A 117,961-nucleotide genomic window follows, 5' to 3' on the forward strand; every position below is an offset into this window, starting at 1 on the left:
AATTGTGTTCCCAAGCATCTTTGGTTTTGTTTTGTTGTTGTTGTTATTTGGGTAACACAATTCCTCAGACTAGAACAGAAAAAGAACAGGTTATTATTATTCTTGCTGCTTCAAAAGATGGTGAGACAGAGCAGGTGTGCCAGCAGGAGCTCACCTTTCCCTAAGACTGCCCCTGAGGTAGCCAAACAACTGTCTTGTTGTGTGACAGGAATAGCCTATTAGTGACAGTGGAGCCTCCTCGGTCTAGTCACCTCCCAGCCCGGCCTCTCAGACCTGCTGATCTGAGGATGGAGCCTCAGGTCTGATTGTGTTTCCGATGTGCTGTCAGCTGGTTAAGTTCTAGACCAGCAGGCAGGGAACACGTTAGTAAAGACGTGCGTTGTTTTCTACTGCTGTTTCAGAAACATGTTTCCCATTAGCCCTTGAAGTTTCCTCATTTGGCCGAAGACACAGAGAGTCTTTAGATGCAGATAGCAAACAGATAGAGATTGGATATTTGGTGAGCTGATGAGCCTTTGGGTGACCATGGGATATAGTCTGAAGGTCCCACTGGTTGTCTTTTTTGTCTTCTGACTGTTGCATCTCAGAGTTAGGGAGGGAATGGGAAGCATCCTTCCTCTCTCAGGGAACCCCCAGTGCCTGCAACAAGATGAACAATGGTGGACCTATGTGTCCCTTTTACATAGTTACATTACAGTCTTTGACTTTTTTTTTAAGCCTTTTATAAAGAAAAACATCTTTCTCCATGTCCCCCATTTTATGAAGGATGAGTAGAATACAGACAATCCTCTTGGATTACCAGCACGGTTCTTTGAGAATTCAGTATTGAAAAGTTTCATTTTTTATTTGTAAATTCAAGTCTGCAGAAGGCATTCTCTCAAAGAGAAATCATTTCTCTGTTGAGCGAAAGACATAGCTTTGGTCAAAAAGAGAAGAATGCAGTTTATTTTAATTCACATCAACTAAAACTTCACCCAGTGGGGGAGCCTTAGATATGGCCCTGACTATTCATTTATTTCCTGTTTTGTTCTGATGATAAAATCAGCAGTAGCCATAAGTATGGGTACTTTTGTGGATAAAGATTGTGAATCAAAAGATCATTACACAGCTAAAGGTTACTGGTTAGATTATATACATTTCAAAGAAAGTAGACTTTGGGCTGAAGAGATGGCTCAGCGGTTAAGAGAACTGACTGCTCTTCCAGAGGAACTGAGTTCAATTCCCGGCACCCACACTGCAGCTCACAACTGTCTGTAACTCCGAGATCTGACACTCTCACATAGACAAACACTCAGACAAATCACCAACATACAAAAACTAAAAATAAACTATTCAAAAAAAAAAAAAGAAAGAAAGAAAGTAGACTTTAAGATGTGACCACAGATGTGAGCAGATATGTCTGCACATCTCAAGATGACTGGATGTTGTGGAGAGCAGGATAGGACAGGCCGAACAACCCCGTTTCAAACCTGCAGCATGCAACCCTTCAGAATCTGTGGCTTTTGAGTGCTGACGAGAGCACAGGCAGAAAACTGACCTAATGTCGAGAATCATAGTGAAAGCACCAAGTTCTAAACAGCTTTTTTACATTCGTGAAAATATCCCTGAATACAGAGACTGAGGGATCCCAAACCCCAGCACGTCTGGTCCTCACTGCTTTGGAAGGCAGACCCCGAGCCAGCAATGTCTAGTGCAGATCTCAGGCCATTGATCTAGGTGAAGCTGGGTGGGTTTACTAGGCCTGCCCTAGGCTCGAGCCTGTGGGGAGAGTGCTGGGGCCCCGCTGGGGCCACTCACAAGCAGCTCACTTCCCCTCACCCTAGGACAATCCTTGCAAAGAATTATTGGCACACTTTAGGGTATAGAGTCCCAGGCTGTTTCTTCATGGAAGATTCTAGGGGCACCCAATTATTCTCTCCCCAAATGACATATGGCTGCCGACCTTGGCATTCTGCAGGGGTGCTGAAGCAGAGGCTAGGATGTAAGCGAGGGTTTTCTTGGTTATTGTTGTTTGGTTAGGTTGTTGTTGGCTTCAGTCTCAGCACTTTATTTTTACAGACACGGGCTCTCATGCTCACTTAGAATTACTTTCCTAGCTGCTTTTTCTCGCACCTGGAAATGGTGCTAAAGGCTTTGCCACTCTTCATCTTGGAATACTCACAGGACCCCTGGCCTGCTTGAAGGCTTCGACTCAGGACTGACCCTGTTAACGCCTCTGCTAATGGTAGCAGGGTTCTAACATGGAGTCCTGAGTTTGAACCAGGAAGCACTAGATAGAAATGCGTCACTGGGGACCAGAGAGGCCTGTGGCTCTTACCTGAGGAAGCGAACCCTCACCCCAAGAAAGGACAGAGCCTGGTGGCTTCTTCCCAGACCACAGTTGTATTGATCCAGCATATGCTGGGCATTTCTCTTGTTCTTCACACGGCGCTTGGAGCCAAGAATAAATGACGTCAAATTCATCCAGCGCGTGTTGGCACCTTTAAAGGGCTGTGCGGCGTGGGAAAAGCACAATGATTAATCGCTGAAAAGGTACAAGACGTATCTATGGGCGTTAAGGCAGGCGTCAGGTGAGACTCCTGGGGTTAGTGACCTTTTGCCTTTGAGCCTCCAGAAAGACTCAGCAAGGTGTAACGATGAGTAAAAGCTCCTTTGTCCCAGGAACAGAATGAGCAAAGACCCTGACATGCGGGTGGGCGGGACACAGAGCATAAGGGTGGGCAGAGCTGGGAGAAACACAGGCCAAGCGGGGTAAACCTTTGAGGGATTTTGGTCTTTTAAATGGTACCAGGAAGCCACTAACAGGTTTTGAGTCAGTAGAGACAGTATTGACAGTCACCTTTTTCCATGGGTACAGCTGTAAGCAGGGGTCTCAGGGGCTGGGCTTCTCCATAGGACCCTTTGAGGAAACGGCCAAGTCAGCAGTGAGACGGGTGCACGTTAACATTCCTCTCTGTGGCAGACACCACAGCAAGGAAGAGAGCAAAGGGTAAAAGACCTGTTTTAGCCTCAGTGAAGAGCGCTTGGTGCCACTGCTCTGTAGCCCAGAGCGAAGCAGCAGGGTGCATGACAGAGAAGAGATATCCCTCATGGTGGCAGGAAGCAATGGAGGTGTGCCAGGGTACCCAAATACCCTTTCAGGTCTTACCCGCAGTGACCTAACGTCCTACCCTTGGGACCTGCCTCTTGAGGGGCCACAGCTTCACAATACCATCCCATGAGACAGATTTAAGGTAGAAACCTAACAGAGTGCATGTAACTCTTATTTGCTTCAGGTAAAAGGTAAAAACTTGTGTGTGTGTGTGTGTGTGTGTGTGTGTGCATACATGGGGCATGTTTGAACTTCATAGGGCCGTCAATAATGTATACGACAGGCTCTCCAGCGGGGGAGCACGCAGGGATTCTCCTGTCTCAGCTCCTCCTTCTCCAGAGGAGGACCTGGCTCATGGGCGAGCAGCACTCCACCCGCTCCCAGCTCCAGGTGGATTCTGGGATTTAACCCAGGCCTGCACGCTGCCAGCACAGGGCCTTCGTTTGTTGAGCCACTTATCCCCCGACCCAGAAGGCTACTCTAGCTCTCCTCTCCATTCAGAAGACTGAATAAAGAGGTCTCCAGGAATAGTCTTTGCAGTGGCAGGGATTTTGCAGACTGTGCTGACTCCTGGCATCTGTGACCCATGAAGTTGCTCTAGACAGTGAACAGAGTGCTGTCATCTCATCGTGCACAGTCGCGCTGAAGGGCGTGAATAAATGCCCAGGAGTAACTGAACATGTGCTTGTCCCCGTGACATCCCAATGCCCAGGAGTAACTGGACGTGTGCTTGTCCCTGTGACGTCACACAGCCTAGGAATAACAGAATGTTTGTCCTCCTGTGAAGCCACACAGCCTAGGACTAACTGAACGTGTGCTTGTCCCTGTGACGTCCCAATGCCTAGGGATAACTGAATGTTTGCCCTCCTGTGACATCACACAGCCTAGGACTAACAGAGTGTTTGCCCTCCTGTGACGTCACACAGCCTAGGACTAACAGAATGTTTGCCCTCCTGTGATGTCACATAGCTCAGGACTAACTGAACATGTGCTTGTCCCTGTGACGTCCTAACGCCCAGGAATAACTGAATGTGTGCTTGTCCCCTGTGATGTCACAAAGCCTAGGAATAACTGACTGTGTGCTTGTTCTCCTGTGATGTCACCACACTGCAGAACTTGGCTGCTTGGCTTACTGTCCTCAGAACTTCGTCCCATTAAAAGTTATATTTTTAACAATCCCTAAAATATTCCTTATTGTTCTATTTGATAAATATCTAGAATTGGTGGAACAGCCTTGGCAAGGTCAGGCCTGGGTCTGCGTTCCTTCTAAATCTTTAATGAAAAGCTGCTTCTAGTATTCCTGTGAGCAGTCCTTCACCTTTAAAATCCACAATTTCTCCCTCCTCTGGAGAGAGGCACAGTGAAGGAAGGAAGGAAGGAAGGAAGGAAGGAAGGAAGGAAGGAAGGAAGGAAGGAAGGAAGGAAGGAAGGAAGGAAGGAAGGGAGAAGGAGGGAAGGAGAGAAGGAAGAAATGAAGAAAATAAGGAAGGAAGGGGGAAGGAAGGAAGAAATGAAGGAAGAAAATAAGAAAAGAAGGAAGGAAGGAAAGCACAGTACTTTGCGAGTCCTGTTTAGAAAGGGAGGGCAGGGGAGGAGGGACCGGGAACATCACTGTCTTACCAATGCCCAGCAATGAGCAAACGGGCTGAGCTCTGGATGTTTCGGTGAATTGCTACAAGAAAGCAGAACTATTTTGGCAACCTGTTCTCCTTCACATCTGAAAAACGGATACATGATTGCATCTGTGTCGATTTTGTGTGGACTCAGAATCATCCCTTTTCGGGTTGCGGGTTCCCCTGCCTTTCCAAGGCTCCAACATTCCCTGCGCACTTCTGATCCAGGGGCCTCTGAGCCCGACACCTCACCGATTCTGTTACAACTTTGAAACAAACTTGCTCTCTGCTTTGGGCTGAAGGGTGTGCCAGAGCAGCAGCCATGAGGAAAAGAGGATGGTTTTATTTTATTTTATAAATCCCGGGGGAGCCATCTAGGTTAGCTGGGAGGCAGCTGGTTCGCTTTCGGTTCCTTTCGGTTTCTCACCGTCAGGACAGGGCATAGTGGGATGCAGGCAGGCAGGGCACCTGGCAAGGCCGCTGCGGAAGGCTGGGCTCCGGAGCGGGGCCAGCTGGCGCTGGGAGAATCCCGCTTTCCCGAACCGCAGCCCGTCCTGTAATTAGCCAAACAAGTCCGTCTAAGCTAGGCAAATCACTGGTTTTCCACGAAATAGTTATGTTTCTGATGCCCTCAGACAGATCACCTCCAAGCCTAAAAACGGAGAGCCCCCTCCCCCCAAGCTGGGGGAGGGCAGAAGGTGGCGTCCTCTCTGGTACAGTGAGCAGAAAGTGGGAAGTCAAGGATGCCGGGAGCGTGGGAACGCCGAGTTCCCAACCGGAGTCTCGGTGCGCAGAGAACTGCGCTCAAAGCGCTTTTCTCCCAAGCGGGGCTACCCACAGCTCTTCTCTTCTTCCCGAGGACCCGGCTCATCTCCGTGGCTCTCTGCAGCGCAGGGCCGCGGCGAAGGCTCCCGGTTCCGCCGCGCCCGGCGTCGCCTCCCTGCCCGAGCCGGCGGCGCCTCCTCGCGTGCCAGCGCCCCGGGGTGTCTCCTTGCAGGAGCCTGCGGGGGGGGGGGGGCGGGGAGGGGACAGGGCGCGACGCGTGGGTCGCGTCGGTCCCAGCCCCGATGGACGGGCCGACGCTGCCTCCGGGGCGGGGACAGCTCGGGCCCCCGCGCGCACCGGTTGCGCCCCACGGCTCGCGGGCTCCCGGGGGGTTAGCGGGTCTCGGGCCGCCGTGCGGGGGGAGAGCCGAGCCGCCGTCGCCCCCGCGCCGACCCCGGGCTGCGGCAGGTGCGCGTCGCTCGGGTCCCCGCGTCCTCCCTCCCCGCCCGGCCGCCCGCCCGCCGCCCGGGCGCCGCGCCCGCCCCGCCCCCGTCCCCGCCCGCCCTCGGGCCGCCCCGGGCAGGGCCTGCAGCCGCCGGGCATGGGAGGGCGGCCGGCGGCGCAGGGCGGCTGATCGCGGCCCAGGGACCGCGCGGTGGCCTCCTGCCCCTGCGCGCTCCGCTCCCGGCCCCGCGCGGGAGCTCGCTGGCCGCAGGGACTGGCCCGGCGGCGGCGGCGGCGGCGGCCCCTCGCTGTCCCGCTGAGTTGGTGGCGCTGTCCCCGCGCGATGCGCTGAGGGCGCCCCCCGGTCCTCACCCCGGCGTCCGCCGCGGCACCCCGAGCCGCCGACCCCATGGGCCCCCCAGGCCCCGCACGCGGCGGGCGAGCGCCGCCTTCCAGGCGGTGGCGGAGGCTGCTGCTGCTGCTGCTGTCTCTGCAGGTGGCAGTGCCCGCGGGCGCGCTTGCCGAGACCCTGCTGGACGCACCCGGGGCCAGGGGTGCCAGCTCCAACCCGCCGAGCCCCGCCAGCGTGGTGGCCCCGGGGACGACGCCGTTCGAGGAAAGTCGGCTGCCGGTGTTCACCCTGGATTACCCCCACGTGCAAATCCCTTTCGAGATCACTTTGTGGATCCTGCTGGCCTCATTGGCCAAGATCGGTAAGCGCACTGTCCCGGGAGTGGGGGCGGGACGGCCGGACTGGGCTTCTGCGGGTGACCCCCGCCAAGCAGGCAGCGGTCGGTCGGTCTCAGATAGTGGTCACCTCCTCCTGCCCCAAGGCAGCCGCGGGCAGATAGATTCGCTTCCGCCGCTTGAAAGATCCCCTGTTCTTAGTGGCCTTGGAGAGCCGGGACTCGCGGCCGATCTCCCGGTGGAGTTTGACAGCTCGGTGCCAGCGCCGGGGAGACCTGCGCGCTGAGGCAGCAGTGGGCAGGCTGAGCTGTGGAGAGGGACGGGGTGGGAGAGGGCGCCTCGGCTGCAGCAGACCCTCCCCCGGCCCCGGCCGAGGAAGCCCTGGGACTAGGATCCTGCACACCTGAGCGCTTGTATTCCTTCCTTCTCTCTGGCCTGTCACTCACCAGGAAGCCTTTTCCTTAGAGGTAACTGAAGCCAGTGCGAACGAATAATCACAAATAATTAACCCACTCGCTCCACCATCCCCAGTTCTGACATTGAATGAGAAAAAAAATCACCTCAGCGCCCGTTTTCTCATGTTCACCTGCCCACTCCGTCCTAACTCTCACTCGCGGTATTCCTCGGTATAAAGTATAGTAAGTGCCGCCGCGCTGTTCAAGGGTTCTGAGGTTAGAAGAGCGTGGGTCCCTCCGCTTCCTGCATTCACCTGTGGGAGGCAGATACAGCCTCGCCATCCTAGGGAACGTGCTGATGATGCGGGAAGAGGCTCGCGGTTCCAGCACAGGAAATGCCTCACCGACAGAGGAGTACAGCAAAGGACACACAGGGGTCACATCCCGGCCAGACACACAGGGGTCACATCCCGGCCAGACCCATGCACGCTGCCTTCAGGGATGGCTAGAGTCTGCTCGGCGGCAGCTGCTGCTCACAGCGTTCCACCCTGAAGAGAACGAGAAGCGTGCAGAGAAAAGGGGTGGTCCAAGCGGGTGGCAGAGAGATGGTCCGTAATGCAGACCGTGCCAGCTCAGCCTGAAATTGACTTCTGAGGTGGGTTAGATCCATTACCCCGTAATGGTGGTGAGCGAAGGTGTCCTGCCCGAGGGAGGGACTTCGCAGTCTGGAATTGCTGGCTCTGGCGTGACTGGCAGGCTGAGTGTTTTAATGCCATCTGAGCAGCAGTGTAAGAGACATGGACCCCCTACCAAGCAGAGAGCCACATAAACGTGGCCTGATGCGCGGCCTGATGCGCTCTCTTCATAAATCCCTCACAGCATCCCTACCCTGTGGGGACTGGAGGTGTGAGTACTCTCACCAAAGCTGGAAAGTTCACACTGTGAAAGACCAGCAGACCCACCCGGCAGATGCAGACAGGTAGGCTGGCTCTGGGTTCCTCCTGCTGCCTGAGTCACAGCCTCTGGAGGGCTGCGTCTGTGTCCTCTTCCATTACGGCTTTTCTCCTCTCACACCCTCATCTGTTTTCGCTCCTGATTATTTTAATCAGATTAATTACACTAATAACAGCCGCCAGTGGGCACTTAAGTTCATTATCCCTCATTTCCACAGCCTTCATCCTGGGTAGATATGATGGCCCTGCTTTGGAGAGGAGGACGCTGAGACATCAGGAAGCTTCGCTGGTGGGTGGAGACACCAACGGCAGGTGGGAGGGCCTGGTGCCTGGTCTTTGGTCCTCCCTGGAGGCTTCTTCTGGAGTGGGGATAAGAGGTAGTGGAGAGGCAGGTGTGCCAGTGGGTGGTGATGGTGGTGACCGCCAAGTCCTGAGAGCCACTGCAGCAGCTGTGATGCTCCTGGTGTCAGTTGCTTTTCCACTGTCTTCTGCCGCCTCCGCCTCTGTCACAGCCCAGGGCTCACGCGCTTTCTCGGGGTGGAGGCACTCCCTCACCCCAGCTGTGGTATTCCATCCATCTTAATGGACACGGTCATCTTCACTGTGTGGTATTTGGTTAAAGAGTATCCATGCTTGTGTGTCAGAGTTCACGGGCACTTTTATGTGTCTGTCAGCCATGTTCTCAGCCCGGCGCACCTGCCTTCCTCTGTTTCTCTTCCTGCCCCACAGAGCTGTAGTCACATGTAGCGTGCATCATGCAGTGCAGGTTTGTTCTCCGTGGGCTTCCTTGGTTCTGTGCTGCTCTGGCCACTGGGGCCGAGAGGACGAGGTCGGCACAGGTGTTCCTGTCTCCTCCTCTGAGCGAGGTCCAGGCCGCCCAGTGCTGCCTTCCTGATGTAGAGGTGATGACACAGATCTAAGGACAGAAAGCAGAGTTTTCAAGTTAAGAAAGCTGCTGGCTGGAGTCATTTGCTCTTTTTGTCCTCTTTTATAGCCCAGACCTCCCTTGCCCGTTTGGCAGCTTCTGGGAGGATGTTCATCCTCCCAGATAGACTCAAGTCTGCCTCTCAGGTGCTTCCAAGTCGTTCTCCAGCACCCCACCCCACAGACCCCTCACCCTCTTTGGCTCTGAACAAGACTGCCCCCGACGGCGGAGCACTTTCTCGGGAAAGTAAGTTCTGAAAGAGAAACTGTGGCGCTCCGTGTTAGCTGTTTACATTTCATGTATTTAATGTAGCTTATGCACTGGTCTATCAGCAGAAGTGTCTGTGCAGCATTAAGACCAGAGAAACATTGACTTTGTGTCTTCACAGCCTTTCTAATGTCAATTCTAACCACGTAGAAGGTCATGAAGTTGTCCAGACTTCCGGTCTGGTGACTGTCAGTGTGGGACAGCGTTTGTTTGGTGGGGGTCGGGTGGTTAATGAACATAGACGGTCAAGCTGCTCACATTTGGGAAAGATGGCAGGTTCAGCACACGTGGCCATAGGCAATTGGGAGGGGACACAACTGTCAACTCATATAGGAACTGTGCTTTCTGTTTGGGGCATCTTAATGGAAGTTCACGGAGTGCCAGAGCTCACGGGCTGCAGGGAACAGGGAGAAACACCACTGGTGGTCCGTCTAAACGGGGAGGGACAGGCCGAGCCTACCGACGTCAGTACGAGTGTATGCTGCTGGACCTACGGCGGCTGTGGAGACTGCACTGCTCTGGGACTTGGAAGTAGTCTAAGAAAGCAAAGCACACGTTTGCTTTGTAAACAAACAAACAAACATAATTCAATTTATCTTCTCATTGCCTTATCTAGTTATTGGGGGGAATCAACTTCCCAACTATATGGCTAGCGTTGCAGTTCTGTGATTATAAGATTTCCTGAACGCTTGATGATAGATACGAGATGGGCATATGTGACACAGCCTATCCGACTTAAGAAAAGGGCATGTGCGCTTCGCCTGCCCGGGATGGAGCTCCTCCTGCCTTTCTTAAGGCCCTCGTGTGTACTAGACTCTCACAGTGCTTGCGTTTCTGGCAATGCGTTGATTTCTTTTCTGCTTTGTTGTTGTTGTTGTTGTTTATTTGTCCTGCAACCCACACACTTTGCCTGATGAATCCTGGATGCAAGGATAGGGTTCTAAGCTGACAGTAAGAAAAACGGAGGGGAAGACACTGGCCAGTTTCCTGGCATGCTTGACAGCCGTCTGCTTTGCTTTCTCTCGTTAGCTGGACTACTGGAGGCCGTGCACGCTCTGAGTGCACGTGGCTGTATTTCCACCTCTGTGCAAGGTTCGGGGACTGAACCTGGGTCTCAGCTTTAAATAACTCAGCCCTCTTCTTTGGTCCTTCCCTGTAGGCTCCTTTACAGCTTTAGGGTCTTGTTTGTTCTTCCTGCCTGGGGGTCACTGGTTATTCTTGGCCCCACAACTTGGGGCTAGTACACAGCATTTTCTACTTCTCTCCATCTCACTCTCTGTAAAATGAGGTTATTTATTATTATTATTATTATTATTATTATTATTATTATTATTTCATAGAAAGGCAAAACATTTAGCCCATGAACATGTGTGTTCTGGGCTTCAGGCTGCCTTGAGTATAGAAAATGAGGCTCAAAGGTTGTGCCTCTGAAAAAAATGTCTCCTTGCATTTGCCTTATGCTTTGTGTAGTTTGTTCAAAGCTTCCGTAGCCCTGGGAAGGGGTCACAGGCTGAAACTCACGCTCTCTGCATCTCATTTTGTATACACCGTGTGCCTGCTGGTATGTGCTCTGACCCACAAAGCCACAGAACAGTGCAGATTCACTTTTCTTCAAAGCCCCATCTGTGCTCAGGTTTGCCCGTACATTTTCGGCCTGAAAAAGGAAAGCAGCAGCTTTTTCATTACTTCCTAAAGGCTAATTCAGGCATCATAAAGAATGGCGTCAGGACAGCACACTCCAATGTTTTATTTTTAAAGTAACAACAGGTTTTGTTATCCAATTAAAAATCAACTTTAACCAGGATAACATTTTCTTTTCTTTTCTTTGAAGACCTCAAAAGTGTAACACACACACACACACACACACACACACACACACACATTTTCTTTGTAAGGCTTACTATACTGGTAGATTTTGGATGATGATTCAGTTATTTGAATATTTACAGTCATAGTGCTATTTGGTTTATCTGTATATTTTTGAGACACTTGTGGTCATTTTTATGTCATTTGAACTTTTGCATTTGAAAAGAACAATTTTTTAAAAAAAGATCTTGAAGCTCTCCTTCTGTATTCATGTTCTCCTTTTCTCCCTAACAGTTGTATTCTTGTCTTTCTTCATCTTGATCAAAGTTATTATTTCCTCTTGTATTTTTAAAAGATCCTTCTTGCTTATTGGGTTTCTAATTTTACAGTTTTTGCTCATGCTTTTGTGGCTTTCTCACTCCTATTTTCTTTGGCTTATTAATGATGACTAAATAAGCCATTAAACTGAAAGCTTAAATAATCAATTGTTGAGTTTTTTTTTAACACTATGTCAGTTTTCACCCCACAAGGGTGACTATTTTCCCCAAACTATTGATAATGGGAAACACAATTCCTGTTGTTTTAAATATGTACCAAATACATATATTTTGTGACTATCTGAGCTCCCAAATTAGTATGTACTTGTGCTATAATGACCCAATAAAATGGGCAAAATAAGTTCCATATTTACTCACTTGTTGGAACTCTTAAAAAGCCCATTCCATCTTCATCATTCTCTCTAAAGTATGGGTGTTTTCCTGTGTTCATTAAATTCAAAGCTGGGACATGCTGTACCTTTAAGACTAAGTCACAAACAGGTCCAAACTGGGATAGTTCAAGTTTATATGAATTAATCTTCATTACAAATAAAAAAAAACCCAAAACAGTGAATAGTAAAGACAGAGGATTCTATCTGGGCGTGACAGCAGTAAAGTGGCACTCCCAGAAGTTACATGGTATCACTGTTGGTACCGGAAATCAAGTGTGCTCAAAGAGGGCAAGTTGGTACAAAATGCCAAAACCCATCTGCTGGATCATATCACAGCATGCTGGGCCGGCAGGGTCAAAGGACTACCTGCCTAGGTAAAGTAGGGTCATTAGCTGTGACTGTCCCTGACAGCCGTCCCTATTAAAAGGGTGTTCCCCAGCAGGGTGGCAATGCACACTAAGAGAACCGCTGTCCAGCTTCCAGTCTGCTCCCGTGTTTGATACGCTGGCTTCCGTGCTCACTCCTCTTTCTACACTTAAATTGATAAACACATTGAGACTCTTCCTCCCCCCAAGATTTGTTCTGTTTTTGTTAGCTTTATTAACTTTATTTTACGTGTGGCTGCTTCGTCTGCATGCACATGAGTGTGCCACATAAGTGTTTAGTGCCTGTGGAGGCCAGAAGGGGACACGGATCTCCTGGAGGGAGAGTTCACACAGATAATCACTGTGGGCATGCTGGGAGTCGAACCCAGGTCCTCTTCAAGAAAAGCAAGCGCTCTTAGCCAGTGAACCATCTCCCCGGCCCTCAGACTGGGTTTTATTTTGGTTTTTAAAGTTTATGCAGCACTGATTGCATTTTGATGAGAAAGGTATGCTGAAGGTTTTCTGATCATCTCAACTGTTAGCTTCTGTGTGGATTGATGTGGCACTGTTTTAAAATAAGGTTTTCCTATGTGAACTTGAAAAGGGCAGAGAGAGTGAGTGTGCTTAGTGTCAGGTGCTGTACATGTAGGCAGGCGTGTGTGTGTGTGTGTGTGTGTGTGTGTGTGTGTGTGTATACTCTCACACAGACACAGTCGAGTTTCTGTTCTACTTTACCTGCTCTGAGCCCACATTCCTAGGTGTGTACTGATTCAGGGTTGTTACATCCTAGCTCTGCCTTGATTCTACCTTATAGCTTTCCCTGTGGTTTAACTTTGATTTCTTTTGTATCATTATTTTTACTCCAAATAGAACTGGATTTTGCATACCCATTTCCTCTTACAGTATGGCCACATCTTTCGGAGGCCCATCTGCTCCTCTACCTTATCAGAAAATCCGCTACATCACTTTACTTCAGATGTACCTCATTAAACCACACAGAACTGGACTTTCTGTCTTTAAAATTTTAAGTCGCTGCAGTTTAGAAAAGGAAGGCTACTACTGCAATGACTTATTGGGGCTCGTTCTGGCCCGTGCTTTTACTTGATGTGTTTCTTTTCTCTTTTTTCAGTGTTTTGACTTTGCAGCAACTTTGTTATTTGTCAAATGCATTCCTGCCTTTTCCCCTTCACTGCCTTCACCTCCACCTCTTCTTTGCCCGCATGGCCATTTGCTGTCCTCACTGTCATTAGCTGCTGAGAATGCTTGGGCTTTGTACAGTTTTAAATCCTATTTCAAAGCTTAAATAGTTTGAAAGGACTTTTAATAAGCCAGGGCTGAGTTAGGTTGTGAGCATGCTCGGCACGTTTTATCCGCAGTGAGCTCCGCTTCTCAATTTTCTTCTTCCTCCTCTCCTCGTTTCTACAGTGAAGACTTCAGCCGCAGCCTTGGCCTTTAGCCTTGTTCAAACTACTTTTCTTGGTGGGAGAGCCTTTGCCTGGGGTCTTACATTCTAGACAAGTTGTTTGCCAGTGGGTTCTGCCCCAGCCCTTTGAAAATGTCACTAATTTCATTCTGCGGTGAAAAGTAAACTGAATATAGGGTTTTGAGCCATTTGCATTAGAAGATGTGGTGTCACTGCTTTCTGCCCTCTTTATCCTTTAGCCCCCTGCCGGCCCTTTGGAACTAAATTGACTTTTCCCCCCTGGTTGCATTTCAGCATATGTGTGTGTCTGTGTATGTATGTATGTATGTATGTATGTATGCATCTATCTGTCCATCCATCTATCTGTCCATTCATCTATCTATCTATCTATCTATCTATCTATCTATCTATCTATCTAGTTATTTCTGGTATTAGGCTGTTGTCTCAATGTGCCTAGCAGGATTTATGTGATTTTTCTCCCATAGAATTTATTATATGCCTTTTTCTTTATTACTTCCTTTTCCTTTCTCTGTCACTTATTTTTGATTTTACCAAATATTTTTGTTTCCAATTTACCATACTGCCTACAGTATGCTTCTCATTTGTAGTTATCCTGGTCCTTAGACTTTTAGCCTTAATTGCATTCACATTTCAACATTTTGTACCTTTTTCAAGTCTATCTGCCTCTTACTCGTGCTGTTTTACTTAGTTATATTTTTCATAGCAATGGCTTAATTTTCATTATTTGTGCCATCATTTCATTTGATTATATTCATCTTGTAGTTTCCACCAGCATACAGTCCCCCCTAATGTCGATATGTAAATTCTTACATTTAACACATCTCCCAGCTTTCTCTCTTGGATATTTATGTCTTACATTGGCTGCATTAATTTTTTCCTGTGAGCTTAGCCTCACTAGGGCATGTTTATTTGGTTGAGTCTTTTGGCCTTATAACTCGTTCTTACAAAATGTTTCTTCAGATTTTGTTTGTGTGGCGAGTTTCAGTGTTTGTCTCACAGCTTGGCTCCCTGTAGGAATTAATGCCCCGTGGGCCAGACCTGGAATTCTCTACCACAGGTGAGTTCCTTCCTGGCCCAGAGCCACATAGCACGGGACACTTTTCTTTCCTTTTTCCTTGGCTGCGGGCATCCTTTTCTTTTATTTTTCTGCTGCTATTTCCTAATTTGGGACAAAGCAGTTCTTTGAGAGACAGGAATTTGTGCGAGAGCCCTTCCTCTCACAGTCTAACTCTTCTTACCTATTCTCATGTAGGTGTTAAAACATCGGGTCCCCATGCAGAAGGTATGCATTCAACTCCACTGGCCCGTTGTGGTCCAAATGCCCACTGACAGTCTCTTGCTTTGGTTCCTTTCCATATTTCTGGTCTTCTGAGTTGACCCAGGTAATTTGGCTCTGATGGTAAGATCTGTACCGAGAGGAAGATTTATCTACATCGATCTTGTTTAATGCTGTAGTGACAGTTTGTGTGACGCTTTTTAAAGAAATACTTTTTAAAAATGTAATTAACTGATTCTTCTCTGTGTGTGTGTGTTTGTGCACACGCGTGTGGCTTGTATGTGTGTACTATGACAGGTGCATGGTACACTTTGTGGAGTATCTTCTTTCCATCCACCTTTAAGTGAATTCCAAGGATTAGACACAGGTTGTTGGATTTGCATAGTTGGGTGCCTTCACCTCCCTGCCATTTCACCTTCATGGAAAGATTTTCATACAGTGTTTAAAGTTATGGCTAGTGTGTGATGGATTCTCACTTGTAGAAAAAAAAAAAACAACTGTAAAAACGGGATATAAAAGTGTGGTTGTGCTGACTGTGTTATTATCTTTATTTTCTTGCTAATGCAGAAGAGTGCTAGCTCAGGAGTCGAAGGAGTGCTGCAGGAAAATACGCCCTGAAGTACCTTAGAGAGAGGGTGGTCCGTTCTGTGCGCCATTCATTCTGCTCTTCTATCTCGGGTGGGTCTTCACCACTTTGGGTTTTTCATCCGATTAGTCAAAGTTGTACTGTATGTTTATCCCGTATGTCTCTAGGGACAGTGTGAGGACATTGTGGAGAGCAAAGTTTTCACTTTTAACAAGCAAAAATAAGTAAGTAAATAAACAAAACAAAGCAAAAGTGAATCTGAGAGCGATGTGCCTCTACTATCTGAAAGTGGCGAGTGGACTTGGGTGGGTCGTGGGGAGTGCTGCCTCCTCAACTGCAGGTTACTCATTTGCAATTAAGTCTTTTTAAAGTAATGAGTCATAATTGAGGCACTTCCTGCAATAACTCCTTCCATTGTTCATCGCCCTGGATGGGCCTTCTCATCTTGATGTACGAAGTCCACTCCTTGTTTGACGACATCTTTATCTTCCTCGACCTCTCTTCTCATTCCACAGACAAACACAGAGGCTGTCTTAAAGCTCTCCACGTGATTGTGGCTGACTCATACCTGACCCACAAATGCTTTATTATTTCTTCACGTTGGCCTATAAAAACTTACGTGGAAAAGAGGGAAAAGTAACAAAACACACAATTGTTTTTAGAATGATATACTACAGGCTCGGGGGGTATGTGGTTTGTTGGTAGATACTTTGTTTGTTTGTGTTTAGCCATTGACAAGGACCTGGGTTTGCTCTCTGTGGAACACATTTTAGAGATGTGTAATGGTCTTCTTGCTGTTGTTGCTTTTGTGTTTTGAGCTTCACGTGACTCGGGCTGTCCTGGACGTTCTGTAGGAACAAAAACTCAATTCTCCTGCCTCTGCCTCCAGAGAGCTGGGCTTAGAGACACGTGCTACCACACCCTGACAAGCTCGACTTGCCTGTGCAAAGTTCCTCGGGCAACCATAGGACACTTCCATATTTCTGTGCCTCAGTCACTGGTATTTCAGCTACTCCCAATTCCTGAACTTGTTTCCCAGGATCCTCACCTCAGCGGGTAATGAGAGCAGCCTTGTCTTTTCTTGCCCCATCGTAGGGAAGAAATGGGTGAGACTCCTGTAGTTTCTTTTTCTTTTTTTCCATAAGATGCTAATAGCTAAGAAGGACACAGCATTAGTCTCAAAAGCCACTTGGCTTCACACTTGCTTAAATGCTCGCCATGTTACTTAATTCTCATAGCAATATGAAAACATCAGCCCAAGACTCAAAACACAGAAGAAAATGTTCAGGGAGCTTGGCTCCATCGCCCCAGACAGCCCAGCTGGCACGTGGTGGACCCGGGGCCACCGCTTGTTCATCATTCATCTGTGTGTGGTGCTCCCTCCCCACTTCCTCTAATAAAAACCGTATTGAATCACAGGTAGGCCTCTGTGTCTGTGGGGCCTGCTTCTGTGCACTGGACCAAAAAATGGACCAGAAACATTAGGGAAATGCTGGCTCTCTACCAAACACTTGAGTCTGATTGAATTTTTCTTCTTGCTATTATTATGCTATAGGATAGCCATTTAAACAGCTTCTACATTGCTCACGTGTCTTAGGTCATTCAGAGATGACTTTAAGTGTACAGAGAGGATTGTGTAATGCTATGTAAATATTGCTTGAATGCACCTACCAAACATGAGCACTTGCAGCCTTTGCTGCCGGAGGGGCGTTCCAGAACCAGTGCCCAGAAACTGCAAAGGTCAGCTGTGTCATAGACACACTTGTGGTCTTCAGAGAACCTCATCTTCCCGTTCTTTCCTTGGAGACAAGGGCTGCCATTGAGGCTAACCTTGACCTGATGTTGTAAAGTCAGACAGTGGTAATTCCACCTGCATCCTTCGGGGGCTAAGTGTGAGAACTGAAATAACACACAGAAGAAGCTTGTGGCCTAGAGTCTCCAGGAATACGGTTTCCTAGTTGGGTGGGATAGAAAGAACAAAAAGGCAGAGCCCATTAGCAGCACCAAAGATGGAGCATGGTTCTAGAATTTTAGAATCGTTCAGCCTTTTATTCACTGAATTTGTTTGTTTATTGGGGCTTGGAGAATGCAGAATGTTTATGCTTTGAGATACAGTAGTTCTCTCCAATCTGTGATTTATATTCCACCAATTCATTTACCTGTGGTCATGCACGGTCAGGAATGAATCATTTCATTAATTTCAAGAGATGACAATCGAGGTTGGAAAGATGGTTCAGCAGCTAAGAGTACTTACTGCTCTCACAGAGGACCAGAGTCCCGTTTGCAGCATCCATGTCGGGGGCTCACAGTCACCTGTAACTCCAGCTCCCTCAGCTGCCAGCCCTCACGTGCACACACCCAAACACACACACCATTAAAAAGAAAGGGTAATAAAAGGGTGCTCAAGAGAGAATAATTACATCAGTCTAATAGAATTACTTGCTGTAGCTATTCTACTTATCAGCAGCAATTGTTAAACTCGTTCTGTGTCTAATTTATACGGTAAATTACCTTCGGTATGAATGTGCAGAACTTAATGCACAGATAGTGTTTAGTGTCATATCTGAGTTCAGATACATACTGAGGACCTTGGACTATGTCCCCATGGCTAGAGGGGGGACACTAAATGTATTTAATATGTCAAGGAGTTGTAGGTCAGAAAATGTGGGCTAGTATATAGAGTTTATGTAGATTATTTTATATAGATACTATATGGATTTTACATGTGAGAAATTCTAACTTCTAGCTTTCTATGGTGCAAACATGCATGCTGAGTGGCAGATCACCGGGCACGTTTGGGCACGTAACCACATACAACTGACATGCGTTGAAAGATCAGGTCTTTATGAGGGAAGAGACTGTCTATTTGACTTAATGTCTGGAACTATGTCTGATACACCGCAATGACTCAGTAAATAATTGTTACGTTGGTGAATAGGAATTAGACAACCTGTGTGCTTCTCCACACTCGCTGACATTGTACAGTAATTAAGGTAACTGAACACTCTGTATGACACCTGTGCCTTAAATTTATTGTCCTGGCGCATAAATTATTTATTTGCCCTTTCACTCTCAAATATCTTAGCCTTTCCACTTGCTTATTGTGCGCGTTCTCTCCTTGAACATGCTTGAGTGGTCACTGAAACCCCGCTGCCCAGGGCCCAGCTGTGGCCCTCGCTGGCCGTGAGCCCGAGGCCCCATTTACCCTCAGCCGCCTTTGTCATCCCAGCTTCGGAGCTGCAAGGACGGCTTCTTCTCTCCACTGTTCTTAGAGTGAGTCGCTACGGCTAGATCGTTCTGTCTCAAAGACCCAGAGAAGGGGCGAGCCCAGGGGGATAGAATCCTCCTCCCTGCCCAAGGATGATGGTACAGAGCAGAGGTCTGTCTTGTCCGTTTGAGCCGTGGCAAATTGTGTGCTTATTTACACGTTCCGGCCTCCGGCTGTGAGTGTCATGAACAGGCTTCTATCCAAGCCACACACGTTTCAGTTTCCAGTGTTGCAGAAGAGAAAATAAAGAAAATCATCTGTCTACTTTTGCTCAGTTTGCCATGGAAAAGAAAGGCAAGGCATGCCCACTGTTGTCAGGAGCTCCTCCTTGGAAACTGAAGGCCGGGCAGCCAGGCATAACAGGTGGAGGCCAAGCCCAGCTCGGCATGCGGGGGCTCTCATAGGCAAGGTGTGCCCGTCCCTGTGAGAGAAGCTGCCACACCGCTCTGGCGCTTCCCTCGCAGCCCAGAGCTTGCCACAAGTGTCTGTGGGTACGTCAGTTATCACAGACAGTAGGAACGCACCATATGTGTGCATGTGTTCTATATGTGTAATTATTTGAGGATGCTCTATCTCATATGTGTGTGTGTGTGTGTGTGTGTGTGTGTGTGTGTGTGTGTGTGCACTTTGGCCATTCCATCTTCCATGCTCTCTCGCACCCTTGCCACACTCCTGCAGAACTCCCCTAGCATGTGGGCCCCACTGCATACAATTAGGGCTGCGCAGATGAGCATGAGTGGAGGGTCATTTCCTTAGTTAGAACAACCTGTCAGTGGCTACAGCTCAAGTGGTGTGACTTGCCCCTCACAAGAGCCACTGGCTGCTTCAGGGCCTCAGGGCGGGGTGTGGCCCAGGAGCCTCTCCCTGGCTGATAGAATATTGACCGGCGATAGGTGTCAGGAATACTGGGGTGAAGAGGCTTGGGTTTATGATTTTTGGGGTCTTGTGTCCTAGGACAGCGTAGAACGCAGCATGATCTTTCTGCCTCTGCCTTCTGATAGGCGGGGAAACTGACTAAGACTAATGAATTCAGATATCTCCCCAATCTGATCTTCACTCCTGGTCTCCATGGTTGACAAGAACCGTGCTAATGTCAACCCTGGGCTGCTTCCTCAGCGGAATGGCATCCAGCCTTCAACTGGGTTTCAAGCAGTCTGGAAGACGATGCTCCCAGCAGCTCCTAAGACTCATGGTTTCCAAAGGAATCAGAAAACAGCCTGTCTGTGAGGCAGCCCTGGCCCCGGTGTCTGCCTTCTGCTGCCTGGGCCGACCATCTCCCCAGCTTTGGCATCCTCTCCTGGCTTGCTCATGTATGGGTGGCCCACTGCCACGGCCTGGTCGGAGCGCCCCACGCAGGCCTCCTTTTCTGGTCTGGTTACAATGTGCACGGTTAGAACCAGATCTTCCTTTTCCGCTCAGTTATCTCACAACTGCTATCTACTGTGTTCCCCAGGAGAGGGTTTCTCCTATCTTGTCTTGTGCTCCTGCTGATATTCGCGGACAAATGCCCTACGGCAGCGGATCCCAACCTTCCCAATGCTTCAGCCCTTTAATTCAGTTCCTTTTGTGGCGACCTGACCACGAGAGCGTTTCCTCACTACCTCACAGCTGTAATCCCGCTACTGTCATGAGCTGGAATGTAAATATGTGCTATGAAGGATGTCTTCCGTGCTACCTCTGCAGAAAAGCCAGTTCAACCACATAGGGGTCATGGCCCACAGGCTGAGAACCACCACTCTGAAGCCATGGGTGAGTGCTGATGAGTTTGCTGGGAATTTGGCTGGCGAGATGGGTGGTCCTTGTACTTAATGACATCACTTCCTCTACCCTGATGACACATGGCGTTTCAGGCTTAGAACCTGGTTGGTTCTGGAGCTCAGGACAAATGTGCAACACTGCCAAAACTGCACTTTTCCATTTGCCCACCAGATGAGTCAACAGGATTTTCTAGTGATTTAATGAAAATGACTACTGCGGTGACAGTGGAGCCTGGGACTCTCCATGAGCCCAGGAGATGCTTCTGTTTCCCTGGCACTCATGGGAGCCTCTGCAGCCTGCAGCTGGGCAGTTGGGGACGGGGGGAGATACACTAATGGGAGAGCACTTTGTGGGTCGTTTAGAAAACAAATGAATTCGCCAAGTGGAGTAGCTCGTCGTCTTTTCCTGTGTCTCACTTACATTTCCATTACTGTGAAGAGACACCATGACCAAGGCAAGTTATAAAATGCAGCATTTCATTAGGGGCTTGCTTACAGGTTCAGAGGGTGGGTTATCAGATAGATAGGCATGGCTTCAGGTGACAGACAGACATGGCTGAATGTGGACAGATAGGCATGGCTGAGAGCTTATGTGTTTGGATAACAGTGACTGAGAAGAGAAAGAGAGGAAGAGAAAGAGAAAGCAAGAGAGAGACAGACAGAGACAGATGGAGAGAGGAATGGCATGGGCTTTGTAAACCCTGAAGTCCACCCTCAGGGACATACCTTCTCCAGTAAGGCTAACATGCCTCCTAATCCTTCCCAAACAGTTCCACCAACTGAGGGCCAAGAATTCAAACAGTGGGAGGCTGGGGGCCATTCTCACTCAAACGGCGCCCTCCACTCCCTGGCCTCCACAGAGCTCTGGAGGTCAAGTGTGTCTTCTGTCCTGTAAGTAAGCGGTGACTGCTGTTGCCTGTTTGCCACCACCTAACCGAAAAGTGGAATTAGATGGCAACTCCTGGCAACTGTGGATGATTCTTTTCCGATACTTCTGGCTACTTATTTTAAGTAACTGGTCACTTTGCTTATCAGCCAGCCTCCTGAGGGAGTAAAATTCAACCATAAAATAAAGTTTCCACCCAAGGTGGTTGCAAGGGTTGGGTCACCTCCTTGGAAAAGCTCACATAAATTACAAGGACATCAGGACACAAACCCAACTCGGCATCAATCATTTATTAACACATGGGCAAAAAGAAAGGCAAATCCTAGGGTTTAGCCTCTGTCCCAGGGCAATAGAGTGAGAATTATTTTGAACTGTTGACCTGCATGTAAGGTTTTAAGTTCAGCTTAAAGTGCACCCAAGTCCTCATCACTATAAACTCAACACGGAGCTCCTTCAGAAATCGTAGCTGGAACATAAGGGCACCTGACCTACAATTGCACCTAAATAATGCCTCCACACTGGGACAGGTCACCCGGGATGAGCCTCTTCAGGTTGAGCTGTCTGGTACTAAGCTCTGTTAAATGGTATTTTTAAAGTGTGTGGAGTCGGGGCGGGGAGGCAAAATACACTGTGGGGTGCCTAGAACATGGGAGAAGCTTGGACAATATCAAAATGCCTCCAGAGCTTTCCCCACAAGTTGAGTGACCTCTCTTCAGACTTCTCCCATGAAACATGAGAGCAGGGCTGCTTAGCGAGTCCAAGGGCAGCACTCCGTGTTTAAACAGCAGGGATCTCCTTTCCCACCTGGCTATATGAGAAATTCCCCTGGCACCCAAGAATTACTTTTCTCTTCTTGAAGAGGTGCACATTTCACACCCAAATAAGATATGTACAAAAAAAAATTTGCAAACTGTCCAGGGTCATTACTGTTATTTCCTGGAACAGAACCAGAGTGTGACGCAGCTCAGCTGGTTTTGATTATCAGGCTTTCTTAAAGGTGTCTCTCACGTGTTCTGTTCTCACTGCGCCGTGCTCCTTGAGAATAGCTCCTGGGGAGCTAGCAGAAGCCGTGCTCTTCTGGTGAATGCTGGCTTGCGAGTGTGCTAGTGGAAAACACTGGCCATCTTCTGACGCAGAGAGCGGCCCTTACATCCATCCCCACTGCCGGCTCAGGGGCAGATCAGAGTCATTGGAGATGATGCCCAGCAGCAGGGAGTGGCCACCCTGCCCAACACATAATTGGTTTGCATTTTGTAGAAAGTTGGTGAGGATTAATTACCATAATCCAGAAGTGAGCCCCATGGCTAACAGTGAAGACTAGTGTTCCTTTGTTTATAGATTTCTGTTACACCCCCTCTGTCCTTCAGCAGGAAGCCCTGCTTGCTCTCTTGGGTTGAAAATGAGAAATGTACAAGACCAAGATACAAAATAAGTCAGTGCCTGCACAGAGGTGTTCGTTAGCTGATCCTTTGGTTGTTTTCCTAAGGGCTGTGACAGGATTCTTGCCGGGAGTGACTTAATGAAGGAAAGGCTTTGGCTGGCTCTTTGTCTGGGGCTGGGGCAGAGTCCATGATGGGAGGAGAAGCAGGGAGGTGGAGGTGGCCAGTCACCTTGCGGCCAGCGTCGGGGAGACTGGGTTGTGAACGCTGGGTTGTGTACACAGCTAGCTTAATCCTTTCCGTCGTCCCCATTTGTTCTTAGCTCAGGCCTCCAGCCCTTCACATTCAGGGTGGGGTTTCCCCCTTGAGCGACACCTCTCTGGAAACGCCCTCACAGACACACCCGAGGTGTGTCTTCTAGGTCATTCTAAAGCTAGCCAATGTGGCAATGAGGCTCAAATGTCAAAAGTCAACCCCTTCTCAACTTCACACAAACAGGCCACTTCACATCTTAATACTCCCCTCCACCCACCCCTAAAAGCTCTTGTTTATCTTATAATTAAAAATGCATTTAGTCTCCCTGGAAAAGTGCCCATAATCTTTAAGAGCCACAGCCCTGTCCAAAACCCCAGGGTCTATAATATAGGCTTGCCTGAAAATCAGGACAATCTCCTAACTGTAAGCCCCTACAGAATTACTATAACACACACACACACACACACACACACACACACACACACACACACACTTCCAGGATGCAATGGCACAGGGCGTATTTTGGGGCATGGTTTGTGGGGCATGGCCCTTGGAAGGCGTGGTGACAAGATGGCTGGCCTTATACTGTGCACAGGAAGCAGAGAGATGAATGCAGGCACTGAACTTGCTTCCTCCTCTATCCCCGTTTTAATATTCTAAAAACTCTGGGGTATTTTACTATACCCCAGCCCATGGGGTAGTGTCACCCACATTCAGGACAGCTCTTTGCCCTCCGAGTTAATCTTCTCAGGTCCTCACAGACAGGCCCACAATGTGGTTAAATCCAGCCAAACTGACAACCAAGAGTAACCATCATTTCTGCCCCTGTGCCTACAAAGAGCCAGCCCTGACAGTTCCGGGCCAGCTGTGGTTCTCACTTCACTGACATATTCAGCAGAGAGCTACACCATGCTGTTATGTCCAAGGGATGGTGACGCCAACGGAAATGCTCCTTTCACAGCGTGCTTCTGCGTAGGCTCTTCATCCTTTCCACGTAGGAGAGCTGCCTCCAGGACTCCCACCAGAGCTGATGAGCAGAAGGAGCCTGGAGAGAGGCTGGCCCGGGACTCCTGCCTGAGTTCCCAGTGGTGTGGTATTGGGAGCTCTTTCCAGGTTCCCTCCTGGGCCATGACTCAAAGCACAGAATTTCCAAAACACCTCTGTGTGCAAACACTTCTGTGTGCAAACAGGAGAGTTTCCTCTTATTAGAAGGCAAATGTTCTGTGTTTCCAATTTTTGTTCATGTCAGCTTTCTGAAAGCAACGTCTTTGGCCACCTCTGTCAGAGAAGAAACGCTCCATCAGTATTAAATGCAGGGAATTCCATGAAGTAGACGGACCCCAAGAGTCTAAGGCATTATACATTTCTCTCTCGCCATGTCTCCTTCCCTCACTCCCTCTGTGCATGTCTGTGTTTGCGCAAGTAAACATACTTATGTTTATCTGTTCGATTTCCAACAGTTTCTGATTCTGTGAAGAGAATTACCAAGTTTCTGTTTAAAACACTAAATATAAAATTTCTAGTTATAGATATTGGAGGAATGTACTGAAATTTTTTTCTGACTCATTTTATAGAAACTTATTTCATTGGACCCAAGTTCTTGTAAACTCAAAAAAAAAAAAAAAAAAAAAAGATGATGCAGATGCTAGGGTTTCTGTTAGTTTAGCCGTAAACCAGCCAGCGGGAGGCTCCTTGGTGTCTCCTTGTTCTCCCTGGGATGGGACGGGGAGAAGTGGGAGCAGATGACCTGTAGAGCCAACTGAACCCTGAGCTGGCCAATGGGCTCCACTGCTCGGCACTCAGTGCTTGACATCTTGCAGCAGTTAGCGTGGGGTGCGTGACAGAGGAAGGACCCGATTCTGCCGATTTATTTGAGAAAGACGCATAGGGAATTTTCGGAGAGGAATCTCTTCATTCTAAAGATGAGCCCCATTTTGGAACGGCCCCATAGACTGCGCACTGTGGGCCTGCAGTCCACCGCGGCAGGTCAGTTTATAAAGCAGTTTATACGACTTCCTGCAACACGAGATTTTGTTTCTACTGCAGATGCTCATCTCGTCCTGCATTAGTGTCCAGTAAGTTAATGTTAACTGAAAACGTCATGAGTTAGCAGCGCAATTAACAAACCTAGCCTGTGGAAGAGCATAGCTTAGGAACGTAGCCACCCGGTGGTGCTTCCAACCTTCCAAACCCTGCGGCCCTTTAATACAGCTCCTCACGTTGCCGTGACCACCAAGCGTGACATTGTTTCTGTTGCTACTTCACAGCTAAAATGTTGCTACTGTTATGAATGCTAATGTAAGTGTTTTTAGAGATAGAGGTTTGCCAACGCGGTCACAACCCACAGGGTGAGGACTGCTACAGTCTTAGTTGATTCCCTTGTGACCAAATAGCTGAGTGAGTGTCCGTGGATCACACAAGGGAACTGGGCCACGGAGCTCCGAAGAGACCAACATTCAAAGTCTGGTTTCCATTGAGTATGTAGCCTTTCACAGCCACATGAAGCACAGAACAAGCAAACAATAGTCCAAAATTCAAGGACTCAGTCAAATCTTTGACTTTTACCTGGTTGTATTTAAGGGGTCTATGAATTTTGTGGGGCATGTTACTGCACTCAAGATGAATGGGAATTTATTTGCAGACGAGTTAATGTTGATGAAAATTAGCGCATTTCCCAGCATGCAATTAAATAGATAAATGCGCACAAAGGCTCTGGGTTCACAGGAAGCAATAGTTCTAGCACTGAGCCACAACCCCATGGCAGTAATTAACTGACTTAATTACTAAAAAGGGGCAGTTTCCTTTACTGAGGATAAAGAGTGATGCATTTAAGCACTTTTCTATTGTAATTATTTCTGTGTTCTTTTTCATCGAGCGTTTTTAATAAACGTGAAGAGTGACAGAGAAAACATGCTATGGGAGATGGAGTTTCCATGGCAGCATGCTAAAATCTGCTCAAACATTTTTCCACTTATTTCACATTTTGCTCTGAGTATTTTGATAAATTGTTTTCCTTTGAATTGCCAGCAATTCTCACGTTTTTATCTTCCCTTTTTAATAGCCCATGATTCACATATTTCAAAGCAGATTCCAAACTGCCTTAAAGAGGCTCATGTCAACAGACCAGTCAGAACTATGTTTGGGGGGTTTAGCACACAGCGCCTATGCCCACCTGCAAATACCCATCTGAGCAAAGCACCCTCCTTTCTACCTGTTTGCTTAGCAGTGTTTATGCAGTTAAATCGATATTTAGTTTTGCTTTTACACCATTATTTTATACCAATGGGAAGGAAAGATAAGAGGGAAAATGAAGCTTATTTTCTTCGCAATGAGTAAACCACATAAAATTTGCCATCTTGATTCTGATGAAATGATCTGATGACAGGCTCAGTAGTGGTATCTTTTCTGTCTTTCTCAGCACTGGGGTTCGTACCTCCCTTCCTTTTCTCAGGCAGGGGCTGGGAGTGGAGTCCTCTGATGTGACCAGTGTTCTCCCGATCGGCTTTACCGACTGGGGAGGGCTCATTGCCATCCAGGAGAAGGGAGAATCCCACACCTCACACCCCTCCTGTCTGATGCCCATCCACTGCCAGGGCGGGAAATTTCAGCACTCTGTGAGGGTGGAGTCTAGATTGCCTCCCAGACCTTGCTGGGTAAGACCACAGTTTCCTCTGTGGTGTTTGCCTGGAGGAGAGCAGCCATTCTTTAAAATCTCTCTTTCCTGCTAAGTGGATTCTTTCTAATCTAAGCCTCTTGTCCAGACAAAGATCTTTGTTTGCCCTTTTGTTTCTAGTCACTAGAGTTTCCAAGCTGCTGACTTCTTTAGTTCAAGTGTAAAGATATTAGAAGGAAAAATACCAAACACACACGCACACACACGCACACATGCACACACGAGAGCACACACATGCACGCATACACACACACACACATGCGCACACACACAGGCACACACACACACACGCACACATGCACACAGGCACACATGCACACACACACACTCGGCTGGAGAGAAGACTTAGTGGTCATGAGCACTGGTTGCTCTACAGAGAACCCAGGTTCAATTCCCAGCTCCAACATGGGAGCCTGAAACCCTTGGCAAGCCCGAGTTCTGGGCATCCACAAAGCCTCCAGTCCCCAGGGCACTGTGCATGTGTGGAGCCCAGATGTGCATGAGGGCAAAACATCCAGGCAAATAAAATAATTAAAAAAAAAAAAACCACAAAGCTTCCAAAGCAAAACTTGCTGCTCTGTTGTCCTTCAGACCTGGGAGCTGAGGCTCTTCTCATCCTCGGTCATCCTTCCTGGTTGCTTCATGTTTAACGTCTGAGATTTTAGCTCTGACAAATGAGAACAAGGGACATGAATTCCATCTGATCAGGGATAGGACTCTGTTCATCTTTGCTTGATATTAATTTTCTCACCATTTATTTTCTTCAGACTTTCAATGAGATGAATTGGAACATTACTGTCTTTTAAAAATGTTATTTTATAATATTGTTTTGTTTGCATTTATTTTGGTTTTATTAGTCCCATGAGGCTGTTTTCATGCAACATAGTGTGCCTGGGGCATGTTCCCAAGTACTTCACTCTCCCCTCCCACCCGCTTGCTCATCAGTCCCCTCTGCTGCCTCGACTGGGTTGTCCAACCTTTCCGCTGCTTTGGGCTGTGTTGTCATCACAAATGTTTTATAAACACACAGCAGGTTTATAAAAAAAATAAAACTGAGCTTTTTAAATAAGTTTATAATTTTGTGTTGGAGTGAGTTCACAGCTACCCTGGGCCACATGTGTGCTGAGGGGTGTATGTCAGACACTTTTGACACAATATCATCTCTAATTATATATATATATTTGCCTTCATGTATCTATAAAGACCAGAACTCACAAATGAGGGAAAACCTGACACTGCCTTTTAATTCACTTACTATTATCTCCAATTGCATTCATTTTCTTACAAACAATATAATTTTGCTCTTATTTATGGGTGGAAAAGTCCTAATGTCTGCTTTATCTGCACAGGAGACATGTAAAGAGTCCATGGTGGGTATGTCCCATAGGTTAGTGTGAATCCTGTTACATTCAGCACCCATGTGTAAGCGTCAGTGATGTGTGGGCTTGAAGTCCTTCAGGCATGTGCACAGAAGTGTCACAGCTGGGTCACGTGGTGGGTGTATTTTTAGTGTTTTGAGGAATCCCCTTGCTGACTTTCTTAGTAGTTGGCCTAGTTTGCATTCACTCAGCAGTATATTGGGGTTTCCTTCAGACCTGGTCCTTGTGAGACCAATATTTGTGTATTTGATTTCATGATGACTGCTATTCTGGCTGTGGTGAGACAGAATCCCCGTGCAGTTTTTATTTGTGAAACTTTGATTGTTTGAGGCCAGCCTGTCCCTTTCGTTAGCCGGTTTATTGGTAGTGTAGTTTGCTTTTTGCTGTTTGGGGTTTTGAGTTCCTTGTACAGCTGGCTCTGCATCCTCTCTCTGCTGGGGCTATCTCTTCCCTGGGTTGCTTCCTTGTGTGAATTCCATCTGTCGACTGTTGGCTATTTCTTGAGCAACTGAAGTCCCATGCAGAAAGTGTTCCATTCCTGTGTATTGAAGTGTCCTCCCCTCCCAGTTCCCCTTCCTCCATTCCCCTCCTCCACTTCCCCCACTGCTGTCTTTAGCACTTTCAGAGTATTGGATGCTACATTAAGGTCTTTGATCCATTTTCTGTTCACGTTCATGAAGGGTGAGAGATCAGGACTTTTATTGTTTGGTGCAGGAATGTTCCGTTTGGCCAGCATCATTTGCAAGGAGGCTTTTTTCCACTTCATTGTATAATTTCAGCATCCTTGTCGCCCGGTCTTCTGTCTTGTTGAACTGCATGTGCCTTTGGTGCTGCTGCAAAGACAGCACATCTCCTACCTTAATGTTCTTACTGTCTTCACCGGTGACAGCTTCCACCTGAGAGTTTTGTTGTTTGTTATTTTAAGATCAATCTAACATGGGCTAGGCAGCCTTGCGCTTTGTACACAGCTGAGCTTGCTCCTGAGTCTCCTCTCCTCCTCCCAACTGCTGTGATTAAGGTGTTCATTGCTTCCCTCCACCTACAGTCTTTAGCTTCTTACAGTTGAACTCTGAAAGGAACTCCTGCGTGTATTCCAACTCCTGCGTGTATTCCAACTCCTGCGTGTATTCCAACTCCTGTGTGTATTCTTGTTATGTCTTGTTATCTACACGGTTCCGTAACAGCAATCAGACTACACCGTCTGTCCTCCCTGGTATCTGGCCTCCTTCTTTATGAGACATTCTTATGCCTTTGTGTACCATTACTGGGATTTACAGTCTCATTCTTGTGATTCATTCGAGGTGCAATAAAATCAGATGGTGGTGTGTATGGCCATGACTCAGAGCAAGCGTTACATCAAATCTTTAGGAAGTCATGGCTCTTCCACAGTGTTCTACAGGTATGGCCTGCCTGCCATTTCTTCGAGGTAAATCATTAGGCAGAGCAACGTTGTTCCATAACATTCGGATTGGTATTTTCTGTCTCTCTTCCTGTGGTTCTCCACATCAGTAGTAACCCCCTCAATATCCAGTAGATTGAACTAAAATGTGGGGACATCTTTGACCACCACCATCTCAGGACTCTCCAGACCAGTGTCCTATTATGTTGGAACAACAATATTCAGACTCACCCATCTGACCCACTGTGGTACTCACCGCCCTCTTGATGAGGGCCACCTCCCAATCGCTCAAAGACACACTGATAGCAGCCAAAATAGAGCAGCACAATCATGAATCCAGCCGCACACACCTTCTAAGGCTCCTCATCGCTCTCAGAGCAGAACTGCAGTCTTTTCTCTGGCCAAAGAATTGGCATGTTCTGGCATTTTCTTGTTCTCCTCTTTCTTCCGTGCTTTTCTCTGCTGAGTTCCTGCCAGCTGGCCTGGTTGACCAGGAGGCCCCCAGCCCCAAGGTCTCCATCCTTGTTCTTTTCATTCATGTTTTGAAAAGTACTTGTACCATGTTTTGACTCCTTCATGTCACTGGGAATTTTGTCTTTTCCTGACCACACAGATATGAAATATCCATCAGAAGGACTCCCTCATCTTTCTCTTCTTTCCTCTATGAGCTCATTATCACCTGCTTTTGTAGATTCATTTAACTTGTGTTTCTTACCATTGGATGGCCACGATTCCCTTCATGGCACCTATAATTCTCCTCATGTCACCTAGTGTGTGAAAGGGTCTCAAGAAATGTAGTGCAAATGAAAAATAATAATTTAATGGGGTAATGATTTCTGCTTCCTTCAGTTTTTTCCCCATCACACGGAATGCCATAACAAATATCCTCAGAGCAATATTCTGTGACTTTTCAATCATATAAGCACATTCTCTGAAGAGACAGAGATCTTTATTATTAGAAAGCTCCTTTTTATTACTCAGTGGTCATTCTGTCATGAAGTCCTCCTTGTGCTGAGACCTTCTTCCATGGGACTGTGCCTGAGTCTGCAGAGAGCCTGGGCTATGCTTTAACAGTTTGATCTTATGTTTATAGACAACTTTTCTCTTTATACTGATGGGTAATCATATCCATTTGTGTTACCACCTGGGTCTCACTTCTAAATTCCAACCTCTGGTTTCTTAGAAGGGACCTCCCTCTGTTTCTCTATGGATGAGGACAAGGTGATGCCAAGAGTTTTCCACTAGTTTTCACTTGCAGAGATGGTAGAGAGATGGATCAAGAGTTGTTTCCTCTCTTTGGTGTGGTGTGGGTCCTTGCTGCTTGATTGCAGCCCCCCTCCCCTCCCAACTGGCCACAGCACACACTCTTCTGGACCAGGACTTTCCTAGAGACTTCCTAGGACTGAAAAACAATCCTCATCGATCAATCTTAATGGCACCTTCACTCATGATGCTTTCTTGAGTGTCCTCATTTGACCTCCTTCCTACTTCTACTTTACTAGTTTTATCTCCTACATGATGGCATCGATCATTGTCTTTCTTCTATCAAAAACCATTATGACCACATCTTATCTTCTGGACTAGAGATATGTGCACTGAATACACGGTACATTTGTGAGCCAACTCATCCAACCCTCAGCTACAGAAAATGATCAATAAAATCTACAATTAAGGGTCTAACTCTTGTCTTTGTGCCTTTCTAAAGTCCAACCTGGCTGAACAATCCATTAGCTTTCCTTTCCTATAAATGGTCAAGTCACCTGGAAAAAATAAATAGCATATAAGTTCTACTCTAGATAATTTCAACAATGTTTGATGCTTCACTTATATTCTCAAAGTTTGCAGTATTTTTATTATGACGAGTGTTTCGAAGCCCAGTGGGAGGAGCCTTCAATTAAAAGAAAGCTTGTGCACATAGAGCTGTACTGTTTTTGATGGAGTGATTGTTAATTCATCTTTCAGCCTTAGCCTATGACTAAATGTTATAACAAGTCTACATTCCTAATAGTAATTTTTAATATGTCAGTTGATTATTCTTTATTTATTGAATTTAATGTATTTCATATATTATGTGTTTAATGTCTTAACTATTTAAATTAGTAGTTTGTTTAATATAGTTTACTTTCAGAAATACATTCTACTCTGTTTTTTACTTTAATTATATTATGAGAATTTGTTGATTATGTATGACTGAATATCTGGTTAAAAAATCATGCTCCTATCTTCTGTGTATTATGTCTGGCTAATTGCTCACTGCAGTTGTTTCTAGAGGTATGTATTTAGTTGCTATGTAAGTGGGGATACTTTACAAATAAGCATGTTTTATGTTGAGATGGTCTTGCTTATTCCTTTCAGTACCTGAACACCAGCGTCCACAGCATGTATTCCATGTTCTTCTCCTTCCCTCCAGTCAGAAAGGGCTAGCTTACTGTGACCATTCCTCAGTCTGAGGATCACCAGCCCCAGGACCCAGCGCTGGGGCAGGTGGCCATGATCACTGCACAGTGCCTCCCTGGTGTCCACATGTGACTATCCTGTACTTAAGCCAAGCTTGGCAAATATTTCTTGATCCAATAGATGCTATCCCCTTTAAAATGTAGATCAAAAATAAAATGAACATAGAATGTTTGTATCTGTCTTTAGTTCACCTAATGCATGTCCTCTGAGAGTTTCAATTCCCTCTTCTGCTAACCTCTTGACTCCCTGAGCTGATCACAGCCTCTGTGTGTGTGTATGTGTGTGTGTGTGTGTGTGTGAGAGAGAGAGAGAGAGAGAGAGAGAGAGAGAGAGAGAGAGAGAGAGAGAGGGAGAGAGAGTCCACTCTCCCCACCTTGAGATGGTTAAAACTGTGTGGTTTGCCTGGCTGATTTTTATTTTGTTGTGGTTTTAGGTTTATTCTCTATGCTTTTCTCTGATTCTGACTTTTATATTGTTGCTTTTTAGCAGATCGTGTTATCTGGAAGCTTCCTGTAGTTTTTTCAGTCATTGGCCACTTCCCAGAATTTGATAAGCAGGTTATTGTAGCTACAGTGAGAAAAGAAAGTAAATTAATCTCAGTGATTTTATTTTCATGCAGACATTTAGTTTTTAAGCTCAGTTTATTTCTAGACTTGTATGTGGAGAGAAATTGAATTTATGTCACTCTCGGGGAGGAGTTTTTTTTACACTGTATTTTTATGTGAGTCTTCTATTCTCCCACTGAGATTTGTCACAATAAAAATAAAACAATAAAAATTTAAAGCGCTATCATTGCAGAATTTTATATGCTGTAATAAAAGCTGAATAAAAAGAAGTACAATGCCCCTGGAACAATGAACAGGAGTTACCAGGAACTACAAATAGCCTGCTTGGGTACGTAGGCACCCAGCAGCCTGGGCTCCAAAGGTGACCCGTGGTTTGGCTTTGTATGGTCTGTGGGCTGGGGATCATTTCTAACTGATTAAAGCCAAATCTAAATAAAAACATGGCAGCATGAAGCACTGTACAGGACTCTAGTTCCAATGTTCACGAAGAAAGTTTCATTGAAACAAGTCCAGAGGAGAGCACTTTGCTGTCACCAACAACTCGTTGCTTCATTTGCACAGTAAAGACCAACTAAAATACGGTCTGAAAGTGCAAACTGCGCACAGTATGGCTCCGCCCTGAACATCTCAGCTGCTCTCTGCCCTGCACAGTCTCTGCAGCTGCTCCTGTCCGCCCCATAAAAATCACCAGACCTTTCCTTTGGGTTTTCTCTGCAATGACTGGTACCTTTCCTAGTCATACTAGGTGGACTGAACACGCAGGCACAGTCACTTCTGCCTGCTGCCGGGTTAGCTTCACCTTCACAAAACACCCGTAGAGTGAAACACATGTATACATGTTTGTGAATGGTGGGTTGGTTTTATATTTAAGAAGCCAGCTTAAAAAAAAAAAAAAAATACACAAAAAGCTATAAAGACCTATCCATGCTGCTGACCAGTTGGTTCCGGGTGCTCGCCAAAGCATAGACGTGGGAACACAAAGTCCCATCTACCTACCGGAGGGTCACGGAGCAAGCACTCTTCATGCCTCTGCTTCTGTTTCCTGAAGGACACCAAGCTGAGTTGCTGGTGACCGCTTGTCACTTAATCCTGTGGTAATCATGGAACAACTGGGCAGATTTAGTAGCCACTGTCCTATTTCAGGAAAGGGTCACTCAGATCCATTTTGACAGACTTAAGCATTTAGAAACAAATCAAAAATGTTTTTTTCAAAATATAAATTCTCAGTTGGCTCCCAAGTGTTTCTGTTGGATGCTGTTGGTTCCCGGTGTCACCTTTGCTCCTGTAAACCTTCTCCCTCCTCCTTGGCCCTTTGTCCTGCTGGTCTGATTGCTCCCTTCGTTTACTGTGCTTGGTTCTGTTTGCTTCTCCATCGCTGTCTTCTGTCGGCTAAGGTCTTGGTCAGACCCTGGCACATCACATGACCATGGCAAGCATTACCATCTGGGTACATGGATACCATCTTTGTCCCCTCCTCAGCCCATATGTCATTTCCCACCCTCACTCAGAGGCCTTAGAAGGTGCTTTCCACATGGAGAGGACCGCACTTCTGTGTGTGAGAGAGACCCAGCTCCAGAGGCTGCGTTAGAGAAGAGACAGGGAGCATCAAGAACAGGAGTGGGCGCCTCTGAAAACAGGCCTCCTCCGGTTCCGCTCTGCTGCCAGGGTTTGTTGTGTTTGTCCGCATATCATTACAAGTGTTTTCTCTGGCTTTTTCCGATGAAGTGGAGGAGGCGGCTCAACTCCAGGGCCCTGGAGACTGTCAGTGCCCTGCCATGCAGTCAGTAATCCGACTGCCCCTGAGGATGTTTCCCCGGGAGGTGGAGATTTCAGATGAGTAGGTGGGGCCTGGCTGTCCCGGTCACCCAACCGTAGTCACAGGCAGAGTGGGACCGCTGCATTCAGGCTGGCACCGTAGTCCGGTATGGCAACTTTGGAGGCCTGTGACTCAGCTGGGGCTGAGTTCCAGGAGGAGGCTGGGTACTCCAGGAGGCTGTTGTTGGCGTGTTGTTTTCGTACAGGAAACACTGGCTGTGAGAGGAGGCAGCAAGCAAGAAGATAGGGTCTGGAGGACTTTTTATTCTGTTTGACATGCGGCCAGTGGGCCAGAGGCCAGGGGCAGAGGCCAGCTGCAGCCGCTGGCTACATTAATTCCACCTATTACTGCAGCCTGCCGAGTCGCCGTCACAGAGCCAGGATGGCTGATGCCTGCATACCCCGAGTGCAGGTGTTCACTTTATTGTGTGGAAATTACCGTTTTCTATTCTCCAAATGCTATTGCTTCAGCTCATGGGGTGTTCCATGCTGTGGCTTTCATCCTGTTTGTGCGAGAGTTTCGCTTACTAAAAGAACTGTGGCGATGAGTCTCCGGGAGTGTGTTCTGTCACTCCCAAACCCCTTTCCTATAATTGACACCGTCCTGTCTTAGCTGTCCCTACTGCTAAAACAATGCCATAGACTGGGCACTTTAAAAGGGAAGACATTTATTTTCTCATGTCTTGAATGCTGGAGTCTAAGGCTAAGGGGTCAGACTTTGGCCTCTAATGTCACTGTCACATGCAGGAGGCAGAAGGGCAAGGGAGGGAGGACAGGATCTCCTGAACACTGAACACTGCCAGAGGCCTGTTCTTTAGCTCACAGAGTGAGCTTGGAGACCTGCAAGTCTCGTGTTTCCAAAAGGCTTCCTATATGTCCTTTCCACAAACGCTGCGGACAGTGAAGGGTGAACAAAGGGGAACCTGTGTACATGGGTAAACTTGAACAAGGGAGAGGGCAACTGTGTGGGTGGTCATCCAAACCAAAGAATGAGGAGGAGGAAGAGGAGGAGGGAGAGGAGGGGAGGAGAAGGAGAAGGAACAGGAGAAGAAGAGGAGAAAGAAAATGAAAAGAAGAGGAGGAAGAGGAGGAGACAAAGAGAAGAGGAGAAGAAGAGGAGGAAGAGGAGGAAAAAGAGGAAGAGGAGGAGAAGGAGAAAAGGAAGAAGCAGGGGAAGAAGTAGCAGCAGAAGAGGATAAAGAATAAGGAAAAGTAGAAGGAGGAGGAGGAGAAGAAGATGATAAAGAATAAGGAGAAGTAGAAGGAGGAGAAGAATAAGAGGAGGAGGAGGAGGAAGCAGCAGCAGCTCTGGCTATTTGGTGTTGATGGATTAGAGTGGCCCTGTCCTCAGCTCTCAGGCAGGTCATGCATGGGTCATGAGCTGTGAGGAGCTCTTCCTGGAACAAGTCCACAGAGAGAGTAGATCTCAGAACCTGTGGGTCTCACAGGGCAGGAAAGTCTATTCAGCAGCGGAAACAGATTCCTGTCTGGAACACTGAGGGAGGAAGGGGTCTGCCATCCTTCAGCCACAGGTTGAGTTTTGAGGGTGGGCCTCTCGGGGTCTTAAAGTCCGGAGCTGTCTTTCTGTTTTGACAAGTCTGTCTATCAAGGGCGCCATGTTGTACAGCTGCAGGTAGCAGCACTGAGCACAGCATGCTACATGGATGCAGGCAGGTAGCCGTGATGTGGAGAGAAATGAAGTGTAGACATAAGAGCAATGAGGAAAGCACTGTTAACCCTGAGGGAAGTGCCAAAGGGCAGCGTCTCCGTCACCCTGTCTGTCACTGCAGACAGAGAAGCGCAAACATCTGTCGTGGCCGCCACAGCACGTTTGCGCCTGGGAATCCATGTTCTCTTGCTGTGGTGACTCTCTGGTCATCTTTGCACCAGTACTGTCACAATCTCCTGAAGTTTCACACTCTTCTGAAGCTCCAGAAGAACATCATTGCTGAGTCTGTCCAGGGCATCCGGTTCCCAGTTAATTGTCACTGTCTCAACCATCTCTCAAACACCTCTCCTCTTCATTCTGTCATATTGAATTTGGGAGGGTTTGGGCCCACTCAAGCTACAGCCTTTTCATATTCTCCTACGGTTCTAAATATCTGAAGTGTCTCAGGGTGACATACTGTTAGCTCGCAATCCCAGGCTCTCCCCAAGCCCTTCAGTTGCCGTCCGTGGACTAAGTCAGCTCTGTGCTGACCTCACGTGCCCATCCAGTCAGCCCTCGCTCCTACCTTCTCCTGCCACAGCCTTGGCTCAGGTGCACTCCGTGTTAAATGGACCCTGGGATCCTGCGTGGAACTGTTGATAGCGATTTCCTCCCTCCCTTCCTTTCCTGCTCCTAAGCCTGTCTAGCCTAGGCTGTGAGGTCTGCCCAGTCCTGGCTCCTCTGGGTGTTTCCCTTAGCAGACGGCTTCCTCCTCTGTATTCCCCGGCTCTTGGTTGGGTCTTGCGCCTCCCTTGTATCGGACTGGAGTAACTCACAGACACGCCTGCGTGTCGGCTTGTTCGGGAACTCTTCCAGAGGCGGCAGTTGTTCACGGAATGCGCGCGTCCTCCGTAAACCAGCTACTTGACGCACTCGATCAACTGAGCTGGTTTTCTCCTACGGAACCCACATCTCAAAAACAAGCATATTTGGCATCAAATGAAGGGATCTGAGACTAGAGATAAAGCAAATACTAATCTCTATCTGCAGCGCAGTGGTGATCAACGAGACAGTGCGTGGCCAGACCACTGTGGGGAGACCCTGGAGCAATCCATACATTGGCTATCACTTCAGTTTCCAAAAGCATAAAAATAACTGCCCTGTCCTCCTACTGGGGTTTTGGTGGTAGGAAGTGAAAAGTTACACCTGAAGATGTTCTGAGCAAAATTAAATTGTTTTCAGCATAAAATCGCTTTGCTTTGGACTAGGAAGAGAGAACCATTAAGAAAGTGCTTGCCAGCCAGTCCTGATGAGCCCTAATAGGCTAGGGTCAGATGGAAGGGGAGGAGTCCTCCCCTATCAGTGGATTGGAGAAGGGGCATTGGAGGAGAAGAGGGAGGAGACTACAGCTGGGATACAAATGAATAAATTGTAATAAATTTTTAAAAAAGAAAATAAAAAAACAAAGTGCTTGCCGTCCCAACATGTGAACTGATACTCTGAACCCAGAGTAGAAAGCTGAGTGTGTTGGCTCGTGCTTGTAATCAGTTGGGGAAGCTGATGGAACTCTGGGATGATGGTTCAGTTAACCAGTCCTTGCTAGTTACAAACAAACAAACAACAATCATCCTAAAGTAACAACCAAAAGAAATAAACAAAATATTTATTGTTTATTTTGTGGCCAGCTCATCCCTAGGAACGCCACCAGAGGTGTTCGCTGACCTGCACAGGAGCCTCCCAGGAAAGGCAAGAAAAAAGCTCCTTCCTTCTCCTGGTGTGCCTCTACCACAGAGAACACCTGAGCCCAAGGCTGTGCAGAGAAAAGGGAGGGGGGTGCTGATTGCACAAACAGAAGCAAAAATGTGTACTGGCATTCCACAAACAAATGCACCGGCACACACAGGAACATGGATATCTCTCTCTCTCTCTCTCTCTCTCTCTCTCTCTCTCTCTCTCTCACACACACACACACACACACACTGCCTTGTTTTATTCTATCTCCGAAGTCCTAGTATTTAAGAAAAGCTTAATAAGGGTAAAGAACCCGCTACGTTACGCCATATAAACACTGGATATCTATAGCGTTTTGATTTCTAGCTTAAAAGTCGGTTTGTGCCTCAATAGTATTTCCGGCCCTTACATACATTAGCAAGATAACTTGTTTAAAGTGCGCTGTTTTGCCCGCCAAGTATGGCGATCCTGTGAAATCTGAAGTTCTGCCCACTGTCTCCGTGGAACTACCATCCTTCTCGGCGCCTGCATGACCCAGTGTCTGTGCTTCTTGCCGGCAGGGTTCCACCTGTACCACAAGCTGCCCACGATCGTGCCTGAGAGCTGCCTGCTCATCATGGTGGGGCTCCTGCTGGGGGGGATCATCTTCGGGGTGGATGAGAAGTCCCCCCCGGCCATGAAGACGGACGTGTTCTTCCTCTACCTCCTGCCGCCCATCGTGCTGGACGCCGGCTACTTCATGCCCACGCGGCCGTTCTTTGAGAACTTCGGCACCATCTTCTGGTACGCCGTGGTGGGCACCCTGTGGAACTCCATCGGCATCGGCGTGTCTCTGTTTGGCATCTGCCAGATTGAGGCTTTCGGCCTAGGCGACATCACGCTGCTGCAGAGCCTGCTGTTCGGCAGCCTGATCTCGGCCGTGGACCCCGTGGCCGTGCTCGCCGTCTTTGAGAACATTCATGTCAACGAGCAGCTCTACATCCTGGTCTTCGGCGAGTCTCTGCTCAACGACGCAGTCACGGTGGTGAGTACGCTGGGCGTGTGGGAGCCTCCTGCCACGCACGTATCAGAAGGCTCACCAAGGCTGGAGGGTGAATGTCAAGTGCTGTGATGCCAAGGGCAGGGAGGCATTCCCCCCCCCCCCGCAGCAGTGGGGCGGTAGACGCCGTGGCGGACATCAGCCGGCTTCCCTCTAAGTCAAATTGTTTCTGCTACGGTCTGTCCCCCCAGACAGTGTCAGGCACACAGGCTGACGGCTCAGGCCCCCTGACTGTCTCCTACTTAGTGTCACACGGTGATAGCAAAGCTCAGTGGCTTGTGATTTTCACTAATGGGCCATACTGCAGACTTCCCACACCTTCCCCTGGCTGGAGTAGCACACAAAGCTCAGATACGTTTGTTTAGTATCTCAGTACTGCAAAGGACACAGACGAAGGGCTGTGTCAGGCAAGGCATGGGGAAAGGGCATAGCTTCCGTATCCCCTCCAACACATCGCACCCCACACAGCCAGCTGTCCAGATGCCCCTTGAACCCGTCTGTCCCTTTGGGTTCTTTTTGCACAGACATGGTTGATTACATCATTGGACAGAGGTTATAAATTTAACCTTCCACCCTCACCCTTCCCTGAGGATTAAAGTCTCAACTGTTTTGAACCCTGCTTTGGTCTTTTCAGGGGCCGGATCCCATCTTGCTGAATCTGCCAGCCACCAGCCAGTCACCAGCACACAAGGACTCTTGGCACTGAAAAAGTCTAAGGATTTGAGCAGCTAGATGTCTGGGAAGGGTGGGAAGATAGGGAGCATGTTTCATGATGTCAGAGCCCTTACCTTGGATTAATGATCGTACGTTGTGATCTTCGAACTCTTAATGCACACTTCAATCAACTCCCTATATTTTATTTATTAGAGCATAATTGGATCCTTGTTTTCATTTTGCACTGGCTCCCACAGAGAGTGTGTGGCTGCCACTGTCACAAAATACAAAGCACAAACGTAAGGTTAAGAAACACAGAAATGATCGTGGCCATTGTGTCTCTGCTGGCTTCCCACTCTGATTTGTTTAAATTAATGGTGTGATAATAACTTCAGAGATCTAGATCCCTGTGGAAAGCGATGCTATATTTACATATATGTATGTGTGCAGAGAAGTGATGTTTTAATGTTTACTAGGGAACATTCGCCCTGGGAACAGTTTGTCTGCTGATGGTGGTGGTAGAGAAATCTTTTCTCGTGTGCTCACTTTCTGCCACTACTGCCACTAAAGCAGCTCACCACTGGCCCTCATCATGTCCCCACAGGCAGAGCACACCCCTGGCCATATTGCTATAGGCAGATTATTTTATATATAAAGCACTAACTATTTTAGGTCTCTCTTATTTGCTTCATATGGAGGCAAAAGCTGTTGTGACCTTTGCTTTAGCAGATTTTACTTCTGAACTCGGGCCGTGGGTGGGTGGTGGGTGAGGAAGGAGGAGGACCTGCCCGTGATGCCAGAACCCTCAGTGAGCTCTCCCTGCAGTGGTTACAGCCCAGCGGTCCTGACACTGTAACCAGCTGCGCTGCGCTGGCGATGCCGTGAGGGTGACAGGAACGTAGTAGCTGCTGACTCCTAGTGAGCAGCTCTCTGCTCAGCTCTTCAGACAACCCACGAAGGAGGCATTGCCACTCGGTAGATGAAACTGAGGTGAAGAGACTGAAGTGTGTTCAGTTCACATAACTTTCAGGACTCGCCCACTAGCTCCTACCCTCCCAATGTCATCGATGACTCATTTGATAGTGGGCATGGATGGAGACAAGCATGATTCTCTGTTACATTTTATAGCAAAAGCAGATCCTTGGACTAAATAGAAAGTGTGTATTTTTAACCTGGAAAGTTAAAGCATATGGATTTCCATTAAATCCAGGTGGAAATTATTATGGAGAGAATAATTTTACAGTTAATAAGGCATACAATTTTAGAATAGCTTCTAAGTCTGGTATTTTTAAGACAGCAAGTTAACTTACTCAAATAACAAAACTCAATTCATACATCCTATTATTTATTAACAGTGATTGGTCATTAACTTTCAATATTAAATTTTAACTAGGAAACTGCCATCACAGTAAAGACATTTAATAACTCATTCTAATTTCCTCAGGCTTCTGGTTTTCCATCGGGACTTATATTTACATGTAAATGTTACCCTTGCTAGAGGAGATTGTGGATGTGGAGTTGGTGGAGTGAATCTGTTTAACGCAAAAGAAACCTTAGAAGGGAGTAAGAACACACCTTGCTGGATTCCTTCTAAGGAGCCCCAGAGAGTCAGGTTGGTTTCAGAATGACAAGCAGTTTACAGAGCCTTCCTGCCACCCAGCAATTTCTTCAGTCCAGTTTACTCAGAGTTTTTCCAGTTTCAGCAAAGGATCCGGCTAACCCACTATTGCACGTGTGGAACACAGCGGGAGATTCAAGGTGTACCTTCGGCACTTGGCCTCAAGGAGACACAGCCACTAGCCATTTTGTGGATGGAGAGGGTGGCTACCCCAGGGATAGCTAGAGAGGGACAGAGAAAGCTGCCGGTAAAGGTGGAAGCTCTTGTCCATGGCCAGAACTGGGAAGTCAGGACATGGTTTTCTGTGGAAGACCACGCGTGGGCTTGCGGGCTCCCTTAAAACTCTCCTGGAATATCAGAATCGTCCCCCAGGCTTGCCTCCACGATGGCGGCAAAGGGTAAACTTTTTGGCGTTTCTTTCACAGAATTGACTCAATGTCGCACTGAGCTGCATCTAAGTTAGGGGCGGAGAGTGACAGTGGGAGCAGAGGGAGCACTCATTGTCTTCTACAGCTTCTGAAAAGGACAGGGGTGTGGGCGTTCTATCGAAGACCCTTTGACCCAACCCCAGGGTCACATCACTAGGGAAGGGTTCAGAAACGTGTGGAATCTGAAAAGGCATGAAAATATAGATCCCGCTGCTTGTAGGTGACTCTATGATAGGACCATATAAGATGAATGTGTTGTCACAGCAGCCTGTTTCCGTTTCCTGTGGCTTCTGGGGAATGGTGACCTGAGCAGGGCGTGGCAAGCAAGTATGTCAAAATGCCCCTCCAAGCAGTAGCAGGAAGAATAGTGTTTTAGGAATAACTTGGCTGAAAGCTTTGCAGTCTTCTCTTTATTTCTGACAAGACACCAAGACTTTTTGCCAAATATTTTGTTTATTTAAAGCCACAGTATTATTATATGTGGCAAATAACTACATGGAAATTTCTTCTGGCATAGAACAAATCTCCTTGAAAGATCAGGAGAACTAGGAATATTTTTTTCCTTCTCATGTGTATGCATGTGATATGCATGTGTGTGCGTGTGCATGTATGTTTGTGCATGTACGTGTGTGTATGCATGTTTGTATGTATGTGTATGTATGCGTGTTCTCGTGTACGTCTGTGGTCGTGTATGTGTGTGTGCATGAGGAGGCCTGAGGTTAACATCGGCCTTTCCACCTTATTCACTGAAGCAGGGTCTTGAAGCTGGACGGAGAGTTGGGTAACACCGGCTGGCTTCTGAGATCCCTGTCTGTTTGCCCCGAGATGACAGGATTTGCGGGGGTCTGGGACTCCGACCCTTGACCCTCAGGCTTGAGCGACCCACTCTGTGCTTTCTCACCCCCCAGGTCCTGTACAACTTGTTCAAGTCCTTCTGCCAGATGAAAACCATCCAGCCCATCGACGTGTTCGCGGGCATCGCCAACTTCTTCGTGGTGGGCATCGGCGGAGTGCTGATCGGCACCCTGCTGGGCTTCGTAGCGGCCTTCACCACCCGGTTCACACACAACATCCGGGTCATCGAGCCCCTCTTTGTCTTCCTGTACAGCTACCTGTCCTACATCACGGCCGAGATGTTCCACCTCTCCGGCATCATGGCGTGAGTGTCCCCGGCCAGCCGCCCCCATTCTCGCGTCTCCAAGGCACGAACGCTGACTGAGTTGTGAGAGACTAGAGTGTGATTTCTTTCCTTACACTTAAATGAGAGCATCTACTATCCTAATTTATGCTCATGCGATCTGGAGCTGATGTGGAAAAGGTGCTAAAATCTACACTCACGTTTCCTATGAAAGGCGATGAGCCTGATTGTCGATCTGAATCTCACTCCGGCGTCTCAGAGTCTCATCCCGGGCTCCGTGCGGGAGGTCGCAAAATATTCCAACAAGGCTGCACTGCCTAAGCTGCCCAGGGTGTGGTAGGGCAGTTCGTGGGAGCCTGTTTGAACAGACCCCGAACAGTAGGCTTGTCGGTAACAGTTTAAACCCATTCAGTCAATACAGGATGCAACGGGTAAGCTCCTGAAATTTCAGATAGATTATTTTAAAGATGGAACTTGATTTTCTGATGCAGAGTTTAAATTATTTTGAAATAAGTAAATAATTATTTCTATAAAATATTTATTACATTAAAATATGCACTGTTATATGGCAATATAACAATATTATAATGTACAATGTGATATTATATAACAATATTGTACATTCACATATAAAATAAGTCATAATTACTACTTTGTTAACTAACTCAGAGAAAGTTTGCAAAGGTAGGATGCAGAGTGGTGGTGTTGGTATCACACTGGTTTTTCAGGGCGTTACACTGAAGGAAGCTAGTCGTGGAGAGTTTTTCCCAAACCAGCCCATTACATGTGGTCACATTCTCCCTGGGGACAGGGAAAAACACCCAAGGAAAGCAGGAATAGTGGAACACCTACCTTGGCTTTGCTTTGACATTCAGTTGCACCCTGTAAGCTCTAGTCTGTGCGTTAGGCGTGTGGGGAATCTATTTAGAGTTGGCTCTGTGATGTAGGCCGCATTCTTTCTGCAATTTTCTGTCCTGACCTGATGTAGGTGGTTCTTTGATTAAAGAGCGTCTGGGTTTGTGCCTCTTGGCAGCGCTTTCATTTCAGAAGCAGATGGAGTCTGTGGTGCAAGGAGGCAAAGGGAAGTCAAACTCGCTGTCCTGAAAGCCAGGAGTTAAAGGTTGGGTGGTTTTCCCTTTCAAAGAGAACCTAAATAAAGCACCGTATTAATCCAGTTTGAGCCAGTAATAAAACATTCCTGGTTGCTATTCCAGGGATAGCATCGCTGTGACTTCCAACGTCCCTGGGACTCTTAGCAGCGCTGAAAACGTGAGATCGGCTGGTTACAAGGACTGAAAGGCAGTGGGGGCAGGCCTGATGTGCAGCTTCTCAGCAGGGTGGTTCTGGAAACAGGCTTATAGGAACCTTGGGTTTCGGAATCTGCCTCTGGACTGTAAATACTGGATGTCTGGAACACTCAACGTAGCCATCAGAAGTTAGCCATTGGGTACAGTATTCGAGAGTGGAGATGGGGACCCTGAAGACACTAAGTGACTGAAAATGAGGGGGGAAGTGGGCGTGGGAGCGGTGCCAGGGACGAGTGGACTACGTCGGGGTTGATCCTTTCCAGGTGGCCACCAACTGAGGGCCCCGGACTACCTCATCCACCCTGCACCCAACATAAAAAAGGACTATTAAATCAGAGAGTTCCCAGGGTACAGGTCCCCTGCACGGCCCTCGCCCTTGGGTGGCAGTGGAAAGGGCAGTTTCCATCAGAGAACCAGCTTTCTCTGAGGAGGGCTTTGGGCTCTCATGTGGCCTGCTCAGCGCGGCCTCACCCCCTGAGGGGTGTGGTGGTCCGCAGGGTGCGTTGGCGAGCGCGCTCCTTGAAGCTCACTGCACGAGCTCCCGGCTGTAACTACTTCACCTTGGGACACTGGTCAGGGCAGACATCACGTCAAGAGACATGCGCATGCCCTCCCTTCTTAAAGAACTGACGCGTGCTTTTGGACTTACACTGTGCCGGGCCTAGACATTATTCTCACACTTCCCGTTACTTAGACTCTTACCATTTAAAACAAAACAAAACAATAAACACAGGAAGTAAAGATGTCAAGGAAGCTGACTGCTGTGCTCTCTGTGTCCTTTGCTGGGGAGATGGTGTCGTCCCTGGAATGCAAACAGGCGGGAGGGTAGCCAGGTGGCCTCCGTTCTACAGGACTCCCCAAGGACTTTTTTTAACTCTTAGGAAACTCGGTCTACTTCCTCTTTCTGTCCTCCCTGGCTCTCTCCCTAATCTTCTTCCATTCTCTCCCTCCCCATCTTGCCGTTGTGGGCTCCGGCTTTCGGTCCAGGAGTGTGGCCTCAGCTGAACTCTTAAAAAGCCTGTCTTGGACTGAGCTTATGGAATGATCAAGTCCTTAACACGGGTGTCTGGTTGGAAAGAAGCTTCCCCTGCAGAACAAAAGACAGGGCTTTAGGCTGAAAATAAAACTAGGTTTTCAAGGTGGAAAGCAGAATTTCTGAATTGATTTTAGTGAGAAACCAGAAGCCATCATCCTCAGGTATTTGGGCAGCTTATGTCTGCTCTTTGTTGTCATGAGACCGTAGTTTGACAGGCCCCTCACCACAGCTATATCACTCTGCGCTGGAGGTAGATCTCTACTTTTCCCTGACCTCTACTGAGCAGCCTTACACTCAGATTCAGATTTCCTTTGAGGTCTTGCCTAATGCTTTGTCACTTCATTGAATGTGAAAGCAGCATTTCTGCCTATCTTCCCCTATTTTTTCAGGTGGGACCTAGGTGTGCTGTGCTGTGTGTGTGTGTGTGTGTGTGTGTGTGATGCATCTTTGTCTAGGTGGTTCAGAGTTGATTTCCCACGACACTAGGCCTAAAGTAACGGGAAGGTTTTCATATCACCGTCTACCCAAGAAATGGTATGTAGCAACAGCTCTGGACACTTTTTATCCTCAAAGCACCACTGAAGTGGACAGAGAGACAATGAACAGGTCTTTTAGGAGTTAAAAACTCTTGGCTTCGTGCATGTGTTTTGAACTTTGTGTTCAGAGCATGCTCACTGATGGCCTCCCTGGTGATGGAGAGGGTACCTTCTTTCCTTGAGGGCCCTGACTGGTGCTCTGACTCTCTCCTAAAATCACATCCATTTAAAAACTGACCTTTCGTGGAAGTTTGTGAGCTCCCTTTGGATGCCAGTTCCTCATCCTCCACTTGTACCTCACACAAACCCCTGGGGTCTGATAAACACGTCATCACTGGAGAGAGGCGCTTGGCTTCTATGTAGTTTGCAGCCCACTGAGAAAGGATGGCTTCCCCATCCCCCAGGCTCCAGGAATTTCATAAATACTTCACTTCTTCAGGGAGGAGAGTTGATGTTCGGTGTTATCTTCCTTTTTAATAGGTTAATAGTTTCATAGAGATTCCTCTGAAGGATACTTCCTAAATATTTTCTGTTGATTGTTTCAATTATTGCAACCACTTTAATTGCAAAGGAAGTAGGAAGTGGGAGCTTTTAAAGCATCATTTAATGAATGTGTACATTGAGGCCCAAACTTGGCTGCAGGCTGTCTTGGTGGGTAGTTATAGCTGTACTCTGACTCTCTAGAGGCTGAGCCAGCCCAGGTGATGTTAAGAAAAATGGGAAAGGAGGAAAAAACATGAAAAAGAAAGAAGAGGGAGTCAGTAGAACGCAGGTGTCTCTAGAATGTTCGACCCATTACTGAGGTGGAGGTGCTGGCTCGGCCTGTGGCTGAGGTGGCCACGGCTGGGGTGAGAATCCTGTTCTCTCTTCTTATTCTCCTTTGTATGGTTGACAGTTATCGTTTGCCTTACCCTTTGAGAGGGATGAGAAAGCTTATCTTCATTTGCTGTGTTGTACTGTGTCCGAGTCCTTTATTAGTTCCTCGGTAGGGTGCTAGGTCAACAATGACATATGTTGTTCTCAGAGAATATCATTTATTCTATGAAGTGAAACTGAGCAGATCAAGGTCCCAAAAGGCCTTGGCAGGGGGAGTTTAGCTTCTTTAATTGTAGGTGAAAATGACTGACAGAATTGTGTTGGTGATTTGTTGGTTTGCACCAGATCTGAAGTGGGAAGAACGATGCTGGAGAAGGTTTGGGTCAGTTAAGCTGTGAGCTGGTTTGAGTGACTGGTTAGGGCCGTGGGCTTTCCTGGTGAAGGACAACTGTGGGCCGCAGCTGCTCCCTCCTCTTTCTTCACCGTGCTCTGCAGCTCCAGGAGCTTATCACTTTGACACTCACGAATAGAAAGTCATTTTTCTGCTGGCCACATGAGAAGGTCTGCTGCTGTTGTCAGAAAATGTAAAATCCTAAGAAACTCAGGACACTACAGGGCTCTCATAACTCATTGCACAAGACGTCACAATTAATGCTGCATTTCAGACAGGAGAAGCATCTTGATCATCCAGGTATCAACAGAAAGACAGGGTCGGCTGGAAGGACTCAGACACCAAGCCTGGAGCCCAGGGTCTCCAACTTCGTGGTATTGCACTTTTCCCTAGGTAACTATGACTTACAACACACACACACACACACACACACACACACACACACAGACACAGACACACACACAGACACAGACACACACACACACAGACACAGACACACACAGACACACTCAGTTATGCCTGCTCAGTTATGATGGCAAAACAGTTCAGCAAACAGTCTCCATTCAAGACCTGATTCTCTTAAAGAGCACAGACATCTGGTTTACACACAGACACACACACACACAGACACACACAGACACACACACAGAGACACACACACAGACACACACAGACAGACACACGGACACACACACAGACACAGACACACACATAGACACACACACACAGACACACACACACAGACACACACACACAGACACACACACACACAGACACACCACACACAGACACACACACACAGACACAGACACACAGACACACACACAGACACAGACACACACACACAGACACACACACACAGACACACACACACAGACACACACACACAGACACACACACACAGACACACACACACAGACACACACAGACACAAGGACACACACACAGACACAGACACACACATAGAAACACACACACACACATAGACTCACACAGACACACACACTACAGTAATTTTATTAACAGTTGTGGTTCATCCCTTCACTGATGTCATACCTGGGAATGACTAAGACCTTCAAAATCAGATTTAGCTGCTACCAAAATACAATTGCTAAACAGTAGAAATAATGCCAAAAAAAAAAAAAAAGGCAGCAAATGGGGTAGATAATAGGAAAGTAAAAATGAGCACTGCGATTTTCTGGGAACCTTTAGGGAAAAGGACAAAGAAACAAATAAACAGGTAATTTTATTTTGTTATTCCTTTTTCACATTTGCTTCAATTATAGTTTTTTTTTTTAAAGAGAGAATTTAAATGAGATAGTGCAAGTACATTGGGAATTCTTTTGTGTTTATTTCTGTGTTTCAGGTGCTTACTTACAGCCAGTGGATAATGCCAGCACTTGTGTGGTGTTAGTTTTTCCTTGTACCTATCAATATGGTGGCCACCACCCGCATGTGGCTTTTGAGCATCCAAAATGCAGAGAGCCAGAGTTAAGTAGTGTTCTAGGAGGAAAACAAATGTCAAATGTTTAGTCAGTCCAGAAGAGACAATTACAGAATATCTCATTAGTGACTTTTACGTTAATTGGATGTTAAAGTCACAATACTTAGCATTTTTGTCTATGAAAATCAGCGTCATCATTTTGTATGTATGTGTGGAAAGTGGAAAGTAATCTTGGAATAGGGACGCTCAATTGCCACTGTCTTTCTTGATAAAAGGTTGAGGTAGGAGGAGCAGCCCACTTCGGTTGAGATGCTGTCTCAAGAGCCCAAAACAAACGATGACATTCTTCTCATTTTCGCTTACTTTATAGATGGGTTGGAAAATGAACAGTAGTGGGCCCATTGTTGAGGATAATCAAGGCCGGATTTCAGAGTCGATGGCCAGTCTCCTCCCCTCCTAGCACTCTCCTGATTCTGTAGGAAGGTCGCACGGGTGAGGGATGACTTTACATCCAAACACAAGTTAATGGTTCAGAGTGCATCCGTAGGATGAATCAAATAAGCAATGAACACTATGCTGGGCTGACTTGAGAAAATCAGTCCATCGCATTCCCATGGCAACGTTCGTGTAAAACAGCAGAACCTGCTTACACTGCTGGGTTCCTCCAGTGTTGACACTAGGGCAGGTTTAGGGCATGAGTGGGAATTCTGCAGAAAAGAAAACGTAGTAATATTTGCCTGCTCAGTTATGATGACAAAACAGTTCAGCAAACAGTCTCCATTCAAGACCTGATTCTCTTGAAGAGCACAGACGTCTGGTTTACCATACAGTGCTGCCACCACTAATTTGGATGGTTTCTTTCCTGTTCTCCACGTCCCTTTAAAGAGAAGATGCATTGTGTCACTGTTGACTTACATTTCAAGAATACTGGATTGAAGAAAATACCATTACTTTCTACGAGCGTTTAGTCCAAACTGCAAAACAAGATAATCAATCATAAGTGAAGTCTGTTGATTTATTGCTGAGTAATAGTTACCTGTTCTTTCCAAAACTTTGTTTTTTAGAAAACTGATAATGAGGAAAGGGTCACTCTCTACCTAGAACGTTCTAGGATGCTGTTGACTTTATCTCAGTATTTGATCACGTGACTCCAAGTAAAGTTAAACCATAGAAAAATGCAAAAGATTTTATGATTTAGTTGTACTACCCTAGACAACTAAGAGTAGGTATTCAAATACAACGGTGTTGTGTTTGGAATCTTAAATGACTCCCTAAAACCCAAAGGCTGAAGGCTTTTTTGCCAGCCTATAGGAGGTGGTAAGACTTGTGTAGGCGGGGTGAAGTGTCACCTGGGGTGAATTCCTGAGGCAGTACATGCCTCCTGGCATTTCCCAGGTGTCTTAAGGCAGCTCTCTGACACGTGCTGATATGCTCTCCCACATGCCCAGAGCAAGAGGCCCGGGTGACCATGTGCAGAATCCCCGGGCCCAAATAAACATGTCTTCCTTTTAGGTCGTTAATCTCATGTTTCTATTGATAGACACCCACCTGACACCCAGAGTCAAGGCCTTCTCTTCCAGTGACCTATTGGGCGCCTGAAGGCGATTGCCTCACCTTGATTTAAAAGCCACTAGTTTTCTTCTCATCTGTCCTCAGCACAGGGAGGCCACGCCGGGGTGCCTCTGAGGCAAGGCAGCGTTCCATGGTGAGCAGCCATGTGGAGCGCCTTCTCAGGAAGAAGTGCTCCTGTAGCCTTCTCCCCCCTCTCCTGTCATCAAAGCTCTGAGTTTTCAGTGCTCCCAGGATATCTAGCCAAGTGGCCGGGCTGAGCCTGCCACCCCCATGCCCTCACACTTAATCCCTGGCTATTTGAGCAACTTGAGTCATCTGGTGCCCTTGTAGCCAGGTGCCCAGTTCAAAGAGGAGAGCAAAGCTGTGTGAATAAAAGGAGCAGAAACAAACCACACACATACACACACACACACACACACACACACACACACACACACGAGGCCTGCTGTGTTATGAGATGAATTCCAGACAAAGACAGGTATGGATCGTTGCAGACATGACACCAAAGGCTCGCTTGTTCACCAAACCATCTCTTTGCCAACACTGCCCTCCTCTGTGTCCTCTTTAGGTACCTCAGAGTGTAAATTAAGCTTTACAAAGACACAGGGCTTTGTGTGTCTGCAACCAGGTTGAGAGTGAGGGGCTCCATCCATCCAGTTCCTGGCAGGAAACACTTCCATGGACAGTGACTGGCCTAGTGATTTGAAGAATCAAATTGTCTGCAGACCTGTCTCCTGAGAAGCGAGCCCTGTTACCAGCAGAAGGCAGTGATTTACAACTGGTTTGGCCTGAGACAGTCGCCCTATCTACATGGACTACATATTTTCAGGGGAAAAAAATCATTTTTAAAAAATAGGCTAGAAATGATGATGTTTTCTGGTGAGATCTCACTGATGAGAAGAAGTGCATTTTGAGAGGGTGGGGAAACAGAACAGAGAGTTCCAGGGTGAGATGCTGTAGGGTCCCTAAGGCACTGGACTCCGAGGAGAGGGAAACGCCCCTCACCTCTGCTGTGCAGGCATCTGGGACACACTCACGTTTACGCACGGAAGACACACACTTGGCTCAGCTCGTCTGCTGTCGTGAACACGGTTGCAGGTGCTCCCGTGTCTTCTTCACCACTGTTTCTCAGGCACGTAATGACTGTCAGTGTTTCTGGGTGAAAGCCAGAGGGCATAGCCTGAGCTGGCCAGCTGCCCCCGGGGATGCTTCTCAGCAGAGAATGTGCAGCCGGCAGCTGAAGGAAGTGCCTTGCTGGGGACTGGGGAAGGGGGGATAGCTGGAAAAGCAATTAAAACATAGTGGCTCTCAAATCCCATGTTAGCCTTCGGGTCCACCTTCCAATAAAAGCTTAAATAATCCCTCTCGTGTCCCATCTAGTTCTGTTTCCCGAGCCCTCTGACTGTGACCCACTTGCTTTCTTAAAATGCTGGTGCATTTAGAAATCACTTAGAAGGACCATTGCACACAGACATCCTGATTCTCTTGAACGGAGCAAGGTTGGCCTCTTTCCAAGGATTCCCACTCAGGGCGTGGTTCACAGACATGAGCGCATGTGCCACAGGACATTCGCAACTCCAGAAAGCAGCCACTTGAGCTCCTGTTCCCAGGACCCACGAGCCAGCGTGACAATACTCATGACAGCGGTGCAAGGGTGTTGTGTGGCCGATCCCGGGTCCAGTGCCACATGTGATCTGTGCTCCGCTTTAATTTTTATGTTGGGGCCAGACCAAATCTTTGAGGCTCTTTGAAATCTTTCCCACCTCTCCTCATCTAGAGTCATTCAACTCCACAGTCCCATGATTCCTTGCAGTTCAGTACAATTAGGATAGTGACTTACGGTCCTTTGTGTGATGTCACTGCATGAAATCACATCTGTATTCGATGCCAACAAATGATGTGTAAGCTGAATTGAAAGCATTAGTAAAAGCTGCAATAAAAACAAACAAAAACAAAAAAAAAAAACAAAAAATGTGGGAATTCTATGAAGAGGACAGGCTATAGGAGAAACACTCCATTTACAGTAACTACAATTATTTATTTTATTTTAATATTTTACAAAAGATCATTCAGTTTTTATGCTTGAGTCTTCCTGTGAAAACAATTTTATTTGCATTTTATAATATGTCAAACTCACTTTCTCTTGGTTGTTGGGTTTCCTGGAAGAGACAACTCACTCTATAGTAAATCCATGCTCTGGAATGATTCATTTACTTCACATGAGTGAGTTCTTTCTCTGAGGACATACAGTGTGCCCAGAGGCACCCTAAGACCTGGATTTAATCAATACAGAGAAATCTACCGAATGGGTCTTCATCACTTCAAGGCTTGACTTTGAGTATGCCTTCATGTTGGCAAAGTTTTCATTAAAAAGTATAAGGTTTGTTTGTGTTATCCCTGTAACTTTATTTGTACATTTTAATACTGCATGCAGATGCACAGCGGGAGCACATGAACTGCGCAGTGGTCTGGCACCAAGACTTGCCAAAGCAGCTCCGGTCCTAGGAAGAACCTCCTAATGCTAAGGTCAAAATTAAAGTGAGAAAACTCACCGCTCTAGGTTTAAAGGTATTTATTCTTATGAACTTATAAGAATAAACTTATTATAAGTTTATAGGCACGTCCTTTATAAAGACATACAGAAGCATGCCTGTGCACATCTTTACAGAACTGATACATGTAATATATCTATAACATACATGTACCTATAACGCATGTATACATGCACATACACATTGTCTTCACAACCAGAAACCTGCCTGCACCCCTGCTTCTCAACAGGGGTGCTTGATCCCTTTGCTTTTAACAATCATGACATCTAGCCAAAGAACCCGGCTTGGTAGCCACTCAGGTACGGAACCAAGCAAAGCAGAGACCAAACCAAGCACAGAAAAGCCTGTGCTCTCTCAAAGCACACACTCTGGTAGAAGGAAAATGCGGTCTGCAGAAAGCTAGCTTCATGCGGTGCTATCATGGAGTCACGACCTCTTCGGAAGAAGGGAATCACTGGAGGAATTTTCTATTTGCAGATAGTCAAATGACAGATTGTTTAAGTAGAAACCCTGTCTTGCCCTTATTGAGGCAATATTAGCTAGCATGATTCTTGCCTATGCTATATTTTAAGAAATACCAGGATAAAGAAAACCTCAATTGCTGCTGAATGCAAAACCCACTAATTACAGTGATCTGACTTTTCCATCTCTAAATTGGCGATAATCACTGTACATTTATGTTAAAGCGAGGCGAGGTAATCACAAAGCAGTGTGTCTGACCTCTCTGTGGTCTCACACAAGAAACCTAACACCTGTCAAAACATGCCCATGGTTGCTGTATCATATAGGCCAGGTACTGAAACGGGGCTTGAAAATGAAATGAGAAGCTATGGAAGGAAACAAGTTATCTGTGCCATGTTGGCTTGTGCCCTCCTAAATCTGTCCTCTGCGTGTGTGATCCCCCCCCCCCAGCGTTTGTGTTGTTGTTGTTGTTCCTAGAGTATAGTTTTGTTCATATCGAAGCACCTTTTCTGTGAAGTGTGTATCTATGCAGTAACTGAGTCGAGGTGCATTAATGACACGCTGGCATATACAAAGCGGGGACATTGTTCTTGTGCTTAATGGCCTTAGGAGACATGCAGAGAGACAGAGATGAGATTGTTACACTCAAAGATCTGAGTCTCGGTTTCCCATCATGCCTGCAGAATCAAGTAGAAGCTAATGATTATTTTTTCTGACCCCGCCTTCTTCTGAGATCTTTAATGTCCTTCCACCCTCCAGAATACTCCCTCAGCAGCTCCCTCAGCGCCAGCCTCTCTCCTCCAAGCCTCTGCTTTTCTTAAGTTGCCCTTGTCTCCACCTGTGAGCTCCCTTTCTGTGACTTCCACCACCTATAGATCAGAAATGTCTGTAAACCGCCTGTGTTGAGTTGGGGAGGCTGCTGGCCGCTTACACAGCGTTCATGCTGTGTGGGCATCGTAAGCCAACCGTGGATAGTTTATAATGTGCCTCCACTGCCTGCAAATGCTGTCACTACTCGCAGGACTCAAGCACCATATTTTATCAGCTGCAGGGAGTCTTCAGAATACAGAACCATCGGCACGAAAGGAAAGCGCACTGTCCTCCTGTTTCCTTTGTGGATGGCCTCTTATTGATGAAAAATTTGCACAAATGGACCCTCTTCTCTAGTGTAACTAACAATTTTCTCCTCCAAACCTTTAACACATTCTTCCTTTTCATTTTGTGTTATTATTGATCCTTTCAGAATTTTGTGGGCGTGCACAGCATGTTCTAACCCACCCTCACGTCTCTCTTCCAGTTCCTCTTGAAGCCCCCAGCGCCACAGTCTTCTTTCACCTTCATGTGACCTTCTTTAGAAAACAATAATCCAGAGTCCAAGTAGTGTGGCCAATACGCACCGGGTGCATGGCCTCCCGCTGGGCAAGAGCAACCTAGCTGTCCTCCGGAAGCCATCAGCTTCTCATGAGCTCCTCCACTCAGGCTGCAGTGTCAGCCAGCTTGATCTGGAGAATTTCTTGTGTGCGCATCCACAGCGGCACATGACACACGGGTGCCATGGCGTCAGGTCTAGAAGACACCGCCAATGCCTCCTTTCTGTTCTTGTGTCTAGCACCCACAGTGTTGTATGGCAACAATCTCTTCCTGATCGTTTCTCCCCTTACACCAGAAGCTTTTGGAGGCAGAATCTGTGTCCTCCTTGCCTTTGTCTTCATAGACTGCAGCTCAGAATCGCTCACCAGGAGAAGAGATAAAGTTTCTATTTATAACCTTATTGCCTACTATAACAAATGAGGAAGTTGGATATACAGGGACTAGAGGTTGGCTCAATGAAAACAGCTATCGAGTCAAGTCATACTGGGAATAGTAAAGGCCAATATTTTTGAATGACCGTTAAGAAATTCAACTACAGTTTCCTAAAATATGAAGAAATCTGTTTAGGCTGTTATTTTGTCGTGGACATAGTCACACTAAATCCGGGACACACGCTCAAGTCAGATACTCCCGTGAAGCTGAGAAGAGGTGGACCCTGGTTACCCTCTCACCAGCTTTGCGGTGTCCTGTGATCTTTCGAGAAGAGCGGAGGGAAAGCAGGTTTACTGAATGTGCCGGCAGCCGCAGGGGCTACGTTTTGTTCGTCTCTGTGCCCTAGACGCCGCTTCACTTGAACTTCCCTAGGAGACCAGCTCCTTTGCTGTTCCGTGTCCTCGTGGGGTTGCTGCCTGTGCCGAGGCTTGGTCTGCAGTCATACCAGAACAGCAAAATCTGTCTGGATTGGCCACACCGCGCAGCCTTGATTGAGTGGCCGTGGGCATCAGGTGTGCCTGGTAGATCAGAATGGCAACATTTGGAAACTTGACCCCAACCCCTTCTGTGCTCCGGCCGTGTAGATGAGCAGCTGCTTCCTAGGCAAGGTGCTTCTGGGCTGAGCTGTAGTAGTCACCCAACGAGTTCTTCCTCACGACTCGATGCTCGGAGTGAGCCTGCTCCGTTACCGCCAGGGTCTGGCCAGCGTGGACATCTCTGCTGGTCACGTGACTGGTGTGGAAAACAATCCGCCTGTCATTCCCATGTCAATCATACCTGAATGACTGGTGTTTGCTAAGTTGCATCCCAACATGGCCCAAATTGATCCTTGCTTTCATCGTTTGCTTATTGCTTAAGAATGAGGTGTTCATGATAGGAGTGGGTAGCACATTCGCACAGCACTATTTCTGTCTTGAAAAAAGGAAATTTTTTTCAAATGATGGGTGGGTGAGACCTTCTACAGCCAAGAAGAGAAGGACTGAGTGTGGACTGGAGAATGGCAAGCTTCACCTTGATGGTGGGTGACACCTTGATAGCCGTCCCCCTTAAAGTAGAAGCAACTGAGGAGAACTGGGGAATGAGCACTCAGTTTCATTATTCTCTGTGGCTGTCTAGAGCTTTAAACATCCTCTTGATCTTGAAGCATCCTGCCCATGGTTTAGACTATTTTAAGAAGTCATATGGCCGTCATAAATTATATCTAATTTTTCTATTTTCAACATTGAAGATAAGCTCATTTGTTCTTGTTGCTGTGCCTCTCTTCCCCATAAAAGGCTGCATTGCAGACACTTTATAACTTTAGTATAGCTTTTACCTCATTACTTTATACTAGGGAATCTTAATTTCTAAAAATTTGATTTTAAAAATTCAAGTAAGCTGAGCCTGGTGGTGCAGGCCTGGAAACACAGGTACCCAGAGGGTAAAGCAGGAGGATTTCAAGCTCAACCTAAGCAACTTAGTGAGACTTTGTCTGGAAATCACAAGCGGAGTGGACACTGTGATGATGCTTAGTAGTGCGTGCTTGCCTGAGAGCTGATCTCCAGTTGCTCTGGGCCATCTTAAGCCAAAGCATGAAAAAAAAATCTGAAATTCTAAGGTGTAATTAGTCAGGATTCCCCAAAGACTTATACATCCCAATTCACAGAAGTTGCTAATAACTTAGGTTATAAGACAGTTGGGATACTGTGCCTGACACTTAACTGGGTTCTTGAGATGGGGAGGTTGCAGGGACTAAGCTCATGGGCTTGGTGGCATCACAAGGAGCCTTTCTAGAGGGAGTTAATCATTGTCACAATCAGGAGAATGTTAGAGGCAGAGTGACAGGGCCACAAGCCAAAGACCATAAGCACAAACAGGGCAGATTCCCTCTGGAAGTTTTGAGAAGGAACTCCATCAACATCTTGATTTTTCAGCCCAGTTAAATTTATTTTTGATTTCGACTCATGGAGGTATGATCAAATGGACTTCGAGGCACCGATTTCTCCAAGTAGACTTAGGAGACAAGTACAGGCAGCCTTGCTCTCAAGAGTAGAGGGGTTAGGGACTGGCAGGAAGTGGAATCCTTCCCTCCCACAAGACCGCTGGGCTCACGGAGAACTGGCAGGAGTGAGGGTCAGGTCTAAAACAGCACTGACTTCCTGGGTGAGCACTTGGGCAGCACCATTTGCTGGCTGTGAAGCCGTGAGTCCACCTTTGTTCTCTCCTTCGTGAAGTGGAGGTGATAATAGAACCTGCCTCATAAACCTGTTATGAGGATCAGCTGGCACAGCCCACACAGAGCATGTACTCAGTTCCCGGCTCCAGCAAGGCTTCTCCAAACACGAACCTGCGCTGGCTAAGCCCTCAGCTATGCGGAGGCTTTGCCATGTTTGTGGCTGCCCAGTTTTACTGGCTCATGTAAAAGGCCACCCTTTCTTTTGGAAACCGCATGAATTAATTATACATTCCTCGCCCGTATAAATCTAAAAGAAGCACTTTCTTGTTCTGGTGCTTGTAACAATGTGTCTTAATGCAGGGTCCGTGCAAAGGTGGAGTGTTTGTTGCTTTGTTTTCATATGAAACCATTTATGTGAGGAATGGGTCTGTTTGTTGCAGGGACACAGGCTTGTGTCCACCTGCTGGCTCTGATTCCCGAGCATCTAAGCTTTGCATTATTCAACCTTCCTGTGTCATGGGAGGAAGCTTTCCTTACAAGCGAATGTCTTGGGTTGAGGGAGACTGTCGGGCAGGCAGAGGGCAGCATGGGCATGAAGGTGTGGCTTCGGGGCTGAACCACACATGCTATGCCTGGCGGTGCCTTTGCGGCTCGGTTCTCGCTCACTGGGAGCGGTGGCAGCTCTGTAGCAGCCAGTCTTTCTGTTTCTGCCTCAGCTCATCCTGATAAGGAAGTCCGGTGGCTCCAAGTGGGGACCTCTTCATACAGGACGTGAGGTGCACGGCTACCTGCGTCCCACTACAGCTCCATCTTTGGGTTGCATGAGTTGGTAGGGGGAAAGGCATGAGGACGGTGAGAGCCCCGCTTGGCAGCGTGCGTCTGATGTGTTCTTTCTCCCGGGTATGTAAAGATGCCACGTCAAAGCAGCTACCGGAAGAGTGGTAGCAAATGTCTCGGGGGCCCCGAAGTGGCCAGAAAAATGCCAGAGAAAAGGGATGCAAACTTCACTTACTTAGGAATTCTTGGGTCCTCCTTTGAATTTCCTAGAAATAGGCCTGATAGACTAATCGAAACAACATTGAGAGCTCCAGACACGGTGATAAGGAAATGACTAAGTGGGTCCCGGGGATGCTAGTGAGGCGCCATTGAAGATGGCGGATACCCAGTTATCTGGGGGACAGCAGAAGGAAGACTGGCAGGCGCGAAGCCAGTGCAACCTGAGAGAGTTTACGTTAGTGTTTAATTCAAGGTTTTTAGATAATGTGGGAAGAAATTATTCACAGAGGAGAGGATTGCGTTTACAGGATGATAGCGGGCTTTCAAATTATTTTGGAGTTTTGAAATTGGGGAGGCTCAAAAGAGGGCTGACGGTGATGGTGACCACGGGCTGTTAGGAGAATATGGGTGTGGAACAGGCAGACTAAAGAAATCTGGATAGAGCACAGTGCTCCAAGCCACGGGTATTGATGAAGACACCCAGAGAGGGTGTTTTAAAGTTTACTTACACAATCAAGGGGCCATGGGCAGGAGGCAGAGGGATTATTTCAGGCTCCGGAACAAACAGAAGGCAGTGTGTGTGGGGCTTAGCAGCTGACTTTGGTGTTGTGACTGGTCGGGGCTTTGTTTAAACAGAAGCCACGCTCTCCCTCCAGAATCACGGCGTGCGCGATGACGATGAAAAAGTACGTGGAAGAGAACGTGTCCCAGAAGTCCTACACGACCATCAAGTACTTCATGAAGATGCTGAGCAGCGTCAGCGAGACCCTGATCTTCATCTTCATGGGCGTGTCCACCGTGGGGAAGAACCACGAGTGGAACTGGGCGTTCGTGTGCTTCACGCTGGCCTTCTGTCTGATCTGGAGAGCGCTGGGTATGGAACAATCGTTTGCTCAGGGAGAAGTCGGTGGCACTGACCCAACGGGACCTCTTTCTGCATTTGTTGCCTCTTTGTTTTCAGTTCTTCTTTCTTCTTCTTCTTCTGCTTCTAATTCTTCTGTTTCTTCTTCTTCTGTTTCCACTTCTCCCTTTTTCACTTCCTTTTCTTCTGCTTCTTCTCCCTCTTCTGCTTCCACTTCTCCCTTTTTCACTTTCACTTCCTCTTCTTCTGCTTCTTCTTCCTTTTCTGCTTCCACTTCTCCCTTTTTCACTTCCACTTCCTCATCTTCTGCTGCTGCTTCCCCTTCCTCTTCCTTTTTTCCCTCCTCCTTTTGCTTCTTCTTCCTCTCCTCCTTCTTCCTCTCCCTGCTCTCCTCTTCTTCTATTCCTATTCCTTTTTCATTGACTTCTTTCTTTCCTAATCTTGCTCTTTTTTCGTTCCCATTTTATTTTATCTCTTACCTTTTTCTTCATGCTTACATATCTTTTCCAGGCTTTCAATATAGATAAATTAGTCTCTCTTTTTGCCTTTAATTCTGATATGCAGGAGCACGTTGTCCTGGCCCAATAAAATCAGGGACTCAAGAGTCCCTGCAGGACCAGGAGGCAGGGTTGGTGGTGGGTGGGTCTCCTGGGTCTTTTCTTAACATTTTACAGTCACAGAGACCCAGAATCCCCAGTCCACGTCTGTCCATATTCACACAGTCTGCTTACCCTGGGACTTTCTTTGTCCATAGGTGTCTTTGTCCTGACTCAAGTGATTAACTGGTTCCGGACTATTCCGCTGACCTTCAAGGACCAGTTCATCATCGCCTACGGAGGGCTCCGAGGTGCCATCTGTTTTGCACTGGTGTTTCTCCTCCCTGCCACTGTGTTTCCCAGGAAGAAGCTGTTCATCACAGCCGCCATTGTTGTCATATTCTTCACTGTCTTCATCCTGGTGAGTGTAGCTTGTTCTTCCAGAAAAGTCTCCCTCTTCCTCAGGAGACAGGCACGTTCTGATGACCCAAGGGATGCTGCTGGCAGATGTGCAGTGGCATAGGTGTATTGAAGCCTTGGGCACCAACCAGACAAGGAACACGATACTTCCTCTCAGGGTTCATGTGCTGGATTGTGTAGGACATCACAAGAGTCCAATTTGGTCACTTGGCCTCCACAGAGGAAACAGTTATTTAAGGAAACTCGGCTCAGAGAAGGGTGTTTACTACTGGAAACTGATGAACCGCACGCAGTAATCCTTGTCATTTGCCTCGCTCTCTGACCTAGTAAGTGTACGTGTTAAGAGCTGGTTGTGAGCCATGACCTTCCAGCAGGTACTTGACAGGCACTGGCTGCTGACAGTGCCTTCCCTGGAGCAGGGAAATGGGGAGTCCAGGATACTGTGTGGAAGCGGAAAGCAACTCAGGCAATATGCCAGCTCTCAGAGTATATTTTACACAAATTCATTTACCAAATACACATCTGTCTTCTGCTCTGCAACGGACCCTGCCTTCAGAATTTAGAATTCTTACCTGCGCAAAACATAAGAATATATTCTTGTCTTTGCAGAACTTTCATTCCTGTCAGAGGTTAGGGCAAGATGGCGTGCGCCGGGAGGGAAAACTAACAGTAAAGAATGGAAGATACTTAAAGAGGGGGTTACCACACTAAGTGAGACAGGGGTCAGGAATGGAGAGGTGACCCAGACAGAGGGTTGGTCACAAATCTAAATTGATATTCACAGAGGAGAAAGGTGAGGAATATGACCTTTGCACAAAGGCCTGGAGGAGGTGGAGGCATTAGCCAAGCTGAGGGACATTCCAGGCACATGTGCTGAAGGAGATCTTGTTTGCTGGAAGCAGAATGTTCTTGGCTGGGGTGCAGGGTGGGCCAGAGTAACGGAGGACATGGCAGAAGCTTGCATTATGTTGCATTACGTCTTGGGGGAGACTGTCGCTCTCCCCCAAGAATTGGGGACACAAAGCAAAGGCCGAGGAAGGCTGCATACAAGCCCGGCCTGTGGCCAGACAAGAGGTGAGATCCTGAGGCACACTCAGAACGTGCAGGATCTCTCAGGATGTGGCATGTGTGAGGAAAAGGAGGAGGCTTCACTGACTCTCAGGGCTGGGGCCTGAGTGAGGAGAAGAATGGGCCTGTTCTCAAGGAGAAGGGAAGGTCTGCCCTGGAAAGACACCAGAACTGTAGATCTGGAGGTTGGCAGTTCAAACACAAGCTTGTTGTGTCGGGGGCGTCAGAGGGACTTACAGGGACTGACACTGACTGCCCAGGTAGTAAGAGCTCAGGTTCAGTATATCGGCCGGTCCTCAGTGGATGGTATGGGAAGCCACAAAATGGAACGGATTGTCCAGAGAGAGAAAAACGTACAGTGAAGAAACAGAAAAGCACTAAAATTGGGTGCTGAGGCAACCCTGACCTTAAGGCCTGGGCAGGGAGGGAAAGGGTTGTGGAGACTGAGGCATGGCTGTCTTGTCTAGCCATCTACAAATGCTTCATAGTCATTGATACCTAACCCACAGCGACCTCTCTAGCAGTCCTTTAATTGTGCCTAATCCACAGCGACCTCTCCAGCAGTCCTTTTCTCCTCCTGGGACAGATGCTAGCATCTCTGTGTGCCAGGCACGTCACCCTCGTGTAGGGGGTGAGGAACGGGGTCTCCGGGGTCGGACCTCAGCCCCCAGCATACCTTCTCAAGTGTCCGTAGTACAAAGCAGTTCTCTGCCCCAGACACCACAGGCTTGGCACAATTATGGAAAGACGCCAATTCAAGATAGGACACACAATACCAGCTTGGGACTAAGTCATCAGTCTTATCAAACATAAAAATACATATCTACAGCCAGAGTATCACATGTGAAAAAAGTATTATAACGTAATGCTATCAGTCATAGAATATAGGTGTACATTAATATTAACACACTAACACAGACTCGTCAGTAATAATTTTTGTGTATTTGGGGTTGAGACGCAACCAAGAAAAAAAAGCTAAATTATCAACTCCTTATGCTATGTGCCTCTGCACTCACTGTTTTGTTTTGTTTTGAAGACATGGTCTCATGGTGTAGCATTGTCTTGGCCCAGAATTAACTTTAGGCAAGGCAGACCTCAAATTCATCAGACTCTGTCTGCCTCTAGCTCCTGAGTGATGGTTTTGGAGACATGTATAATGTGAATGAATGTTTAACATTTAGTGTTACAGACAAGCTTGCTCTTTTGATTTGTCCCCTTTGGAAGTAGGAGTCTATATTTATCTCTTTTCTGACTTGGCGGCTCATCACCTACAGAGCAGCCACAACCCAGGCAACATGGTCTGCCGAACAGCATCACCGTGTCCTGTGCCTGAGTTGTTAACAATGACACTAGAGGGAAATGTAGAACTTACGACACAGCGGACAGATGATATTGGCCACAGAAATAAAAGGTCAGCAAGGCCTTTGGCAGAAGTGATGATGAAAGTTAGGCACGAAGTACGGTTATGACTCTAAAGTAGGAAGGATGTGAAGCCAGCATCTGGGTGAAGAGCATTCATGATGGCAGGAAGATAATACACCTAAGTCCTAAGACAGGAAGTGAGCAGAAGGACACTGCTGACCCACGTGACCACACTGAAGCAGCTAGACGGAGCCATACGATGTGGAGTTCAGAAAGCGCGAGTAGAGCACGCGTTGAACTGAAGGGTCCTGAGAAGTGCCCGTGGCAGGGGCGTGGCATGCTTTGGGGAGGCATCTCCAGGTCCTTGATGGGAGAGTGAAATATGGGATATACGTAGGTTGCTTGTACATGAGGGCGGATGTACAAATGTATAAAGGCCCCCATGGAGAAGAAGGGACTCGGCCAGCAGACGGCAGGAGCCGCGCATTGACTGCCGCAGTATGGTGAGCGTGTCAGGTTAACCAGCCCTCTAGTGAGCGTGCATGTTAGGGCCCTGTGCTAGTGCCCCCAGGCCGGTCTGTCCCATTACAAGTCAAAGGATCACGTGGTCAGACTCATTCTAAGCCCTAGGAAAGGGCTGGCCACAGCTGTGCACACTCCAGCCACCTCCCACGTCTGCGCCAGTGTGTGTACACCGCCGGCCTATCCCACCCCACCGTCGCCTCCCTGTTCTGCTAATCACCGGGCAGTGAAAACACACCCATATCTATGCATGCACACACACAAATCCTCCGAAAAAAGATTTTTTATCAGAATAGATCAGTGAAATAACTCAGGAGAGAAATGTTTGTCATAAATAATAGTGAGAATGTAAGACGTCTATTTCGCTCCAAATGACAGTTTTGTGTTGCCGGACCATCTGTGTATGAGTGTGTGTGTGCGTGTGTGTGTGTGTGTGTGCGCGTGTGTGTGTGTGTGCGTGTGTGTGTGTGTGTGTGTGTGTGTGTGTGTGTGTGCGTGTGTGCGTGTGTGAGTGTGTGTGTGTGCGTGTGTGTGTGTGTATTTGTCTGTGTGCACGCTCATGCATGCACCACGTGAATGCCTGATCTTCTCACCAGAACAGGACGTCAGGTGTCCTGGAACTGGAGTTGAGAACAGTTCTGAGATGCTGTATGCTTGCTGGGAATGCAGCTTGGGTCCTCTGTAAGAGCGGCCAGTGCCCTTAACCACTGAGCCACCTCTCCAGCAGCCCCCTTATTCAATTTTAAGATCTGATTTCTTCTTCTCACTTCAGAATTTCTTCAGGGATAAATTCCTCCAGCCTGATACATCATGATGACTATCTTCAAAAATAGGTTACACGTGACATGATTTATTATTTATCATAATTAGTCGTGATAATTTAAACACTGCTTAAATCATGCTGCTAATTTGAGTAACACATTATCATGACATTGAATGTAGCATCACTTAAGGAATTGCAAATGAGTAAACAGTATTGATTTCTAGACATCTGAGTTCAGTTTCTTTTCAACAAAACCAGTAATGCTATTTATATACAATAAAGCCACCGGGCCATGTTTTAAAATCATATTAGAAATTAGGGAGTGTGAGATGCAGAGCACAAAATGAGGCTTTAATAGAGCCGACCTACTCTGTTCTTTTGACCTTGTTCCATGTAAGCTCTATCGATAGGCCTCAGTTTACCTAGCTGTAAGGTATAGATTGCGGGACCTCCTTCTCAGGTGTTCCAGTGGAATGTGTATATACAGTGCAGGACCTGATGCAGAGTTTTGACCTCATGGTTTCATGTAAAATACTGGGCTAAACAATAACAGAAGAGAAAAGTTGACATCATTCAGTATACTTCAATTTTGGCAGAAAGATAAAATAGAGTAACCATCACCTAGTTATCTCAACAGTCATGCAGAAGACCCAAGAGCAGCCCTCCAGAAGTGAATGAACTAAATGTAAGAATGACAACCCATCTGGTCTCTGTCGCCATTGCACACGGATGATGTAATTTACATCCCTGTGCAGACTGGGAGGCGAGCAGGTGGGGACGGACACCAGCCTGATGGGTCAAAGACAGCAGGCTTTGCTATTCATGGCCACAGCCAGAACACTGTGTGGGTCTGTGTGGATTTTCCTTAGTCCTTGGTTCCGTCGATGTGACACAGGGACACAAAGGACATACACGTGTGTAATGGTCTGCTTTACAGTCGGGCAACAGCCTAGGAATTTATCACTGTCTGTGGAGGGTGATGATGCTTGCACCTGCAGAAATACCCTGACTAAAAAACAAACAACTCTTTGTCCATGCAAGAACATGGGGATGAGCAGGGACCATGGTGCCCTGAGGATATTTGATGATGTGGCCTGCCAAGCTGAACTGATGGTGCTCCCTGTTACATAGACGCTGTGAGGCCCCTACAATGTGCTTTACTTGGATAAATCAACCACTGTATTTAATGAATATAACATTACCAACTGGGGAGAATTCCACAGAAACCAGGATATTTAATGTAGTCCTAAATAAAACGAGTTAAAAGATCCAGTTTTTTAAAGAGGGAAAATTGTATGGTGAGCTATTTAGGATGTGACGAGAACAGTGAAAGTTACTGCCCAGCCTTTTTTAAAAATTATTTATTTATTTTTATTTTTTCCAATTTATTCACTTTGTATCCCAGCTGTAGCTCCCTCCCTCATCTCTTCCAGGTACCATCCTCCCTTGTTCCCCCTCCACCTCTTCTAGTCCACTGAAAGGGGGTGTCCTTCTCCCCTGCCATCTGACCCCACCTTATCAAGTAGATCAAAGACCTCAACATAAAACCAGACACACTAAATCTGTTAGAAGAAAAAGTAGGGAGTATTCTTGACCTCATTGGCACAGAAGACAAATTCCTGAACAGAACACCAACAGCACAGGCTCTAAGAGCAACAATCAATAAATGGGACCTCATGAAACCAAAAAGCTTCTGTAAAGCAAAGGACACAGTCGTCAGAACAAAACGACGGCCTACAGACTTCACCAACCCTATATCTGACAGAGGGCTAATATCCAGAACATATAAAGAACTCAAGAAGTTCAATACCAACAACCCAAGTAATCCAATCAAAAACAAAACAAAACAACAACAACAACAACAACAAAATGGGGAACAGAGCTAAACAGAATTCTCAACAGAGGAATATCGAATGGCAGAGAAACATTTAAAGAAGTGCTCTGTGTCCTTACATCTGGGAAATGCAAATCAAAGCGACTCTGAGATTTCACCTTACACCCATCAGAATGGCTAATATCAAAATCCCAAAAACTCAAGTGACAACACATGCTGGAAAGGTTGTGGAGAAAGGGGAACCCTCCTCCATTGCTGGTTGGAATGTAAACTTCTACAACCACTTTGGAAATCAATCTGGTGCTTTCTCAGACAATTAGGAATAGTGCTACCTCAAGATCCAGCTATACCACTCCCTAGACATGTATCCGAAATATGCTCCACCATACAACAAGGACATTTGCTCAACTATGTTCATAGCAGCTTTATTTGTAATTTCCCAGTACTTTTGGCTGAGCAGTCAGTTAGTTTAGTGATGAACAGTAGGGGATCATTGGGTCTGTAGAGTGGGACATAAGTTCTCTATAACTCTGCAGGAGTTGATGATCAGGATCTCATGATGGAGGCGAGTTGGATGGGAGGGCCCAGCTGTGGAGTCATCTGAAATAAAGAGATGGGAAGAAATTATTCATAAATGAGGGAAGAAGTATGAGGACGGGCTAAGAGCCCAGACACAAGCATCATTGGGAGATTGATAAATGTTGAGGAAGCTAGACAGTCCCTGGAGAGGGAACATGGTGGTTGGGGGTGACAGACATGCGGAAGGGAGAGGCAGAAGCCAAGGGGAGTGTGCTCAAGGAGAGGATTCTGTAAACTTAGAAAAGAGCAGCAACATGTCAGTGAGGAGTGGCCTTCCTCACAGAGTTCTGTGGTGAGGGTGACCCCTTGACTAACCAGACCCAAAAGAGAGATGCCGGAGACCAAGAGAAGGGGTGACAGGCAAGGAACACTTGACAGTGATGGCTCTTGTCCCAGCTTTTCTAAGATGAGCATTTCAGCAGCACATTTGATTATAGAAAGTACAGCACGGGCAGTTTGCTGCTGCCCAGGATGGAGAAAGGCATCGTTCATTGGAAGACAGATGTCTAACAGAGTGACGGGACCCTGTACAGGTGGTAAGTGCTGGAAGCCAGGGCCAGTCAATGGCCAGCAACACCTTCGTAATTCCCATTGTGTTTATCCCAACCCCAGATGCGTGTTATCAAGGTTTTAATGCGAGAATGGCCAAATATAAGATAGCATGGCCATCGCAGTGACAGGTGTATGTGTGTGTGTGTGTGTGTGTGTGTGTGTGTGTGTTTTATGTACATGCTCATACACGTGTGTGTATGTGCATGTTTTTTTAGGTGTGCTTACAGAGTGCTGCCTTATTCTCTTGAACTTGAGGCAGGCTCTCTTACTGAACCTGGATCACCTTGTTTTCGTTTAAGCTTGTGGCCAGCAAGTGCAGTAATCCTCCTGTCTCAGCACCTCAATGCATAGCCCCATGGTTACTCCAGAGATCTGAACTTGGGTCTTTATGCTAGTGTGGCAAGGCCTCTTATCCACTGAGCCATCACCCCAACTGCACAATGAAAATGGTAACATTTTTAATAAATGAAAATAATAAAGTTTTTAAAAAATGAAAGTTTCCCACAAGCTTTCTAGGGAAATGCTTGCTCAATCAGCAAGAAAATATAAGAAGTCCCTTCCCCCCTCTTTGTCAGTATTAATTCCACAAGTAAGAACTCCTTCTTCCCTGTGAATGGACCAAACGATGTTTATTTTAACCAGACAGCAGGTTAGGCTTTTCTCTTCTTCTCTTTCTTGGTGGATGCAGAGGTGGGGTGAAGAAGAGAGAGAGAGAGAGATTGGGATGAGAATGTCACTGCCTGGTAATTCTCCATGCCATGCTGTCAGATGATTCTGAGTCAGCCCTCAAGCTATGGTGCCGTGTTTGTCTGGCCAAGCTTGGCTGACAGGTGAGAATTTATTTGCACTTTGTAAAGAGTTTTTGGCATTTTGTTGTAAAACTCAGGATTTTATTTTTAATTTTTTCCTCCACAGATAGTAACATGCTATCTTTTTCTTAGAGGTCCTATCAAATTCCTTCTTAAGTAACAAAATTAGAAATTTTCCAAAGGGGAAAGTGGGTGTTCCATAAGGTGCATCGTCTCTCTGTCCTTCCAAACCACAGGCATTGGCCCAGGTAATAAAATACCCTGACACAAGGCACACACCTGTCACATGCTCCACTCCAAAACAGATGACCAAGAAAGGAAGAGGAGAGGGAAGGAGAGGATCCAAGCAGTGTCTAAAGACGATTTCTAATTAGCATGATAGGACAACTGAAAACACATATGTAAACACTTGTGTTCATATGTGAACACAGATGAAACATATCAAGAAATGTGATTTTAACTAGACGCTCAGTCTTTAAGTTTTATTAATTGTGGACTTACGTATGTTATACTTTTACAAACTTGAGTTGATCTTAGAGTTGGTGGGTGTGATTTCCTCAGCTTGCTCACTGAATGCCAGCCTGTCTGCCTGGTAGGATAACCAGCACCAGGCTCTGGCAGGCCAACCTCCGCCCTTACTCTCATACACTCTGAGCACAGGATGCCCCTTTATTTACTGAGGAAGCATTGAAAGGAGAAGGAACATGTGTAATAGCTGTTAGTGTCTTCAGAATATGGTAGAGGCTTTCAGTGTTAAAAATTATACTGAAGCCAGGCTTGTTGGCACATGCCTTTAATCCCAGCACTCAGGCAGGCAGAGGCAGGCGGGTCTCTGTGAGTGACAGGACAGTCTGGTCTACATAGTGAGTCCAGGACAGACAAAAACAGAAAAAAACCCACAGCAATAAAGAATTACACTATTTTCTTCTTTTTCTCTTGAGCTGCTGGCATTCTGCTTGCCGACCTATGGGACAAAGCACTCAGTGGAATCACCATCTCTGAAAATCACAATTACGTAATCATTTCTGGTGTTGTCGTTGTTTATGTTAAAACATTTCAGAACGTGTTGACTGGAAAACTGTCCTTAGCTCCTGTGGTATGTCCAAGCGGCAGGCTGAAATACAAATAATATGCGAGATGTCTCATACTAGAGTTGCATAAAATCAGTTTTCACTTAAGAACTCAAAAAATGAAACATGTTAGAAACATGTTCGTACTGGATTGATAGAACAAAACTGATTATCTCCTTTGAAGAGGTGTGTGTGCATGCGTGTGTGTGTGTGTGTGTGTGTGTGGCATGTATATGTGTCTATATTCCTGTATGTGTATATGTGTATGGTGTGTGTGTATGTATGTGTATATGTGTGTCTGTGTATGTGTGTGTGGTGTATATATGTGCATGTATATGCATGAGGGGTGTATGTATGTGTGTGTGTATGCATGTGTATGTGTAAATACGTATGTGTGTGTGTTACTGTGTGTATGTATGTGTGTGTGTGTGTGTGTGTAGATGTATTCTGTATCAAAACCATTCGTACAGACTAAAAGCCTAAAAGTGGTGGCTCACAGTGCAGTTTGAACAATTGAGAGGCTGAGGCAAAAGGGCTGACACAGTCCAAGGCCGACCCGGGCTGTGCGGGGAGCCCGGCTGGTTTCAGCTCATCACTGTGTCAACCCGGGCTGTGCGGGGAGCCTGGGCTGTGCGGGGAGCCTGGGCTGTGCAGGGAGCCTGGGCTGTGCGGGGAGCCTGGGCTGTGCGGGGAGCCTAGGCTGTGCGGGGAGCCTGGGCTGTGCGGGGAGCCTGGGCTGTGCGGGGAGCCTAGGCTGTGCGGGGAGCCCGGCTCGTTTCAGCTCATCACTGTGCCAACTCGGGCTGTGCGGGGAGCCTGGGCTGTGCGGGGAGCCCGGCTCGTTTTAGCTCATCACTGTGTCAACCCGGGCTGTGAGGTGAGTGTAGGCTTGTTTCAGCTCATCACTGTGTTTTTTGAGAAAATATCTAGATACACATGGAAAGATGAGACGGAAATCAAATGGCAGACAATATCCTTCAACATTATCCCTCCTTCATCAGGAAAACGTCAACCAGCCCCCACCACATGTGTGTGCCTTTCATGCTACCTGCCCCACAGGGGGCCTGGTCCCCACGCCAGCTCTCCCGACTCCATAGGAACCAATATCACAGCTGTGCACGTCGCAGCTGGTAGATGGCAGCACGGCTGCAAATTTCCATTTATTTATTTATTCATTTCTGAAAAAATAGTCTGGTTGCCTTTAGTCTTTCGGGTGAATTAAAGATTGCTAAAGTTCTGTTTCTCACCCTGAGAAATACCTTATTATAGTATGTGGTATGTAGGTACTAGTGAAGAGAAACAATTGCCATGTAATCTAGTCATCCTATTTAGAATTTTAATTGTAGTTTTAAATTACAAATATTTCTAAGATCCTTCAGTTAAGTTTCACAATTCTCTACATGAGGGTTGAATGCAATTGTCATAAGGTTATATATAGATAAATATTTGCACACAATGTATCTATTGTGTGAGTTTAATATGTACATAGTTTCTCTGAGTATATATGTTGTATTATATGGTAGTGTATACTAGTTACACAAACACAGCCTGTAGCCATAATATGATGTAATGTGTCATAAAATAAACATTGCTGCAATGTGATTATTGTTTACACTCTTTAAAATAACATTTGGGCTGGACTGTGTCTGTTGATTTTATGCTACTCACTTCTTGCTATTTTGATATGGAAGGGACTGTCTTAAGTTTTAGAACAAAGATACAAACTATCCTTTAACAACAAATTCTTGTTGTCAACTCTCCTTGACTTTTCTCTATTGGCTCTCATTGGTGTACAGCTTGCAAAGCTATGGCTGACAGCAGCACCTCTGGCCTCCCCTCCGTGCCTCTAACGGAGATGCTTTGATGTTTCACTAGTGAGATGTTGATGGTGGCATTTTGCAGAGCTCTTTGTTCAGAGTATGGAGTTTCCTTCATCTCGTTTCCCAGGTGAAGTCCTGAGAGGCCTAGAGTGCTCCTGCACTGTTTCCCACTGCTGCTCACTGTCCTGAGGTCTCTGCCAGGTGATGATGCCAAGACCCGTCAGGATTCCTGCTGAGTGTGTCCTCGGCTTGAAGCTGCCTTGGCTCTTCCCCTGTGTCTGTCTGTCATGCCTCTTCTGCCTCCTTTGTAAATGTGTTGGGATAAAGATGACCTTCCTTTAGACTCAAAGTCCTACAGCCATGGTCCTCTGAGGTCCATCTTTGTGATGTGATGCCCAAGCCCCTGACAGACTTGCAGAAGCAGCGTGGTGAAAATTGTTCCCAGAATGTGAGCAAATGGAAGAGTCACTGGAGGGTTTTTCTGTGAGCAAAATAGCAAGTGGCCAGTTCCGCTGACAGTCACTGTTTCCTTCAGTTACCTTTTGGCTTTTTCCACTTTGGCATCTAGTTTATGTTGAAGTTGTGTTCTGAAAATAAGACATCCATGGAAAAGAAAGAGAAGAATAACAAAACTTTACATTTACTATTTTAACTCTTAGCAACAGTCCAGATTTCGTTAGTGGCCGGTGATTGCTTAAGAGGTGATAAGCTACAGCTGAACGTCTTCCGTATGAGAGGACTTATTGAATCATGTTCGCATTTTTGTGCAGGGGACAACCATCCGACCGCTGGTGGAGTTTCTTGATGTCAAGAGATCCAACAAGAAGCAGCAAGCTGTCAGCGAGGAGATCCACTGCAGGGTGGGTGCTGGCTGACGGTGTCAGGAGGGAAGCCACGCTGAGCTGCTGTGCGCTCCTGGGGAGGGAAGGGAAGAGCAGAGGGCTGGGGGCAGGAGCTGGGAGAGTCTGTGATGGGAGGCGGACTTGCCCTAGCCTCGCGGTACCCAGTCCCGGCCTGCTGACATCTTGAACCGGCAGAGGGAACATAAAGCCTTTAACTTGAAAACGTTCCTTCCGGCCATTTGGCGGTAGGTGTCATGTCAGCAGAGTGAAGTCACTGGTGGTAGGTGTCATGCGAGCAGAGCGAAAATGATCCCTTGTGAGAAAAGCGCGTCATCTGTCTGTCTTCCCTTCTGCTTTAGTTTTTCGATCATGTGAAGACTGGGATTGAAGATGTCTGTGGACACTGGGGTCACAACTTCTGGAGAGACAAGTAAGCATCCTCACAACATTCTAGCAGCGTTGCTCTGGGTCACTCTTGGGAAAAAAATGTACCAAGTTGTGCGTTTTCCAGGCTGGAAAAGTCCTATGTTGTGCAATTGTGTGTTCTCCCAAGGTCACTCTTAGCTCTAGACAGGCATGGGGATACATGCTGTGGGCCCAGAGGACCAGATGGTAAGGCAAGAGGCATTTACGTGAGTTCAAGAGCAACCTAAGCTACTTAATGAGTGTGCCAATTACAAAAACAGCAACATCTTATCTTCAGCACAGATAGAGAGTTCGTATAAGTGAGGCAGGAGCTTATTTCCCTACACAAGTAGCCAGAAAGGAGGCTCAGGTTTAGCAGAGGAGAGCTCCATGCCACACTCCCTAGGGGACAGCCCTAACTAGCCTCCTTGCCACCCTTGAGGCAAAGTCACTTCTTCAGTGTCTGCAAGATGGAAGAAACACCACTAAAAGTCAAGACATTCTCCAACCCCAGCCAAGGTCCTCAGAAGCAGTCAAGCAGCTTTTCCATGTAGACCCCACAGCGGGGGCCATTTCCTCATTGCACCTGTCTCTGCCTCCTAAGTGCTGCGATTGAGTGCCAGCACAGCCCAGCACAGAGCTTACTTCTTAAAGGAAGCTCTGTGCTGAGCAGACACAACAGCGCCTGTCCCCGAGGTGGTTATAAATGAGGCGGAACAACTGACTGGATCGGTGATGAGAGCAAGAAGGGAGGGATTCTGGCAGTTACATGGGAAACATGGAGCCCAGGACTACCCCTCACCAGCTAACGGGAGCCCATGGCGGCTGTCCTGCCCTCGGGACATATGTTGGGAAGTGGCTGACGCTGCCAACAGGCCCTTTTCTTATAGATCGATCTGTGAGCGTTGGTGCACAGATCCCTGGCTAGGACAGATTATGGAACAAAGCGGAGTTTAGGCGGAACGTGAGGTCAGAGGACACATTCCAGGCTGTAGTGAGCTGTTCCCTCTTGCTCTTCCTTTCTAACTCACTCCCAAAAGTTTCCCTCCACTACTCAGTCACTGATAGAAACTTAGCTGCCTGTTCGTCTATGTACTTAAAGTGAAGAATTTTGAATGCTTCTGTTTGCTCACACATATAGTTTGGAATCAGGCTACATAAGTTGTATATTTCAGCCAGGCATGGTGGTGCACACCTTTAATCTCAGCACTTGGGAGGCAGAGGCAGGTGGGTTTCTGTGAGTTCGAGGCCAGCCTGGTCTACAAAGTGAGTCCAGGACATTCAGGGCTACACAGAGAAACCCTGTCTTGAAAAAACAAAACAAACAAACAAAGTACATGTCACAGACTTGGGCCTCAAATTATATAATAAAAACAACAAAATAGCTAACTAGTGAACAGGTGTGTGTGTGTGTGTGTGTGTGTGTGTGTGTATGTGTGTGTGTGAGAGAGAGAGAGAGAGAGAGAGAGAGAGAGAGAGAGCAGAACGGGAGAGAAGAGAGAGATCCTTAAGGAATGCAGTGAGTCACAAAGACACTAGAACGAGAGCAATTGCCCCTTAAAGCACTGTTGGGGCTGTCAGGAAGTCCCTTGAGCTGAGCCTTGTTTCATCAGTCAAGGAAAGATGTTTTTGTATAGGCTGGTTACCCAGTTAACCGCCTGGACGCACAGGTAATAAAGCAGAGTAAACCTGCACTGTGAGACTCTGGACAAATTATCATTTCTCTTGGGAAGCATTCATTTTTCTTTTTTCTGGAGGTGGGATTAAAGCTGCCCACTGTGCCTGCCTTGTTCTCTTGCCTACCCTGCTGCACAGTCTAGGAATTTTCTGACATAGATGAGTCCTATGCCAAACCAATAAAGCAGACTTTCTTTTTCTCTTTCCCTGTAGTTCCATCATCTCCCTTTGAGCTCGGTCACCTTTTCCTTTCTGTAGCCGACCAAGTCTCTCAACAATGAGTGGGAGGCATAACGCAGACTAGCGTGTTTCCTTTCAAGAGCGAAGATCGTGTTTCACATTCTTCCCTTGTGCATCCAAGTACAGCAAATGCAGACCCATGCAGGCACAGGCTAGGTCAGTAGCCCCTGGGCACTGTTAGGAACAAGAGGTGCTGTCCTGTTTGGCTTGTGCTGTTCCGACAAAGACCAGGACCCAAGGAAACCTGTGGAAAAAAGGGAATAATTGAGCCTATAGCTTGCTGTGCACTCCCAGGGCAGGAGAGGACCACTGCTGCCTGGCCTGCCTTTCATGGCCAGCTCAGCCTGCTTTTCTATACCACCCAGCTCCACATGCCCTGAACGGCATGACCCTCAGTTGACTTGCCCTCCTACATCAATTAATCAAGAGCACGCCCGTCTTAAGAAGGCTGTCTCAGCTGAGGCTCCTTCTGTCTACATAGCTCTGCTTTCCTTTCTGTGTCAGACAGAACAAAGCACAAAGCAAAACTGAAACCCCAACCAGCACAAAAGGGGTGAGGTTGTGATTGTGTGCGTCTGAAGTGGATCTCAGGCGAAGATCAGAGGATGTCCATGCGTCATGTCAGGTGGCTCGTGTCTCCGAGGTCCGTGAATGACTTGAGGAAAGGCCGCCCCGGAAGCCAGAGGCAGACTGTGAGCGTTAGCAAGAGGAGAGCTTGCACATCTGGCCTGTCTCTGGAAGCAAGTGTTGCTTTTCCATGGTATTTCAATCTGCACCACAGAGCTGCAGTTTTAACTAGTCCACAGGCATTTTACATTTCTATGTTCAGTTACCACATTAGCCTGCTCTTGACCGTCACGTTACTGCACAATCACCAGAAGAGTGGGTACTCGAGACTGGGGGCTGGCACATACGAGTTTCTAATCCCTTCTGCACACACCTTCCGTGGTGTGTGCGAACCACTGACACTGCCGTAAAGAATGCGCAGAAGGAAAAGTTACAATCGGACTTCTTTCCCTTTATTCCAAAGCACAGGCTTTACACACCCCATCAGCCTGGGGAGAGAATTCTTGAGGGACTCGAGTTGAGACTCAGGGGAGACCCAGCCTGAGGTGAGCAACCAGGAGCCGAAAGGTGTGAAAGGGAACACGGATGCGGAGCTTGCCAGAGGGGCGGGAGGGAAACAAGCAATAAGAAAACATGCACGCCCCCGCAGGAGGGAACACGGCCACTCCTGTCCGCGCTCACTCTCCCTTCTGCGTATCCGCAGTAAGAGATCTGAAACAATAACAGTCATCTGAGAAGGCTGGAGATTTTGGCCCACTGTTGAGAATCCTGGCTCAGCGAGCCTAGCACAAAATTCAAATAAACATCGGAAAGAGGAGGCCGCCTTCGTTCGGTGGTGGGTCACGCTACAGTGCGTTCAGGGCGGCTCTTTAATTATACAGAGCCTTCCAGCATTTAAAACCAAGGGCTAGCGCCAAGAGCGTGGCCTGACCCCATTTCACTGCAGGCCCAGGTGTGCCAGTAAAGCTCTCTGGGTCCACGTTTTATACTTACTCATTTCTCAACAAATATTTACTGCTTGTTGTTCTGCTTCTATGCTGGCATGTGCTGTTGCATAACAAGCCATCCACAGAGCCGGCTGATCAAGATAGAGGCCATTCATTATTAAACTGTGTGAGTCTAGAAATCCCACGCGGGCCGGACTGTGCTGGGCTCGTTCTTGCTGCCGCAGGCTGGATGGCAGTCAGCTGATCCTGCCGGAGCTAGACTCCTGAGCAGGGGTCACGATGACGACCTCACTGACAAGCTGTTCGCCTTGGTTCACAGCCCTTCATAGGTAGGATAGTGTGTGGCTAGTGGCCGTGTGGACACAGCATCTGGGATTCGCTGGCAGGCCTCTTTGCTCATTAGGTCATTTTAAGCCTCTTCAGTCATTATGTCAGGAGGAGGCCATTCACCAAGACAAGTAACATTACTGACCCCAGAGTCTAGGGAAAAGGCAAAAGAAGGTCTTCAAGGCTATGACAGAAAGCTGTTGCTGGGTTTGGGCCAATGCAGATACAGAAAGGCACTGGGGCCAAGTGATAGGCCTATACTACACAGGGGCTATAAGATGAAAAAAGAAAACTACTTGCCACACTACAAAATGACAGCTGCCGTGTAGAAAAACACGCGTGAGCAGTGAGAGAGGGGGTGGGGTTGGAAGAGGCATGCAGCCGGCACAGAGGGACGCATAGCAAGCCAGGGTCTGTCTTGCCGAGGTTCTCCTGACATGATCACCACCGAAGGTTGCAGAGGGACATGAAGGGCATGTACGGAAGCATTCCTAGTAGATGGGACAATGACTTTAAAGACCCTCGGGGTACAGGTGGCAAGGGCCAGAGGTAGGAGGGGCCCCACATGGGCAGCCTTGCACTGAAGCCTCACCCGTACCCCGCCACAAAAGTGTGGCACCATGCTATTACCCACATGGCATTTCCACCAGAGACTCCTGTGCTGAGAATCGCTCTAGGGGTGGGGACGCTTAGTAGGTGCCCAAATCTGTGTTAGGGTCCAGACAAAACTGGGACCACAGCGATGGCTCCAGAGGTGTCGAAGGTGACCACACTTTGGCATGCATTTTCACTGTGTGAGCGTCAAGTGATTGCCGACGGAGTAGGAAGGAATGTTAGTTGGTCGGGGGTGCCACAGCAGGCTGCACACAGTAGGCAGTTTAAACGGCAGAAATGGGTTGTCTCACTTCATGAGGAACGGAGAGCCAAACACAGGATGTTACCAGGATGTTCGTCTCCAGGGAGCCGAGGAAGGCAGGGTTGCCCATGGCTGGGGCTGCGCTCCCCGACTCTTCACAGTGTTTCTCTTTGCGTCTTTGTCTTTCTTTGTCTCTCTTTGAGTCTAACCAGCGTGCCAGTCAAACTGAGGACAGCCCACCCTGACAACTGCACCTCAACTTCATCTTGTTTGTGAAAACCATATCTCCAGAAACGCTCTCAGTGTGATGCACTGGAAATTAGGAATTCAACATAGGAACTTGGGCTGGGCCTCCTTACCCTATAACATGGAATATAGAAGAGAAAGATTACACAGGGTACCAGAGAGCTTGACCTGGTGGAGGTCGGGAGAGGCTACGGAGGTCGGGTCAGTTGGAACACTCCGAGTCTGGATGCTTGTTAGTTACATCACACATAGGTGCGTACACACACACACAAGCATATGTGAAGTATACGCGTGGTGAGGCTGGCTCTGTATTCTAAGTGTTTCCCTGAGAGCATTTTCTTATCCAACGAAGCATTCACCAATTTAAACTCCGACGACTTGTTTGTAGGTTTAAGAAGTTTGATGACAAGTACCTTCGGAAGCTTCTGATTCGGGAAAATCAGCCCAAGTCCAGCATCGTGTCCTTATACAAGAAGCTTGAGATAAAGCACGCCATTGAGATGGCGGAGACTGGGATGATCAGCACTGTCCCCTCGTTCGCTTCTCTCAAGTGAGTGTCAAGTGCTCCGCAAAGCAGGGTAGCAATGACAGTATCAGAATAACAGTATTGTTGACGTAAGTCCTAGGGTGGTGGCTTAAGAACTCACAACAGAGCGAGGCTAAAGTCAGCTCTGCGTGTCTAGCACCTATGCCGTGTTTTCCCGTGTTTTATGCTGTATGTTCTATTGTATTGGGAATGGCACGTCATGTTTAGGGTCTTCGTGCCTTTGTCAAATTAGCTTGGGAAGGTTCATGACTGGTTGAAAGTGAGCTAAAACTCTCTCAGCTTTATCAAGTGGAATGTTTTCCAGATGTGTTACATTTTCTAGATGACGATGCACAGAATGTAGCTTCTTCCTTATTGACTGCACAGCAGTGTAGCTAGGCTTGGGGAACAGATGGGGACCCCGGATGCAGTGATACCCAGCCCTGGCTGGACACTGGAAACAGCTTGGGAGTATTAAAGATTGCAGAGGCCTGCATTACTCCACAGGGACTCAGTACAGATTCCCTGGTGATGAGACTTCATGAAATAAAGCTAATTACATTTCTGTTGGAATGGGGCAGTTTTGCATTGCTTTCTTCTAGGAATAATAAATAGGTAACACTGTGAGTCGTTTTTTTAAAATGAGAAACTGGCTGTGGTGACATACCTCTGCAGTGACTGGGGCCAAGGTCTCAGGAGGGTTGAGATCCAGGCCAGCCTGGGCTACACACAGGACACTGTGGTGGGGGTGGGGCACGATGTGAGAGTTGACTCTGGAACTTCATGCACAGTTAAACTTGCCAGGAATGATTTTATCCCTGAAACGAGTCCTAGAAACTTAATTATTCTAAAACTGAATATTTTTAAAATGTTTAGAATGTTTGAAAATATTGAGAAATTCCTAATTTCTCTTTTTTTAAACTAAAGTCTTACTCTGAAGTTACGATGTGATAACACTAAAGAGGGAATTAGCACTTCTGAAATATTTCACAAAGTAAAATACATTTTCTCCTGGACTTTTACAGTGATTGCCGTGAAGAAAAAATAAGGAAGCTTACACCAGGTGAAATGGATGAAATTAGAGAGATATTATCAAGGAACCTCTATCAAATCCGTCAGCGGGTAGGAAAAATTATGCATCAAAATACTTATTTTATTTTGGCCGAAAATGTGCTCTCCAGCTGGAAACCATAAATACATTCCTCCGTAGAGAGAGGTCCTAGTGAGCACCACATGGGCACCCACCCTGGAGACTCCCTAAGTCCTCCTGCACACCTCAGCTGAAGCACCGAAGGCCCGGGGGTTCTGAAGCTCTGATCAGACATAGGAAGAAAGGAGCTGGTCGGTTTATGTATGAAAGTGCTTTTAGGGCCGAGGACATAGCTCAGCAGGCTCATGCCTGCAATCCCAGCCTATGGAGAGGCAGAGGCAGGAGGATCTCTGTAAATTCAAGGCCGACCTGGTCTGCAAAGTGAGTCCAGGATGGCCAAGGCTACACAGAAAAAAACCCGTCTCAGAAGAGAGGGAGGGGTGCCCTCCTGCTCTTCTAGAGGGCCTGAGCTCTGTCTCAGGGTGCACAGTGGCGCACAATCGCCTGGGACTCCAGCTCCAGAGGGATCCAGTGCTTCCTAGGCATCTGCAGCTACCCTCCCCACACAGACACAGACACAGACACACACACACACACACACACACGATAATAAGATACAAAGACACAGACACACACACACACACACACACACACACACACACGATAATAAAATACAATCTCAAAAAATCCTATAGCTTAGACTGTAAATTTATCAACTCTTCACAAAGTGCCAAAATCTCTTTCTTTGTACCTTCTGAGCTACTTCTTTCACTGTATTTCCATTGTCAGCACCCTATTCTATTAGCGTGCCAGTGATCCCAGACTCCTGCCTTTTGCCCAGGCTCATTCAGCACACTGCTTGTCTCACCTGCTTTGAGCCCCTCACAGCGCCAGGGGTCACTGTTGTCTCCACTTCACAGGTGAGGAAACAGACACCGCCAGCTGCAGAGATCACCCTCTTTCTTCCCTGTAGACTTAGCGGGCGGTCCAGCAGACGGTCCCATATTAGCCATGTCAGTCTCGGTCCACCCCTTTCCCTAATGCTCCGTCAAGGACAACAGCCTCCTGTCTGAAATGAAGCAAAACCAGAGTTGCTGCTTCCAGGGTAATTTGGGTCCTCTATTGCCAAGCTCCACTTTATCCAACATGATCTGATCCATCCAGTACACACCCTCATGGAACAACAGAGTCCGTCCTCAGGCCTCGCCCTGTGCAGGGGGCACTACCTCTCTGCACTTACAGCCAGCCCCTGCTTCCTGTTAGCTGGCCCACAGCATCCTGTGTGTAAGTCTCGGCCAAGGGCCACCGTACCATTCCACACCATTCTACATCTGGTAACACGTGGGCGTTATGCAGTGCAACTGACTGAGCCTTCGCTTTTGTCGTCTTGCTAGACTCAGATGCCCAACTAGACAGTAAACTTCTTGAGACAGATGTAGGACCTACACCATGTCACCTTTTCCTTGGCCTGAGGTACCTAGTACATTTCAGGACAGGGGTCATTTCCAAGACGTTTGTGCCAATCTATCAGGAAATGAATTACCAAGCATGCTGCCGAGTCTGCAGAGCCCTCATTTAGAGGTGACGGTTGCTGGGGGTGACAGGACACCTCAGCATGATGGCCCTGAGATCTATCAGAAGATGTGGGGCCACCCATGTCAGTATGACTCTGTCGGGATTGTATTTCAGAATGACTTTTGTTTTACTGTTAATCATGGCTGGATGCGCACAAAGCAGAGAAGCCTCTCTTTAGGTTGAGAGAACTGGCTGATCATTAGGTAAAACATCCCACACACACTGTCATTTCAGACCTTGTCCTACAACAGACACAACCTGACGGCGGACACCAGCGAGAGGCAAGCCAAGGAGATCCTCATCCGCAGGCGACACAGCCTTCGGGAGAGCCTCCGCAAGGACAACAGCGCCAACCGGGAGCGCAGGGTAACTGTCGCCTCCGGAATCACAGGATGGAGGGCAGAGCCCTCTGCTGATCGTGGGGTTCCCGGGGCTGGTTGAATGGCTGCTGAGGGCCATTTCCCAGCTCTCCTGGGGTGGACTGAATAGTAAGGTCATCTCACCATGGGTAGGGGCGCCTTGAAGGGCTTACGTAGGAGAACTGCCTAGGCAAGATAGTGAGACATACCTTAAGAAAGAAGGCAAATAATAGTTCATTCCTTTGATAGTGTTTCCCTTGCTTTTGTTTCATTTATTCAAAATCTTATGCAACCCAGGCTGGTCTTGAACTCACTACAGAGCAAGGATGCCTCTGAACTCCTGATCCTCAGATCTGCCTCCTATGTGCAGGGCCTTCCAGCCTACATCACTCTACTCAACTTATATTCTTCCCAGTCTTAGACCTGTGAAATTCACTGGAGAAGAACATTTCCAGAAATAAAATATACACTATGTTGTGTTTAAGTACAGTAAGTACTTTGAAGAAAATAAATATGTTTTGGGGCTGGAGAGGTGGCTCAGCGGTGAAGAGCACTAGCTCTTCCTCCAGAGGACCTGGGTTCAGTTCCCAGCACCCACATCCCAGCTCGCAATGGCCCATAACCCAGCTCTAGGTCATTTGGCACCCTCACACAGACATACATGCAGGCAGAACACCAGTGCGCATAAAAATAAACAAGCACACAACACATGTGTGTGTGTTATGGACATGTATACACACATATATGTCTTAAAAGTCAAAGAAGAACGTTAGTAGACACAGCTAAGTCACCGTTTCATCAGCATGGCTGGACAGTTTCGAATGAACGGATGGGGACACAGTGACAGGCGCAGGCCGCTGGGCTGCACTCTCAGATGTGTCATTGAACGATTCTGTGGTGAGAACATCACGCGTGTGCAGACGAGGAGCACTGTACAGTCCTCCAAGCGGCTTAAGCTCCTGACAACCATGTGGCCCGTGACTACATGTGAGCCTTCCCGACCAGGTGCCAGGGTAGAGACCGCTGGGCCAGGCACATCTCCCCTCCGTAAAGAGGCTCCGTAAAGCCCGGTGCTGCTGGGCGTGAGCATTCAGAGCACAAGCGGCCCTGCAGCCCAGCCAGGCAGGCGCTTCTCAACACAAAGACTGCAGTGACGTAGCCCTTCAGCGATACAACATGGTGGGCTTGTATTTTCAGTACTATCCTGTACTGCATCATCAGAGGGGGGAACATGATAAAGCCTTTCTAGGTATGATGCATGGCAGTGACCCTTAATTCATTCTAGAAACTAAAGATAAGTGTGCAAAATAGCAGTGACATGATTTTGTCAGACTTTGAGGTTATTCTTCCATTTCAAGATGTATTGAGAGAAATGAAACTTAAATTGCCCCGTTTTACTGTATCTCCTCCCCCAGAGGGTCCAGTCTTTCCTTTGAATAACTTCTGTGGACGAGGGTGCTAGGGTTCCTTAGGGACCAGTGGCTTTCACCCCTCACTAATGACCGCGTTCATGCTCTTTCTTTTGGAAGGTGTTTGGTTTTTAAAGCACAATGCTTACGGTATCTGGAAAAGTAACTTGGGGATGAAGAACACAAAGTGTAATAAAAGTTTAGTTCTGTCATGAAATTTAGCATCTAACACACTGTAAGGCGGCATTTCTGTCATCTGAAGGTGTTTTCTCTTTCCTTACAGGCTTCCACCTCGACCGCCCGGTACTTATCCTTACCTAAAAACACAAAGCTTCCGGAGAAGCTGCAGAAGAAGAAGATGGAAAATGCAGGTAACCAGTCTTCCTGGAGAAGAAATGCTTTCCAACCTGTTCTGGTTTTCTTCATTAAGGATGAATGAGCTCAGTCACTTGGAACCTCAAGAAGCAACAGGCTCCGTTTTATTAGCATTGTGGCCTTGTTTAATGGGTCACTGTGCATCTCAAAAATAATCCAGTCACTTGTTTTTCATAATGATGCTTTCATTATAGCACAAGCAAATCCTTTTACTGTGAGCTTACGAGACACGAAGCTGTAAGTCTGAAGATGTATAAACACATACATCTATGCAGTGGTTCTAATTTCTTTTCGTGGAGTGGATTATAGATTTTACTTCCCTGCTTGATAGCAATCTCATGCACACACTGAGCTCTTTGCTGTAAGCCCAGGAATTATGTTAGGATTCCGTTTTGCTAAAATATGGGTGTAACAACAATTCAAACCCCTTTGCAACCATCTCTGCTTATTATTGAATTCATCAAGATGAGGACAGTTTAAAGGCTGTTTGTGGCAATGGGGAGAGGCGTAAGAAACCAAAAGCAAGGGAATTGGAAGACAAGGTTGTGACCGTTCGTAAGTGTCTAGAGAAACATTCTAGTAAGTGGGCAAGAAGTGGGTACCATCTCTTCCCGTGAACCCCAGCCCCTTACCGGGGTCTAACATCTAGTCATCCTTCTTCCCGTTGCTTAGGAAGTACACACTGGTGCTTTGGTCGTTCCGTGAGCATATAAAGCACAGAGTGCATCCGAAAGTCCAGAGGAAGGGAAGAATTTAAGTAACAGAAAATCTGTTAGACTGTTTGCCAGTGTCAGAGGCAGAGCTGAGCTCCCTTGAGGTCCTGGGTGAGGCAGCCTAAGACAGGGCCAGAGCTTCTCGGGTTGAATTCCAGCCCCAATGCTTACTGGCTAATCTCTGCTGGACCTACAACCTCTGGTAAAAGCAGGGGATGAGACAGAGCCAGTGGGGAAATGTACTTAGCAGTGAAAGTGCTTCCGAATTAGCATGGACGAGCTCTTGTGGCGCAGATGTTCAAGGCCGTCCAGCGGGAGTTTAGTGAGCCTTCCTGCCACACCTCGCCCCTGGGAGGGGTGGGGCTCACGGGGGGCTCGCTGTGGCTTGCGCTGTCTCTGCTCTGCTCCCTTTGCCCACACTCCCTTTGCTCTGCGACAGATGGCAACAGCAGCGACTCGGACCCAGACGCCGGAACCACCGAGCTCACCCTGCAGCCCCGGGCCAGGCGCTTCCTGCCGGATCAGTTCTCTAAGGCCTCCCCGGCCTACAAGGTGGAGTGGAAGAACGAGGTGGCCGCGGGGCCCGCGCGCGCGCAGCCCGCCACGCCTCTCGCCCCGCGCAGCCGGGACGGGGGCACGCAGACCCCCGGCGTGCTCAGGCAGCCCCTGCTCGCCCGAGACCCGCGCTGCGGCCGGCCCCGGGAAGACAGCGTGGCCGAGGACGTCCCGCCCAAGCCCCCGCCCAGGCTGGTGCGCAGGGCCTCGGAGCCCGGGAACAGGAAGGGCCGCCCGGGCCCCGAGAAGCCCTGAGGCCGAAGGCGCGGCCTGCGCCAGCTCGCCAGCTCGCGGCCTGCTGCCCGAGCCCGGTCCGCCGTGGAATCCACCTGAAAGCCTGTCTAGAAGCAGCCTCTGGGTGGTCTAGCCAAGCCTCCAGCTCACGGGAGGACTCGCTTATCTATCCAAGCCCAGGAAGGTCAAAGGAAGGAAGCCCCGCAGAACCGCTTTCGTGACCTTGGGCTAGTAGGTGTGTTCGGTGCGGGCCTCAAAGGAAAAAAAAAATGTGTGCCTTTATTGAACTTGAATGACAGAACTTGAAAAATGTTAACACACCTTTGTTGGTGAAAATTTTAATATATTACAAATACGCCTCAGTTTTTATTTATGAAAAAAAAATGTGTTTATCTGTAGCGATCATTTTTTAAGGCGGTGAGAACGTCTTTCCAAGGGGTGACGGGCAGTTCCTAGAGGTGGGTCCTGAGTTCCGGGTCCCACTCTGCTCATCCTGAGCTGATGGGCAGCAGAACACGGTCCCTAGCAGAGGCTGTGGCCGCCAGGAACAGGGCACTGGGGCAATGTGTAGGCGGATGGAATGGCATGGCTCTCAGAGTGTGGGCTGGAAGTCCCTGTACAATTCTGAAACAAAGAGGGACAGACTGCCCTCAGCCCGTTCTTCCTGTGTTTGCCATGGCTGTGGAGTAACATTTAACCTCCACCCTACTCCCCACCCCGAGAGCCCCTTCCCCCCTCCCTGCCAGGAACAGAAAGAAAGATTCACCTGAGCAAAACCAGCTCTAGTTTCTAGACCTGGTGGCAGCTCCCGCGAGTGAGGACCTCTTGTGGCCAGGGAGGAGACAGGGCGGCAGCTCCTGACAGCTTGTTTTCACCCTGTGCGGGGCTGGGAGGAAAGCGGAGGTGGTTCCTTTCCCAGGCACCCTGACCACCTGCTGTGATAAAACTGTCCTTCAGTACACTCAGAGCTCCGAGCAGTGGGGGATGGAAGCTCTGCAGACTGTCTTCCGGGAAATGGGAGTCTTCAGGTTTGATGTTTAACGAGGAAGCACTTTGCAGAAAACCCCTACTTTTTGCACTAGTCTACAATCTGTTACCTCTTCATCTTTGATAACGTAGTGACTCAAATTTGTCATTAAAAATTAGATTCTATTCTCTGGAGTACTTTTCGGGAGTATGCAGAGAGGGACAGTGGGACACAATCATTAAAGATTCATATATAAATCAATGTTTCTTAAGCCGTACATTTATTGACTTGTCATGTTATTTCTGAATAATTATCCTTTAAGAATTCCCTGGGTTCACGCTTTAAATGAAGCCTCTGCTATCGTTTTTACCTTATCCTTTTGGCCACAGCAAACGATGCAAAGTAGCTCGGAAGGGTCCTCCTTTGCTCTTCTGTTGCTGTGATAAAACAGTCTGACTCAAAGCCAGGTAGGGGAGGGAGGGGGTTATTCCACCTAATACTTCCAGGTCACACTCAGCACTGAAGGCAGTCAGGGCAAGAACTGAGGCAGAAACTGTGCAGGAAGGACACAGGTTTGCTTTCGGGCTCATGTCCTCATACAGCCAAGGCTCACCTAGAGGGAGGCGTGGGTCCCAGCGTCCTCCGACAGCCATCATCAGTAAGGACAGTCTCTTCAGACATGGCTGGCCACGGGCAGGCAGATCAAGGCAACCAGGAAGAGGGTAAGAGTGTGCGAAAGTGGGACCAGAAGCTGTGCAACCCCTCCCCACCCTCTTCTCTTGGCTTTTCTTGTGCTTCTGTCTTGAGATGCCACCGCAGCATCCTGTGAGGTGGGAAATGATGCTCAGTTAGAGCACATGCTTCCCAGCCATCCCAGATGAGCCCACGGATAGCCACATAACATGCAACTGGAAAGCTACATGCTTAGAATTGTGCCAAACAAAGAAAGAGATCTCTATTTTAAATGACTATATTTTTATAAACCATGTATGCCTTCTGAGAAGAAATCAAAACTTTTATAGGTTTTACTATAGAAATAGAATTCATAAAATGCTATGATGTTTATTTTTCCAAAATACATAGTCAATGTGCATGGTAATGATAGTTTATGACTCCTGGCAAGGAAGGCAGAAGTAGAAAATAACCTTCAAATAATTGTACTGGTTTTTCTATATGAATAAATATTATAAAGAATAACACCTTTCTGGAACTGAAGGAAGAAACATGAAATAGGATGTTGTGACACTTCAGGCTAAATAAACCAAATTTGGCTTTCATTACAAAAAAAAATCACATAAAATATTTGTGACATTGTATAAATTTCAGAAAAGGAACACCCAAGTAGTTTTATCTTAATTATTATTAGTTTTTAATTTGTTTGATGAAAAAGTCAATAAAATAAATTTGATGTTAGGCTTTTCTCTGTACTTCCTTCTTTTGATGATTACTTGATTCTAGGAGAAATCCTGTAGAACTGTTCACTATAGAAAAGGGTACTACGGAAATGAAACTCTTCAAGGGCAATAACAATTTAAATTTCTGAAGTGTGCAACGAGCCTCCTTTGTCCAAGTGCCATCTGACCCAGTCAAAGTTCCCTAGTTCCTGAGAATTTTGAGAGTTTCCCTGTTCATTGCTAAGAAACTGGATTTGAGCAGCCCACACTTTAGATTAAGGGCTTTGATGCTTTCAGGCAGTCAGCAAATCAAGAAAACTTGGTACCAGAATCTACACCTTTGAAACCGTGTGTTCTGTGTACCTGCCTCCAAATGTCTGAGTTGGAATTTCATTCCTTCATTTCTGCAATGAGGGGGGGTTCATTTATATGAAAAGTGTAGCCAAGAAGTTATTAGGCCTTAACACAGTGTGTATTTTTTGGGTTAAAATTGCCCATTTCACCCCCAAGTATAGGAACAGGAGCATTAATGCCAGTTCAAGGGGCACACTGGACTTCATGCTTTAATGGAGGTCTAAAAATATTTGTCTAGATGAAGTGATTGCTGACACTATATGATGAGCCCTAAACACTACTAAGGCATAGATTCTGGGATGCCTTGGGGACATGAAAATCTACAGAGGCTCATCTCCCTCAGATAGAACACTGCAGTGTTTGCGCAGAACCCAGGCACGTCCTCCACATACTCGTTCATCTGAGGTGACCTATATTACCTAAAACACACACACTCCTTCAGCGGTGCCCTCTTGTGGATGAGGACAGGATAAACACGCTTATAAATGCTCAGCAGACATATGAGCTGCTTTGTTTTTGCTTTGGTTTGGTTTGGTTGTTTTGGTTTTTCTAGACAGGGTTTCTCTGTGTAGCCCTGGCTGTACTGGAGCTCAGTCTGTAGACCAGGCTGGTCTTGAACTCATGGCGATCCACCCATCTCTGTCTCCTGAGTGCTGAGATTAAAGGTGTGCTCCGCCAGCACCCGGCTTAGTTTATTTATTTAATTTTTAACATCTGTAGCAAGCAGATTGGACAAAAACAGTAGGTGTTAAGATGTGAGAGGTGAGGAAGCATGGCCCCCACCTTGCTGAAAAGAACGTATTATGACCCAAAGTGGTGACCCGAACTTGTGTTTCATTTTCTTGTTTCACTATACTTGGTTTGTTTGTTGAGGAATTTATATACCTATATAATAAAATATGTTCATATACTCCTCAAGCTTTTCCCCTCCAAGTCCATACCATCCTAAAAACATACCCTTCCCAATTCGTCCTGCTCCCCGTCCTGTTCATTTTTGATAGCCCACTGGATCCAAAAGTGCTGACTCACCATGTGTGCATGGCTGTGTGGCCACTGCCGCGAGCATGGCTTCCAAAGGAGTCTCTCTCCGGCAGCAGCCATCGCCTGTCAGTAGCTCCTCAACAGGAGGTGAGGAGAGCACCTCCCTGTCCATGCTGGGATTTGATGGCCTCGTCCTTAACAGGTAAACACAGCTGCCTGTTAAACACAGGAGCTCTTGAGTGCTACAGCTATGTCCTGTCCAGAAGACAGCACTGCACAGCTTCGTTCCCCTTCCTCGTGTGTGTGTGTGCGTGTGTGTGTGTGTGTGTGTGTGTGTGTGAGTGTGTGTGTGTGCTACAGCTATGTCCTGTCCAGAAGACAGCATTTCACAGCTTGGTTCCTCTTCCTTGTGTGTGCGTGTGTGTGTGTGTATGTGTGTGTGTACATACATAAACTTTGTTTGCATCTCCCTTCTAAGGGAACGGGAACCTCTCAGGCTGCCGAGCTGTCACCATAGCTCTTTGTCCCTCACAGATAATACTTTCCTCCAGAATTCTTCATGTCATTGACTCTACACTGAGCTGACCTCTCCAGAGCGGGCTTTGCAGAAATGTGTACAGGAAACATCCATGCGGGCAGTTGTGGTAACCACTGAGCAGGCAAGCACTTGATGCGACTTCAGTTTCGTGCTTCTGTGCAAGCTGAGCACACGTGCACCCGGGCCTGCCCACTGTTTTCACATTGTACATATGTGCAAGGACTCGAGCCAGCCATGTCCAGACACTGGCCTGCCTTACAGAGTTCACAGAGGCCATGGCTCAGGACACCTTATTCCCGTCTCCCTCCTGCAGCCCATGTTTCTCAACCTGTGGGTTGTGACCCCTTTGGGGTTTGAACTACCTCTTCACAGGGTCCCCTATCAGGGAGCTTGCATATCAGACGTTTGCAGTTCCTAACAGTAGCAAAATTGTAATTATAAGGTAGCAATGAAATAATTTTATGGTTGGGGGTCACCACAATGCCAGGAGCTGTCCTTCAGGGTCACAGCATTAGGAAGGAAGAGGACCCCTACAGTCCAGAGTAAAGGATGTCACAGGAAATTGGAGCACTCCCAGAAACACCAGTTTTGGGTAATTTGACTCTTATTTGTGCTGAAGAGGTCATGATGGACTGCAGTTCATGAAAGCCAATTTTAGAATCCAAAAATTTTAAATTATACTCGACCCAAATGCCTATCCTATTCCTCATTATAGGAATTACACTAGGTCCCTCAGTTTTATGTATAAATAGATGCGCTTTAAAGGACTCAGCGATAATGCCCGCTGCTGCATATGAAACCTGGCCTTCCTCCTCCAGTCCAGTGGCAGCCATTGTCCCTCCAAATGGTTTGCAGCAATTATGGAGTTTTGTATGAACCCACCACAATTTAGAGTTTCATCCACATACGGCATGGAGCATGGGCACTGTATGGGCACCTTGCTGCCACCGCTGCTTCTTCCTTTGCCCCAGGGCATCTCTCTTTTTACTCACTTATTTGTTTGTTTGTTTAATCACCTCACACCCTGATCCCACTTCCCTCCCTCCTCTCCTCCCAGCCCCACTCCCACATCTCCTCCTTCTATTCCCCCCTCCTTCCTTCCAGAGAAGGGGAGGCCCCAGTTGGTACCGATGCACCCCGGCACCTCAAGTCACTGCAGGACTAAGCGCACCGTCTCCCACTGGGAGTGACAAGGCAGCCAGCGAGGGAAAGTGACCCAGCGGTGGGAGGCAGCTTCAACACAGCCCCTACTCCCGTTGTTAAGAGACTCACATGACGGCCGAGCTGCACGTCTGCTACATGTGTGTAGGGGGCCCAGGTCCGGCCCATGCCAGCCCTTTGGCTGGTGATTCATGTGAGCCCAGGTTAGATGGCTCTGTTGGTCTTCCTGTGGCGCCCTTGAGCCCTCAGGCTCGCTCTGTCCTTCCTCCCACTCTTCCACAGCACTCCTGAGCATGGCCCATTGCTTGGCCTTGGCTGACTCCAGCTGCTGGAGGAAGCCTCTCAGAAGACATATGTATAGCTAGGAAGTTACTTTCAAAGCACTTACCACTTGGCCAAGATCTCAAAAGTATTAAGTGAAAATTCTAGAAATAAACAGCACATGAGATTTAAACCATTTCGAGCAGAGTGGTGTGTAGTTGAACTACGCCACTCCGTGCCCGCCTGCATGCAGCCCAAGTATTAGGGACTTGGCATGCACCTTAGCGATTCCATCACTGTGCGGATATGCATCCCTTGCGTTCTTCTAGGTCCTACTGCGCTGAGGATGCAGCTTAGATCTGCCAAAGGGCAGCTATGAAGCGCCTGCTCTGAGTGCAAAGGTCGGTGCTCTTAGCTTGGGGCAAGAGAATAAAGCTGTTAGTGACACTGAAGCAGGATAATAAATTCACCCTACATTTGCATTGGTACCTCACATTGGAACCACTATTGCAGTTAGGATGGGGAAAATTAAATTCATATCTGTTTAGAAGAAAACAATGGGCTACCTAAGGTTTGATACTACAAATGGCTGCAGGGGTGTCCTTGGGGTCCTGGAGTGGGCCTACGGCTGCAAGTGTGTGTGGCCTTCAGCAGTGAGCCTTAGACAAGCCTGAAGAAACACTCCCCAGGCCCGTGTCTCCAACTGCCACCTTTCATTTGGATTGTATTTGCACTGAAGAGGATTTTTATTTATTGAGATATAGTAGTTTAGTTTGACTGATAAAGACACAACTTTTCTATTACTGCAGCCTAGAATTTTTATCGTCTATCATTTCTGTACACTTTGCTAAAATAGCAATATTCTGTTTTTAAGTATTTTTATCATTGTTTTTTCAGTATTTCAGTGTGTTTTTATCACATTCAGCCCCTTCCCTGGCTTCCCCAGGTCCACCCGCACCTCTTCACCTACCCAACTGACTGTCCTCCTATTTGTGTGGCCCACTCTTGGGTGTGGGCCAGCGGGAACGTGGCTGGCTGCGGTGGTTACACCCTTAAGTACAAAGACTCTCCCTCTCAGTTGCCCACAGCTCCTCAGGTAGGAGTCAGCCTTCTTGCTTCCACCCACCTGCCTCCTATTCTGTCCAGTGAGTCTTAACTCTGTGTGTTAGATGTCTGGATGTGAGGGTCAAAGGCACGCAGCCAGATCCAGAGCACGCCCTTTCTGGCCCCTTTGGTGGGCCACAGGGATGACCACCCCTGCACCACCGCTCAGGCCACTCAGCTCATGGCCGAAGCCTTCCAAATATGGCTCCCTAGGGCCCATTTTTGCTTGTCTCTCTGGACTCTGGACTGAGCTGTGCACTTCTGAAACACAGAGCCCCACGAGAGGCCTGTTCCCCGGCGTCTGCCTGTGGCTGGAACACTGGGGGCGGGCAGAAGAGCGCCCTTCACCAACCCTCCACATCTCTACAGCAAGTGTCTGTTACCGCTCCAAGTTAAACTACTGATACAGGAACAAATTCATGTGGTTCAACCTGATACTTCACACTGGATCATGGACGTTATGTAAGAGAATTTAAAGAACACGGCACACATGTTAACAGAGCAGATTTAATTTCCCTGAGATTTTATCTCGAAAAAAATATAAATTCCACTCATCAAAAGAATGGCTCCCAAAGCTTTCTGTGTAAACAAATCAGCTAGACAACTCCTCACAGTGGTCCCTAGCAGCAATATGCTGGGCCTAGAGGGTGGACGCATCCCAGGACATGATGATCGACAGACCCCACTGTGAATGAGACACCAGACAAGATGAGATACGCGATAGCAGCTACCAAAAAGGAGACAAAACAAACAAAAGTCACATTGACACAGCCTTCAAGTCACTAACAGAAGGTCACAATGTTTCTCTAGATACTCGTTGATTTGGGTTTTCAGTATCTGCATGCGTCTTACTGGTTTTAAAGCCTCACTAAATTTATAGGTTTGACTTAAAAAATAAAGTGCTATGGTTTTAGGAATACAAACACGGCTATTGTAAGCACTTGTTAGAAAACCCCATGGTCTTTGAGAGTACAAACAGTCTTTGGAGAGACACTTCTGCAACATTACGTCATGACAATCGGTCCATTTAGTGTCTTGAACCCAGTCCCCACAACACTGTGATGCTGTGAGGAACCATGGCCATTCATGCCATGCTTTGGTCCCTTAAGGGCTCTTAGCTCCCATGTCAAATTCATAGCTTAAAAGTGAATTTTCTTGCAGCCAGAGAGGGAAAGGGATGATATTAAAGCTAAAAGGTGCCTCTGTCATAAATATATGAATTTATCCCCCACACATATCCAAACCTATTAAGATACTTTCTGATTTATAAGTAGTAAACATTGGAGTTATGAAAAGTTAGTTGTTGAAATACCACTCACAATCACGTTAGGTTAGGTTGAGACCAGGCATAACATCCCGGAGGAATGATCAAGAGGATTCAAAGGATGTGAGTGCTGGCTGTGGGAGGTGGACCCCTAGGCAGTGCCCACAAACCATCAGTGTCACCCCGGCTGTCAGCAAGCTCGTAGCGCCCACCCCTCCCTCCCTGGCCTGGACGCCCTGGTCCTCTCTCTGTAGAGAAGTTTATTTCAACAGCCCTCGGTGTCCTTCCTCCGCTGCCAGCATGTTATTAGCAATTCCTCCGGGTCTCAGGGCTTCCGGGACCAGGGATCTTCCCAAAACCTAAGTGATTTAGTCCCAGGGAGAAGAGAAGGCAGCCGGGAGCTGCCTGTTGCTAGTGCATTCTGGTTCCTGGGCGGTGGAAGGGTGGTGCGTGCGCCCCCACCGGGGCAAGCAGGAAGTTTAGGGCACACTCAGTCAGAAATAGTGAGGTCTCTACATTTTACTTAATCAAAACCAGTGTCCCAGCGCGTTCCTCCTCCTCCGTGAGAAATGGCCACCCGGGCGTAAAAGCCCACAGATTTGTCTGGGGCTGGGGTCAGCACCCGATGTCTCGGCGGCTGAGAAGGCAACAGGCTGGTTTAAGAGAAGCAGCTGGGATTCCGGCAGGCAGAGAACTACTTTTGGCTTCTGAGCTTCTGGGGGTGGGAGGGACCTGCCTTCCTCTATGGTCAGCGGTGATTAACACAGCGGCCTCCTCAGCGGGCGCAGCCGGGGTCTTCCCTCTGTCCACACACCAGCCGCTCTCCACCACCTTCACCTCCGGCAGCACGGTGGCTTTCCCTGAAGCCAGCTGGGGCGAGAAGCCCCTCGGAGAAGCTCCCGACCCGGGCCCCGGCAGAGCTGTCTAGGGTGACTTTCTAGGGTGCCGCTGCAGGCGCGCACGCGCAGGTGGGGCCTGGGCACACCCACAGGCCGCAGCTCTTAGACCTCCCGCTGATTGCCGCGGTTCTAATTCTGCTTCTCCAAGGGGGCCCGGTCCATCCTACTCGCTCTTTAGTCTCTCAACCCCGTGCCCAGTGAAGGGAGGTCTGTTCAGAGACATGATTAATATAGCCACCAGGGCCAGAGCGGCGCCCAGGCTCGGGGGCCCGCAGGGGCTGATCTCCTGGGCCACGCCGGAGAGGAGCGGGGCGAGGATGCGGCCCACTGCCGTCACGGACTGGCCCACGCCGATGACGGAGCCGCTGGCCTGCGCCCCGCCCACGCTCAGCTGCAGGTCGGTGACGCAGGTTCTCCCGAGCGTGGTGGAGAAGGACAGGAGCGTGGCGGAGAGGACCACCACGGCCACCGTGCTGGCCGCAGAGTAGAGCAGCAGCAGCAGGCAGGTGAGCGCGCTGGAGTGCAGCAGGACCCTGTGCGAGTCGTGCCCGTACAGCCGCAGCACAGGGCCCACGGCGAAGCCGGCCAGGGCACCCAGGGCGCTGGTGTAGCTGATGAGGTACCCTGTGGTCTTGGGCCGCACCCCAAAACGCTCCTCCAGGGCCAAGACGAAGTTACTGTAGTACAGCATGACGGCCACCCCCATGAGCAGGCGCACGAGAAACACGTCCCTCAGGGCAGAAACCATCAGGTTCTTCATGTCCTTCAGGGCCGACGTGACGTCAGCCCAGGGCCTCCGCTCCCTTTTCCTCCCGGCCTCAGGGGAGTGGTCCGCTCCCTGAAGCGTACCTTCTGACTTTATGGGTACAATAGCGTGCTCCTCCTCCAGGCTCCGGCCGTTCCCTGGGCTGCCGAGGTTTGCTTCTTTCCAAGGTAACAGCCAAACGAGACCTGTGGGAGCAGAGCGCAGAGAGGCCCGTTAAGGCAGCTGGTGTGCTCAGTTCCTACAGCGGCTCCTCGGTACTAGGTCAATCACCTGCACCTTCTGCCAGCTTTACCAGGTCCTACTGCGTCCCGCCTTCCCACCGTGCCCACCGTCCTGCGTTGGCATCAGGATCCTAGCAAGGGACTCCCGAGCTCCACAGAAGCTACCGAAACTCACACAAAACCGGCACTGCCTTCTCAGCTTGTGTGATTTCCGCTAGGCCGTCCCTTTATCCTGAGCTCCTGCATGAAAGTGTATGTGTGAATGCCTTTCTCACCAAACTCACTAATTACCTACCTGCCTGTGTACTTGTCTATCCAGCCGTGTGAGCACACGTGGCTCACGGATTGTGTTTCCAGTGTGCTAACAACACCACACACACAAGCAAGCAGGTCAGAGCCTAGAGAAAAATCCTGCCCTCAAAAAACCCAAACCCAAAAAGAGACTGGAACAGGTCAACAGGCAACAGGCTTCTGATGTGAGGGCCATGCCAGCATTGGGGAGGGCAGCAGGATGGGCCTTGGCCTGGGCCGGCAGGGCAGTGGGAGAGCAGGAGCTTTCAGGAAACACCAGGGCCCACAACACCCGGCCTAAGGCGGCAGCCGGGACAGCCGTTCAGAAGCCGTTCAGACTCCTTGCCTGGAGGGCTTCCGCATTGGGCATTCTAGGACCTCTTCGCAATCCATGCTGTAACAAGTTGGAGGCTAACCTGGGCTACAAGAGAGCCTGTGTCAAAACCATAATGATGATGACACTTGGGTAACACTGCTTTTGTGTAAAATCTCTCCGGGTCCGGTAGCCAGGCCACGGGTTTTGCTAGCACACGTTAGACTGAGAAGACTGAGGAGCCATTCTTAGGGCTCACGCTAATACACAGCCAGGCAGGAAGTGAGCCTGAGTCGGTCAGCTCAGCCTAGTTTCTTAGCTGGAGAAACGCAAGCTAGAGAGGAAGGCATGAGAGCAGCAGTGGAACAAGGAAAGCAGACACTCCATGCAGGCCACCTGGGCAAGGGCAGCAGAACTCTGTACCCAGCTGGACTGATGCTCTACCCCTCAGGTATGCCCTGCCCCAGGCCCGCCTATTCCCAGATGTCCAAAGTAAAAAACAAAAACAAACAAACAAGGAGAAATTAGAGAGTGGCCCTGCCACAACTGAAATTAAACCACGGAGCCTGCTTCCTGGATCTGGAAGTAAGCCAGCGTGGAATGTGTTGCTCATCATCATGCCAAGGTGAAGGCTCGAACCCCTGCAGTAAAGTGGTGTGTGATTAAACCGAAGGCCACCCAGACACTCGGCATGGTCCCTCTCATTTACAGAGATGCTTATCTAAGACCTGTCCATGCCAGGATCTCTGGGCAGAGAGAATTTTGGGCACGTGACTCATCAAGGTTCCCACAGTGCAGGAGGTGTTTTTATTGCTTAACTTCCACAGATACGCGCAGGGCCAGGTGCAGCCCAGGGTCTGGAATATCGCCGGCCCCATGCAGTCCGCTGTAGAATATGGGCATGGAGCTGCAACAGCAACAGCGTTTCGGAAGTGCTATGAGACACGCTAAGCAGGCAAAGAGCAGCCAGGAAAGACAAACGGACGTGTGTGAAGTGAAGAGCAGGAGGAAGAGGGCTGCGAAGGGCGCGTGGGAAGATCGTGGCCTGCACAGGAAGGGTCGGTGCAGAGCCTTGCAGGGGCAGCCAGCCCGCACACGTGAGGTGGGCCAGCAGGGCTGTGTGGGCAGAGCCCATCACTGGGTAAAATGAATAAGGCATGACATTACCCTGACCAGCAGGCACTGAGGGGGTCTGTGACGGGAAAATGCATAGTTGCTTTATTTTTTAAACTTCCATACATTATTGAAAAATCTAACAGCTCTATTAAATAGAGATGTTTCCATATACATCATAATTACTAAGATAATACATATTGAACAAATTAATGGAATTGGTCCCTGTCTTATGCCATACACAACAATGAACTCAAAATGGATTACAGACGAATGTGAGACCTAAGCACATAGCGCCTTGAGGAAAGGGGAAGAAAACAGCTTCTCAGAACCGGGCCGAGGGATGGCACTTCTGGGTAAGCTGTAACAAGAACAGCAGTGAAAGCATGCAGAGACGGGGCTACAGCAAAGCGAAACCCTGCGCAGGGGGGAACAGCTGCCAAGGCAAAGGCCACATAAAGAGCACGCCTTATCCGCAGAGCCCTATCTGCAAAAGTTGACACTAGATCAGACAAAACCTCCGCGTGAGGACTGCCCAGCAGGGCATCAAAGCAGATGCTGGGACTCACAGTTAAACTGTGGGCAGAGTGCAGGGAATCTTATGGAAGAAGGGGGAGATAGAAAGACCCGGAGGGGACAGGAGCTCCACAAGGAGAGCAACAGAACCAAGAAATCTGGGCACAGGGGTCTTTTCTGAGACTGATATTCCAACCAAGGATCATTCATGGAGATATCCTAGAATCCCTGCACAGAGGTAGCTCATGGCAGTTCAGTGTCCATGTGGGTTTCCTAGTAAGGGGAGCAGGGACTGTCTCTATCATGAACTCAGTCTGGCTCTTTGATCACCTCCCCCTTAGGGGGAGGCAGCCTTTCCAGGCCACAGAGGAAGACAATGCAGCCAGTCCTGATGAGACCTAACAGACTAGGGTCAGAGGGAAGAGGAGGAGGACCTCCCCTATCAGTGGACTTGGAGAGGGGCATGAGAGGAGAAGAGGGAGGGAAGGTGGAATGGGAGGGGAGGAGGGAGGGGGCTACAGCTGGGATAGAAAGTGAATAAACTGTAATTTATAAAAAAATAAATTAATTAAAAAAGAGAAAATCCCAGCATGGAGTGGGGAGATGGGCACCAAGTCCCATTTCAGGTGAGAGCGTACCAGTCACTGCCAGCCAGGAGATGGAGAAACTGAGTGTGGGGACAGACGCAGAAGAAAACCAGCTCAGTGCTGGTGCGACACACACGTGTCCAGTCACTCTGAAAGCAGACGGAGGACCTTCCAGTTAACTCTCATTGTTAAGCAGTGAACCTGCCTGCTCTATTACTGGCATCATTATTACAGGAGTGTGTATATGAGGGCATGTGCCCGAGTTTTATGTGCACAAGTGCGTGCAGGTGTCCATGGAGGCCAGAAGAGGAGGCCAGGTTACTCGGACCTTATGTTACAGACAGTTGTGAACCGTTGGCACAGCCGCTCGGATCCCACTGAAGTCCTGTTGGGCAGCCGAAGCTCTTGAACCTCGAGCCACTGCCCAGATATAAGGTGGCCTCTTCCGCATTTAAAGACACAACTGCATTCGGACAGAAGTGAGCAGACCTGCTTGGCTCGGTGGCATGTCCCACAGCGCACTCACCAGCGTTGAGGAGGAAGACGGAGCAGCAGATGAGGGCTGCCACGTAGAACCCGCCATCTGATTCTGTCAGGTACCCACCAACCACAGGCCCCAGGATGAAGCCGACGCCCGAGGCCGTGTTGAAGTGTCCCAGCACGCGTGGCCGCGCCTTCTCTGTGACCAGGTCGGAGAGCAGAGCCCTGGAGATGGAGAGGGTGTGCTTAAAAACACCTGTGAGGAAGAAGAGACATGCTCTGTAACTCGCAGACCCGAGCGGCCTTCCCGCTTCCATTTCCTCTGAGCTGCTAATGCCTTCGGGACTCGGCAGTCATGAATGGACTCCGGAGCCAGCACCTTAACCGCGTCATTCCCTCTTCCCCAGCACAGAGGGCCTCGGAGTCCAGCTTGCCCACAGCCCATCACGACATCCTAACGTTCCCTGTTACCCAAGCAAGACTCCCTGTGGCTGTTAGGGCTCAGGCAGTCCAAACATCCAGAAACAGACTATAGGACGATTTCCAGTATCTAAATAAATGCCAGCATTCCTTAGAAACTTGTGGAACCGGAACCAACTTCTGTCTGTGGAAGGGCTCATTTCCCTCAGCTCTGGTGGAAGAGACTAGCAGCTACCTGTGGTCGCACAGCAGAGCCCACGCCAGCCTCCAGGCTTCCTCAGTATAGCGAGCACCTGCTGCACATTCCCGAGTCCATGCTCATCCCAACCCTCCTCGACCTGCTCGCTCCCCAACTCTTCACAAAGGCAAGGTTCCCCCCCCCCCCCGAGATTCTCACTTCTCTCCCTCTTTCTCCAGATGCTCACTGATCCCCTCCCAGTGTGCTCTATTCTCTAGCTCTTGCTTTCTCACTATGTCCACTCTTCTCTCCCGCTCTCCTAGCCCTGGCCATGGCTCTGCTTTTTCCTCTCTCTGCTCTGGATACTGTCTATCTTTTACCTAAAATAAAAGCCTTCCACCTGGGTGGTCATGTCAGCCGTCTCTGTAGCACCCCCTCATATTCGGTGGCTCCCTCAGTTACCTAGTTACATGGCTTCCCTACTCACTCACCACAAAATACTACAAAGCACACCTACCCTGTGCCACCATCGGTCCTAACCTGTGGATAAAGCAACGAGAGCTAACCAAAAGGTCAAGAAACAGAAACAACCCCAGCAGCAACCTACAAATAAAGAGCTACAGCCACCCTCATGGAACGCGGGTTCTTCTTGCGGTGAAGGACAGACTGTGTTAGAAGGTGGCGAGGGGTATGGTCGGAACAGCAGAAAGGATGCCAGAGAGGAGGAACACCAGGCAGCTTTATCTAAGCAACACTGCCAGCCACACCCCAGGAAGACACTAGCGACTCTGATGGCGTCCTCAACAATGCCAACTGCATCCTACTAGTCAGAGACTTGTGAATCAGCTGCCGACTACCCAGCGGTTTCAGCCTGACGGCTTTCTGCTGAGGACTGTCTGACGAGCTCCCTGCAGAGGACTCAGCATCTCTCCAGGCTGTGGCTCGGCACAGGGGCTTTCGCTGGCTCCTACAGCACCCTGAGGTGCTAGAGCATCCTACAGCTCTACCACAGGTCTCAGCTCACACGCCTGTGTCTAATCCAGGGCTCCGGCTCAAAGGGAGCAATGCACACCAGACACAATGGGCAGCTCCCTCGGAAAACAAACCCGAAATCCCCTTAGGATGTCACAGACTCTTTCTAGCCTTGTTCTAGAACACGAAGAAGGTCTGGGCTGAGAGAAAATTCCAAATATTTAAGGAACTTCACGAATTTCTTTGAACTTGTATCTATGCTGGGTTTACCTTTTGAGGGAAGGCTATAGGAAGAATATTCCAGAAACACCTCGTGGGAGGGCTCTTCAGAGGCTGGGCATGGAAGAGCAGATGTCGAGCACAGGCACAAAGCAGGGGCACATTTCAGGACATAGGATCTGGGTCTACAACTGACGGCAAGAACAAGCCTAGCAAAAGTTCCGGTGTTCCCTCTCATCATGATGCACAGACACTGAGAGGGTCAGGTCGGGGCAAGAGGGAATCCAGGCATTACTCCTGTTTCTAAAGCCTGGGACGCCCACATGTTAGAAAGTACAGCTGACTGGACTACGCACAGCTCATGCTACCTCACACTAAAGAAAAGCAATCCCCTCCTTCCCCTAAATCTCAACCCATTTTGCAAACAAATTTAGGTTTCTCTCTTGTCTGCCGCCCTGGTCTGCAGAGAATTCAGAACAGGATATTGCACAGTGGTGGAGCACAGTGAGGGGTAATTCTGAGCAACGCGAACCAAACAATAATGCAATAAATGCAGCAGCAGGACGCAGTGAACAGGTACTAACTGTGACTCAGAATGCACTAGAGGGCTGGACTGTGGACTCTCTTAAGGAAAGGCAACCCCTCCCCCAGTGAATGTGGGGAGCCGACTTGAGTATGCCACAGGCTAGGATGGGAGCTTCGTGCACACTCCACATGCATACGAAGCAGAGTGACAACCTCAGAGGAGCTGACCCTCGGCTGTGTGTCACTGCGGCGCTCTGCTCCTGTGCGGTGCAGTGGAGAAGCTTATCTTAACGAGGACAGAGGTGCAGTGCGGCAGCCTCGTGACTGGTGGCAATGTCTGCCACGCTGCATGAGCTGAGGAAAGAAAACTGGTGAGACTTGGGGCTGCGGATGCCAAGAAAGGCAAGGAGGGACACACCTTCCCTAGCAGGTCCCACCAGACACCGGAGCGTGCAGCCACCTGAGGTTTCCAAGAGTGGATAAACCTCTCACTGGAGGTCCAAGAGGAAAGTGCTGTCAGGGAGTCAGGGGTGGTCCGGAGGGGTCTGGAGAGAGGAGACCAACGCCAGTGTGGCAGAGTGACTCACACTAACGATGCTCTGAGAGGCTGTCACAGGCCAGGGTGGGGCTTTGGAGAAGCTGGCAGAGGGCCTGGCAGCAGTAAATGCCCAGTAAGCAGCCACGGCTAACCGACCGCTTACTGCCATTGTCACTGCTACAGCCGCTGGTCTCTGTGGCTGAGCTCCAACAGCAGGGGTGTCACCACCAGGCTTGGGCCCGTACAGAGCACCACACGGAAGACGCTGCCAGGCACCAGAACTCACCCACAGGGACTCTAGCCAGTGTGAACAGGAACACGTTGGTGGACATTCCAAGGAGCAGGTAACCCAGGGCGCTGAGCAGAACACACACCAGCAAGGAGGGCCGCCTTCCAACCACATCACTCCAGCAGCCCTGGGAGGAACAAGCAGAGGTCTCTGAGAGCTGCCAGCACCACACAGGGACCAGTACAACATGGCCCCGGGGAGTCGCGCAGGGGCATGGCTGTGTCATGCCACATGCCACAGGCTGTTCTCTCTGCCCATCCCACAAGGTGAGTGTAACACGGATGCCACACCAGCATGATGCCTGGTGACCCAGTAGCTGGAAATCTCGCTGGACCGTGCAATAGAAGATTAAGCTCCGAAGCTTCATTTCATTTTTGTTTTCATTGTTTTATGCAACTACGCTCCTCAGAAGTCATGTTGTTTAGAAATTTAGAAAATCCAAAAAAGGAAGTAACTAGGAAAAAATAACCTCTATGGTCCCAAATCTAGGTAAACACAGGCTCAGTGACGAGGGTGTCCTTCCTGGGATGGAGGGCAAGGTGGGCAGGGGTCCAGGCCAACTTTCTAACTGGTCTTGTACTTCCTCTACCCCTCACAGCCACACTCCAGATACAAAATATCAAGCCTTCCAGCAGGATGACAGAGCTAGTCAGAGAATGCCGATCACTGCCCAAGGCCTAGTCAACCTGTCATCTCTGCCTTCTCTTCCTCCAGTTTAGAACATCCCCAAATTTAACACTTTTAAAAGATGTATTTGCTTTTATTTTATATGTCTGAGTGTTTTACCTGTATGGATGTCTGTGTCACATGTGCATGCAGCATCCAAAAAGGACCAAAGAGGGCATTGGATCAGGCTGGGCAAAGGAGCACAGGCCGTTATACCCAGCACTTGAGAGGCAGGCAAATCTCTGCAGGCTCAAGGCCAGCCTGGTCTACCTAGGAACTTCCAGGACACAGATAGCTACATACAGACAACCTGTCTCAAAAGAAAAGAGGCGACTGTATTCCCTGAAAATGAGTTACAGGTGGCTTCGAGCTGTGTCTTAAAACTTAACAATTTATAATAGAATCTCATCCAGTTTCCTTTAAAACCGTCCCCTAACAAAGAAGCAGCAGGGAAAACCTGAGCTCTTTAAACATGAGATGGCGGCAGCTGCTTCAATCTGCCGCTGCTGCTGTCTGTAAGAATGAAGAGATGGCCACTGAGCTTTCTGACTGGACGCTGAGATCTCCAGAGCAGGGTGCCCACAGCAGGCTGCATGGGAGACAGACCGGATGCCTAGTGACAGTCATGGATTTCAGACACCCAAGGGGCCAGGGAGAGGGACAAAGTCACTACTGTATCTCTCTACTCATTCTTTGGGTAGCTGGCCAATCAAACAAAGTGGCTTACTCTGAGTTACTCGTACATAATGAGGCAACCAGCTCAGTGCACACATTTCCATACAGAACAGTGGAAATGCAGGTGGGTTTGACCGCTGTCGATTACATGAAGCAAACAATGAGTGAGGGCTTCTGGTCGTGGTGTTTTCTACGGTACAAAATTCAGCACCGACTCCCGGAACAGCAGCACAGTCCCAGGGAAGCCTCTTATAAAGTAAGCCCCTTCCTCCCCCAACAAGCACTCGCTCAGCAGGCCTCACAGACTGTAAAGGACATGCCTTCCCCTGGCCAAGCAGAGGGCGGAAGACAGCATTCTGCCTGTCTCATATTTAACAAGGCTGAATTTTCCAGTCGCCCGCACGCCCCTCTTCAGCAATCTTCCAGCCCTCCACCTTCGTAAGCACTGTGGCAGATGGCCGATGCACTGTGCTGGAGATGGGCTGCAGGATACAGGAGAACTTGGTGGATGGAGGGTAGCTTACCACAAAGGTGCTGGAGAAGAGCTGCAAAACGCCGTAGGAGGAGCCTGAAAAACAAGTGGAAATACCAGAAGAGGGTGCTGGGGGAACGTGGTAATAGTCAGGAAGAAAACTCCGGGGAAGGGGCATCCTCAGGAAGCTAAACCATCATACATCTTTCATAAACTATTTTAAAAGCCTTCAAATTAAAATGTGAGCAAGCGCATGGGAATGGCAGCAAGGGCCAGTCTTGGGGTCCCTGAAAGTAATGCTGCTCCTCTAAGAGTAAAAATCAGAGTCCTGGAAATATACAACTGAGCAATGAATTTTTAACAACAACTCATTATAGCTCAAGCATCTTAGAGGTGAAAGAAGAATAAGAAAGTCCGTTGTACTCATGAATGGACAGGCCCTAAGTCATACATGCTAACTACAAAAACAAAGAGCAGTTAAAAAAAAAAAAAGCAAAATTTAAGAAGAAAAAGCTTTAGTTAAATATCGGACTTCTAGAGTTCCTTCCCTCAAGATGTAACAGGTCCACTGGGCTTTTCCTAATGGTCAGCATAATTCAGCATACAGATCTTGAGGCAAATCATAATCAGAGCGGGGCAGGGCGGGGGGAGTCAGGACAGAGCACAGGTGATGTGGAAAACTGAAGGATTCAGGGCTGTTAGCATTGAGGGCTTTTCAGTACTCAGCACAGACTGTTCTAAGCCCTGGGGACTCTAAATCAGCACAATCTGGACACAACCTCGTACTGTGTGGGCAGAAGCTCCGCAGGCTTCTGAGATGAGCTGGCAGTGTGGGAAGTGTGCAGCTAGCTTCCCAAGGTGGTCGCCCAAGCCCTTTCCCTTCACGTGGGACTTCCACCAATCGCCCTGCGGCCTCATCCAAGCTCCAGAACTGCCTGCAGGCAGGAGGCCAGAGGCCATGCTTCACCTGAGATACACACACTACCACACTGCCAGAGGCCCGGAGCTTCCGGCTTATGGGATGTGGAAGGAACTCAAACCTCAGAGCCTTCCCAAGGGCAGGTGGTCCGAGAAGAGATGAACTCCGCTTGCTTCAGGGTGGCCCTTGGAAATACTCCCAAGGTCGCTTCATTTCCCACTTACTTTTGGTGATGTTTGGCTAAAGGCAGAGTTATTTTGGGGGGATTTGAAATTCAGTGTTTTCCCCACAAGCTGCATCACACACTCACCTACGACTCCAGCAACTATGGGACTCACTCCAAGGGACTTGACATGAAGATTCAACAATGGAACGACCATGCTGACACCAAACAAATCCTGTGGGAAGTCAAAGCCCACAGGACTCATTAGCACTGAAGCTCAGCAGAATTTAACCTACAGCCCAGTCTCAAACATAAAACCTGGTCCTAAACTCCTGACCAAGGAAGAAACCACAACTGCAGACCACAAGGACCAGGTAAAGAGCCATGATAAAATCCAGATAACTGTAACTACCTGGGCCATCTAGACCTATGATCAATTTTCACTTCAGCTTCTTTGTGACTGGCCTTTGACATCCAAGGAGGGTGTGCCACCCAAGTCCCTCACCCAAAACGAAGGAACATTGAACAGAAAAACTCACTGTTGTGTGGATAACAAAGGAGGGACAGTTTGTGTTTGTTGGTAAAGCTGTTTTTGCTTCAGTAAGAATCTCAAGCTACATCATAGCCAAACTGTGGGCAGAGTGCAAGGAATCTTATGGAAAAAGGGGGAGACAGAAAGACCTGGAGGGAACAGGAGTTCCACAAGGAGAGCAACAGAACCAAGAAATCTGGGCCCAGGGTCTTTTCTGAGACTGATACCCCAATCAAGGACTATGCATGGAGATAATCTAGACCCCCTGCACAGATGTTGCCCATGGCAGCTCAGTCTCCATGGGTGTTCCCTAGCAAGGGGAGCAGGGGCAGTCTCTGGCATGAACTCGGTTGCCTGCTCTTTGATCACCTCCCCCTGGTGGGGTGGTCTTACTAGGCCACGGAGAAAGAGGATCCAGACAGTCTTGATGAGACCTGATAGGCCAGGGTCTGATAGTAGGGGAGGAGGATCTCCCCTATCAGTGTACTAGGGGAGGGGCAAAGGGGGGAAGGGAAGGTGGGACCAGGAGGAGATGAGGGAGGGGGCTACAGCTGGGATACAAAGTGAATAAATTATAATAAATAATAATAATAGTAGTAATAATAATAATGTTTTTTTTTTTTTTAGAAAGAATCTCAAGTTACAAAAAGGAACTGATGGACCAGAGTCTGTATTTGAGACAGCCTCATTTCGTAGCCCAGGTTGGCCCCCACCTCAGCCTCTTAGGTGCTAATATCACAAGCATGTTTCACTGTACTAGTTTTCAAAATCTGTCACACATCAATACTCAGAAGAAAGCCCAGGAAAGCACGAGGAAGACAGGAGGCTGGTGGAATACTGAGATCCACAGACTAAGGTCTCAATAAAGATGAGCTGTCACCTGCCACAGGCTGGGGACAGGGAACAGACTGCCCAGCTACATCACAGACCTCATCACCATCATAGCCATACCAATGAGCTTAGTGTTTCCCGTGAAACAAAGGAAAAGCTCATGGTATCAAGAGCTAAAACTAGAACGTTTGGCAAATAACTTCTCCAATCTTGTGCCCTTCCTCTTCCAATCAGAAATTGTTTTCCCAAGCCTTTAGGGTCGCTAAATATAAAAAAAAACACTAAGTTTTTTTTGGTAAGTCAGCATTAGCTCCTTCAACGACAGAGAAACTGAAGCTCTTCACAAGATTTTTCACAAAAAAAAAAAATCCCTAATCTTTTAAAAAGTACTTGGAAATCTTACATATTTCCCTCAAGATATGCTCTTGAATATATTATTCTCTTGAATACGTCACTACATTTCTCAAATTTTTGCATCAGACTAGTTTCGCCATGTGCAGAGCATACGGAAAGCCTGAGAGAGGCTGCGAATATCCAAGTCTGCTGGGAGGCCGCACACAACAAAGGGTGTGGGAACTGCTCTGTCTCCCTGATTCTCACACCATTCTCCACTCCAGCTCGTGGTAGTTGCTGTGACCCTCCGGGGCCGGAGTCTTTTTATGTGGCACACACAACCCAGGTGCCCTCTGTGGTGGGCTGGAGACAGGCATCACCCCAGGAGGACTGTGGTCAGCATCCTTCCCCAGAACATCTGCACCCACTTCCTCTGAACCCTGAGTACACAGCGCAGCAGGCAGCACCTCATCCTAAGGCACAGCCAAAGGGCAAGGACTCGGGGTGGTGGTGCCAGGCTCTCAGAGGCATGGAGCCTAAGAAGGGAAACCGTACACAGAGATGTCTCTAAGGCGTGGTCCTGCTGCAGGTGTGTGATCCCACCAGGCACCCCAAATTGTGAACTGTAAAACCCTGCTTCTTGTTCGGTGTGGTTGAGCTGTAACACACACCTCTTTAATCCAAGAACTTTCTGTTTACTGTAAACAGGTGATTGTGGTGTGGTTCAGCCCTAGCACACACCTTTAATCCAAGAGCTCTCTGTTTACAGGATTTAATAAAGTTAACCCTAAGTCATGAGGCGGAGCAAGAAAACAGCTGACAGGGCTTAAAGAGTAGGAGGGACTTTGAGTTGAGGGGTATTTAAGACAGCTGGAGCAGTAGAAAGGGCTTTTTAGCTTAGCTCTGGCTTCAGTTCCTCAGCTCCTTGCCTTTTTTGGGCTTCTTTGGCCTTGGGTATTTTGTACTTTTCTTCCCAGGCTGTCACTGAGCTGGTGAGCCTTTTGGGCTTTTTCCTCTGAGATCTGAGCTGAGGAGGAAGGTCAGCTGGTGCTTTCTCTGCCTCTGTGAACTAGCAGGTTTTCACCCCAGCATCTGACTCCTGCGTCCTTATTGGTAAAATAAAATGGTTGGGATTTTCATTTTTGTTTATAACATGGTCCTCCTTGTCTTCTAGCTTTGTAAACACAGACATTTGGTGAAATCTACTTTCTTCAAGATTCTAACAAGAACTAAATTGAACAGTTCCTCCATTGACTGCTGGGCACTTTGCAGACAGAGCAGAGGCTGCTTCTCTGATCCTCACCTACATGGCTCAGCGTGCTGACTCCTAATTCTAGCAGCCCTTCCGTCTGGAAATAAACGGTAAGCTTACTTCACCTGGACAGCGAACAGTTACTGTTTACCAGGCTCAGTGCTGACCAGGTACTGGCCACAAAGCCTTCTCCCAATGTCCTTTCAACTAATTGGTTCCTTTTGCCTTGAGGAAATCCTACTGAGTGTTTCTTTCTGCTGAACCAAACCTAGAGGAGTGAGGGTGGGCGTGTCAGGGTTCCTGCACTGAAAATGGCCCAAGACTCCCAACTTAAGCCTATCACTAAGACTGGGAAATCTCTGGAAGCAGAAACTGCCTTTGAGATCATGTACGACATGATAGGCATTCATAACTTTCTTAAGTATTACATTAATACGCAGATGGATGGAAGAATAACTTAAGAATAACTTGTCTCATTCTACAAGGGAAAGGACCACTTTCAATCAATCAATCTATCTACATATATATGTTTATATACACACACACACGCACATAAGTTATAACAAAACAAAAACAGTGCCATTTGCCAAAGTCACACAAGTGTGACTTCCCAGTTCAAACGTCAAACGTCAAGGTCTTCCGTGTAGAAGGACTCATTAGCAAAGACCTCTTGACCACTGCTGTGGGGAGAGGCCTGTGTCCCAACCGCGCTAGCTCCCTCAGCAGCCTCTCCTCGGTCCTGCACCGGCCCCTGCAAACAGTGACCTGGGGTGAAGTGGCAAGAGGAGGCGCCTCACAGCACCCTTCGGGGTCTGTGTGACTCCCCGGGAGCTGGGGCAAGCACAGCCCGCCAGGATCCCCAGCCTTGCACACTCCGCGCTTTCCCCGGCCCCAGGGCGGGCACTCACCAGGAAGCCAACCAGGTAGAGGCAGAGCAGGAAGCGGCGGGAGCCCTCGGCGCTGGGAGCTGGCGCCAGGCTCCCCGCGGCCGGCCCCTGCCCCGAGGCCCGGCGCCCGCGGACCCCCATCGCCAGGCGCCTCCGCGGGCTGCGGGTGCGCACGCCCCCGAGCCGCCGGCAGGCCACGCCCCGCGGCGGCCACGCCCAGGCGCGGCCACGCCCACGGCGGAAGCGCCCGGCGTGCGCCTGCGCAGACGGAAGGCCGTGGCGCGGGGCTGGCGCGGGGCTGGCGCCGCGGACGCGTTAGTTCGAGGCCGCCGACAAACGCTGTGACAGCGGACTGATGCCGCCCTTCCTCGCTCGCTGGCGGTGTGGGGCGGGAGGAACCTGTCGCCAGAGCAGGTTCTCCTCAGTGACAGCTCGTGCGGCTGGATCCCAGGCCCCTCCTCGGCTTGCCCGGGACGAGCTAAGCTGGCGGTGGGAGCTTTCCCGTCAGAGCCTCGGGCAGTAACGCAGCCGGCCTCTCCATCTGTGAGAAGTCTGCGCAGGGTCAGAAGCGGGACACGGAGAGGCTCAGAGCCGGGCGAGTGGCCTCGGAGTGAACAGCCGCGCCCGAAGAGCGGGAGGAACCGTGAATGATAAACGCAATAGAGAAACAAAGTCAGAGGACACGCGGCGTAAGGGCTTGTGGCGAGCAGCGGGGGAGACTCTGGAAAACCTTAGGCTGCCTCCAGGTTGGGGGAGACGGACTGAATCTAGCCCTGAGTGTGGACACGAAGCAGAACTGGTTCCGCCGGCCTCGTTAAGCACAGACTGGGAATTGTGACATGTGACTGAACTGTGACTTCGGCTGTGGCGGCGCACTTCCGTGACCTCAGCACTTGGGACACAGAGACAAGAGGGTCAAGAGTTCAGCTTGTAAAAGCCATGAAAGTAGACGGGGGTGGTTGGAATGCGGAGCAGGATCCATGGGAGTGGAAGGGAAGACTCTCGAGACGGCAACAGGCAGTGAATATGACAAACTGCACATGCACGCATATGAAATGCCAGGGCGGAATCAGCTAGCTCGTTAAATTAGATGTGCTAAAACGCACACTTAAAATAATTCAAGGTTATTCTCAGTTACATAGACCAGCCTACGCTACGTGAGACCATATATTAAGAAAGCAAAACCAGAAAAAAAAAAAAAGCGTTAACTAGAGAATGCATTTGGTGGTGTTGTAGACAAAAGATAGACAGAGTCAGTCATCGCTTTTTGTCCTCAGCTCTAATGAGATTCCACCAAGCCTGGGGTGGCACCCATCATCCTTTTCACCTTTACAGAATGGCGTGGTGTTCAACTTGCCCAGCAGATGGCGCTGTGGGCAATTGCCTGAGCCGAAGGACTTGTTGGATGTGGATCCTGGATCTCTCTCTCTCTCTCTCTCTCTCTCTCTCTCTCTCTCTCTCTCTCTCTCTCTCTCTCTCTCTCTCTCTCTCTCCCCATTCTTCTTATGTCCCAGTCGTATCCCCCTCCCTCCCTCCCTCCTGTACCAATACCTTCCCTCCCTGTTTCTCCCTCCCCTACTCCTCAGAGAAGGGAACCCCCCACCCCACCAGCTATCAAGTCACATCAGGACTCAGTGCACAGCCCCACCAGGGGAAAGTGATCGAAAAGCAGGCAACAGAGTCCATGTCAGGGTCAGCCATTTTTCATCTTAGTAGGGGATCCATATGAGGACAGAGCTGCCCATCGGCTGTATCTGTGTTGGGGGCCTAGGTCCAGTCAAGTCTCTGAAGAAAAAATTGAAGAAGATATCAGAAGATGGAAGGATCTCCCATGCTCATGGATCAGTAGGATTAATATAGTAGAAATGACCATCTTACCAAAAGCAATCTACAGATTCAATGCAGTTCCCATCAAAATCCCAACACAATTCTTAACAGACCTTGGAACAATTTATCAACTTCATATGGAAAACCAAACACACACACACAAAAAACAAAACAAAACAAAACAAAACAAAACAAAAAAACAACAACAACAACAACAAAAAAAAACAGAATAGCTAAAGCAGTCCTGTACAATAAAAGATCTTCTGGAGGAATCTCTATCTCTGTTTTCAAGATATACTATAGAGCAATGGTAATAAAAACTGCATGGTACTGGCACAGAAACAAGCTAGTGGATTAATGGAATTAAACTGAAGACCTAGAAATAAACCCACACACTTATGGATATCTGATTTTTGACAAAGAAGCCAAGACCATACAATGGAAAAAAAGAAAACATCTTCAACAAATGGTGCTGGACTAACTGGATGTCTCTACATGTAGAAAAATGCAAATAGATCCATATCTATAACCCTGCACAAAACTAAAGTCCAAGTGGATCAAAGACCTCAACGTGAAACCAGACACACTAAACCTGTTAGAAGAAAAAGTGGGGAAGATCCTTGATCTCATTGGCACAGGAGAAAAACTTCCTGAACAGAACATCAACAGCACAGGCTCTAAGATCTACAATTAATAAATGGAACCTCATGAAACTAAAAAGCTTCTGTCAAGCAAAGGACACTGTGATCAGAACAAAACAACAGCCTACAGACTGGGAAAGGATCTTCACATCTGACAAAGTTGTGGGTCTCTCTTGCTTCACCTGATTGTGGCAGGCAGAGTGCGGGGCCTACCGAGGCCCTCAGTCTTCAGGGGCTTTCCTAGCACCTTGCAGGAAATACCTTGTTTTCCCAGTCAGCTCCCATCCTCCACCTACTCAGCAACTCGTTCCAAGCTCTTTCCACAGGTGTCCCAGCTTGTGGCTTCCCAGGGATTTTTGTCACTGCTTTAGCTGAGTGGAATGAGCAAGAGAAAGACAAACAAACAAGCAAACAAACATTTTGATTTAAAAAGATGAAATAGAAATAAAAATAGTGGCAAGTTGTAGGAAATCTATAAAAACATTACCCTAGCGCTAACAAAGTAGATGAGGCCATGCTGCCCTGAGTAAATGTGAAGTTTAGTCATGTGTGCAGTTATAAAGCAGAGCTTAAAGGAAAGTCACAGCAGAAACTGAATAGAGGTAAAGGGACAAACAGACGCAGACAAGGGACCCTCCTTGGCTGTACAGAGCCCCTGCCCTTTCATGGGCGTGCACAGCGACAGCAAAGGTACACCCTACCCCACCCCACCCCAGCTGAAATGTGCAGTTTTGAGGTTTGTAGCTGCTTATGTGATATCTCTCAACCTAGCAGGACGGAAGACGACTTCCTGTTGAGGAAAGAGCTGGATCCCCGCAGCTGCGGGCTGCTCAGTTGTGGGCAAGCCATGGCTTGCAGCGTCCATTAGAGTCTGCCTCCTCGCATGGACGCCGACGGTGCACCGCACACGGGTCCACACTGCTGGCTGTGCGTGAACAACTGCCTTTCGTTTCCAACCCGCGGTCTCATGTGTTCTGCCGACGTCTGTGAGAGTCCACCAGGCTAGTTTTAAGTGGTTTTGTTTGGTTTTCTTGAGGGAGGATCTCCCACAGCCCAAGTCTGCATGGCCATAAAGTCATCATCCACCTGCTGTGTTGTAAGGAAGATGCTGCCAGACCAGGATTTCTAACTTAGTTTTTAGTTATTATATGATCAAATTAAAGAGACACAACAGACATCTGTGCATTGAGCCCTGCAATGATACTGGAAAGAAATGATTAAAAACCAAAATAAGTAAAAATACATAGAATTATTCTGACAGAAGGGTCAATATTATAATAGCTGTTCTTCACTTTTTAAAGATTTATTTTTATTTTTAATTATGTGTCTCTCTGTGTGTATGTACGCATGAATACAAGTGCTTATGGAAGCCATAAAAGGGTGTCAGATCCCCTGGAGCTGGAGTCACAGGCAGGTGAGAACCTTCTGACATGTGTGGTGGAAACCAAACTTATTCCCTACAAAACCATCATTTCAAGCTCCTAATGGCCAAGCAACTCCTCTGGCCTCCAACACCTGCAGTAGCCTTCTTACTTTAAAGCATACCACATTGCCTACTTGTCTCGTTAAGGTTTAAAAGATTCTTAGTCTACATTTGGGAGGTTCTGAAGTGGTGCTGGTCGGGATGCAGAACGGCAAAAACCAGCTTGGGGAAGAAATTTGAAATCTGCTAGCTAGTTAGAAACACACCTACCACATGACTACCTACTACACCTTCATATGTGTACACGCATAAACAAGGCTTCACACACTCAGATGACCATACAAGCTTTCTCTGCAGTAGGGCCATGCTGGAAGCAACCCAAATATCCATCAGCAAGTGAGTGGGTAAACACAGGGGATAGAGCCATAAAATCGAGGACTGCTAGCAATAAAAACCATGGACTCTGGCCTCCTATAACAGCACGGACTCTGACCCCCTATAACAGCACGGATGTGTCAACATAGCTAGTCTGAGTAAAGAAGCCAGCTCAACAGGAATGTGTGCTCCAGACTTCCGTTCCTTCAAAACAACAGAGGACTTGTGGATTCTGCTCCAACAGACGGGAGCATGGGAGTTCCACTTTCATTCCTGCAACAAAGGAAGGAAATAGACACAATGCAGAAGGCAGCTTCTCATAGCCGTGCCAGAGAAGTGTGTCACAGGGCAAGCCACCATCTAGAATCCTGGGAGAGACTGAGAAGACTGCAGCCAAGCTTCATGGGAGCAGAAGCTGCTGCCAGACTAAGTTGCATGCATGCTTCCATGGGGATTTGATGAAGCCTTGGACAGTGAGTGTGAACCCACATGAGCTCTCACCCAGTCACCTGCCTGGGGCTGGTGAGGCCATGGATGTTAGAGAGCCTACACCCACCACATTACTAGACCAGTGTAACCCCCAAGGGCATTCTAAATCTGTCTCCCTCCACTCACAGGCAATTGTACTGCACAACCCTCACCAAAGAACTCCTTTGTGACGGAGGCCATTAAAGAAAACTGTAACTGTTTAAAACACAGATAACGGATCACAGGATGCCCAGAACCAACAGGGCATCTTTAGCACAACTCCATTGAAGAAAGGTGGATGGAAAGATACAAGAGCCAGAGGACCAGGGAATCTGCTGTGAGATTGTGTGTCCTCGAAATGACACAAAAGCTCCATGATGCCTCAGAAGCAGGGCTGATTAAACAAGTCCCAAACGAGGACAACAACAGTAGACAGGCTAATACCAGAGGTGGGAGATCTCAGCCCTGAAGGAAGCACTCCAGGTGCCGAGGGGTGGAGAGAGCGGGAGAAATGGTCTTCCCCAGATGGAAGCTCCATAATAGCATTTCTAGTATGTAGTAGTCATTACAGAAAGCATTCATGTGCAAGCAACCCTGAACAGACTTGGCAAGATAGACCTCTTCACATATGTGAATTATATTAGTCTTGGTAATATTAGTTAATTAATGTGACTATATTAATTTATACATGTATTCACATATATATGAAGCAGCGGCCAGGGATTTGAGAGGGATCATGATGGGGAGACATAGGGAAGAGTTGGAGGCAAAGGGGGAATGGAGGGAAATTTCATAACATCTTAAGAAAAAGAAAGGAAGGAAGAAAGAAAGAAAAAACAGGGAAAACCTCCCTGAGGCACCCTGACTTTTCATGGGTTTTGCTAAGCTCCATGAGGTCCTTGTGGTGAAGAGGTCAGAAAATCCTCTTGTTTTCTGCAGAATGGGGGAGAAGTGATTGTTTAGAAACAAACCCAGAGGGTGGAGAGATGGTTAAGGGCACTTGAGGCTCTTGCAGAGGACACAGGTTTGCAACATACAACCCACCTCAGGCTACTCACAGACAACACACACACACACACACACACACACCACACACACACACACACACACCAAACACACACACACCACACACACACACATACCACACACACATACACACACCACACACACCAAACACACACACACACATACCACACACACACCAAACACACACACACACACACCACACACCACACCACACACACACAGCATACACACACACACACACACCAAACACATACACACCACACACACACCAAACACACACACACACACACCACACACACACACACCATACACACACCACACACACACACACACAGCACATCACACACACACACAGCACATCACACACACACACACACCACACACACACACACCACACACACACACACACACACCAAACACACACACACCACACACACACACACACACACACCACACACACACATCACACACACACACCACACACACACACACCACACACACACACACCACACACACACACACACACACACACACACACACCACACACACACACACACCACACACACTGCTTCTAAGTGCGCAACCCTGGGACTTTAATCCCCTGAACCTTTTTCATGAGATGACAAAAGATTTTCCTTCCTGATTATCTTATGAAAACATCAGCAGGATAGTAGTGAAATAGGAGTGAATGAGTGAGAGAGTGTAAAGCAAAGACTTCTCATGAGGGCTTTCCAGGGAAACGTCAGAGCGCAGTGAAGAAAAAGCAAGAAAAACCAGTGAAGCCTCTGCTCTTACCCAGGTCAGTGTGAAAGCTTGCAATAGGAACTCACCTGGGGTTCTGTTGTCTGTTTCATCTTGTCCTCAGTGGAATTCAGAATGTGTGGTTTAAGATAAGAGAAACCACAGGAGAGAAACTGCAAGCATTAGAAGCAGAACCAGAAATGACAGAGGCCAAGAGGCTGACAGGTGTCGTGAAATAACTGCTTAGTGTGGTGACAGTCTAAGAGTAACAGCAGGCGAGGAGCGCTGACGGAGATGCATGGGAAGTCTCCCGGAGCACAGAACAGGAGGAACAATGCTGTGGTAAAAGGCCATGTCTTCGCGGGACTCAGTAGGAGACCTGAGTCCACCAGTGAGAGAACTGAAGCACCCTGAGAAAAGTGAATGGAAAAGTCCCAAACTGAAAAACAAAAAGGATGTTACAGAAAAGAGCGGAATACTCATGAGCCAGATGGTTTGGGAGTGTAAGCTGTGCATGTTGGGGTACCCCAGGAGACATGTTCCTCACACACCCCAACATGGCCCAAACATAGAAAATGTCTCAGTAGGTGAGATCCTAAAACCAGTTAGCTGCAGGTACAAGCCTGTGGTCCTAGCTCTTAGGAAAGCTGAGATAAAATTGTAGGGTCCAGGTCAGGCTGGGTTACACCATAAAAGCCTGTCTCAAAAACAAAACAAAACAAAAATATCCTAAAACCCAGTCGAGCACAGAATTTTACTGTTATGTACAAGCTGTGGAGGACGGGCCAGGGATCTCGTGTGTGGCTACTGTGGTTGTAACCAACAGTCACTGAAACTTCTGTGTCTTAAGGAAATGGTGCCATCTGATGTGCCTTGGGGAAAGGTGTCTTCTTTCTGACATGAGCCATGTTTTCTCTGTTCTGTGTACCTGGTTCTCCTCGTGAATACATTCACATCCTCCCAGATGTCAAACCATCAAACCTTACGATGTGAGGTATTTGTGCGCCTTCCATGAGCAATCAGTGGCTGAGTGAATAAACCATGGTTGAGTGACTTGGATTCAGGTCCTGCCGTGAGTGACGTCTGGTCTTTCTGGACCGCCTCAGAAGTGAGTATGGTAAGGAATTATTTCCCAAGATGGCACACTTACACACATCAACAGCATTCTCTGTGGAACAGAACACACACTTAGGGAATGACCTGTGGGAACTGGCAGTATCCTATAGGGACTCCTGTGTCTTCCCTTCAACCAGTCACATGGTTGAAACACGGATCCCAGGTAACTGGGTTTTCCATTTCCTGGCTATTGTCGATAGCTGTGTGTAAGTGTGCTTCTTCTCCATGTTCATGGCAGCACTTGTGATCTGTGGCTGCTGTTCTTACAAGTGTGACCTGGGTATAATGAAACCTCAAAGTAGTTTTAGCTTGCATTTACTGAAATGCAAGCTAAAGGGATTGAACTTTTTTTTTTTTTAATGTGTCTCAGACATTTATATTTCACCATTTGAGAATTCTCTGCTTAATTCCATGCCCTTCTTTTTAAAATTGGGGTATTTGGTTTTTTGATGTTTAGTCATTTGAGTTATTTGAATATCCTACATGCTAACACTCACTCAGATGTAAAAACCCCCATTATGTAGGCTGCCTTTTCTGGTAATGATGGTGTCCTTGCTAAGGAGAAGCCTTTTAGTTTCAAGTGGTCCCATTTATTAAGCACTGATGTTAATCCCTTTCCTGCCAGAGTCCTGGTCAGAAAGACTTTTGCTGTGTCCATAAGTTTTAGCCTATTTTCTCCTCTGCGGGAACCAGGCACCTGGGTCTTAGGTTAGGCCCCTGATATGTCAGCGGTTGGGCTTTATGTACTTTGAATAACAAAGAACTTTATTTCATTCTTTCTTTGCATTTATCCAGTTTGACCAGCACCATTTGTTAAAGGTATTGTCTTTTCTCCTGTTGATTGTTGGCCTCCTTGTCAAAAATTAGGTGTCTGTGAGAATGTCGGTTTATTTGTGGGCCCTCATTTCTACTCCATTCATGATGTTGCTGTCTCATGCCATGCTGTCTTTATTGCTAGAGCCCCATGGAATAATTTGAAACTGATGAACTGATAATAAAATCTGATACAGTTACACAATGAACTGTCACTTAGCTACTAAGAAAAACAAAACTTTGAGATTTGCAGGTGGATGGGTAGAGGTGGAAAGAGTCCTGGGTGAGGTCACCAGGCTCAGAAAGACAGACATAACATAGTCCTTCTCTCTCATGCAGATGTTAGCTTTGAGTCTGCAGACATTCCTGCTTTATTCAGAATACGCATTGAAGTCAGAAAATTAGTGAGAGGTCATGGGGAGCCAGCACTTAAAGGAGGGGAGGTGGATAAAGAATTATAAGGGAATAATTGGGTTGAGGGTATTAAATTGGGGAGATGGGAGAGCAGGGCCGACAATGAAATATGGGAACAAGAACTGACACTAAGACTTTTCAGCGGGTCATATGGAAGCCTGCTACTGTAGGTGGGTCACAGTGGCACACGCCTGTCATCCCCAGCACTTAGAGGCAGAGGCAGGCATATCTCTGTGAGTTCAAGCCTAGCCTGGTCTACAAAGTGAGCCCAGGAGAGACAAGACTACAAAGAGAAACCTTGTCTAGAAAAATCAAAATCACTCAAATGCAAAATGTGTGTGTGTTTGTGTGTGTATGTGTGTGTGTGTATGTGTGTGTGCATGTGTATACCAAGTTTAAATGGAGTTACCCTATAAAGAAGGCAACACATTCCTTACTACCCACAACAGGCTAACAAACAAATGCCAGGATTGGATTGCCTCTATTGCGGTGATTAGCCAATGAGGTCCCATGGACCCTCCAATATCACAGAAACTTGCCTGGACGCTTAGTTACCCTCCATAATGACATAATACGATAAAGACCTCTCACTGCAGACAGCACCATATGCTTGAGTCATAGAACATGTGGAAATCAAGCTGGTGCTCACCCAGAGCCTTTATCCCTACTGACATTTTTTTAATTAATTCTTTTGAGAATTTCGTACAACATATTTTTATCATATTTACTGCCCTTCATCTCTTCCCATATCCTCCTTCTCCATCTTAAAATTTCCACTTAGCCAACTTGAGAGTTTCCTTCAACTCAAAAGAATCGGTAGCCCTCCTGTATACAAAAGACAAAAGGACTGAGAAGGAAATCAGGGAAACAACACCCTTCACAATAGCCACAAAGGACATAAAGTACCTTGGTGTAACGCTAACCAAGCAAGTCAAGACTTGTATGAAAAAAACTTTCAGTCTCTGAATAAATAGAAGAAGATATCAGAAGACATAAAGATCTTTGATGCTCATGGCTTGGCAGGATTAACATAGTAAAAATGGCCATTTTACCAAAAGCAATCTACAGATTCAATGCAGTTCCCATCAATTTACCAATACAATTCTTTACAGACCTTGAAAGAAAAATTCTCAACTTCATATGGAATAACAAGAAACCCAGAATTGCTAAAACAATCCTGTACAACAACAGATCTTCTGGAGGTATCTACATCTCTGATCTCAAGCTGTACTACAGAGCAACAGTAGTAAAAAAACTGCATGGTACTGGCAGAGAAATCGACTAAGGCATCAATGGAATTGAACAGAAGACCCAGAAATAAACCCACACACTTATGGACACCTGATTTTTGACACAGATGCCAAATCCATACAATGGAAAAAATATAGCACCTTCAACAAATGGTGCTGGTCTAACTGGATGTCTACATGTAGAAAAATGCAAATAGATCCATACTTATCACCCTGCACAAAACTGCATAAAATCCAAATGTATTAAAGACCTCAATATAAAAACGAACACTCTAAACGTGTTAGAAGAAAAAGTGGGGAAGAGCCTAGAACTCATTGGCACAGGAGACAACTTCCTGAACAGAACACCAACAGCACAGGCTCTAAAATCAGCAATCAATAAATGAGACCTCATGAAATTAAAAAGTTTCTGTAAAGCAAAGGACACTGTGGTCAGAACAGAACGGCAGCCTACAGACTGGGAAAGGATCTTCACCAACCCTGTATCAGACAGAGGGCTAATATCGAGAACATATACAGAACTTAAGAAGTTAGAAGGCAACAAATCAAGTAACCCAATTAAAAAATGGGGTACAGAGCTAAACAGAACTCTCAATAGAGGAACATCTAATGGCAGAGAAACACTTAAAGAAATGGTTAACATCCTTTGATTCTCTTTATCAATTGAATCCTCTTTGTGATGCCCAGGAACTCTGGGGGCAGAGCCTGCCTCGGAGTGTGACCCAGCAACAGGAGTCAGATGACTGAAGAAGTCCGACTCTCCCCTTGCCATCATCATTCAGACATCATCAGTGCCTCAGCTTTCGGGGGATTCATCGCCTGTGGGGGAAGCATCTCTGAGGAGAACTGAGACACACTGTTCTGTGGGTGCAGTGAAAGTCACTAGCGGTTATTTTAATACTACATCATTTAGCAGACAGTAGCCAGGTCTCCCCAGGGCCTGGGACTGCTTCGTTCATGGGTCCTTGTCTCTGTTATCTGTACCAGTAAAGGATTCTACTTGATGAAGTGAGTCATGGACCAGTTAGGGAGCAGCGGGCTAACCCCTAACATCTGGGCAACTTCTGCACCACTTGGTATAGCTTGTCAGTCCAGTCATCACTGTAGCTCTCACAGTTCATGCCCGGGTGAGACTGATGCTCTCTTCTCTCCAGCAGGAGCATGGTTCTCACTGGTCAGCACTATGGAAATTCCCACGTTTTCCAAAGTTCCCAAAGAACTTACAAAGAGAAAAAAGAAATTGCATTTTCCCAGGGGATCTTATCTTGAGAGGAGGAAAAGGCTGAAGCTTCGGACCAGCCAGAAAAGAACTTGTCTCCAGAAAGGGCTCTCACAGTGTCCTGATGCTTTGCTGGACACCTGGCTGGAGACACAGGTCTAAGACAACGATGGGGAGCTGGCCACATGACCAGGAGTATGTATCCACATTTCTTGTCTTCTATTTAGGCTTCAACCTCCTGGCCGGGCTGGGAAGGCAGACTCGGGAGTGTTTGTCCCTCTTCCCAGTGTGGCTGCGTTGACTAAGCCTCCTCTCTCTCCGCCTGACTAGTACCTGTCTAACAGGCCTATTGAGGATGGGTGGTAGGGTCTCGCTTGTTCTGGCTCTGATCCTAACTAATCATTCCAGAGGCAGTCAACTGCTTTTGGACAAGTGAGACATATTTTTTGTAATTTAATTTCCTTTGTGTGAGCTTCCAGAATAAACAGTTAAATGGAGAACAGTGTGAGCTATTGAAGTGAAAGAGTCTAGAGCCCTTGTTTGTGTTCAAATGTAAAAATGTCCCTTGAGGAATGTAAACTGGTACAACCACTTTGGAAGTCAATCTGGCGCTTTCTCAGACAATTAGGAATAGCGCTTCCTCAAGACCCAGCTATACCACTGCTAGGCATATACCCAAATTTGCTCAAGTACACAATAAGGACATTTGCTCAACCATGTTTGTAGCAGCTTTATTTGTAATAGCCAGAACCTGGAAACAACCCAGATGTCCATCAACGGAGGAATGGATACAGAAATTGTGGTATTTTTTACACAATGGAATACTACTCCGCAATCAAAAAGGAGGAAATCATGAAATTTGCAGGCAAATGGTGGGATCTAGAAAAGATCATTCTGAGTGAAGTATCCCAGAAGGAGAAAGACAAACATGGAATATACTC

General features: G+C 47.9%; 2 protein-coding genes and 1 long non-coding RNA gene across 4 annotated transcripts; 1 reads left to right on the forward strand and 2 right to left on the reverse strand.

Moving 5' to 3' along the window:
* Nucleotides 1-5,027: 5,027 nt before the first annotated feature.
* On the reverse strand, nucleotides 5,028-6,401 carry LOC132648401 (uncharacterized). Its single transcript, XR_009586814.1, has 2 exons — nucleotides 6,286-6,401; nucleotides 5,028-5,705 (listed from the first exon to the last, which is right to left on the reverse strand). It is a non-coding gene; the product is annotated as an uncharacterized LOC132648401 (long non-coding RNA).
* Nucleotides 5,831-83,854, forward strand: Slc9a2 (solute carrier family 9 member A2). The gene is made up of 12 exons (XM_021634829.2): nucleotides 5,831-6,626; nucleotides 38,100-38,563; nucleotides 42,187-42,437; nucleotides 58,143-58,360; nucleotides 59,103-59,305; nucleotides 70,454-70,543; nucleotides 70,885-70,955; nucleotides 76,179-76,340; nucleotides 77,342-77,438; nucleotides 79,216-79,347; nucleotides 81,033-81,120; nucleotides 82,277-83,854. Exons 1-12 carry the CDS (start codon nucleotides 6,323-6,325, stop codon nucleotides 82,645-82,647), a joined length of 2,451 nt encoding a protein of 816 aa, XP_021490504.1. The 5' UTR covers nucleotides 5,831-6,322; the 3' UTR covers nucleotides 82,648-83,854.
* A 6,025-nt stretch (nucleotides 83,855-89,879) lies between these two features.
* Mfsd9 (major facilitator superfamily domain containing 9) lies at nucleotides 89,880-105,899 on the reverse strand. Of its 2 annotated transcripts, XM_021634830.2 has the most exons (6): nucleotides 105,729-105,899; nucleotides 102,020-102,107; nucleotides 100,843-100,886; nucleotides 98,975-99,104; nucleotides 95,883-96,092; nucleotides 89,880-92,500 (listed from the first exon to the last, which is right to left on the reverse strand). In XM_021634830.2, exons 1-6 carry the CDS (start codon nucleotides 105,846-105,848, stop codon nucleotides 91,713-91,715), a joined length of 1,380 nt encoding a protein of 459 aa, XP_021490505.2. In that variant the 5' UTR covers nucleotides 105,849-105,899; the 3' UTR covers nucleotides 89,880-91,712. The 2 variants fall into 2 exon arrangements, with proteins under 2 accessions (XP_021490505.2, XP_060225949.1); XM_060369966.1 differs by lacking the exons at nucleotides 100,843-100,886; nucleotides 102,020-102,107; nucleotides 105,729-105,899 and adding an exon at nucleotides 99,764-100,828.
* Between the last annotated feature and the right edge of the window lie 12,062 nt (nucleotides 105,900-117,961).

This window comes from Meriones unguiculatus, chromosome 16 (genome assembly GCF_030254825.1).
Source record: "Meriones unguiculatus strain TT.TT164.6M chromosome 16, Bangor_MerUng_6.1, whole genome shotgun sequence".
In the NCBI taxonomy this organism is placed as follows: Eukaryota; Metazoa; Chordata; class Mammalia; order Rodentia; family Muridae; genus Meriones; species Meriones unguiculatus.

What these genes read in the sequence shown, in the direction of transcription:
- Slc9a2 (XM_021634829.2), top strand. Translation starts at nt 6,323, where the DNA reads ATGGGCCCCCCAGGCCCCGCACGCGGCGGGCGAGCGCCGCCTTCCAGG. An exon ending in GGCCTCATTGGCCAAGATCG is followed by an intron (nt 6,627 to 38,099) that starts GTAAGCGCACTG and finishes TCTTGCCGGCAG; the next exon opens with GGTTCCACCTGTACCACAAG. An exon ending in TCTTCACTGTCTTCATCCTG is followed by an intron (nt 59,306 to 70,453) that starts GTGAGTGTAGCT and finishes ATTTTTGTGCAG; the next exon opens with GGGACAACCATCCGACCGCT.
- Mfsd9 (XM_021634830.2), bottom strand. Translation starts at nt 105,848, where the DNA reads ATGGGGGTCCGCGGGCGCCGGGCCTCGGGGCAGGGGCCGGCCGCGGGG. An exon ending in TCTACCTGGTTGGCTTCCTG is followed by an intron (nt 102,108 to 105,728) that starts GTGAGTGCCCGC and finishes GACTTCCCACAG; the next exon opens with GATTTGTTTGGTGTCAGCAT. An exon ending in TCTTCTCCAGCACCTTTGTG is followed by an intron (nt 99,105 to 100,842) that starts GTAAGCTACCCT and finishes TGTTCCTCCCAG; the next exon opens with GGCTGCTGGAGTGATGTGGT.